This window comes from Lonchura striata, chromosome 16 (assembly GCF_046129695.1).
Source record: "Lonchura striata isolate bLonStr1 chromosome 16, bLonStr1.mat, whole genome shotgun sequence".
NCBI lineage: Eukaryota > Metazoa > Chordata > Aves > Passeriformes > Estrildidae > Lonchura > Lonchura striata.
The window spans coordinates 9,811,520-9,938,824 of record NC_134618.1 but is presented as its reverse complement, the minus strand read 5'-3'; the positions used below and the strand labels follow the sequence as shown (position 1 = coordinate 9,938,824).

The window sequence follows — 127,305 nt, the reverse complement described above, 5'->3', positions numbered from 1 at the left end:
CAGGGGAGGAGGAGCAGCAGCATGGCCTGGCTGTTATCTCTTGGTGGGATATCTGTGGGACAGGCTGGCACCACTGCTCCAGTGCCTACGTGCAGGGCTGCATCCCAGCCTGGGGACAGGGCAGGGACCAGCTGCATCCCAGCCTGGGGACAGTGTATGGACCAGCTGCATCCTGCAGCACATGCACTGGCTGCATCCCAGCCCGGGGACAGCGCAGGGACTGGCTGCATCCCACAGCGCATGGACTGGCTGCATCCCGGCCGAGGGACACCACATGGATGGGGTTTCCCTGGGGGACGAGCTGCATGCTGGCCTTGCAGGAGGGCAGAACTCGGCCATAACCCCACAGCCCTGGCTGTCAGCTCCCTCCCAGCACAGAGGCTCCGGTTGTGCTGATAGAGACAAAAGGAGCCCTTATCTCAGTTTTCCCAGTAGCAAATGTCAGTGCCTTTATTTTAAGCATACTCTACCTAAAGTGATGTCAAGCTAGCTTGAAATGTCCCTCCTGATTTAGGCAGATGCTGAAACTGAGGAACCCATAACTTGTTTAAAATGTATTTTGACTTCTGCAAACTTCTGCATGGCTCCTGCAGCAGCTGGGTTTTCCCTGTATGTGTTTGGTGGGTGAGGTGGGAGAGCAGGGCTGGGCACTGCTGCCTCCCTCACCTGGTCATCTTCCTGGCCAAGCTGTCTCACCAGCAGCTGCTGGATGTCCTCTGCTCTGCCCCCAGCCATGCCTGATCCTGTCCATGCCTACTCCTGCCCACTCTTCTGGACGGAGTATGAAGGCCACTGCTACCGCTACTTCCCCATCAACAAAACCTGGGCGGAAGCCGACCTCTACTGCGCCGAGTTCTCCATCGGCATCAGGTCAGCCAAGCTGGCCTCCATCCACAGGTGGGTGTGCAGAAACATGTTGTCCCACGCTGACACAGCCTGGGGAGGAAGGAAACTGGGGACAAAGTCCCAGACCCACATCACAGCCTCTGTGTCAGTGCAGGCTCGTGTTCCAGCCCACACATCCCGCTGCAGCAGCGGCCCAGGTCACAGAAAGGCAATATAGAAAATAAATGCCTTTCCTGGACTGGCAGGAAAACTGGCATAGTATTTCCTAAATTTCCCCAAGCTGTGTTTTTTTTACTCTTGAAAGAGGGATAGAAGTACAACAGGATGATTACACAGGCTTTTTCCCCTACTCCCTCTCCCCCAGCTCTCAGCAGCGCTATGTTCCTCTTGCACAGACCTGGGACAGTCAGCACCAGCAGTAAGAAGCAGGAGACCCATTTGCCCAAGAGTCCTGGGGTAGGGTGAGTGCTTAGGGACACGCCTGACCATTTGCTGACATATCCTCTTGATTGCCCTGTATTGCTCTGTTTTGCCAGCTGGGAAGAAAACGTCTTTGTGTACGACCTGGTGAACAGCCGCGTGCCCGGCATCCCCACCGACATCTGGACAGGACTCAACGACCTACGGCAGGTGGGAGCTCCCTGGAATCCTATGGGAAATGGCTTTGAAAAATTCACCTCTCTGTGTTTTTCTCCTGGAAAGCCACTTGGTTTTCTTTTTTGCCCCTTATACCCCTTTAATCAGGAGATGACATAGGGTCTGTGTGCAGCACATAGAGAAATTTATTTCACCCATTCCAGTCTGCTTTTAAAAGACAAGTTGCTAGAATTAATAGATTAATCAATAATTACTCATATCACATTTTATTACTGGATTAATACAAGGAGTATTGTATTGCTGGTCCAAGAAGAGCAAATAAACTGGAAAAGTCTTCAGTGTCAAAAACCACCAAGTTCCATTGCTCTAGTGCTACTCTGTGACTTTTGAAAGCTGACATGTTGAAAATATATAGTCTCATATGTTAGAAAGAAAAATGGAGACCATCAGGAAAACAAATTTTTTGTAGATACTGGAAAAGGAATGGAAAATGAAGAGGAAAAGGAATGTAGATGTGGGTGAGGGTGTTAAAAAATATACAAATTAAATTTCTGGGCTTCCCCTAGTGAGAACACTGCAAAATCTTGGGCTGTTCTTGGCAAGTTTCCAGTTGTAAAACCCAGATGTGCTGTTTGGACTTTGCTGAGTGGTGTCTGTCTGTGTCCCTGGGCTGTGTGGCACTGGGGATGGGAGCAGGATCTGCTGAGTGGTGGCAGTCTCTCCCCATGTCCCTGGGCTGTGTGGCACTGGGGCTGGGAGTGGGATCTGCTGAGTGGTGGCAGTCTCTCCCCATGTCCCTGGGCTGTGTGGCACTGGGGATGGGAGCGGGATCTGCTGAGTGGTGGCAGTCTCTCCCCATGTCCCTGGGCGGTGTGGCACTGGGGATGGGAATGGGATCTGCTGAGTGGTGGCAGTCTCTCCCCATGTCCCTGGGCGGTGTGGCACTGGGGATGGGAATGGGATCTGCTGAGTGGTGGCAGTCTCTCCTGATGTCCCTGGGCGCTGTGGCACTGGGGCTGGGGGTGGGGACCACACGGCAGTGGCCTCCTGCCCTCTGCAGTCGCAGCTCTGTGGTGACAGCTTTTCTCTGCTGGCCTGGTGTCAGGAGGGTCACTTTGAGTGGACAGATGGCTCCTCCTACGACTACCACTACTGGGATGGCAGCCAGCCTGACGATGGGATCCACTCCATCCCCGAGGAGGAGGACTGCGTGCAGATCTGGTACAGACACAGCAGCGGTGAGCGCCCAGGGCACCTTCAGTATTCTTTGTGTCAGTAAATTCAATCCACTGTGCCTCCTGCTTTTCTGAAGAGGTTGCTGGCAGGCAGAGGATTTGCATTTTAATTTTTAGTATTATTTTTTTTTCTTTACAGTGAAAAGGTGTTTTCCTTTTCACCCTGTACATACATGCATACATATTCATTTTCCTTCTGTTCCCATCTCCCTCTCCCACAGTAGCAGCAGGGCAGGAGCATCAACTGCCTTGTAGAATTACCAAATTTAGTCAAAGGTCAAATTTTCCTATTTCCCCTCCCCCACAGGAAACCTGTGGAAGCACTCATTGTTTTCCAGCTTTTCTCTCCCATGCTTGTGCCAGGACATCTTGCTGAAGTGGGACAAGATCCTGCCTGTGCAAAAATCCCACTTCACACCCTCCCTGCTGGTGAGACCAGCCAGGTGTGTCTGGGCACCCCAGATGTCCCTAAATGTCCTGTCCATGGGCAGCCCGTGGATAATTTTGGGGGAGCAGGGCTGTGTTTGCAGCTGCCCTCCACTACCAAGTCCAAGCTGGGGCCTGTCCTCCTGTCCCACATCCTCCAGAAGAGGATTCTGGGGGGAAGCATGACAGCGAGTGGCACAAATGGGAGCATCCAGGGAAAGCCTCCCACAGTGGCAGGAGGTCCTGGTGCCAAGGGCAGTGCGTGGTTCCCTCCTTTTGCCTTTTTCAGCTAATGCCTTGTGTTTTTTGGAGGGCAGCACTGCGCTCCTGGAACGACAACGCCTGTGGCAGAGCCTTTCCCTTCGTCTGCAAGATTCCCTCACTGGCCCTGGACTGAGCTGCTGGTGCTGCCCACAGCCCCCTTCAATCTGGGTCACCTCTCCAGCTGTGCCAGGACGTGGCGTGGGCTGGGAGAGCCGTGGAGCTGCTTGGATGCCCAGGCAGTCCCTGGCTGCAGAATCTCTGCTGGGAGGATGAACCTGGCACTCAGCACTGACAGGAGCTGCATTCTACAGCAGAGGAGCCCCCAAGCCCGAGGCTGGCTTTGGATTTCAGATCAACCATCACGGTGTGTTAGAGGAAACCTCTGATTTTACCAATACACCAAACTGTTAGCACCCAAAAATAGCCGTGTGTAGGAAATGCTTTTGCCCGTTGATCTGCGAAGAGTGGAGGAAAAGTGTTATTTTCTGTTAAGTTATGCAAAATGCCTCTTGTCCATGTTATTTTTCTCTCTGCTAAAATAAACAGCAAACAGCAGGTGGAGGCTCCACTGTCTTTCTTGCACTGGAGTAGCAGCCATTCCCTGGGGGCTTGGGGTTTCATGTGAAAGAAGTTTTTTCCCCAACCTGCTCTGTGTTACAGAGGTGTGCTGGGGGGAAGCAGCTGCCTAGGAAAGTTTATTTTATAGACCCTGACTGTTTTTTGGAGTGTGTGGGGCAGCCTGTGTACTCACCCTGCCCTTTGCCTGGCCCCCAGCAAACACAGAGGCACCATGGAGGGTGTGAGGGCCAGGCAGTGCCCCAGGGCTCAGCAGCATCCCTGGGCAGGCAGGTTTGGCTCTGGCTCCTTGGAGGGGACTGAGTTGGCTGGAGGGCAGGTGAGGGGCAGACACCACTAGCTGGGGCCAGCCCCTCCTCACAACCCAGTCCTGGCTGGGGAGAGCTTGCAGTGTTTGCTGCTGTGTCCTAGTGAGAGGATGTTTCCTCCCTAAGTCCTTGCTGATGTCCTCTGCTGCACTGGCACCACAGAAGTACTTCTGTCACCCTTGTAAATATTTTGGGGGGTGTGTGGGGTTGTGGCAGCAGCCTGTGCCTTGTTTGAACTGCTCTGTGTGGAGGTGGGACACTCCTTGGACAAGGGTGGATTTGCAGGTTTGGGTGTAAGTGGGGCTGTGCTGGTGCCAGGGCCCAGGGGAAAGGCAGCACTGTAGAGGGAAAACCAGGCTTCTCCTCAGGGGACACAGCTCCAAGGGCACTGCTGGACACAGGCACAATAAATCCAGTGTTCCCCCCGGCTGTGAGCTCTGATCCCTACGGCCCTGTAGCATCCAGGTGGCTTTGCAGGTAGCCCTGTGCAGGGGGCCCCAAAGAGGCCCCTTTGCCCCTCCTGGGAGCCACGAGTCCCTTTTGTCCCTGCTCTGGCAAAGCCACAGGGTCTGACCCATCTCTGCTGCTGCCTGCACAGATGAGTAAAGCATTGCCATAAACTTGTCTGGTCCCCCTTGATGCCACCATCTTAGAAACAGCATTCCAAAACGAAGCCTTTCCAGAGTGGATGCAATTGAGGTCAGTAGCTGAGGCTGCACTAGAGGCTTGGAACTGCTTCCTCAGATGGCAGTGGAGCTTTTGGCTAAGATGTTTCCACTTGGAGAGAAACTGGAAAATTTGGTAGGGGTAATAATGGTCTTGTAAGCGCAATGTGTGTGCTGGAGCAAGTTTCTAAAATAAGAAAGTGCTGGCATCCCAGATTTTGTATTTTTATATATAAAAATATTTCTATCTATAATAGACGATGGATGGATTGATGGATGGATGGATGGGTGGATGGATGGATGATGGATGGATGGGTGGATGGATGGGTGGATGGATGGATGGGTGGATGGATGGATGATGGATGGATGGATGGGTGGATGGATGGGTGGATGGATGGATGATGGATGGATGGATGGCTGGATTGGATGGGTGGATGGATGGATGGATGGATGGATGGATGGATGGGTGGATGGATGGATGATGGATGGATGGGTGGATGGATGGATGGATGGATGGATGATGGATGGATGGATGGCTGGATTGGATGGGTGGATGGATGGGTGGATGGATGGATGGGTGGATGGGTGGGTGGATGGATGGATGGATGGATGGATGGATGGATGGGTGGATGGATGGATGGGTGGATGGATGGATGATGGATGGATGGATGGATGGATGGATGGATGGACAGTCACCAACGGGGAGATGCTGCTGCACTGTGCCAGACTCGGCTCCAGGCTGCCCTTCCCTCCTCAGTTTGTTTTCCCTGTTCCTGCTGTGTCTCCTGTCCAGAGGAGCTGGGAGTTCATCACAGCTGGGGATTGGTATGCCTCGAGCCAAACAACTGTCTTTTTTCCCTGCAAGTGGTATGAGATGTTTCAAAAGAAAGGTTAAAACCTTCCCTTGGGAAAGTGTTTGAAGATCTGGGCCCTATTGTGGTTAAAAATATTGCTAATGGGGAGCCCAATGAAAGCTGCCACCTCCAATTAACATCTTCATTTCCAGGTAAAAAGAGCTGAACGTGCATGACCTGAAAGTCAGGACCAAAGTTAATAGGGGCTTTGTTTGCCAACCCCCCTGTCTTTCTCCTTTGCCTCCAGGCCTAACTTAAAAATCAACCCTCTGTCCTTGCCAGTGTCTTCTGTTTCACAGTAATCAAATAAAATTCAGAAAACAACAGGAGTTTTCACCTCCTTAATGAACTTCTAGTGAGTCTGGCTTGATGAAAGATGGGCCACACCCTTTCTCTCAGCATGGACGGTTCCAGACTCTGGATGGCTTGGAGCAGCTCCAGATTCCAGGCTGAACTTCTTTATTTTTCTGTTCTCCTTTTCCCATAACCCTTTACTCCCTTGTTATCTTGAGTTTCTCCCTTCTGACTCGCTCTGTGGTGCAGGCAATGGGAAACCTGGCAGCAGCAGGACTCTGACACCTTTCCTGCACATCACTTGCAAGTGACTGATTCCTGAGGGTTCTTCTTACGACACTGATTTTCTTAGGGGTTGAACACATTCTTTTGTAATGCATGAAGGCTGGAGTAGGTGTGAACAGTGTGTGATGTGGCCTGGGACTGCACCAATATAGTCTCTACCCTCCTTGTACCCTATTTCTGAGCTGTAGAGGCAATATTGCCCCCAGCCCTGGCATGGCAGTGGGGAGGGACGGGCCTGCCTGCACCTCTGACCCTTTGATTGCTTTTATTCCTGCTTTGATTGTTTCCTGGGACGTGCTGCTGGCTGTTGTGACACAGGAGATGGATGTCACAGCCTGTGGGCACATTGGTGCTGCCCTGGCACAGCCTGGTGAGGGTTTTCCTCCCCAGTGATTATCTCGACTGCTCTGACACCTGGCTGGGCTGGGCTGGGCTGTCCTTTCCTCTATTAATTCAATTAAGATTTTTTTTTCTCCCGTAAATGACTGGGAAAATAAGGGCTGCACGTCTGAATCATGAGCTTTTTCCTGTGCATTTCCCTTGGATTTAATTGCCTGAGCAGTGGCTCAGCTCCTGCCCTGAGGCCAGGATGCCTCAGAGTGGTTCCCTTTGACAGAGAACAAAAATATCTCAGGACTAAAAAACATGCTTTGAGCAGCTCAGAGAGTACATTACAGACTGGCTGCAGCAGTGAGCCCTATCACCAAAAAACCCCCAAGCCACAAAACCCTGTGATAAATGTTGTTACCCATCTGTGCAATGGGGTTAGTGTTAAATCCCACAGCTTTAGTGCATCCCAGATGTCTGCAGTGGGAAGAGCTGGAGCACGGGGAAGGTGAGCAGGATTTGTGCTGTGTGGGTCCCAGTGGATATTGGCTTAAAGATGATCCTGCTGTTCTGCAGGAGGGCTTTCCCCATCCTGCCTGATGCCATCTGCTCCCTGCTGCTGCCAGGGAATGAGCAGGACAGCAGAGCCAGTGGGGACAAACCTGCTGGGAAGTGGATCTCCTTCTGAGGGCTTGGCTGCAGCAGCCATGCCTCCTGAAAGAGGCATGAATCAGCTGGATTTGTACAGCCTGGAAGCTCCTGGCGTGCAATGGCACCTGAACTAATTGCAAAAGTTCAGTGAAACTTGCAGCAGCACCAGTTCCCTCGAGAGGCTCACAGCTGCCAGGGGCTCCTCCAGGCTGGGGGACCTTGGGATGGGGCTGGCTCAGCACAGGAACAGTGTCATGCCAGAGCCCATTGTGCTTTTGATTGCTCCCTATTGGTAACCCAAAAGTCTCCTCCTCATTTGTGGCCAAGGATTTCCAGGCCTCCAGAGAAAACTGCCTTGGTGGGAGAGCTGGGTGAGGACCCCTGTTTGGCACCAGCTCTGCAGCATGGTCACCAAAAAAGGGTGGTTATGTTTTTAATTAGCCACTTTTGCTTTGCTGGGGATCAGTAACTTGGCTGGTGTGGCAGCAGCACTCTGGCCACAGAGAGCAGGCACAGACTTTCCCAGGCATTGTCCTGGGGAAGGCTCTGAGAAGATCAGAGAAAAGAATGATAAGCAATTCTTTACCTTCACTTGCTGCACCTGCTGTTGTGCACATGTGGAATGTGTTATGGAGATTCATTTACCAAAGGGTGATTTCTTAATTGGACGCTGGATAGTGTTTGGATTAATTGACCAATTAGGTCAAAGCTGTGGTGGACTGGTGGTAAGGGTTACTGAGTTTCTTAATGAGTATAGAATAAGATAGTATAGGATGATATCATAAAGCAATTGATCAACCTTCTGCAATCATGGAGTCAATGCTAATTACTACCCAGCTCGGGGCCTGTGGTGACAGGCTGGAAACTTTCACTCCTGGGTGCAAATTGCCAGAGCTGCCACTGACCAGAGGTAAAGCACAGATCTGACAGGAACACAATTCCCACTGCAGTCCCTGCTCAGAAAGCTGCTCAGCCTTGAAGGACACAGAGCCAAAGCACAGGTGACGTGAAAGGGAAAAGATCCACAGCTGGAGCCGTGCATGTGAGTGCCTGGAGCTGGTCAGAGAGGACAGGGCTGTTCTGGGCTGATGCTGAAAGAGCTGATGCTGCTCAGCAATCCTGGCTGCTGTCCCCAGGCGGGGTCCTGGGCACCATGCTCCTGCTGTGCTGGCAAAATGTAGCTGTATTTGGGAATCTACCAAAAAAGTAGAGTCCAGCTCTCAGGGTTGCCATGGCAACTAGATATTTGTATATCATGAAAATTATACGGCACTGCTGATTGCCTCGTTTGTGAAGCTCTCTGTCAGGATGCCAACAAATCCATGTTTGTCAAGGGCTGTGAGGGAGCGAGTGGTGCTGTTGTTGAGCAGATTTCTGAATGGGAACTCTGCTGGAGTGTGGCTGTGTTATGACAGCATCCCTCCCACAGACACCCAGGAACATACCCCTGGCCTAGGAAGAGGCTGCTTGCTCTGCTCATCCCCTCTGACATCCATTTGTACTTGTGCTGTTGCTTGGGCTAACACAAAATCTGAGTGACTTGTCATGGGAGACCACACTCAGAATGGGATGGGGGAAGGCTTGACAGGAAGCTGTCTTCTTGCAGGGAAAGGACTCAAAATATCCTCCTCTGGCTGTTTTTGAGAATCAGCCACAGGGTTGGAAGGCAAGAAGTTTGATTTAACTGTGCCTCCAAGGGAGGAGCTGAGAGCCACACGAGTGGAGGGGCCCCAGGAGCTGCACTCACCAGCTGAGATGGGCTGGCTGTGATCCTGCTCACAGGTGAATAACCACCATCCTCTGCTTCCAGAGTGCACAGAGACTTTGGGGCTTGGAAAAACGCCAGCCCAAATTAAATGCTTACTGGATTTTGGTTTTGCAAAGCCACTAACTGTGGAGCAGTGGGAAAGGACAATGCTGCAGGGCTGGCTGGAACTTTCAGAGGTGGCTGGAGAAAAGGTTAGGGCAGGCTTCTCTTTTGACCCTGAAGGAAAAATTAATTTGATTTGAATGCTGTTTAGGCTCTATGACTCTGGGTTCCTGAAAGGGAATTGACCCACAACCCAGCAGCCATTTAAGAGCTCAGCATTCCTTGTCAAGTATTTGCTTAGTGACTAAAAGCCACTTGCTATGAGCTCCTCTTTCATCTTGTTGAGATAATTAAATTAGGGGCTTGTCCACATGAGGATGTAAGACCTTCGTGGGGTTCCACTCTGCTCAGAGTGCTGGCACAGGTGCCCGTGTGGAGCACAGGGGCTGCTGCAGCTCATCCCCGTCATGGCCAGCTGCCTCTGTCCTCATTCCACCAGCATGGGCTGCACCCAGCAGACACTGAATGTGAAGATCCCAGGCAGGGGGAGAGGAAGGAAACAGCAGCAGTCAGGTTACAGCAATTAAATGTGGTATTTCATCAGTGTGGAGGGCAACTGCTTACAGGAAAGGGCCATGGCCTTTATTAATCTCCAAAGCATTATATGAAATCATGGTCCCAAATAAATGCTGAATGCAAATGATGAATGTAATAATCCAGTATGGATAGCTGACCTGGGTGGGCTGTGGAAGTGATTATAATATAGTAATAGCAATAAGATTAACAGCTCTAATGAAATCGTAAATGCCAACTTTGCAACCTGCCCTTTGTTTCTGCACTGACTCCATCAAGGGATCAGCAGGAGCTGGGAGGGGGCTGAGTGTCCCTTTGCACATGATCCCTCTGATCCCCCATATGCACCTGCCCAGCTGGGATTTCAGTGTTGGGGCCCCATATCCACACAGATGAGGCAGAGCAGCTCCTGCCCTGGCAATAACACAGTTTGGGTACTGGAAATCCTTGCTCAGGTTTGATGGTTTTGGGTGTATTCTGCATCTACAGCAAATTCACCCTCCATTGCACATTGCCCTGGCCCCTTGGTGCTCCCTGTGCAGGCATGTCCCTTGCAGGATGGCTGCCAAGGCAAAAGCCACTGGGCTCCCAAAACATCCCAGTGCTGATGGCTTTGGCCCCTTTAACCCTGGGTACCTCCAGGATGTTACTTTTGGTAAATTTTTGGGGAAGGACTAAAGAGTGGGGGAAGTGGGATGAGGGGATGATGAAGGATGCTGCAGTTCTTGCAATCCTGATTTTAGGAAACAGCCATACAGGACACAAAATGCCTGTCAGGGTGGGATTTTTAACCCCAAAATGTCAGTGCAGGCTCTCACTGCTCATGGTGTCTGGCAGCGGCAACCACCACATTTTCCCTCCCATTACTTTCTCTATTTTTCTGGTTTAAACTGGGAAAACCCAAAAAAAGCTGCTATTTTGTTTGAAGAGTTCAGTATAGTGAATGACCTATTTTTCTTCTTGGATGAGTCATGGATCCTTCTTTGAAAGATCTCATTATTAATATGCCATTTGGGGGATATGTCTGAATTTTCCAGCAGTGGCAGCAGCCTTCTCTGTGCTCACCAAGGAATCCTCACAATGAATGGCATATACCAAATGGCTTAATGCAAAAGATTTAGTGTCTATGCACTTTTAAAGGATATTGCTTTCAAGCTTAACATTTTTTCCATATTAGAAATGTGTCGAAATTCTTCTCATAATGAGGAGAAGGGGATCCCTTCCCAGGCAGTGCTTCTCACAGAAGAGGAGAAGGGAGGTATTTTTAGATGTGCAGAATGGTCACTGAGTGGGGTTGCAGCTCAGGGGGAGTGACCATCCCACCTGCATCTGGGGTGTATCCCAAAGCCCTGCTCTTTGCTTCCTGCACAGACCTCACTGAACTGCTGGCAAAATGAACCCTTGTGACATTTCCCATAAGGGGAAATGCAGAGTCCAACAAGCAGAGAACAGTGTCAATTCATTTTAGGAAGAGGCCAAACAAGCCATTTGGGCTGTTTGAACCCACCTCAGATGGAGCCAGTATGCCCTTGTAAAAATGGTATCTTTATTTGTGAGCTGAGATGTATTTTCCCTAATATTTGTGGAGCTCCTGCCTCCAAAACACCACCCAAAGTGTGACTTTAATCACTCCCTTCCTAGTCTAGTGGGTTGTATGGTAACTCAAGGGTACCAAATGGAAGTTGGCAGAGAATAGCATTCCTCCCATTTTCAATTTGTTGTTTTTTTTTTTTCCCTGAACTGCACTTTCAAAACTTCTCTGGAGCATCTTACCAAGTCAGTCTCCGGCAAACCTAGTGAAAACAATTAATCATGGAATCATAGAATGAAGTGGCTTGGAAGGGACCTTAAATATCATCTCATTCACACCCCTCTGCCATGGGCAGGGACACCTTCCACTAGAGCAGGCTGCCTTGAGCCCCATCCAGCCCCACCTTGTTCTCTCTTTCTCCCACCCTGTGCAGAATAACCAGCATTAAGGTCTCCCATGGACATTTCTTCTGCAGCTACAGAATCACAGAATCACCAGGTTGGAAGAGACTTTAAAGATCATCAAGTTCAACCCAGCCCTAACACCTCAACTAAACCCTGGCACCCAGTGCCACATCCAGTCTTGTTTTAAACACATCCAGGGATGGTGACTCCACCACCTCCCTGGGCTGTAATTCCAGAACTTTATCACTCTTTCCCTAAAAAACTTTTTCCTAATATCCAACCTATATTTCCCTTGATGGAGCTTGAGATGAGTTGAATCCAATTACATGATTTTGAAGTTCTAAAGATGTATTTGGTAAGATTGACACTAAAACTTAATTTCAGGCTGATTGTATGCCACAGGCAGATGTGGTGCATATCACCTCATTAACCTGATTAGCTGGCTAAACTGAATGATGAGAATAGCTGAGAGAAACAGAGTCAATGAGGTTTTTGGCAGCATGGGGATTTTGGGGCTATCCAGGTGCTGGGAAGGGCCCTGTGGATAAGGGGCTGTTTGTGCAGCTCAGCTCTGCTGGGAGACTGAGACATCCTCCTGTTCCATTAGTTTTTCACACTGACCTTTACCTTTTTTTTTTCCCAGTCCCTTGCTTACTGTGTATCTGCTGAAAAGACCAGATCTCTGTCAATTCTGGAGTGGGGCTTGTGCAATGGGGAGGGCCTGGCCTGTTTCAGTCCTCCCTGTCTTACAAGGGGAGCATTTGGGTGTGCAGGGGGGTTGTAAGGGAGGGTTGTACATGGGAGCTGAGCCCACACAAGTAATTTCCACCTGTATCTTAGCCACTCACTTTAGAGGCTTTTTAATTATAAATGGAGCTGGTATGCATGTGCCTGTCTGCCCTGAGACTCAGTGTGCTCAGAGCACCCCTAATTTAGTGTACCAAAACTGATTTAGTGATGGTGCTTTCTTGGGCTCTCCAAAATGGAGAGTGCAAATCTGACCTATGTTCTGATTTGGGGGGGGGGGGGGGGGCTGTGGGATGGCAGTGTTACCTCTGAGGTGTGCAAGTGGAGATGTTGGCACCTGCTTGGGAGAATGCTGGAGTCTGCTGAGGATCAGTCCTGGCCATGTCCCACCTCAGCCCCTCACCACTCAGGGAGCTCAAGCACCAGTTCTGGGGCAGCTCGTGCTGGCCACTGGACTCTTCTGTCCCCTCCAGCATGGTGAAGTCTGCCTCGAGATTGGCTATCCTAGGAAGCAAAGCAGAGGCAATCCCATGTACAGCTTCATCAAGGAGAAAATTATGTCAGATTTGATTAAGAGGTGGGATTGAGAGGGAGAAATAAATCAACTTCTGTAGCATTCATCACCCTGGAAAAGCCAGTGCTGGCAGTTTGCATCTTTGGTGCTTCCTGGAGTGCCCAGCAGAGCTGGACAGCAGTTTTCCATTGCAGGCTTCAGGGATGGAATTTTGGCCTGATAACTGGGAAATCCCATCTGGCTGCTCTCTGCTCTGGCAGCCTCTGCAGGCCCTGGGGAGCTGTGTGGGTCAGGGGCTCTGCGGGGGCTCAGCTGGAACAAGGCTGGGTCTCAGGCTGAGTCTCAGGCTGTCTCAACTGCTCTAGGCTGTTGTATTACAAGCTATCATCATGCAGACACTGCAGCACATCTCCACTGCATCCCTGGCAATCTGACATCAGTGTGATTTCCCCTGCCCTCTTTTAGAATACGATTGTCAACAATCAGCATGTGATTCAGCAATAAGAATGCTAATTACATGGCACGGCCACAGGGTTAAATGAGTTTCAGCCATCACCAAGGTCTTACTGAATCTTTGTACCTCTGCACAGTTATTGTGATTTTCTTTAAATGCTTTAGTTCTGAATCCAGAGTGGCTCCTTTTAAACAGGATTTGCCTTTGCTTGTGTTCATGTTACAGTAGAGTTCACAGTGCTGCTGCTGAGCTGGAGCCCAGACTGTTGCAAATGCAGCCCCAAAAGAAGTTACTAAAATGTGTAGCAATCATTCCTGAATTGCTTAAAAAAGAGGAAATGAACAAAAATAAAGGCAGAAGAAGAAGGCAGACACAATGATGTATTGATAGTTCGTCTATCAGCCTGTGGCCTGCGCCAGGCTCTCATTTGTAGTCTGCTGGAATGAACCCAGAACACCACCATTAATGGCAGTGGAATTACTTCTAGATTTATATCTTTACAGTCTGTAGTTTGAGCTAAATCACCTTTGGTGTTTCAGGAGAAGTGAGACCATCCAGGAAAAGAGAAGGAGCTACACAAATACTTTTGGCAAGATGGAATCTGATCTCTCTTAATTTACCAAAGGATGCAGGGTTTTCTGTGGGTATTGCTGGCCTGCATTCCCTGCTAGAAAGTCAGGCAGGCTGGGTGTGAGTAGTGCAGCTCACACAGGTGAGACAGTGGGAGGGGGGATGCTGGATGTAGGACACCAGCATCGCTTTCCTGGCCTTCACGTGTCTCCTCCAGGCACAGAGGGATGAAGGAGCCCATCTGCAGCCATGTGCCAACTTTGGTATCGAGAGAGCCTCTTGCCACCCGCCCTGGTTTGGCACGGGCTGTGTCTCCCTCTTTGCATCCCGAGTTTCTGCAAAGGCGCTGCCAGATGTTGTATGAGCTATCGGCCGTCGGGGATGAATCACGGCTCCCGCTGCTGCAATCCTCTCCCGCCAGGATCTCGTTGTTATTGATGATACACAACTGTTCAGGGCGAGGATGGGGTGCCGTGGGGCTGTGAGCAGGCTGGGAAGGAAACCCCGAAGAACTGGGTTGGACTCGGAGTGTGCGGCACAAAAAGATTGCAGAGCCAGGGCACCTCCCCTGCTGGGGCTTTGCAGAGCTGCCAGATGGGCCCCGGGGCGCTGGGAATGCTCAGCCTGACTTGGACCTTAATGCACCGCAGATGAGATTATCCTAACGCTGTGCCCTGTCACCGATGGGCTGCTCTGCAGGCAGCGGCTTCCCCTGGGGACAGGCACCCGTGTCACCCATGGCAGGGCACCGCTGTCACCCTGAGCCTGTCCTCCTGCGAGCTGCTCTGCCGGCTGAACTCGCCTGCAGCTCTTTGCCCCGCTTAGCTCCCTCTGTTTTCACAGGGATAACAAGGCACAGCCTTGCATCTGAGAGCAAACTCCAGGTTCTTCTGTTCACAAAGCTGGGACTGAAGGCTGTGACCTCAGGCGGTGCAGCAGCCTGGTGAGGTGCCAAGGGAAGCGAGCCACGTTGGAGCACAGCAGGCTTCTGGGGATGCGCCCCAAAGAGCAAAGCCGGGCAAGAAATAGGGACAGAGTAGGGGAAAAAAGCAAATGGAGGCAATCATCTGATGGATTTATTATTTTGGGAATGGCAAACACTAAGATTGAGGTTTTTCTCCAAGTTTCTCTGCTCGAGCTCTAATGGTGAAAAGAAGAAGTTGGTGTGCACTGGGGGCGCTGGCAGCAGCACTGTGCGAGGGATGAGGGATGAAGGGGAAGGGAGACTCATTCCAGATGCACAGCTTGACCAAGGATGCTGTTACATTTATTTTTTTCTCCCCCAAACAACACTCAGAAGATGAAGAACAGGTCGCTGACACCTGGCTAACGCCTGGATGCCCAGCCCATCATGTGCTCAGGGCCGGAGGAGATGACAATGTCATGGATGGATGGAGTGTCCGCAAAACGATTCCTGCCCTGTCCTCTGTGGGTGCCACTGCTCGGCGGGGACCGGGGACTGCACCGGGGACTGTACCAGGGGCTGCACCGGGGGCTGTACCAGGGGCTGCACCGGGGGCTGCACGAAGCAGAACCCCGTCCCTGCCCCACCCGGCCAGCTCTGCAGACCGCGACAGCCACCCTGGGCGTGTGCGACACTGGCCGAGGCACGGGAATGTCGCCCCGACGCGGCCCGCGCCCGACCCGCGCGTCTCCGCGGCAGCAGCGCTCCATCCGTGAGATCCTGCTGCCACCTCCCGGCTCTGCAGACCGGGAGGCGCCGCCGCGGCTCCCTCTGCGGGATGTCCCTTAGGCACTGCCCTCGCAGAGCATCGCACTGTTCTCTGTGTTTTTAGGCACTGCCCTCGCAGAACATCGCACTGTTCTCTGTGTTTTTACCACTGTTCCCTTTGCCCCGTGGAGTGACCCTGGCTGCGAGGGGAGAGCCCTGAGCACCGCCCGAGGTGTCACCGTGGTGGCACCTGGCAGCCCAAGCTGGGCATCCAAGAGACCACTCCGTGCAGTGGGACACCGGCAGCTCTTTCTTCCAAACAACATCCTCAAGTGGCTTTTTAGTGTTTCAAGCCAAAATAAAGATTTTCTCTAAGTTTTAAAACTATTTACTGAAAGAAATGGGAAGTCTCAGGCCCACCTGTTTGCTTCAGGGGCACTTTGCAATATCTGGAGCCACATAATAAGCCCTTTCCTGGACTTAAAAATGAAGCTTACAAGCAGCAAACAAGTGAGCATTCTATTTTATATACATGTTTAGTCCGTGTGAGGCCCAGGATTGATGGTTAACTACTACCACCAGGCACAACAGGCTTCAGAAGTGAACTTCAGAAAGTAGAATATCTGATCCCTCTCTGGTGAGCCCCATCCAGAGCTAAGTGTGACTCACTCCATCCATCCATCCATCCATTCCAACAAAATTCACCAGTGTGATTTCTTTCAAAACAAATTATGCCCTGACAGCTCCAGGGTACCAACAGCTGTAGAGGTTATTTGTTAGAATAACAGCCCTTCTTTTTCATTTGTGTCAGACCATATAGCTTATCTGTGGTCCTTTGAAAAGGAAAAGAGAAAATGGAAATTATTGGAAAAATATAAGTGAGTAGTGGTGGCTGCTGAGGCTGGATGTAGGAAATGCAGCCTGACAGCTCACTTTCCACACCAGGCTGGAGCTGAGCTGCCACCCACACTGCAGTGGCATGTTCTGAATGCCCCTGGCTGCTTTGTGCTGTGATCCCTTCTCCACCGGGGAAGCACCCATCACTGGTACTTGGTGCAGCTCCACCAGTGGTTCAGCTGAAGCTGCAGCAGGGCCGAAATACCAACTGGGGGTTCACTCTGAGTAAAACTCTCTTTTGGGTTAAGTGCTTTTGGGAGAACAGCCCAGTGACAGTCATCCTGACCAGTTATCATGAGCATGTGTTCTAGAGGTTCCTCCTATTCTTCCCATGGTGATAAAGCCAACATTGGAGCAGCCATTAAAAAAAAAAAAAAAAAAAAAAAATTGCCTGGGGTGATTATCAAGTCAAAGTGTGCCAGGTATTTTGTTGGTGCAGATGTGATCCATTTGCATGTGATGTCTCTAGTAGTGATGTAAGCTGGTTTCCCAAATATAAGGCTCACAATAAATTACTTTTCCGATACTGAAAAATAAATTTCAGTGATGCTGTACTGAAAGGAGGTGGGGGCAGCATGGGATGGGGATCTGCTCTGAGCTAATAGCCCATCGCTGAGAATAAGAATGTTAAATTGGTGCAATTGAGGCTGTTTTTCTTGCCTCTGCCCAAATCAACAGCAGTGAGTCATCATGGCAGAGGCATCAGCTGCCACGGTGCTCGCAGCGTGCAGGCAGCTGAACCCTGCTGCTTCCTCTGCTGCTGCCTGGGGCAGGGCTGATCCCAGCCAGCCTCAGCGCCCAAACCACCATCACTCCACGCAAACATGGCTTCAGGAGCCAGACACCCTACGTTTTATTTTCAATACCAAAAGAAGCAGTGCCCTGCTCCATGCTGGGATGGGAGGCAGCAGAAGGGTCTGAGCAGATGCTATGGAAGAGGAGCCATGAGATGGGAGGCCCAGTGCTCCTGCCTTGCCAGTCCCACAGAGGCAGCCCCTGAGGGTCTGAGTGCTGTGGGACTGTTGTGAGAGTGATACCAGGGCCCTGCAAGAGGAAGCAAAGCCAAGCTCTGCTTTGAGCCTGCCCTGCAGCTCCTGCACTCTGGCCAGCCCTGTGCCAGAGCGTCCCTGTGGATGCACAGCCAGCGCTTCACCTCCCTCCCCGGCCCACTGAGGATGCAAACGGAGCAGGCTCAGGCCCAGCTGAGCTGTGCCAGCACCCTTGGGGCCGTGCAGCTGTGTGCCTGCCTCAGGGAGCCTGGGAAACAGGGTGAGGAGAGGGGAGTCTGGCACTCTGGTGCCCTGGCCCATCCAAATTCAAGATACCTCCTGGCATGTCTCCAGATCTATGACTGGAACACCCTGCATGAGCCCCCTTGCACGGAGCTGGTCAAGGCTGGTGGGGTCATAGCCCTTCCTCATCTGGAGGTGGAGTCCCCATCCATGGAGATTTTGTAAAGGCACATGTAGATGTGGCACTTAGGGACAGGGTTCAGTGGTGGACTTGGCAGTGCTGGGTTAACAGGTGGGTTAAATAGTCTTAAAGGTCTTTTCTAACCTGAATTATCCTACAATTCCATTATGAGTGCCCAAGGCTCCCCATGGCCCTGTAGGTAGGAGGCACCACCCCTGCCCACCCCAAAACCTCCTGGGTGCTTGGCAGGATGGAGTGGGCATCCTAGGGTAGTGCCAGGGCTGCAGACACTGTACAAGCCCTCTCTTCCACATCTGAACACACACATGGCCAGTGACTGGGGAATACTGGATTTATCCAGGAAAGCTGCAGGACATCGATGTCACAGAGCAGTTTTTGCTGAGCAGCTTGATATGTTTTAGAAAGGAATCAGAAAAGCCTTGGTACTTGGCATTTTCCAGGCTTGACCAGCACAGCTTAGGAAAAGGTCAGTCCATGGCTGGAGATGACCCAAGTTCCCTGCAGGTACAGGTACAGCCCCTAATACCAGCAAAACCAGAAAATGATGAGACCTGCGGGCAGGACCTGGGAAGGCTGAGTTCAGTTTGCTATGGAGGTAAATATTTCAGTGGCTTTCAGGGACAGTAGAGATGCCCTTTAGCCTTGGAAGTCCTTATCACCACAGATCCTCTACCTCTTGCTTTGGAATGGAAATGCGGCTGAAGTTAAAGGAGCAGAGCTGAAAGCTGCTGCTTCCTCCCAGCCGGGGCTGCTGCTACACAAGAGCCATGGGGTGGGGAGAGTCTGAGCCTGCAGAATCTTTGCTATCAAGACATCAGCCTGACTCACTCTCCAGGCACTCTCCCTTGAACAGTAACCTCCCAGATATCAATCAACCAGCAGGCAGATTAGATTAATTGGATTTCTGCATCTAAAACTGGTGCTGATGTCCACTGATTGGAAGCCACTCCAGAGCACAGGCAGTTAAACAGGAAGGTGTTTCCCGTTTGTTTCTCAAAGGAGATAAGGGTACACAGTAAGAGGAGGCAGAAGAGACTAAGCAGCTGAATTAACAAAGAGTTTGGTATGCTTTTGGTCTGAGCATTACAATAGCCTCAGGAATTTGCTAATTAGCTGTGTCAGATCATTATCTTGCCAGCCAGTGAGTGAAAATGTAATTCGGTTTAAGCACACTTTTTTTTTCCCTCTCCTTGGAAGCATACTTGGCACTTCTGCATCTCCATGTGCTGTTGTGATGCTGCCCAGGTTTCAGGTGATGGATTCCCCGGGCTCTGTGGGACACAGGGACACGACCACCCCCAGCCCCTGGGTGACACTGTGTGGAGCCTTGCACCTTGCTGCTGCAGGAAAGCAAAGGTGGAGAAAACATCAGGGTTTGGGGTTTTTTGTTGGTTGGGTTTTTGTTGTCTTCTTGTTATTTTTTGCATCCAACAGGCCCCTGAATTACATCTCAAGGATTGGACCCTTTAGACAGGCATTCAGTCTTTAACTGCTTTCAGTCATAAAGGACCACATGTTTTGGATATTATTGAATTATTTAAGAATATATCTTTGGTTTTCTGAAGGAGACACTGTGATAGATTAGGACCACAAGTCCCAGTCTCTCTCTTTAGGTCTGGCAGGGGGGTGCCCAAAGGAGGCTGTGACCCCATGGAAGCCCAGGCTGGAGCAGGCTCCTGACAGGACCTGTGGAGGGAGGAGCCCAGGCTGGAGCAGGCTCCTGACAGGACCTGTGGAGGGAGGAGCCCAGGCTGGAGCAGGTTTATTGGCAGGACCTGTGGCCTCGAAGGGAAGCCTCACTGGAGCAGGCAGTGCCTGAAGGACTGCATCCTGTGGGGGACTCACACTGGAGAAGTTCATGGAGAACTATTTTCTGTGAGAGGGACGAAAGAGTGTGAAGAGTCCTCTCCATGAAGGAGGAGGAAGAGGAGGAGGTGCTTTGGGTGCCACAGCAGAGGTTCCTCCACATGCTGTGGTGCTTGGTGAGACAGTCTGTGTGCCCCTGCACCCCATGGGGTGGAAATTGTCCCTGACAGGACAGCAGGAGCTGCAGCTGGGAACAAAGGGAGGAATTCAGTGCCAGGTCAAACCCCATAACCCAGCCCAAAGGGACTGGGGCTGACATCCTGCTCTGCTTTCCCCCAGCATACAGCACGGGGAGTTAGCTGAAGAAGCTGAAACAATTGCTTTTGAATACATTCCAAAACTAATTTAATATACGATGTCTGCTGGGACTGGGTGAGTCAGAGCACTGTGATGGGACTCTGAATGTGCTGCAATTTATTTGTTCTGAAGTTTAAATAAGATTGATGGAGCCATAAAGCCATTATTGAAGAGGCTTCATGGTGGAGCCCAGAGGGAAAATAAAGCATAGCAACAGGCTCTTGATTCTTTAACATCCTCCCACTTCACTGTGGGGTTGTGATGGTGGTAGGTCTTCTTTGTCAGCCGAGTTTGGGTCCTCAGAGAGCTGTGGGTGGCTGTAGACTGGATGCCTGGGACTTGTGAGAATCACCAGAGCTCTGCAAGAAGATTTCCCAGGAGATGAGGGTGGCTTGTAGAGCTGTATCTAGTAGAACCATGGAATTGATAGGGTTGGAAGGGATCTCTGGAGATCATCCAGTCCAATGCCCCTGTCAAGGCTGGGTCACCTGGAGCGGGTCACACAGGAATGCATTCAGATGGGTGTTCAAGGTCTCCGTAGAGATAGATTACACAGGCTCTCTGGGGAGCCTGTACTGGTGCTCTGCCATCTGAGGATTGAGATGTGAAGTTGTTCTTCTTCATGCTGAGGTGAAACTTCTTGTGTTTTAGTTTATGGCCACTGCTCCTTGTCCTGTCACTGGGCACCACTGAAGAATCTGGCACCATCCTCTTGGTACCTGACTTTGAGATATTTACATACATTAAGGTCAGTGTGGATTTTCTAGTTTGATATGAGATTTTGTCAGAAGTTAGCCTTGAGGAAGAAGGCTTGCTGCCCTAGTGAAGTCTGAGGCCAGCACAATGGGGATAATTGTTCAGTGATTCCAGTGGCTTTGCCCTGCAGTGAACCCCACCAGCAAACCCAGCCAAGCTGGAAGCTATAGACTGCCCATCTGCCACCAATGCTCTTGGAAGCAGAGCAAAGGAAATTTGATGGATACTATAATAAAACTAGAAAGGATTATTGGCTTTGGTTTGCTTTTCAAAAATTAAGAACCTCTTTCAAGTGTTTTCATTTGTCACCTAGATATAGACCAGCACAGAAATATGCATTCATGGTACAAGATATCTCTAAAGGTCTTTCTTTATACTTCACAGCTGTGAGGTATCAAGCCCTCAGCTTTTTTTGTGATGATTCATTCAAAGTAAGCTGTAAAGAGCAGCAGCAGAAAATATAATTGAAGCTGTGGCAGTCTGCACCCACAGGCTGGGCATCTCAGGGTCCCAAGCAGATCCACTTTCCCAGCAAGTTCTCAGTGTACTTGAGTGGCAGGGATGGTCAGGAAGGGTCACAGCAAACCTGTCCCAAAATGTTTACAGGCCTCCTATTTTGGCTGAACCCTCTCCATTTGGGTTTGTAGAAAGGTTTAGTGGCAGCTGCTGCCTTGAGGTTTGCAATGCCGCATATGTGTGGCTGACATGTATGGGATTTCCCACTGGGAAATCTCTTTCCAAACATGCTGAAACCTCAGCTTCAGGGCAAGAACAAGAAAGACTGGGCATGCACCAGGATTTCCAGCTGGGATATTTCTATCATTACTGGATAAAAAGTGCTGAAGCAGAAAGCTTCTGGGTAATTCATAGTCTGCAACTGGGTGTGTGTGACTTACTGATATGTTGACACGTACTCATTTTAGTTAAATCTGGTGTTTCTTTCACTAGTAGTGTTGATGTACAAAAGGCATTGTAATTAACTGCTGCATGTTAAAGATCAATTAGGTTTTACTCCCACTGAAAATGACATTGGTATTTGGAAAACGTGCACCCACGTCTCCTTTACACTCACAGGGAAATTTATGGCCCAGCTGCAGAGAGGCCATTTTCTCTACAATGAACATTAAACTTTGGTTTCTAGCTCTGCCCTTTCTCCATTTGAGCGTGTTTTTGTGTGCTGGGAGGAAGGTCCTGGAAAGATCAAATAGTTCAGTGCCAGCTGGGAGCCACCTGCTGCTCATCCGACCTTGCTGCCTTCTCCTGGGTGACGGAAGGAGCTGGTGATCCACATCACGTGTGCTGGCTGCAGGGGGAACATCACCTGCCATAAGAGCTGCACCCTGGGGTCAGAACAGCAACTTAGGGAGAAGAAGGAACACCATCCCAGGTACCTCCAAGGGAAGTGATGTGGGGTCAGTTTGCAAGGCTGGTGCCTAGGGCTTTGTACTGCTTTTTTAGAAAAAGATATGAGGCAGAAGAATGTGGTAAAGGTACTTGCCTGGGTTACCAAGAACACTGAGTTAAGCATGTCCCAGTTTCCAGGGGCATCCCTGTGTGGGTGTCACCAGGCCCTGCTCATTCCTGGTGTGCTCCTTTGCTGGTTTGAAGCAGGGGGCTCTTGCTGTTGATTTTGTATTCATGCAACTTACCCAGGATCTTGGACCACTGCTTTAAAAGAAAGTGGTATTTCAAGGAGTTAAACACATCTCTGGGATGCATTATTCAAAGTAATCCTTAAATGTGGGGTAGCACCTGCCTGGACTTTCCTGTTTCTGCAGTTGATGTTGCAAGGAGGTGAAAGAGGCTGTTGCTCAATGCCTGTGACTAACCAACCCTTCCTGCCACATTTCTTGACAAGATCACACTCCCTCCATCCCACCTCAGCCCTGCTGGAACCCGGGTGCCCAGCATAGTGTTCTGAGAGAGCAAACCTGGGCCAAAATACCCCTGGGGAAAGGGAGCTGAGGGGTTCTTTCCACCCTGATAATTTCCCTGATGTTAAAGGGGGTTAAGGGGGCTGGAGAGGGGCTGCAGCCATGGAGGAAGGCTGTGCTCAGGAAATACCTTGCTGCAAAAGAAAGGAGAAGTGGGCAAAGTGGGGTGATTCTTGCACTGGATCAGTTCACTGGAGTGGTTTTGCAGTGTGCCTTCCCAAAAAGGTGTAGTGCTCACTCTGGGCAGGACTGGTGCCAAAGCTGGTGGAGAGAAGGCTCTCCCCTTGTGATGAGGGCAGTGTGCTTTTACCAAAGAGATAAAGCACAGGGCTTCTTCCTGCCATTTCTCCCTCTTTTATACCTAGAGACTCAAATACTGCTGCATAAAGTATATGGATGCCTTTTCCTGTGTTTTGGTTTATGTTGCCTGCCATCCCTGCATGGCGAGAGAGGCAAGCTGGGTTTGGTACAGATGAGGCACAAAAGTGATTTCAGCTGCTGGGAACAACAGACTGAAGAGACAGAGGGAGGTGTGTGCTCTGCCTCGTGTTTATAGCTGTCACTTGTCATTTCTAATGGCACACATATTTTGTCAGCTTAATCTAATTGCTCCTTCTAACACTAGATTTGCCCAGTGGCTTCTTTCCATTCCTTCCTCTGTTAGACATGGATCCAGCGTGGGCTGGAAGAGTCGGCTGGGGGCACAGGCTGGGCTGGGCACAGGGCACAGGGCTGGGCACAGGCTGGGCTGAGCACAGAACACAGGGCACAGGGTTGGGGTTGGGCACAGGGCACAGGGCTGGGCACAGGGCTGGGCTGAGCACAGGGCACAGAGCACAGGGCTGGGCACAGGGCACAGGGCTGGGCACAGGGCTGGGCACAGGGCTGGGCACAGGGCACAGGGTTGGGCACAGGGTTGGGCACAGGCTGGGCTGAGCGCAGGGCACCGGGCACAGGGCTGGGCACAGGGCTGGGCACAGGGCACAGGGTTGGGCACAGGCTGGGCTGAGCACAGGGCACAGGGCTGGGCACAGGGCACAGGGCTGGACACAGGACACAGGGCTGGGCACAGGGCACAGGGCTGGGCACAGGGCACAGGGCTGGGCACAGGGCTGGACACAGGACACAGGGCTGGGCACAGGGCACAGGGTTGGGCACAGGCTGGGCTGAGCACAGGGCACAGGGCTGGGCACAGGGCACAGGGCTGGGCACAGGGCACAGGGTTGGGCACAGGCTGGGCTGGGCACAGGGCACAGGGCTGGGCACAGGGCACAGGGCTGGGCACAGGGCACAGGGCACAGGGCTGGGCACAGGACACAGGGCACAGGGCACAGGGCTGGTCCCCGCCCGGTGCCGGTCCCCGGGAGGCCCGGGGCAGCTCTCAGCCCCAAGGCGTTTGCGGGCAGTGGCACACAGGGCAGCAATCCCAGCTCACGGACCGGCCGCGGCTGCTCGGCTGTCTGGCCTGCTGGGACTATTTTTAGCCGTATCTCAGAAGTGCCTCCTCGCCGGCTGGAGTTGCTTAGCAGCCGCGGCGCTGCTGATGAGCTGGGATGATGAAGGCACACACGTTTCCTTGCGGGCTCCTCCTGCCAGCCACGGCGAGCCCCGGAGCTCCCAGACGTGTCCCCTGTGTCCCCTGCCTGCAGCAGTGACAGCCCCGGGGGTTCTGGCATCCCCTGCCCTGCCCTCACCCCTCCGGCGAGCCCCTTCCCTCGGGTTTGCTCCCTTTGGGAACAGACAAAAGGGGCTTGGGCTCGAAACACGCCCCTGTGGGAGTCCCGAATCCACAGCCAAGGAAACGCGGGGCGATAAACCTTGGCAGGATGCTTTGTTTACTCTTTGGTGAGCCGTTTTACTTTCAGATGATCTGTTTGCTCTGACGTAATGTAGAATTGCATGTGTCTAAAGCTGTCTACCAGAATTGCTGGTGTCTAAGAGGGGAATTTGTTGTAAAGGCAGTAGTACCCTCAGTTAGAATTAAGGCTCTCAGAAGACAAAAGCAGTTATTGTCTCGAATTCAAAACTCTGGTACTTAAACTATATCTGCTCAAATGGATTAAATCAGATTGCTGAGCTACAGATAAGTCTGTAAATACATTAAGCTGAAGAAAGATTTCTTTTATGACTCCATGCCCTGACAGGCTTCTTTAAAAGGAAGAAAATTCTGAAATGAGTTACCACAGGTACAAATACAACACGCACACAGGACTTTTAGGGACTGGTTTCCAAAATGGCAGGAGCCCAAGCTGATGCACACTTGTAAGCATGTCCCATAATTTGATCAAGCTAAAAAATTAGGCTGAGGCTGTCTGTGCATTTTGGGACATATCCTATTCCTGTCTGCCCAAGACCCTCCAGGACATGCTGCAGCTCCTGTTCCTGCACTTGCATCCTCTCATCATGTGTGACCAGACATGTGAGGGAGTGTGTCCAAGCTGGAGAGCGGTCATGCAGAGCTACAGGGTTTTGAGCACAGGCAAAGGAGGCTCTGAGAAGAGGAAGGCAGCAAGGGTGTGCAGGGAGGGCTGTTGGAGTGGGAGATTGTTTGATCTGGGCAGCTGAGGGAGGGACTAGAGGCTCCTTGATAAACCACGGCCTGGTTATCAGGGAGGGATGGGTATTGCAAGCAGAGATGCTATTTCAGGCAGATGCTGCTTGTGAGACAGAAAGTCCCTGTCAGGCACTGGGGCTAGAACACTGAAGGCAGGACAGGGCTTCTGCTGTGTGTCAGAGGCTGCCAGGAGGAGTCCAACAGCATCCAAACCAGAGGCTGGATTTCTGCTCCAGGGAAATGATTGCTGGATATCACACCCTGTTTAGTCTGGAGTAGTTTATGTTGCTGTGTTTTACACCTAGGATCCCATTTGGAGTATCTTCACACCCTTCCTAAGCTGTGGGGAGGGGTAAGAGGTGTGAGTGCTATCATTCAACATAAAACCCCTCTCTGCATAACTGTAATCCTATTATTTAGCATAAAAGGCAGAAATCAAATATCAATTTAGCCTTTTTTGCCAGCTTGCAAACCCAGATAATGCATTTTTAGAAAGCCATCCTACATTCTTTCTTCTTGAGACTTACAGGCTGCCACTGTTGGTAAATGTCAGCCAAAAATTAAGTAGGGTGTGAGAATGGGGCAGTCATGCATTTTCTGCAGTTGATGGTGACACCAAGGACCTTTCCAGCTCATGCTACTACCCAGCTTGCTGGCAAGCTAGCACAGAGCTCAAACAGTCTGAGGAAAAGTAAAATCCAGTGCTACACAAGTAGTACATAAAGAGGCATTTTGGTTTGGTTATGGTTGGCACCCTGGAGTAATCTTTAATCACTTTAAGATAAAATGGCAATTTCTGAGCAACTGGAAACTCAGCATTTCAGGGAAATCATTCCCTTAAAGCATGCTCAAGTGATGGAACTTTTCCCTCTACTTTGTCCTCTTTAACTGATGTACAGTAAAGGATGTGGAGCCAGTTACTAAGTAGGGTTTTCCAAGCAGCCCTGGGGAAGATGGATCTGGCAGACTGGCCACCAAAGAGTGGACAGTCCTGTCCCAGGCAGCCAAACACAGGTGTGTGTTTTTGCCAGGAGACGATGGAGAATCCAGTGCTGAGGTGTCTGTGCTCCCAACCCTCTGCAAGTGCAGCCTTGTTTCAGTGTCTGGCACGTGTCCTGGCTGAGCCAGCCCAGCGTGTGCCCGGCTGTCTGCACAGACGTGCCCCGGGGTGGTGCTGGAAAGGTGGTTCCTTGCCTTTTGGCTCCTGTTTGTTGCATTAGCACTTGTGCCCCTATTGATTATTTTCAGACATTGTGCAATGCTAAAGAGTGCAGGTAAAGCCCCTCCCTCTGCCCCTGTGAGACACTGAGAGAGCAGCTTTGTGTACTCTCCTTCAAAACAGCTAAAACCATGAACCTGTGCATTTGCCAGCCAGGCCCTCGCTGGGTCTTTGGATGTGTATAATGAAACACTTTCTGCATCCAAATTCCAGATGCCTCTGGCTCTGCCACCTGCTGCCAGCTGCTGCTGACTTGGGCTTTGCTGCAGCTAGGTCGGGGCCTTGGGGGCTTTTTGCATCCTGTAAAAAAGAAATTTGAAATAAGAAATAAGGTTTACATTATTTAGGATAAGACTTTATCCAACTACTTATTTGCCTAAGGCTCTTTGCTTTGGCAAGCATGTCAGGAGTGGGAAAGGAAATGAGTGTCACCATTTGTCACACATTTAGTAATGTTGCATATAGAAAGGTAAATGCCAAGTGTACATATGCCATTTTATAAATAAATGCTGGCAAGGAAAGGCGATTTCTACCCAATAATGTGCCCTTTTGGATGTAAATGTTATGTATGTGTGGTAATATTTGGCCATCTGCTGCCGAGAGCAAGAATTGCACGGGCATGGCAGGAGGGAGCCCCTTCACACTGGCTCCTGCAGAAGCTGTAGCCGGGAGGGGGGACCCGAGGGACCTCAGCACCCTGAGAGGTGCTGGGATCTGCTCCACATGGTGGGAAGAGGCTGTCAGCCTCATCTGGGCTTCCTGACATCTAAAGAAACCTAAATCCAGGTTGGAGCTCACCATCTTGCTCTGTGGTAGTATGTGTGGGTGGCAGCCAGCAGCTGACCCTGCTGGCCCGTGGCAATCTCTGCCAGGCTGCTGGGAAAATCTGTGTCTTTCAGTGGCTGGAGGTGTTTGTGGGAATGCATCTGCCTCATGCCCGTGACCTACAGGGTCATGGACCACACCTGGGAACAAAACCAGGGTACAACCAGAGAGGAAAAGGAGAGGTATGACGAGAAAGAAGAGGAGATGAAAAAACCCACAGTGTGGGAAAGGTCTAAATTAAAAGAAGTTGGGAAAGTTGGTATTGTGCTTTACAAAAACATTCTGTAGGGGCATGTGATTTTGCAGCGTGTCCAAAGGAAGGCACTCGGGTGAGCTCTGACAATATCTCAGTGTCTGATCCTCCTCCCATCAGAGGGAGCTCTCAGGAGCTCATCCCTGGCACCCCACAGCAGGTCTGGACATCTGAAGGCTGTCAGCTTTGCCCACATGGATAAAAGGCATTAAGGAAATCTCCCCTGGTTTTTTGGCTGTCTTGTGTTTTCTGAGCCTGACCTGTGTGCGGGGCTGTGCTCTCACACCAATTGTTCCGGGCTCTCTTCGAGCACTGTGGATTTAATTGGCTTCCCAGGCAGGCACCTTGCACCATGCTCTGTCTCGTTGGCAGCCTTGGAGACATTTTGCCATTGTTCTTTTTCACTTGGCACACAAGTGTCTGCACACAGTGTCCCGAGTAGCCAGGTCCAAGTCACTGATGACATCATGGTCTCTGGAAGAAAAACTTCCTCAGGGAGTAGGGCAGTGTGTGCAGCTTTGGGCTTAGTACAGTAAAAATTCCCTGTTTGTGTAGAAAATGAAAAATATGCTCAGAAAGACCACAGGGAGTAATAATGCTGACTGCTAGCAGAAAATGTGCTGGGTGAGGCCAAAGTCAAGGTGCTTGTAACTTTATTCTGTCCCAGCAACTACATGTGTAGGATGAACCCAGATCTCAGCAAATTCATCCTTGTGCCTTGGTGGCCCTTTCCCTCTCACAGGGCAAACTGTGGTCCAGAAGGTCCTGCCAGGATGGAGCAGCAGCTGACCTGCAGGAAGGGAGGGCTCCTCAGCAGCCTCCTGGCTGGGGAGCCTGGCACTTCAGGACTAGAGGCTGCTGAGCCCCAGGTACTCACTGTAGTTTCCCTTTTCCTTCTTTTTCCTTCTTTACTTTTATTAAAGCTGACTGCTGGCAGCAAACTAAAGTCCTCTCTGCTGACATTGATGCAGGAGAATCCATGGGCTTGTCCTGGTTTCCAGGGAATATTGCAAACCTAAAGGCAGGGAAGAGTCAGCAAGGAGGAAGGGAGGCGGAACACAGCTATTCAATGGTCCTGGGAGATTTGCATCTGTCGGCTAATAAATGCAGGAGGATAACAATGGAATTAATTTTAAATCACCTAAAAAATCCAAGAGCAATTACTTCATTTAATTATAAGCAAGATGAGGGAAACAATAGAATTTAATTTCAATAATACCTCTACCAACTCAGCTATTATTTTAATTTAATTCAAAGTGACAGAACTTCCTGCGTTGCAATACTCTGCCTGAAAATACCATGCTTTACCTTCACCCTTCAGTCAATAACACATGGTAAAGACTTTGCTTAACAGTCAGTACCTGACTGAAAAAGAAAACAGGACCCTACATGTTGTTTTAAAATTACATTTCCAAATCTGTGCAGCAATATCTGTTGTAAGTGCCAAAGTTCACTGGGAGAACTGGAGAATTGGGTGATGACCTGCTTGTTTGGGTATTACTTATTAAGAATATATTTTAGATCGCCCTAGTATTGAAGTTCCTCTAAAGAACACATAGCCATCTCAGGCTCTCCCTGAAGGGGCTGAACACTCAGCAAGATGTGAGGGGACTCTTCCAGTAGTCCCAGGCTGGAGTAACACATCAAAATCTGGGCAAATAGAAAGTGACATGAGAGTAAAAGTAACAGCTGGGCTTGTTGGCTGCAGGCGAGCTGGTGAGTGGCACAGCTGGAGAAGTTTTCACTTGCTGTCTCCTGATTTTTTGCCTTTGTAGTTGCAGGTTTTTTGGGGTTTGGATTTTTTGCTGATATTTTTAGCATTATTCCAGTTTGGTAGCACTTAACTTGGTTGCTATAATAACTGCTGCAGAAATTGTCATGAGGGAATTTATTCTGTCTTTGTGAGTATATTTGCACTGCATGAAATAAAGAAGGCCTGAGGCAAGCTATTGAAGAACAAGGAAAAGACAAAATATTGACTCAACAATTCAGTGAGCATCATCTGCCCACTGTGCTGAACAAGGCATGGGTCCTATAAGAAAAATCTCCTTGATCATGTTATTAAAGAATATCTTGAAAGGCAAAAAGACAAGAGAACTGGAGACAGCTGCATGGCCTAGAGTAAGACTGATAATTTTTGAATACTTGACTTCACAGCATATGAATATATAAAATTCATACATGATTCATATAGGTATGTAAAGGAACTGATATATATTTCTAACTCATGTAAATCAGTGTTAGTGGTTTAATTTATTCTTGTCTTGGTGCTTGTTTCTTTTATTAAGAGCAGCTCCTTCTGATGTCCTGAGTCACTTCAGAGATCCTCACATGAGGATCCAGCTTTAGCTCCTCCAGGCAGCTCTCTCAGTCCCATGCTTGGGTTGTTGTCAAGGAGACATATCTCTGGCATACATCTTCTCTGTGGTTTCTCCTCTTAGTATGCTTTTCCATTGCTATGGAGACTATCACAAACTCATTTAGCAACTCCCCAGTGCCCCACGAGGAATATGTATTTCATAACTCACTCCTCAGAACAAGGAGTGCTGTTTATTTTTTGGCTGCTCACCTGCATGTCCAGCCTGGCCATGCCAGGGACTGTTAGTGCAGAGCCCTCATGAGCTGACACAGCATGGCTCTAAGGAGGGACTACACAAAGGTGTCTTCAGTGGGGATGATTTGGGAGCTGAGACAAGCCTTACGTGTGGGAGGTAGCCAAATTCTTGCCCTGGCTACTTGGCATGGCTCTCCAAGTCCAAATCCCTCTCATTCTCCAGGTCTCCAGCTGGCATTCTGCTGATCTCTGAACACAGGTGAAACCAAGAAAAATGCCTAACTCTAATAGTGCAAAGGAGAGGGGAACAGAACCACTCTGCTGGCCTCTGCTGCAGGGCAGGAGAGAGGGAAGAGTGCAGCAGGGCTGTGCTGCAGGGAAGCAGTGAGAGTGAGTATCCCTGGCTGGGTTTTGTCAGCTCCTGGGGCTGCAGATGGGCTGCACCCCCAGGGCAGCACCACAGTTTGTGTCACTCACAACAGTGGCACTTTGGCTCCCGGGGAGCTGTGGCACAGCTGCACTGCAGACAGCAGCAGCCCAGCAGTAGAAGTGGCACCAGCAGCCTGGAGGAGCCCAAGTGTGTGCACTCAAACCACTTTGGCCAGCACAGAAGTGTAGGCTTTAATGAGAAAAGGAGGACACAAGAGAAGTTATCATTTGGGATTTACAACAGCTGCTGCACAAGAAAGCAGTCACTGCTGGCTGAAGGGCCTGCAGCAGTGGGTTTGAGCACACCAGAGTACCTTACTTCTGAGACACAAGGGAGAAGGATCCTGGCAAAATAGTCCCACAGGGACTTAATACCATGGAAAGACCCCTTCCAAAGCTGATGCAAGTAAGCAGGCAAAAAATAAATAGGGCAGCCTATAAAACAATCAAGTCCCATGTTCCAGGTGACAATTATGGCTCTGTGGTGACATGCTGAGATGGAAGCTGAGGCTGCAGTTCCCAGCTCCCTGCTCCGTTTCCCCACCGCAGTGCACAATCTGACATATTAGCATAATCCTCAATTCCAGTTTGCATTAATATGTCAGTCTGTGCCCTGCAGTACCTCAGGAGCACACAGACTGTCACTTGGCCACCGGGGCAGGAAGGCCAAGGCAGGGCTCTGAGATGGGGACAGTGACTCTGTTACCTTCCCTGTGTAAGACAGACTCCTCCTGTAACCAGAAATCTGTAAGTAGCCAGACAGCCTCCAAATCTCCACCTTAATGCTACATAGGGCCATAAATATTCAACAGGTACTAGGAACAGCTGAACCCAGCTAATAGAATATAAATAAATAAAATGAAGTAATTAATGAATTCAGTCATTTAATAGAAATTTACAGATTTACATATTTTACTAAGGCACATGATTTCTAATGAAGTAGGGTTTGGGAAGCCCGAAGGATTCACATATACCCTGACACTTATGCAAATCACTCTCTGTTCACTGATTTATAGCATCAGTTGGCTGCACATGAAATTGCTTTAAAATGCTGATGTGCATCTCCCTGATGTGTATCGGGCTGTTTCCATGTGCTGCACTGAGGCTGGCTCAGCACAACCCAGAGCTGGGCTGGTATAGGATGTGCACCCCAAAATCCCCCTCTGCATTAAAGAGCCAGCACACTCACAGGTAGTGGAGAAGGAAAAGAGGAGGGAAATGCATTAGAAATCTACCCTGAGCAATTCACTTCAGTGTGTCTGAGCAGTGATGGGCTGCTTTGTAATTTGCTTCAGTGCCATTTTTAGTCTTGTGAAGTTCAAAAGGTAAAGGATATATTTCACTCAAACTTAGATTTGTTGTTTTCAACTTGGATCCCAGATTTGAAGGACGTCAATGATGTTGATCCAGTTAGTATCCATAGAAATGTATGTATGTACACGCTACACATGGGATTGCATTTCATGGCATGCCCAAGCAGCAATTCCATGTGCAGTCCTGGTTCATATGCTACATTTCTCAGAGGCACTTTTTTTCTCATCATGGGTTTTCTTCTAGTTATTTAAGGGCTTGGCTTGTTCTTCAGCTGTGTGTTGGTGAAAGCTTACAGCTAGGATTTATGGATTTGCAAACATGTCATTAAGGGGTTGGTGGATTGGGTCTGCACACTTGGAGCTAAATTCCATTTATCTGGAGAGTAGGTGTTTAACTAATGGCACATCAGACACGGAATAAATGCAGGGCAGCTTCTAGTGTCATTATTTTACAAAAACATCTGAACGAATGAGCTGAGAGAACAAAACATCGACTGTTTTTATATTCAGTGAACAGAAATAACAAGAAAAAGCACCATGTTGAAGCACTATCTTCGTGCATTAGTGATTACTGCAAGGTTAATTTTATTAATTCTGAAGGATCACCATATCTGTAAGACTGTGGAACAACAAGTTCAAGAAACTGAAAGAACCAAGTAATTGCAAACCATATGTTGAAAACAATCTAATTAATATCTCAAATAAGAATTTAAAGGAACTTCTGTGAAAGAAAACAGTAAGTTTATGTAACATTTCTAGCTGAATGAAAGGCTGATCGTGTTTGTTAACAGGGCTGTAATGCTCTGTGTGCATTGGCTGCACGAGCTGTGGGTAAGGAGGATGGTGGTGCTACAGGGAACTGGGAAAAAGTGTAGCATAAATGTGGCCTAGGAAAACAATGAAAAAGAAGGAAAGATATGTGCTCTGTTTAAGGCCTCATTCTGCTTCAGATGATGAAGCTCTCTTCTATAGCAGAATTATTAGACAATATTATGTTGTGTTATGCTTCAAGATGCCAACCTGATCAAGGTCTGACTATTCTAAACATAAGAAAAAAATGTAATTTCCACCTAGAAAGCTTTAAGATATACAGGAGTTTATAAAATAACATATTTTTATGCAAGAAATCACAAGTACTGGGGACTAAGAAGTATGACAAAATAAAAATTTGAAAGAACATGTCAATAGGGCTAGATGAGATCTGCTGTCTTTCTTTTGCTTATTTCTGAGTAAATCCTTGCAGTTTTCTCTGTAAACATGCAAAAATTGGATTGAAAGAACTTTATGAAGGCTAAAAAAACCAAAAGTTGAAAATCTGAGAAAAATTCAGAAATCAGGTTGATTGGGAATAATGTGTGCTTTTCATGCACAAAGTCATATGCTATTTTTTCACCCCAGCCTGGAGATGAGTCAAAGCTGCTTTTGAAGGAAGCTGTGGTTTGTAAGGCTGTTGTTAGAGAAGCTTCAAATTGTAGTGATTTATACAGGGCACTACAAGATGATTTGGTGGTTACAATGCATGTATGTTATTTGGGAAATCAGATTCCCTTTTACATAATGCTAGACAGCTCTCCCACACCAAGCTTTTCATAGGCTCAAAGGAATACTGAGTCCTTGCACTGCATGTATCCGGCAGTAAAAGGCAATTTATCCTCTTTTGATTCAGATTGAATTGTGTCATTGTTCAGACATGGACACAACCTTTCTCACAAAAATAACATGCTATAACAACCATGCAGGTGAGATTTCAATCAAGCAGTGCCTGGGGCCTCAATTCCCCTTTTGGAGACTTTGAACCCTCCTGGGTTTGCTCTAGATAGTACCAGTGACTGCTGTCACAGGGATACTTGCAGAAGAACCAGTGAAACTGCTGTTGCTCCCTGTGTTTTCCCTGATTTTATCTACATCCCACAAGTCTATCCAACTCAGTTTGTTTTCTGCTGGTGAGTGTTTTCCCACCCTGTTAGCATGTTATCATGCAAACATCCAGAGATGTGAAAGGTTTTGTCTTTTTAGCTGGTTTCGTATGAAAGCAGAGCTTACATGGTCCCTTGGCCAGCAGATGAGTCATGGGTCCTCTAGGAATTACTTTGGTCCCACTGCCAGCTTTGTGGTTGGACACCTCAGCTTGTGAGTTTCCACAAAAATACCCTTAGAAAGGCTGTGAGAAAACTTGAGTGGTACTTGAGAAATGTGTGCAAAACTGACAGAAAATTTGGTTGTACATCACACATAAAATTAGTCCTCCAGAACACTGTCTGTGTCAGAGCACTGAGCTCTGACAGATAAAGACCTGCTGCTTAAATCTCTCTTTCTGGACTCATGGCTCCTCTCTTTCATGCTCTGATACTGTGTTTTTTCTCATAAAGACTGGTTATCGAGCTCTCTCACAAAGTATGACTCAAGTGACATCTCTACTGATCTCATCAAAGTCTTTTTCAGAGGCTTCAAGGAAAGATGGAGAGATAAGGACTTGGTAAGGTTGAGATCTGGAACACATTAAAAAAAAATGGTTAGGAAAATAAGCCTAGAAAAAGCAATTAAAGTTAGAGAAGATTAAAGGATAAATACCTTGGGGGAGTTTACTGTATGTTTCACTTCTATTTGTACAGCACCTTTTAGACCAATTTTTCTTTTCATTTTCATAGCACTCCACTATCAGCATAAGCACCAAACTGAACTAAATTAACACGTTGGATTCATTACACCATTCAAACAAATTTCCCTGGACTTATTATGCCTAAAGGCTCGATACTTTCCTGGCAGCCTCTTTCAAATTACCTTTTCAACAAACATGACATAAACTTGGGTCTGCAGAGCATGAAAATTTATGTGCAAGAGCAGTTATTTTAACAGGTGAAAATTCTCAGATTCACCAGAAAGGTGAAGCATCAAGCACACCATTAATTTTTCAAAAGGGCTTCACAGTATAATAGTCTTGTACTATTGGCATCCACGGTGAGAGATAACTGCTTCTTGCTGCAACTCTGCCTTTCTCTGCAGTGCAGTACAGCGCACGCCAGCTCTGCTCCACCACTGTGCAGCATTTCATAATGTGCAATTGCTCGTGAGCCCCAGCGATTCCCTCCTGCAGGATGCAGTGCTTCTCAGGCTCCTGCCCAGGCTCTCAGGGACAAGGCAAGCAGCACAAATCTCCCCACAGCTGCCTGAACAGCCAGGATCTGCAGCCACGCTTGGCGTGCAGGTACAGAAACCTCGGCAGGCCAGCGCTGTCTCACTGAGCAGAGGAGGGGCAGCTGCTGCCCGGGGAGCACCTTGCAGTTGGAGTGAGGAAAAGCACACTTGACTCTCAGCCAGTGCTGTCTGCACATCAGACATTCAGCTGTTCCATGAAGTTTCATTTTCAGAGATGTTGAAAAATTTTTCTAACTGAATTGTTACAGTGCTGTCAATTTAACTACATAACACACTGCAGAGGGACTATGACTTACTTTCCTCTAAGGAGCTCTGTGTGGATTTCAAAACTCAGAAAAGGATTGCTGCAATTCCCACTCTTCTGAAACCAGCATGGACACTACTGCTTTGGGTTATCTCACCATTTTCACCCTGCCTGAAATTTAATACATATAATAAGACTGCTTGTATCAACAAAAAAATATTACTCTCCTACTACTTTTCCTTGGACTCTCAGGACCTAAAGTTTTAAAGACCTGAAACTAGTTTAAGTTATGCATTTGTCAAGTCAAAATTACTGCAACAACTACTTGTTTAGAAATCTGTCACTTAAATGGAAGTGCTCAGTTTGTATGTTATGTATGACTGTTGCTGGTAATATGTAATAATATCCAGGACATTTAAGGAATTATACACTTAATCAATGGAAAAACATACTGTCAAAAACAGAATATGAAGAAACGGCTTATACACACAAACAAGGACTATTGTAGCCCATGATGTAATAAATCTATGACAGGATGATGTCTGTGACAGGAGCTCAGATATTTACTCACATACTGTACATTATACTAGGAGCTGTATATTTCACGTAGGAGATGTAAAATGCCTTAAAGATGTAATAATAATAAGGAAATTCAGGAGAGCAAGTTCTAAGAAATTTAATGTCTTATATTTGTTGTTCTGTTGTAGAGGAATACTGTTCAGGAAAAGATATCCTCTAAAAGACCTTGAGGAAATGGAGCAGATGGTTGCATGTGCTATCCCACTTAAATTCAAAGTGGCTTTATAAATACTCAGAAAAAAACCCCAATGTTTCCCTAGTTTTTGTACAAATAAAAGAAGCTAAAAGTTGATTTTTGTTGATATTCAAATTGGAATTCCAAAACAAATGATTGACTTTTTTACACTAAAATTATTTTAAACTCAAAGCTGGTGGGGAACTAATGGTTCAATATACATTGTTATTAGAATTATTTGTACGTTGGACTTCTGTATCAATGCACCTCATAGGATAAGGAAAAATTCCAGGTTGGGATGAGACAAGGTAGGCCTCAATAGGGGATGCAGCATTTATTGCTGATGGAGAGTGTCCCTGCTGGGCAGAGACCTCTATGGATCCTTGTACCTGCAGAGGTTTTTAATGAAGCACAGTGGGGGTCCTGGGGGAGCTCCTGTGCACGCCTGGGGGCTGTGCCTGAGCCGCCAGTACAACGTGTTTTGGACACCCCGTGCTCTCAGTGCCTGCACAGACTGGCCACACATCACTTGTGCTCTGAGTCTGCTATGACCAGAAATAGTCCATGGGGCCATTCAACTGAAAATTTGGTTGGTTATTGATAGAAACTGGATTCTGCCATCAAAACAATAGAATTGGCAGGTGTACGAAGTAACTCCTCTAAGAATACTTTCTAATTTTTAAGAGGCATCTATCTGAAATACACATTCTACAGGATCTTGGCGACTGGTACTTCTCTGCTCTAGTTAAATACTGTTTTGCTCCTTGGCTTCTGTCCTGTTTCCACAAGAGGAAATAGCATCTCTTTCCCCCTCATGGTTGCTGATTGTTTTTCTCTCAATCTGTAGCTTTATTATGGATCAGCGGGAGCCAAGGGCCAGGAGTGACTTGCAATCCTCAGCACATGCTGGTTTCTCCAGACACACTGCTTAGTAAGGAAATAAATTAGCAAGGGGTAAAAGACGCAATATGGTGCTTACCACCCTATTTCAGCACATTAAATATATACACTCTGCGCTTCATTCCAACTAAAAATAACATTCAGATTAATGCAGCTTTCTTTGATATATTAAATCGAGAAATCATTAGCATGAATTACAAAGCAGGAAAAGTGTGGTTCACAGTGTCTGTCACTCCAGAGCTGTGCACTAGGATGAATGTGGGCAGTTTGATGGAGTGGACTGAGCATACACCCGAGGGTGAGACAGGGCACGTATCTCCACAAGTGTCATCAACTCTTTCTGGAATTTAAGGCAGGTATTTTAAGTTCATATATTTCTATTTTGAGAAAGCCATATTTAAACACTTTATTTTTTAGCAAGACTTCAGAATGTATGGCTCCAGCTGATGTCTGTGCTGGCTACTCAGTAGCTGAATTCCAAACCTGAGGCCTGAAATTTAGAAGGTAGTTTTGAAAATCCTGGCCTCATCTTCCCTGGGTTTCTTAATTCCTAGTGTGATATCTGAATGGCCTTATCCATCTTTAGCTGATTGAAATCTGCTACTGAAAAAATGCTCTAGGAATAATTATTACTCTATCTCACAAATGTTGATGAGCTTTTTAACTAATATCTTTAATACCATTCAAATTTCACAATATAATCATCTTTGTAGAAACAAATATAGATTATCTTTTATTTTGGTAGCTGTATAATATTTTACAGTGTTAAGGCTGTGCACAAAAGCAGTTTAGAAAGCTGAACATCAACAATCTATTTTACAAATGGAGGCAACTGCACTCTGAGGAGAGATCTGCATTAGACCACACAGACTGCAGCAAATTCACCACTAGAATACAGGATTTCTGATACAAAATTTACTCTACTGAACTCTAAATCAGTGGTTCTTAAACTCTTGGTGGACACAGGCAGTTGTTGGTCATAGTATCCATGTTGCTTTTGCTTTCTTGCCTCCCCTTAGTAAATTAATTTGAAGTGTAGTTAAAAATTCATTGCTACTATTACCTTTTCCCTTAAGTGATTCATGTTTGTTACCACTGGGATGCTACGCAGTAATGAAACGAAAATAAACACTTGCTGCATCACTGGGGCAGAGGATCTGCTTGACATTATTGAGAAGGGTCAGCAAATTTGCAGCAGGTATTGTTGCTATACTTACAGAAAATAATTTTGTGGCATATTTTGTAATTCTGGATGTCCATCTCAATTATAAAGGATGGGAAAAAAATCTGTCATGACTCACGGAATTGATTGGTTTTGCAAAACTAATTCACTTAAGATACACAAATGTACATCAGTTGAAAGTCAGACTTATGGGCAGGGGTTATTGCAAAGAAGCAGCATTTTATTTTGATGAAGCCTTGTGATACAATTTTTTCTTTTTGTCCTGAAATTGATTTTGAAATCTCTATATCTTGCAGGCATTGCTAACTGACTGCAAGGCAATAGGACTGTATCAGCAGGATGAGGGCTGCCCAGCAGAGTCCAAGGGAGGCGGCAGGATGCCATCTGTCTGAGAGAAGACTCCAACAGAACCCTGGCATATTAGGAAGATTTCTAATATGGAAATAGGCACAGGAGAATTTCAGAAGTCTCCTCAGGTCTTGCAGAGATCTCAAGCCTTGGACATTGCAATTGTAAAAAGATTTTGATCTACTCATGTCTCTTTAGTGAATATCTGACCAAACTATTATGATTTTTCATAAATAAGGAATAGTCTGCTGTCAGGAATTGGACTTAACAAATCAGCTAATGTAAGTTTCCAGACCTTGCAGGACAAATAAAAATATGCCACAGACAGTGTACACACCTTTTCTGGGGAAATGTCCTTAGAATATCTACCAAATAGAGGCGACCTTTTTTGTCTCCTCAGAATTGTCCGCCTTCCTGGCAACAGACAGGCTTTGCCAACAGTGGGCATCAAATGCCCTTCCAGCAACTGTGAAGATAGCTTTGGAGGATAGCACAGATAACCATGGAGATACACGGAAATGTATCTGAGCTTAGAAAGGCATTACTTTACTTTTTACATGCATTTTACAAGGTTCCTGTGAGGAAGATGGGGAAACCTTAGGGATTTGGTTAGTGTTTAATGTGGGCCTGGTCAGTTTTCTGCTGATGGCTGCTGAACATCAGACTCCCTGTCACTCATACATGGGCGATGTGCCCTAATGTGGAGAACCGTGGGGATGGGGAGCTGCTCCATTCGGAGGAACACAGCTCCCTGCACACCCCAGTGAGGAGTGGGGTAGCACAGACAGATCCGTGCAGAGGGAAGGGGGGAGATGGCAGCAGGGCAGGGTCTGCCCTCCAGCCCCTGTCAGCCCTGGCTGCTCCCGGGGCTCAGGCCCCGCAGTGCCGGGGGCCGAGGCTCCCCTCAGGACTCGGGGTCTGGGGTCTCCTGGCTCCCCTCAGGACTCTCTCTGGGATGCCCTGGCTCCCCTCAGGATTCAGGGTGTCGGATCCCCTGGCTCCCCTCAGGACTCGGGGTGTCGGATCCCCTGGCTCCCCTCAGGACTCGGGGTGTCGGATCCCCTGGCTCCCCTCAGGACTCGGGGTCTGGGATGCCCTGGCTCTCCTCGGGACTCTCTCTGGGATGCCCTGGCTCCCCTCGGGACTCGGGGTGTCGGATCCCCTGGCTCCCCCCGGGACTCGGGGTCTGGGATGCCCTGGCTCTCCTCGGGACTCGGGGTCTGGGATGCCCTGGCTCCCCTCAGGACTCGGGGTCTGGGATGCCCTGGTTCCCCTCGGGACTCGGGGTCTGGGATGCCCTGGCTCCCCTCGGGACTCTCTCTGGGATGCCCTGGCTCCCCTCAGGACTCGGGGTCTGGGATGCCCTGGCTCCCCTCACAGCTGGGGACTGGGAGCCGCCGCCTCCCGCCATGTCCCGGGCACCCCGGGACTCCTCAGGCGCCAGGATGCTCTCGGGGCCCAGGACACCCTTATCCTCAGGATGGCAGGACATCGTTTTAAACTGCGCGCAGGGAAGGTTTAGGTTGCGTATTAGGAAGAAGTTCACAAGAAGGATTAGACACTGAAATGAGCTGCACAGGGAGGTGGTAGAGTCACCGTCCCCGGAGGTGTTTAAGATTGGACGTGGCTCTCGGTGTCATGGTACAGTTGACGCGGTGATATTCGCAGAGAAGTTGAACTCGATGATCTCAGAGGTCTTTTCCAACCCCCAGAGATTCCGCGATCCCTTCACGCCGCCGGCGTTGGGACGCCCCGGCCGCCCTCCAGCACGGGCTGCCCCGGCAGGTGAGCGGCTGCCACCGCCGCCCCGCAGGGCCGGGGCTGACACCCCTCTCACGGCCCGGGGCCGCTCCCGGGGGAGGCGCGGGCGGCGAGCAGCGGCACCCCCCGGGCGGGGATCCCGTCCCGCGGCTGCCGGAGGCGGAGCCGCCGCCCCCGCGCCCCGTGCCCGCCCTCCCGGCGTGCCCCGCGGAGGGGCGGGCGGCTCATGTCCGCCATCCCGGCGTGCTGCGCGCCCGGGCAGCAGCCGGAGCAGCCGCGGCGGCCGCGTCCCCTCCCTGCGCTGTGAGACAGCAGCACCGCCTGCGGAGCGCGAGTGAGGAGCCGCCGCCCGCGCCTCTCCCCCCGCGTCCTCCTGCTCCTGCTGCTCCTCCGCCCTGTCCCGCGCCGCTGCCCGGCCGGCCATGCCGTCTCGGGCAAGGTAATGAGCCGCAGAGCCCCGGGGTCTCGGCTGAGCGGCACCGGCAGCAGGCAGCACTACCACCCGCGGGGCTGGAATGACTGGCAACCCAGGTGGGCAGGGCTGGGGCCGGGGCGCGGGGTCGGGGCTGTGCGAGCGGGGCGGGCGGCTCGGCCGGGCCCCGCCGCCGGGCCTGGGGCAGCGGGGCGGCGGCGGAGCCACTTCCTGGCGGCCGGGCCTAGCGCGGGAGGGCGGCGGGCCCAGGCGGCGGGACGGGGCCGCGGGAGGGCGGGACGGGCCCGGCTCTGTCAGCGCTCGGCGGGGCGGGAGCGCGCCGTGCTGCCCCCGGAGCCCCGCTCCCCCGGAGCGCCGCTCCCCGGCCTGTAGCGAGTGCGGCCGGTGGCCGTGTGTGGCCGCGGGCAGCGCGTCCCTCCCTGGCGGCCGCGGGGCGGGCGGGGGGCTGCGGGGGCGGGGGAGCGGGACTGGGCTCGGGTCCCGCATTTTCAGACTGTTTTTCAGCTGGAACACAGCTAGGGAAGAGCTGAGGCTGCAGGAGTACTCGTAGATTTGGAGGGGTAACATCGTACTACATAGGTTTATTTGAGTTTGGTTATAAGCTCTCACCCAGCCTGCTTAAAATGTGTTGTAAGGCTTTAAGTGTATTTACATCTGGCACATTTTAGTAAAGCTCAAAGTCTATTCACTTCTTTAGTTAGATCTAGAGTGTATTTCGGGTCTTAAGTTATTTCTGATGTATATCATGCCAGTATATTTGCTCGAGCCTTGCTGTTTTCAGGGTCAAAATTGTCATGTAGAAATCCTATATAAATTTGGTGTTTCTTAAGTTTTTTGAAAAATATGTGGATTTGAGGCTTTTAAAAGTGTTTTTGAAAGTTTAACACAACATGGGACCCTACTTACAAACTCTCCAGTAGAGAACAGAGTGGCACATGCTTGGGAATATATTGACAGGTGATGGTCCCAGTCTCATGTCGTTTTGACTAGAAAAACTGGGTGAATGTGAAGGTCACTTCAGCATTTACTGTGAAAGAAGCTTTCCTTTTGCTTGAACAGCTAACAGTGCAGCCACTAGGGCCAGTGCTAGAGGCTGTTCAATTCTTAATGGTGTATGGGGCATGGTTATTTAAATTCTAATTTCTTATGTGATTGAAATACTTGGTCACTTAACTTACTACATTTTTCCTCACTTAAGAACTTATGAACCCCATTGGTGACATTTTCTTAGAGCATCTAGATTTTTTGGGGGATAAAATTAAAAAGACTGATCTCTTACTCCTTACCTTCTTTGCTTCAGTTTTCTGGGCTGCAGTCTGTAATTCTGAGCCCTAATTATGACCTTTCCACCTGGAAGAAATTGGATGTGTCTTTGCAGTGGATGACTTCTGTAAATGCATTTTGGTTGGATATATGAATTTGTCATGAGTTCTATCTTTTTATCTAAAAATTATATCTTATGAGGGTTAGGAAGCTGGTTTTATCCAGTGTAGTATTGCTTACAGTGGGTTCAGTGGAGTTAAGGGTGAAAGTAAGAGTGTAGCTTTGACTGGTGATAAGGCTGGTTTAAGAAATTACCCCCATGTGTGGTTCTGCTGTGTTCCCTGTAGTCTGGTGCCTCCTTAGCTCTCAAGTACAGCTCTGTGACCCGGCTGCTAAAATAATTGTCCACAAAGCCACAGCAGAACCAAAGCTCTGAGAACACCAGAGAAATGTGGCAGCCTAAGGGAGCCTCAGCATGGGTAGGGCCTTGTTCTGTTTCCATCACACTGTGTGATCAAGAGCTTCTGCTAAGAAATAGCCAACACCTCTACACTGGACCTGACACTTCTCAGAATTTAACTTATCATTTCCTCTAAATATTACTTTTTTTTGTATTACGGTAGGGGATACCAGAAATCAGGAACATTCACACAATCCCAAACATAGCACATTTTCATCTACATGCAGTACTCCATTTTTTTACATCTCAGAAATATTGGTGATGAGAAACCTGAGTCTACAGTGTGAATTTAAGGACAGTGCAGAGATTAAATCAGTCTGTCAATTTGGTGTTAACTAGTTTTTAAAAGTGATTCACATGCATGCTTGAAAGGAGATCTGTTATATAAAACTGACAGTCTATGCTTCTTTCATAATTTGAAATATGATCTTGGAGAAACCCCACAACACAAATATATCCACATATTCTTTCCTTCCCCTTTCTGCTGGCTGTTGGTTTCATTTACTTCAGGTGATACTGCTGGTAAATGCTTTCTTGCAGGGTGTGGAATAGGTGAAGGAAGTGGCCCAAGTAATGAAAGCTGTAATAATTGTAGTTGTTTCAAGTTCCTAAGGGCAAAAAAAGGAACTGCTGTTACATGGGTGTATAATCAGATGGATTGTTTTCAAATGCACTTTTTTGTGTGTGTAAAAGTGACTAGGTTAATTTTCACTAGTAGGTCCTGATTTCCTCTCAATTTTTAGTGATGCTGATCAGCACTGGGGCTTGTGGTGAAGAGAGTGTGAAACTGAAAGTTGGAGTGCAGAGATTTTTTCAAGGAGAAGCAATTTTTAATTAAAATTATATTTTGTGTGTGTGTGCGGATGCAGTCATACATCAGATGAACATGGACTGTTTTTCCAAGAGTGTGTGTAAAACAGAGCTGTGTTCTAAAGAGGAAGAAGTTGTCCTGATGTATAGGGGTGTATTACTTTGTGCACTGCTGGGTACCAGACTCAATTAATAGCAACACAAAAACTTTGTAGATGGATGTGACAGAGAACAGTGAAGGGTTTTTTGAGAATGCTTGATAAGAGCTTGTTCTTCCTCCTAATCTTTGCAGCTGTCTAGACCTTTGCTTGCTTCTTTCTTTTCTTGTTACTCAGCAGATCTCCTGTTACAACTCTTGGGGCAAAAAATAAAATAATTTCAGTGTGCAGGCCTTGTGTGTGAAAAGAGTTAATTTGTTAGAGTGCTGAGGGCTAATTTTGTACTGAAACAAGCAGTACTGGTCTTTGGGAGGAAATGCAGGAGTGTGAGTGCAGAGTAGCAGGTTAGCAAGTGCAGAGTGCACCATGGCATTCTTCGATGAAAGTGTGAAAAGGGACATGAGATTTTAATTAACAGGACCTCTCTCTCCCCCCTATCATAAATGTAGGTTAGCAGAATGTGAAAAAGTGTGAAACAACATTTTTCACATCTGGGCAAATTTCCAGAAGTGTCCTATTAGGTTTTAGTACTGAAATCATGAAAATGGCATGTGTCCTTCTCCTACAACATAAGTCAGTGTTATGAGTTACTAATTTCTGTTAGCATGGTGCTTGCCAAACTAAGTTACTGCCTGGTCCTCATGGGTTTAGACTTGATGAGACAAGACAGTAAAATATGATCTCCTTCCAGGTAGTTTGTGGCCTAGGCAGGCGAGCATATTGGCTGGAAGTTTGTAACTGAGCACAAGTACCTTGTCTTTAATTCAGACAGGTTGGGAGATACTGGCAGAGAGCAAAGAAACCCATTAGACCAAATGGCCCAGGAAAGTGCTGTTCAGAGCAGTGCTTTTCACATGGCTGTGAAGGGCAGAGGCATGTCTTTCACAAAAAGCAAGCACTCACTGTGGAAATTGTCTGATCATAATGCTGCATCCAGACAGTGAATGACAAGCAGGGATAGTAGCAGGTGCTGTGTAGAAGGAAAGTTGAAACAGAGACTGTTTCTTCTGTGCTTGCATGTACAGCAAAGTGCCTGTAAAATGTTTGTTAGAAATAGTCTGAAACTGTAATTTGCTGAGGTGAGAGACCTACAAGTTGGCAGCATAGAGGTGTTTGAGGATGTTGCTGTGATTACCTAAAAATGGGTGTAGAGCCGTGTAGGGTGAAAGTGGATGTGACTGTAGTACCTTCAGGGGTAGCTGAGAGAGAGGAGAGCAACGACTGAGATAGGGAGGGAGAGAGAAAAGTAGTCAATGATGTTGAAGGCAGCTTAAAGAATGAGATGCAGGATCAGTAGTAAGGTGCCATTGTGAAAACATCAATGGAAACCTTGGGAAGAGTTTCAGTGGACTGCATGTGGGAGATGCTGAACAGGTATGGGTTCAGTTCTGGAGTTGAAGCCATAATTCTTGATCTCCTTTCACATTTGTGTTAAATATGCTGATAACTCTTTGATCTCACACCTTCCTAAGCTTTTTTTTTTTTTGGTAAAATGGAGGAGCTGAAATTTGTAATGTAAAAACCTTTTTTTTTTAATGTGAAGACAGAGGAGAATAAGTTGTGAGAAAAATTAAAGAATATGAAAGTGTGTCAGTGGAAAGCAGAAGAAACTGGGATTGTACATTGTTTTCCATACAAGAACAGCCATACTAAATCAGACCAAGGGTTTAGCTAGTTCAACATGCTGTACCCCAAAATGTCTGTTGGAACACACCTATGGAAAAAGAAGAGGATGTGTATGTGTGATACCTTTCCCTGACATTCCCTTCTAATAATGCCCATCATGGAATAGAACGACATTGGTGAGCTACTGTGTAAGAAGGGAGTGATACAGAATCAAGAGGTGCTTTAAAATGCTACTGTTATGGCATGTAGATGTCCAGCAATGGAGATGGCAGAATTGCAGGAGGAAGGTAGTTAAGTTATTACATGAATAGAAAACACAGCCACTTGTATTTTCTTAACGCAGGAGAAGAAGCAAAAGTAGACTTTGGGGTGGGCTTAGCCAGGCTCTGGCTTGGCAGGGTGGACCAAGTGGTGAGAAGATCATGGCAAAAGGAAGCTCTGCATGCCAGTGGCAGAACAGGCAGAAACTTGATGGGAAGCTGTTAATTTGGATGAATACAGTGACTCTTTTAAGTTTTAAATATTTTACTGATAAAGAATTTCAGTAATGAAGAATTTATCTACATTACTTCAAATAAGCTTGGCAAACAGAGGAAATAAGCAAGTAAAATCAACTGACTTGAACAATAATAGAGCTCAGACAGTAGAGTTGTCTTGGAGTAAATCTTTAATGTAGGTTCTGTACTTGGAAATAAAATTCAGTAGAATAATTAAGTGATTTTTGTCTCAAAATAATGTCCCTATGGCAGTGTTGTTCTAAAAAGGCTACATATAATGAACAATATACACCAGATTGTACCAAATTTCTTGGACAAAAATTCTTAAGGCTTCCATGTAACAAAAATAACAATATAGTTTTGATCTATTTTTCTTTTTTTCTAGATAAAGATTTTTTTTAAACTAGTTGCTCTTAGCCATGCTCTCTGAAGTCAGCCATATTGGCAAGTCGAATCATATTCACACTTTTGATGAAATGAGATAATAGACTTATTTTTGAAAAGTCTGTTTCCTTTTGTATGCCAATGGAAAAAAAAAATAAGCAGGCGTTTTGTAGAGGGAGGACACACTAGTGGCTATTTCTGCTTATTTGGGTGGATGAACTATTTTCTTTTCCTGATGGAGCAAGGCAGGTTTAAAATCACCCTGCAGAAAACGGAATGCAGTATTTTCTGTTTAAATGATATTGCTAAAACAGCATCTGCAGCCACTTGGTGGTGATGGGTGATCTTCCACCAGAGCCAGACATGGATGAAAACTCTCATGTGAGCTCTTGAAGTACTTTGCTTAGCCTCCATCAGTGAGATTTTCAGGTATAAGTAATACAGTGTAGTCTCTCATAAAATGCCAAATAAACTTTGGAAGCTACAGTATAAGATAACCATAGTCATGTTCATCCTTACAGTTTCCCATTTTGTCTAATATAGCATTAATATTTTTGCCTTATCTGTTGCTAACACTGTACATTGAGACTTTATTAATATATGATGTTTGTTAGGTGTGTGGCAATGTCTATGTAACTTAAATTTGTTGTTACATAGGATAATGCTGCGCATTAGGTTTGTCATGTAACCGGCCATCTGCTTGGTGCAATGCAATTTAAGTGGAAATACCACCATGTGAGCAGGAACAGAAATGCCTTCCTGAAAGGCAAACGTGAGCTGAGGTGACCAGCAGCACAGTTCTGCCCATTCCCTGGTGGAATGGCTGGATGGAGGCAGAAAAAATTATTTGTAAGACTTTAGCAAGGACCTGAGCACAGAGTGCCTGCCTTTGAGTTGTGAGGGGCTGTCTTTCAAAATAAAAACCACATTCCTGACATGGAAAAGGTACCTTTCACAAATGGATTTGGAAATTGAGGGTGTCTGCCTGTGCACACAGTGAGTGTGCACAGCAGTGCCCTGTGTCACCCAAGTGTCTAGATTCCTGGGGCAGGTGGCAGGTGCTGGGTCACAGCCCCAGGTCTTGATGAGCCCATGCCACAAGTTCCCAGAGTGGTTTGGAAATCCTCTTTTCAAGCAATATGGGCCATAGCAGTCAGTTGTGTCACAGAATACCAGAATCTTTCTAGGATGATTTTTGTCTCTGCCTCATAAAGATAGCCAGGAGTTTCTATCCTGTCTAAGCTACACATTTAATTGTAGTGGGAACAATGTTGTCAGAAGGCATTATTGTCACTTAAATTGATACATAGGAGAACAATTACATATTTTTTACTAAAATTGGACTCACCTTTTAGTTGGTGATAAAGTGTGAGCAGGTTGCTTGCAGATAGCTGTTCCAGAAGCCAGGATGAAGTGAGTGTGTGGGTTTTCCTGGGGAAACAATAGGCTCATGTATTTTTCCACAATGGAAAATTTTACAAAGCATTCAAAGGCTGTCCTGTGGGAAGTGGGGTTAGCTGAGAACATTTGTAGTCCTTCAGTTGATCGATATTCACAGAACAGTGTTAAAAATTGTACATTTAATCAGCTTTTCTTCAGACGTAGGAATTTCAGCGTTAATGGCTGACAATTGGAGATGATTCAGTTTACAGCACATTGCCTTAAAAAAAGCGATGCCCTTTGGGAAGGTAAATGTAAAAAGTCATCAGTACTTAAATTTGCCAGCTGAAAATTTGTCAGCCTGTTTCATTGAAAGGCTAATGTAATTGTGAAGTGGGAGGTTTCAGGGCAGGGAGAAGATCTGGGGTCCCTGTGTATGTCTGGAAATTTGCTCATGATTTGGTCACATTCAAAGTTCATACCATGTGAAGTGCAGAACTTTCGTGTTCAACATAGCTTAGGTTAATGATGATGGAACAATTGTATAAAGATTTTTACAATCCTAGTTAACTGTCATGTATAAAGACTTTTACTAAGGCTTTGCCTCTAGAATAGCATAACCTGTTTTTTAAATAGCCCAAGCAAGTGCCCAACAAAGCAGTAGATGTGATGGCAGAGTGAATACTGAATGAGGAAAAGTGTCTTGCTGTGTATGTCTAAAATTGAACTTGCTTACAGTGCAAAAGGGAATAAAATCTGCCAAGCAAATCTTATATCAACTTACACTGTGAGAACAGGGAAAAAGGCACAATTTTCTTATTGTTCCAAAATGATAATATATAATGTGTTTTAACATGCTCAGGAGAATAAAATGTGTGTCTTTAATTCCAGTTGGTTTTGCAAGTGTCAGTGCTCATGGTATTCCTCTTCCAGTTGTACTGTGGCCAAGCAAGCCTTTAGTACTGCTTAAGTAACAACTTTGCCTGTGTTTTTCCCTTTTGGCATTGAGATGTATTTGTATTTAGCTCCTTTTTCCCTGAATTTGTCTACCAGTTCTAATCACAGTGTTTGCTTAAAAAGGAAAAATGAAAGACATTTTCTTAATTAAGATGTGGTGTTTATCCTTACACAAATTGTAGTTAATTTACAGGAGTGATCTGTCCTGCTTTTTTATTAAATAATTGAATGAACTATCCAAAACTTTAAATAAAAATAGTAGATCTTTAGAGTAGGGAAAGCTTGCTGCTAATAATCTGAATAGTCTGATTCCAAATACACTTCAGTTGAATGAAATTCTGCTGATTCTCCCCTTGGATGAGTATTGCTTTATTTGTTTTAATGTCATCCCCCCATCATTGCTTGTAAGAGTGCATTTAAAGTGATTGGTTGAGTTTATGTTCTGAAGTCTCATGCATGCATGTTTATTATGAAAGTCCTGTATATTTAAAAATTAAACCACTTAGTGTGTCCAGGGAGAAGAGTTAATGTCATAACTTTAATCTTTTTCCTTAAAAGTTTAGTCTGGTTTATATCAGTTTTCTGATATGAGAGTGGTTTAAACATAATGCAGTTTTTTTTAAACTTGCTTTTTATCTGCAGACATTTATGCTTAAGGATCACAGCTCCTAATTTACCTTTCAGATTTTTCACAGTAAAGCCTTCTTCCTTGCTTTGCAGATTTTATTTTGTAGAAACTTAATATGTGATTTTTGTGCTGATCATCAGTTACATTCTTCCATCTAGTAAGAGGGTTTATGTTGCTGAGTAAGGCCCATGGTATATTATGTAAATGTTCATCTGTAGACTAGTGATGACTTTCACAAATGGTAGGCACTCTATCATCCAGCTGTGATACATACCTGGACCTAATTGTGTTTTATTTGTCACCTCTGGGGAGTAATTTTTTCCTTGTATAGACATGCAACTGAAAAGAGACTTGAGCAGGTCATAAGAAAAGACACTAGCACTCTAGAATGCATTTCCTTTGCATGTTGCTGTGATAATTAGTCAATTCCCATCCCAATGTGAATTTAAGGTCTCTTTTTAAGCAACAGGTTAGACAAACAACTTTTTTGACATAGGGAAATACATTTGGGATTGTCATTTAAATATGTTGCATTTATAAGTGAATGTGAATCCCACTCCTGTTATATCCCTACATTAAAAAAAATATATTTTTCTCTTTGTAGAACTGACAGTGCATCAGCTGACCAGGACAATTTAAAATATTCTTCATCCAGAGATCGGGGCAGTTCTGCCTCCTATGGATTACAACCCTCAAATTCAGCTGTGGTGTCTCGGCAAAGACACGATGATATCAGAGTCCACACTGACATACAGAATGAAGAAAAAGGTACACAGATTGCTGTTTCATGTATGATTGTGAGGGAACATTCAGGGAAAGGCAGTAAACTGAGATGGAGAAATTCTTATTTTGTTTTGTTTTTTTCTTTTTCCCCTCCCCCCAAAAAAGGCAGCAATTTGATTTGTCTCATTGCAACAGTATTGCTTTTTTGGGAAATTTGTCAAAGAAATACCAAGAAATTGTGCTTGTGAATACTGAGAAAAATGTGCAGTTGTGTTAGGAGAAAAATGCAAGAGAAGCCTTGATGCATTAATAGAATGTGTACTTTTTTCCTCAGAATAATGTTCTGGATGTGTCTGGTCTTCAGGCTGTAATTTCTTCCTCAGTAGTCTCTAGTACTCTTGGTATTGGATTAAATGGGCTGCTAGACTGATCTATTGCCTGTTGTAGCTTTACTGCACCAAACTGGAATCTTTGTTCAGTAAACAGATCTATATTCTTATCATTAATGGCAGTTTCTACTTTCATGTACCTCAGTCTGACTTCATGTAAATCATGTGATGTCTGATTCATACATTTTTACTGGTTTTGTTTTTTTTTTCATTTTTAGGATATAAATGCTATCTCTAGAAAATAGTTAAACAGTCAGAATTGTATCTTTTCTGTAATAATGAAAAATCTATATTCTGATTTTTTTTCTCTAATTGCCAAATACAGATATCAAATTGGAGGATTTATTACTTGCAGAGTCACTTTTTGACTATGTAAATCCTCAGGCAGGCCAGACTCAAGAAAAAATCTCACAGGAATTGTAGTGTGGAAATTTTTGTTCAGGAACCTAAAAAGTATTTGAACTCCCCCCACTTCTCTGACCTGTAACTGACTGTAAATAATTGCTGTATCTTAGGGGAAGTTACAACTGGATGCAAATTAATTTTTTTATAAGGTAGTGTTAGTAGGTGGCAGAAGCATGTTTATCTGCATAGTTTGAGAACTTTAAGATTTGTTTTACTTCAGTAGAGAAACTGCTTAGGAGGTGAGTGTATTTGTCTGCTAATGTGGAATGTTGTATTGTGTTTAACACAGACTGGCATAGGAGGTTGTTCTTGTAATTTGAAGGGTGCTGGTATTTAAAGAATGTACCGGCAGTGCAGTGAAATAGTAAGTTTTGGACAAATTCAGGAAGGTTTTTTGTGAAGTTGCTGGGAAAGTGCCATTGGAGAAGAAAAATGTACCTGGCTCTCCCTCCAGTGCTGTATCTTGCAGGGCATGTCTCTGCTGGCTCAGCACTTTGTGCTGTTTTGTTCAGGCGTGACTTGAGAAAAGGTGATTAGGATATTCTAACTATAAAACCAAGTTCCAGGTGTAGCTAGTTCATTTTTATTATTGGAGAAATTTGTTAGCTTAAAGATGCAGAATAGTTTCTCTGTTTACTAAGATTTATCAACTCATCTGTTGGAGTCTGCCAGCATGGAATTTTCATTTGAGATTTTCTGTTCTGGCTTCCATACACCCCCTATCCACCTCCTCTCAGTTTCTGGAGTTAGCAATAAAAACCACTCACAAGTTGATAATTTTTTGGAAGATTTTCAGATTTGAAAACCTCCAAGGATATGACTCTTATGTTAAGGCTCAAATGCATTAATTGCTGTTAGAAGTTACATCCTTCATAGGACAGTGGGTTTGTTCTGACAAAATAACGTGAAGGTGTCATGCTTGCTAGTTTGTTTAAAAACTTAGTTGTTAAAGATGTTGTAAATCTAAATGATACAAAACTATCTTTACTGTAATTGTAGTTAACTAATTGCAAGTGAGACTTTGCACAGGGTTTTCTGTAATGGTAGGGTAGCTCTATGTGTATAGGAATGCAAAAATGCATACTGGTAGTTAATATCTGCTTTTTATCTAAAGCTTTGCCTTAAATAAGCATTCTTTACATCTGCTAAAGTTCAGGTTCACCTCAATGTTTGAACTCTACTTTTTTGTCAGTCCTTTAGTCTCAGTGGGCAGCTTCTTGGGGAGCCACCTGTCCTTTTCCCCAGACCTTCTTTTATATATTGAAGCAGATGGACTTGTGGAATTACCTTTTTTGAGAGAAATCTTGCATTTTTTTTGTCATGCTGGGTTTAATTTTATTAGTTGATCCTTCCCTGTCTTGGACAGAGGAGGCTCGTTAGAAATCTTCCTTGGAAGTGAGCTCTAATACATTGAGTGAAGGATTGGGCAGGCTCAGGGGACAGTTTCACTTCTCTACAGTATTGAGGGGAAAAACCTGCCCTGCAAAGTGGTGTGGCAGGCTGGAAGACTTCCAGTCTCAGCATTTGAGTTTGTTCATTCTTGTGGATATAGGAGTAAGATAAATTGACTTACTCAAAATTATGCTTAGTGAAAATGTATTAGTGAAAATGTTGACCTTTTTGTATTTAGGAGAGTTGTTCAGTCTGTGCAAACAGATAATATTTGTCTTTCCAAAAACTTTCTCTTTTTTTTTGGCCATTTTACTTAGCTTGTGTGGTGGATTCATAGCAAAAACAGAATGGAGATTTCATGTGCGTAAAGGAGCAAGTAAGTGAAAATAACTAGCCATGTGTACTAGCAGTTTGACCTTGTATCTTACAAAGCCTTTCAAGTTAAAGTAATAATAATAAAACATTAAATGCAACAAAATTGATGCTAAACTTTATGGCAGTAGTGTTTTTTTCCCATATTTAAAAAGAAAGACAGATGAGATTCTAAATCTGTGACCTGGAAACTTACAGGATATAACAAAACATTGGTGCACATAGAAATGAAAATGGAAGCTAAAGGAGGTGGTAGAAGATAGAGCTGCTAATTTGCATATGAATTGCATAACTCGCAGCTCACCACTCTTGTAAATATCTGAAAGCTTGTTTTAATGTCACATTGCTTTGTCCACAGGTGGCTACAGTGTCAATGGAGGATCTGGGGAAAATACTTATGGTCGGAAGTCGTTGGGGCAAGAGCTGAGAGTTAACAATGTGACCAATCCTGATTTTACCAGTGTTCCGCATGGGAATCGTGCTTTAGCCACAAAAGACATGAGGAAATCACAGGGTAAGGATACTGCTGATTTTCAGGAAGAGGATATCTCTTTTGGCAACATTTCTTGTGTTCAGAATATGAGAAGACGTTCACTGTAGTTATGCACTCTGTATGGATTTTATTTTTTGTGATACATGATTAGATGGTGTTGATGGAAACTTGTTTTGCTCGTTTTTTTGTCTTGTTTTACTGTTCCTTCTGCTGAGGCTTCCTCTACAGGTTTGGCAGATTTCTCAACTACCTGGCTTAGGCTGTTAATCTTTCAGTTTCCTTTAGATGGCATTTGAACCCTTACTTAGGTTAGTCAGATTTGGGAGAGACATCTCTAAGAAGGAAAACTTGCTTTGGATTTGTTGCAGATTGATGCCTGAGTAAAGTTGATAATTAATGAGCCCCAGTGTGGGAAGAGCAGCAATGGTCAGAAGCAGCTCAGCTGTTCCCTGTTCTCCCTGGGCTGCAGGACAAGCAGTGATCATGTCCTGTCACCATCCTGTCACCGTGTGTGTCCTGAGCCTGCCACTGCTTGTGCTCCCTCTTGCTGAGGAATAGAGGCCAGGGAGGAGCTGGAAGTATCCTAAGAATGTGGGCAAGGTCTTTGGAGATGCAGCAAGAACAAATTTGGAGTTTCAAGAGGGTGCAGGAATGCTGGGCTTGTGTTTTTGAGGAAGAAGGCTTCACTCTTGTCACTATTTGAGGTTTGAGTCATAATTCAAAAAAAAAAAAAGTTATTCCAAGCATTTTTGAATGAAAATAGAAGCTTTATGACTAAGCACTGTCACTTATTGAATCACTTAGTATAAGTAGTAGTTGAGCCACTGGTAAAAACTGCCTGCTTTGTGCCAGGCACATTATAAACATGAGGACAGGCTGTTTCTTCTCAATAATTAATATTTCAGAGGAGAAAAAAAAATGTTTAGTGTGCTTTGCAGGTGGAAGAGCTGAGATGTAAATAGTGACATGACTGTTTCAAAAATGTGATTTTGTGAATGGTTTAAACTCAGACTTTAGAATCCCATTCTAGTGTCTTGATCTAAAATTAGGTAGTCCTTTTAGTGTCTTTTAATGTCTATGTAGAAGAAATAGAAAATTCTTTGAATAAAAAAATCTTTCTGCCAGTACTAAATAATAGTTAATTCAGACTGCTTTCCTGGGCATGTGAGCATTTCTTTAATATTTAAAAGGTTAGGCTATATAATTTTGGATGACTGAGGTTGCTGCCTATTACTTGTATGTTTTCTCTCCTTGAAATGTCAATTTCAAGAGTTTTTCCTTTTGAACTTGGCTGTCTTTGATTGTTGTAGGTTTCAGCAAGTCATTTTGGTTTTTCATATCTTCTTTAAAATACAATGGGATTATGCTGCAACAAGATTTTGGGGTTTAAGTTCTTTGATGTTTTCTTGTTAATGTATTCATTAAACAATTTTAAGAATAGTCTTCCATGAGTTAGCATGTGGCTGAGACCTTGCTGAATTTTCACAAACTGGATGTCACAGGTATTTGCTAACTAGTGCTTTGGTTAGTGTCGCTTCAGTCGTGCTCTTGGTTAGTGTTTTTTGCTTGTTTTTTCCTTAAAGTTGTAATTGTGACATAAGAATTAGCTGACATTCTTGGGAGTAATGCCAATGTAGATTAGCTATTAAATGAAAAAAGACAAAGCTGCTTTAGTCACATCGGATGACTGATGTCTAGCAGAGTAGAGCAGAGAGCTCTCTGTAGCTGTCTTGGATTTTCTCATTAGTCATGTTGACTCAGGGTACCTCATCACATTCCATTAATCCTCTGATTTGAACCACCATGAAGCATCTAATTTTAAACTTGTTGAAAGAAATTTGGTTTCCTTTTTGCAAATGAGGGCAATTAATTATTTGTATGAATTAATAGGTAATTAGTCCCTGAAGCAGGTGAACTGCATTGTGACCTTCTCTGGTATCATGTGCTGTTGGCCAAGTTTGGTGAAGTGTTTTCTTAGGAAGGTGTTCATTCTCCCCCATTGTGATCTGCTTAAGTGAACAGCCAGGTCCCTCTTCAAGCTGGGGGCTTTTGTTCCTCAGTAAATGAAGAGCAGATCCATTTTCCTTTTTGAAGCAGAACCCTTCTACCTGTCAGAGAGAAAATACTGTTTCTTTGTAGTTGCTTGAACTTAAATCTGGTTCTTTGCTTCAAGAAGCAGCTTGTTTTTTCCACAAGGTTTTATCAAAATATTATTTGAATTATTTTTATTTATTCAACCAGAAGTCTGGTTTAATCTTACCCCACACTATTGTTTTAGTTCCATTTATGTAGAAGGAAACTAAGTTTAGGTTCTTGTGTAGAAGTAAGACAGTTCTGCTTAGTTTTGAATAAGTTCAACAGAGGTACTGGGCTGTCCACATGAATAAATGAAATATTTTGGTAGCTAAATTAGATTTTACATTTAACTTTCTTTTTTTATAAAAGTTTAAAACCAATCAGGATTTATTTTTAATTGTTTCCTTAAATGGCTATTATGACTTACTGATTTCACTCATACATGTATTGGACAATACTGTGCTGTTGATAAATGCTGTAGGAAAAAACAAATAATTACTTTTTTCAGAGCGACCGTTGTCTTATTCTGACGAGTCTCGACTGTCAAATCTTCTTCGGAGGATTACTCGGGAAGACGACAGAGACCGAAGACTGGCTACTGTAAAGCAACTGAAAGAATTCATTCAGCAACCAGAAAACAAACTGGTCAGTCATTCTTCCTTTTCCACAGCATTGGGTATTTCTTATTTTATAAAACTGTCTTTTTCAAATCTGAGTATTGGGATATGTTTGCAAAATTATCTTGTATACAAAGAATTTAATTCCACAAGAAAGGAGAATGTATTCCTGGATTGCCTGTCATGTTTCTATAATTCAGATGTTTTATTAGAATATATTGCCTTAAACTAAACTGCTGAATGCCTGAACTATAGGAATTAACATGGCATGTGTGTGGCTTTCTTTGACTGCACTTAGGAATAGCCTCTGGACCCCTCAGAAAGGAAGCTAAGGGAAGGGGAAGTAAAGTGTTATTGTCTTGTTCAAGAATTGTTTCTGTATTTTAAATTAAAAATACACAGGTATTTAGTCTTGCGAACAGCTTGTCTTAGAGCTACTCAGCCTTGTAACTAAACATCTCTGTATGTGGGAAGAGAATTAAGTAAATCTTTTTCATTACATCTTTAAGAGTTTTTGTGGTTTGCTGAAGTCTCTAATGTCCTCAAGTGTTTTTTAAGGATATGGGGATGGGAAGGGAAGTATCCCACTGTGGGTATAAATTTTTAATAGTACATATTTTGAAATGAAATATTAAAGAGCATATTGTCTGTCACATCTCCCCCACTGTTTTGGAAAGCTTAAGAGTTCTCCAAGTACTGAAAAAGCAGGAAGTGATCGTTTAATATCCTGCCACTCATTTGCAAACAGTGCTCTGATACTTTTGCTGTGGGATCTGTGTCTGTCCTTATTTGTAAGAAATTGGTTCATTTTCTCATTGTACATTAATTAACTAGTGATAATTGTGTTATTTTCCAAGGGACATGAGACTTGAATATGGGGAGTATTCTAGTCTGTGCACTTAGGTGTAAGCAGCCCCTGTGCAAGCCTAGTTGAACTTCAGCTTTCCTCTTGTTACTGCAAGGGTTTAGGAAGTAAATGCTTTCCCCAGTTATTCTGTGGCTATTCTTTTAGTTACTTCCATTATTCTCCATGAGGTTTTCCCCATTTAAAATTCTGTTTTGTAATTGTGTTTTATTTGGATTTATTGGTGTCTCAGAATGTAATGAAATTTCCATTTTAATGTCTAAGTCAGTGATGACAAACTTCGTTAGTGGTCAGAATATTAAAAGTCTGTCACTGAGAAGCTTTTGATTAAGCTTCTCTGAGCTCACTAATGAGAATAAGATCAGATGTCAAGTGATATCAAGGCCAAAACTTCATAATGGACAGTGTTTAACCTAGCAGTAGTTCCTGCAGGTCTTGACACTTAGTGTAGTTTAACTGAGTTCTTGTCATCTTCAGGGTTGAAATATGAGTTCAAAGTAGAGTATTAGAAGTGAGTAGTCACTTATCTGATAATGGAGTTGTGCTTTAGCTTCTCAGTTATAGAGATGTCTTTTCCTTTTTGGCCTCTCTTGTGGGTACCAGACGCGTTTTCAAAATACCCTTATGAGCGCTGAGGGGTGAAGCATGTGAATCTGTCCCTCCATCCTCAAGAGCATGATGTTGCTCAAAATTTACAACAAACACTGGGTACCATCCACTGTGTTAGAGGAATGTCTTTCTGAAGAAAAGAGAATAAACCTTTTCATTAGCTTGTCAAGAAATCTTCCTGTTAATGTTATGCAGCTGCAGCTCGTGTGTGATTTTTCAATCAGATCACTAATGTGGCAGGGGTTTAGTGCATATTAGGAAAACAAGTCTTTCTGGTTATATTTACTGAGAAGCACTGGTTCATCAATAATACTTAATCTCCAAAATTGTATTCCATTTCACTAAAATGCAGCATTGCCTAAGTCAAAACCTTAATACTTCAGATTATAGTATGGGTTCCATTAAATTTTCCAGTGACATAATTGATTTATTAGTATTAGGGATTTGGTCTTTAGTAGATTCTACTCATGAGCTGTGTGAGTCTTCCATGGTGATGTAATGTTGTCATCAAGAACTAAATTTGGAACAAATCTTGATAGCAGGCTGCCAATATTTTCATGGCTACTGTAAATAAATATCAAATATAACATCTAGGATATTATTGTAGTGTTGCTTAATATAGTTTATGCTAGTCTGCAGTGGCCATGGAAAGCATAATGGCATTCTCTTGGCAAGGAGAGCTGGCAGTGTTTACTGTGGGTGTAAACAGGACCTATCATGGAGGCAGTATTGGGCAATTACTGTGCTTATGTCTTTTATGTCTCTTATATTACAGGTACTTGTTAAACAACTGGATAATATCCTGACTGCCATTCATGATGTGCTCAATGAAAGGTAAGCTGGAAAAATGCTCTCAAGGGGAAAAATAATGACAGCATTAGGTTTGAAATAGAGAGGGAAAAGTGAGAGAAATTAATTTGCTAGTTTTGCATGGGTGTCCCATTGCAGGAACAGAACAAAATTGGGGAGAGTAAAGGCTCTTGGACATATCAACAATACTGTTGGGCTGTCTAGAGTACCTCCCTTGGAGAGAATGTGAAGGCACAAGTGTGACTTTGTTGCTGTGGGTAGTGTGGAGTCTGTCTCAGCTGGTGGAGCTGTGGTGGTGTACCTTCCAAAATGAAATAAGTTTTTTTAAAGCTGACTCATTTACATCCAATCAAGAGTGTATATAGAGGATGCTGAGATCTGTGTTGTGGGCCTTTAGGTGCTTAGGTCAGTATTGTTTCCCAGAGTTAGCTGCATATTAAGAACTATTTCTATTGGATAGTGTGTTGGAAGTAGAACAGACATTTGCATACTTTTATTCAAGTTGATTTACTCCATAGAAATAATATTTCTTAGAATTTTATCTTAGCTTCACCACTGCTGCCAGTAAGTAAGAGAGAAGCAGCTTCATTTCTGCATATATTTTCTTGTGCTTTAGCAAATACTTGATTTTGTTCATGCTTCTGTTCTGCTGTCATGGCTGGAGATCCAAAGTTTTTTTTCTCTCCAAAAATATAGTAGCAAATTGCTTCAGGAATTGAGACAGGAAGGAGCTTGCTGTCTTGGCCTTCTTTGTGCTTCTCTGAGCTACGAGGCTGAGAAGATCTTTAAATGGATTTTTAGCAAATTCAGTTCATCCACAAAAGATGAAGTTAAACTTCTTTATTTGTGTGCAACCTACAAAGCACTAGAGACTGTAGGAGAAAAGAAAGCATTTTCATCTTTAATGCAGGTAAGACTACGAGTTAAAACATGATTATTAATGATTTTCTCAGTGCAATGCTTGAGTGAACTTTTTAAACTGGAATGAACAGTAAGTAATGTTATATTGCCATATTAAGGAAATAGCATTACAACTGGGAGGGAACTTTCTGACTGAATGGGATTCTTCAATTCTAGTTGCATTAGAAAAGAATGACAAGTCTTTGTAGGATATGTATTTGGTGCAAGTTTCTAGTATTTATGGCAGATCCAAGAAGAATCTTTTTGAGACCAAAAAGATAAACTTAAGTGATTTGATTTGACCCTTTGATTGTTTTGTACCACCTTCTATTTACAATTTCTAACTGGAATTGTGGATAGATCTGAGAAGGAGTAGGATGTGTGCAGACAAGATGAGATCCCCTTTTACAAGTTTTAGGGTTCCTTATTTTGGGTGTAGAACAGCTATGGCCAGTTGTGTGCTCCAATTTAATAATTACTTTACAGGGCCAAAAAGCTTTGACAGGAGAAATAGGAGTTAAACCAGATGTTCTGTGGCTAAAGAGCTAAAGAAAGGTGTTCCCTGGGTCTGCTGTATATCAAGCAAATGCCCCCTTGAAGTGTTTATTTTCATGCTGTGTATGTGATGCTTTTTACATTTTGTTCCTGCAGAAAGAATAGTTTTGTTGATTGAATCAAAGTAGATTGTCACAATGTGTTCTCTCTCATGTTTTAATGTGAAATATCTGCTGGCTTTGCTTTACTTTTCAGCTTGTAATGACCAGCCTGCAGTCCATCCTAGAAAATGTTGATACACCAGAGTTACTGTGCAAGTGTGTCAAGTGCATCCTTTTGGTGTCTCGATGCTACCCACACATTTTCAGCACCAATTTTAGGGTAAGCTTTCTATTTGCTTTGTATTTTCTTTCTACAATAGAATTGTTGGTGCATCAAATTGGGTAATGACTCTGTTTTCACATTTGCTTTCCAGGACACAGTGGACATACTGGTTGGGTGGCACATAGATCACACTCAGAAACCTTCTTTGACACAGCAGGTGTCTGGTAAGTTTGGCCAGAGGAGCTCATGGAGGGTCTCACAGCCTGCTCTGGCTTGCAGATGTTGGGGTTTTACTTACACCAGTTTGGTTCTTCTGACATGGAAGTTGACATAAAACCAAATTGAGTTTCTGGCTATATAGCAAGACACTTTGTTCCTAACTTTTTAGGAAATTTGTATTTTCCATTTTATGATAATTTTGGAGAAATGGGATGCTTTATTCAGGGTACAGTTAAACACCAATTGTTTTGTGCCATTTTATAACAATCTTTAATAAATTTATATTAAAGGATATGTTTTTTTTCCTATGTACTTTTAGAAAATCTTTGTCATAAAGATACTGTACTGACATTTGAAAAGTGGGGAGTATTTTTCCAATAGCTTTATTAGTTTTCTTATGAGTTATTCACAGCAAGTTTATTATACTTCTTGTGTTACTGGCCTAGATTCTATCTTTGGGGTTTAACTGCTGTGGGACAGAACTGAACCTTAAAATTATTTTTGCAAAAGGAGAGAAGAGGGAGATACAATTTATATTTATTTCAAAAACATCTGGTGTTAGTATTTTCATGTAGATTTCCTCTTAGCTCAGCAAATTTTCCCTCAGCAATATGTAACTAAAATTTAATGATTGTATGTCACCATGTATTAATTGGCTTGGTATTTTTGTACAGGATGGCTGCAGAGCTTGGAGCCCTTTTGGGTGGCTGATCTAACATTTTCTACCACACTCTTGGGTCAGTTTTTGGAAGATATGGAAGCTTATGCTGAGGTAAACAAGATTTTATGGTATACACTAGAGTTAACTGCTACAGTTTTTTTAATAAAGCCACAGCTGTGATTTTTATGGTTGTATTACTTCTGTAGAAAATAAAATTATGTGGCTTTCCTGGAGAAAAGAGGATCAAATTGCAGAGTATACTTCAGTCATGTACAATGACCAACTGCACAAATACTCATGAACTGTTTAATTAGTGTCACAACCAGGCCTTCAGCTATTGTTAATTGAGAATATAGTGTTGTAATAAAACTATAAACAATTGACCAAACACGATGCCGTCATTTTTCAAGAGCTGATGTGAAAACAATTCATGGTTTTTCCTTGGTGGTTTCTTTAATTGTCCAATCTCAGAGTGTTTCAGAGCTAGTAACTAGTGGGAGAGAGGAAATCTTAATGCTTTAAAAGACTAATGATAAATCTTTTTAAAATAAAGAAGCAGATTGTATTGTGCAGGAAATAATGCAGCAGGAACTGATGGAAAACTAGATTGCATTCATTTAATGTCCTTAATTTTGACTTTGTAATCTTTGCTTAGTTAACAGGGCATAGCATTTATCTGATGCTGTCATTAAAGGAAGAGCTTTGGGGTTGGGGGTGGTGCTGTATTTTAAGGTGTATGTGCTCATATGAATACATACTTACAGATCAATTATACTACACTGTGTATGTTAATATGCAGGTCCTGTAGGTAAAATTGTGATTGGAGCATAATTTGTTTCCCTCAAAGCAGAATCAATAATTTGGTCAGTGTCCTTCTCTGTACACCAGGGCCTTTGCTGGGGCAGCTAGCTTTAGGATTCACAGGGCAGAGCAGTAAATCACTGCTTATCAAGCTGGCTGCTGCTCTGGTCAATGTGTGTATTCTTAGTCACAGAAGAGTTTTAAGATAACTTGTGATAACATGGAGGAGGCGTGTTTATCTCACAGTGGGGTGGAGCAAGACTGCAGCCCTACTAATGAGATCAGCACTTCTGGGAACTTTCCCAGGCGCTGGTGCTTGCTGGCATAGAGTAGTCGGTTAGTTTGTATGTGTGATGGGAATGGCCAGTCAAACGTCTCAACTCCAGTTTGGGGATGGGAATTTCTTGGAAGAATGGTAAAAGTATGCAGACAGCTGTTGTAACAGTGCAGCAATACAGATGATCATGTTCTGGAGACCAGGAACTTCATAAGCCTCAGGTTTAATTTACAAGATATATCTGGGTACTTTATTTCAGTGGCTAAACTCATTGCTACTCTGTGACTTCTCATTGTCATTGTGTGCCTGTATTCCTCCTTTGTATGTCTGCGTAGCTAAGAGACATTGGATAAATACATTTGCAATTGGACTGTACAGTTTAATGTCTGAAAAGAGATGAAGTCTTTTCAGTCTCACATTTTGACATTTCACCCAAGTTCATGATGTTCTTATACACAAACCTTGTGCTGCAGGACCTCAGCCACGTGGCGTCTGGGGAGTCGGTGGATGAGGACATTCCTCCTCCCTCGGTGTCGCTGCCCAAGCTGGCTGCGCTTCTGCGGGTGTTCAGCACCGTGGTGAGGAGCATTGGGGAGCGCTTCAGCCCCATCAGAGGACCACCAATTACAGAAGCTTATGTAACCGATGTAAGAACTCCATCTGCTTTGGCTTTCTTTGTTGCTGACCTGTTTTGTCACCATATAGCAATGCCATTGACTCAGTTGATTTAGGTTTTACAAACGTTACATGCATACGTATAGTCTCAGATTTGAGTAAATCTATTTTTTCCAAGAAATAATGATGCAATAATTTTATTAAAGTATAGATTGTGTTAGTGACGCATAGAAATCATATCATAAACTAATGTTTTTAGACATTTTAACTTCATGTGGCTGGGTTTCCTTATCTTTGAAACCATGTTACTGTTTATTCAGATAACTATGCCACTGTAGAAACTTGAATTCTAGTTCTGAGTTTAATTTTATAAAATGTAATGATTTTTATTTATTTTGAAATGGTATCTATTAAATCTGATAGCAAACTTTTCTACCTCTATAGTATAGGATAGTGTAAACTCAGAATAAATATTGTATAATATGCTAAGTAGATGTTATAGCTTTGTAGTGGGTAAGGAGATAAGATAAAAATACCTGCAGTCAGTCTTGTGGTTGCTGGATGACCTGCACTGCTGGAATTTATGCCCTTGCAGAATTTTGTGAGGGGCATGACTTCTTTGGTAAATAAGTGTACGGATTTCCCAGTTGAAGACAAGACAGTTTTGTAACTTCTGCCTTAATCTGCAGGGGATTCTTGGAGAAAAACTCAATAAAACTCATCTATCTTTTGCAAGGGGAGTTCTGTTGACATTAGTTGGAACTGAACAGAACTGTGAATCATGAACTTACGTTTTTTTGTAGGTCACTAACTGAATTGGATACTAAGCAGTTGAAAGCTTGCTTTTTCTTACACTTCTGAAGTGTAATGTCAAGATGACATTATTCAGAATAGAATTGACCAAGCTGCAGAGCAGGTGGTCGGCCAGGATATCAAATGGGTGTGAATACAATCAAATAGCATCTCTTTTTAATGGAGTTTAACTCAGTTGTGTTTTTAATTTTGCAGGTTCTGTACAGAGTAATGAGATGTGTGACTGCAGCAAACCAAGTGTTCTTTTCTGAGGCTGTGCTTACAGCTGCCAATGAGTGTGTTGGGGTTTTGCTTGGCAGCCTGGATCCCAGTATGACCATACGCTGTGACATGGTCATCACCTATGGATTAGATCAAATGGAAAATTGTCAGACTTGTGGCACTGACTATGTCATTTCAGTCCTGAATCTGTTGACACTGGTTTGTACATGTTTTTATTGTTATGGGGGACTAGAAAAACAGTATTTTGATTAATCCTTAATAATTAGTAAAAATTTAGGTAAAGTTACTTCTTTTGGTTTTTATCCCCAGATTGTTGAACAAATAAATACAAAGCTACCATCATCATTTGTAGAGAAATTATTTATACCAGAGTCTAAACTACTTGTTCTTCGTTATCATAAGGAGAAAGAGGTAAGAGTAAGTAACTTCTATAGGTATATTCCAACAGCCTTTATATACTTCCTAGAATGTATTAAGCTGTAAAGCTCATCTTAAATACACTTTTTAGTCTAACTGAATACCTGAAATTTCTGAAAGGGCAGATAAAGCTACTTCTTTGTTTTAGCATTTAGATTAGATAAGAAATTGGCAAGTTTGCCACATTCTAGGTAGAGAAGTCCTTAGTTCATCTGGCTTTGATACTCAAGTGTGTTAGTGATGATCTACAAAATAATTAGTAGATTCTGTAAGTAAGATGTACAGAAAACTAAAGATAGGTATCTGTATCAGACTAAGCTATTCATAGATAAAGAAGAGTAATTTAAAATTCTTTGTTGTTGATTAATGTATTTTAAGATTTGTTTTAATCAGTTATTGCTGTAATTATGTTCTCAAGGTTGTTGCAGCAGCCCTTGCTGTATACCAAGCTGTATTGAGCCTGAAGAACATTCCTGTTCTGGAGACTGCTTACAGGTTGATTCTAGGAGAAATGACCTGTGCTTTAAATAGTCTTCTCCATAGTTTACATCTTCCTGAGGCCTGTTCCGAAATCCAGCATGACTCTTTCAAGAAGCTTATATCCAATGTGGATAATGCCAAGTTTGTTGTTATATTTGACCTCAGTGCTCTAAGTACTATTGGAAATGCTAAAAACTCATTAATTGGGGTGAGTAAAAACTCAACAGACAGTTCATGCAATAAGTGTAAAAAATACTTGGTTACTTAAAATTAATGTATTACACCAGCAGGACACATATATATAACTAAAATGATGATATTTGTCTCCAAACTTCCTAAGATTTAGAAAAACATTCAGTATTAAAACTTAGGGGAAACAATGGGTGGATTGTATTTCTAATTGTTGCATAATGAAAAGCAGTTTCTAGGGAAGAGCATCTTATCAGGGTTATTAAGGGTTTAATGCTAAGATCAGCATAGTAATTGCTTTTGAAACTCAAGATAGATAAAAACAGCTGTAGGGTGTCCTTTGGTAGTATATCAGCTATATGAAAACACTTTCTAGATCTTTCCATATAAAAACATGAACTACTTTTAACAGACTTCTAAAAGATTGGAAAGAAAATAATTAAAGTCAAAAAACAATAGAGTTAAATTATTTCCTGTGGGGAAAAAGGGAAAGACATTAATTCATGGTATGAAAATGACAACTAAAAGTAGATCCTAATTTTTATGGTTTTCTGCTTGTGTTGCAATTGTTTTATAGATGTGGGCTCTTTCACCAACTGTGTTTGCACTGCTGAGTAAAAACCTGATGATTGTTCATGGTGACATAGCAGTTCACTTCCCTGCTGTCCAGTATGCAGTGCTCTACACACTGTACTCACACTGCTCCAGGTATGAGCTTGAATAATTCAGCATATGTTAGGAGCACTAGGATGAACTGATGAGACTAGAATATATTGTTGGAGGGATGAAATGAAATAGGCTGTTACAAGCAAGCTTTTGCCCAAACTTCCTTAATTAATTTTTAATTTCATTAATTGCTGGGAAACTGTATCTCAGCCAGGAGAGGATATCCTGGCTTAAAGTTGCTTTTCATTCGAAGGCAGATTAGAAATCTTGTGTTTGAATAGAGATAACTGAGTGAGAACTCTACTGAAAGTAAATAAGGAAAGATTATTTACTATTTTACTTACTGAGAGATCTGGGAGAGGTAATGTGATATAAACAACAGATGTAAATACATTTTAGACCTTATTAATACAAACTGTTGTTAAAGGAAGGGAATATAGAATTCTGTTATTCTTTACATTCTTAGCTGTGGTGATTTTTCATTAAGCATTGGATACCAGACACACTTGAGAACAGATTACTGGCCTGCATGGACTGATGGCAAATTGTAGCTTTGTTCTTTTAGGCTAGGGATCAAAATATTTGGATTTTAACAGTGTGATTTGTGTGTATGTGTTCATTTAACTTTTGCTGCTGATTGTTGATGTTTTCTCTCCTCCTGTAAACTAATCTTGGGGTAGTTTTACAGTTTGTTTTTCCTTGCCCTTTCAGGCACGACCATTTCATATCCAGTAGCCTCAGTTCTTCCTCTCCCTCTCTGTTTGATGGAGCAGTTATAAGTACTGTAACTACAGCAACAAAAAAACATTTCTCGATCATACTGAACCTTTTGGGGCTACTGCTTAAGAAGGATAACCTTACTCAAGATACTAGGTAAGGAAAATTTTCATAGAAATTGGGCAATTTGTTTTTGTCCAGTAGGATACATTAATGCAAAAACAAGGTTAATTTGAATTTGTAAAACTTGGGGTAAATTTAACCAGTCAAATATTTGGGGTTTTTAAGCATTATTAGTGAAATTTTGGAAAAAGTAGCTGCTCATTTTTTTATACATGAAAACTGGAAAAGTTTAAACCATCCCAAGAGCTATTCAGTAGAGCAGAACTATCAAACTTTACTGAAAGAAAGGGTTTGCTCACTGAAAGTACTTTTGCAATAGTTGCCATCCTGTGTTACCAAAATGCTGTGAAAGCTGGAGACATCTTTAAAGTTAAGAAATACCTTGTTTAGAAACTGAGCTATGGTGTGATACTGATGAACAACGTGAAGTAGTGTAAATTCTATCAGAAAGTACCTTTCTGTAACTGTGTAGAGTGACTAAACTCTTGGTTTTTGAAGGAAACTACTTACAACATGGGCTTTGGAAGTGGCTCTTCTGATGAAGAAATCAGAAACATATACACCGTTATTTTCTCTCCCATCTTTTCATAAGTTTTGCAAAGGACTTTTAGCAAACAGTAAGATACTGCATATTTTTACTTAACTGTCTTTTACATTTCAAAATTAAGTACATAAATAGCCTTGTCCCACTGATGGTAGCAACTGTACTTGTTTCATTTACTTTAAGGATGCTTCAAGATTGTATTGTGCAGGAACTTGCACTCTTTTTATGATTTTTTTTTTTTTTTTAAGTGGGTCCCTGCCTGTTATTTAAGCAATTAATTTTCTTAAAACAAATTGCAATCCTAAGAGATTTGATGCATCACTAACATTTTTGGTAGATCAATTTCCCAGTCACAAATCATTTAGCAAAAGCACTGGAACAGTTCTGTGATGTATTTGGTTCCAGAATCTGTAAAAAATATAGGAACAAATGCAGAGTAATGGAGAAATTACCTAATTACAGTAAAAATAACTTTTTTTTTCTCCTTTCAACTCCTTAATTCAGCACTTCTGGAAGATGTGAACATTTGTCTTCAAGCATGTAGTAGCCTCCATGCCCTGTCTTCCTCCCTTCCAGATGACCTTTTACAGAGGTAATTGCACAGTGTTCTGTGTGTTATTTGAATATATGTTATTATGCTGATCATAGGGTATTAACACCTCTTTCCTTTTTGGTGTTGCAGGTGTGTTGATGTGTGTCGTGTTCAACTTGTCCATAGTGGTGCCCGTGTGAGACAAGCTTTTGGAAAACTTCTGAAGTCAATTCGTTTAGATGTTGTGTTGAGGTGAGTTGCTCAGACCAACTTCAGTGTAAATAATGTTTTTTGTTTTTTTCAGAGACATTTAACCTGAAAAATAATGCCAGTGGACTGTCAACATGCTGTCTTAGTTCAAAATCAAAAGGCATGAGCCTTTTGAACAATGGTAGTTCTGGGTTGATGGCTGGGCTTGATGATCTTAAAGGTCTCATCCAGTCCTCTATGATTCTAAGTGTCTTGTTATATCTCCTATGCTTTTATGGGTCTAAAAACAGTATGAAGTACACAAAGTAAATAATAAATTTGGTAAGCTGTGCATCACTTCTTGAATCAAACACTGAGTGTCTGTAAGGTCCCTGTTATCCAGAGCTTCAGCAGTATTAAGTCCTTGAAGACCTGAATTCTGAAAGCACTTGGTATTCATACCAAAACATGTAATTACTTCTGGTCATTCCATATAGATATAGTGTGTGTGTAACTCTTACACAACTCTTTTTGGTTTATTCAAGTATATTACAACGTGGATTGTTTTCCCTCTCTTCCTGCAGTAACCGTACCCACACGGAAATACAAGAAATTTCTTTGGCTATAAGAAGTCACATGAGCAAAGCTCCAAGTAACACATTCCACCCACAGGATTTCTCTGATGTCATTAGTTTTATTTTGTATGGAAACCTCCACCGAACTGGGTAAAAACTCTTTACAGAACTGAAATCTATGAATGTTGAATTTATAGTAAACAAGTCCAAGTTACATTTAGCGTAAAATTTGCAATTATCATTACAAACTACGTTGCTTTGCTTTCAAACTTTTTTATACTTTTAAGTAGTTATAAACATCTTGCCTACACACCTTTTGGCATATTTTCCTATGTGCACTGCTGCTGGGAAGTTAATTTTGTGAGAGATTTGTTTGTGAACAATAGGGAGATGAAGTATGTACAGTATAAACTTGTTAATGCATTGATGTTTTCTTTCAGGAAGGATAATTGGTTAGAAAGGTTATTCTACAGCTGTCAAAGACTAGATAAGAGAGATCAGCCAACTATCCCTCGGAACCTGTTGAAGACTGATGCTGTGCTGTGGCAGTGGGCTGTCTGGGAAGCAGCTCAGTTCACTGTTCTCTCAAAGCTACGAACTCCTCTGGGGAGAGCCCAAGATACATTTCAAACAATTGAAGGTAAAGTAAAAAATACACTTTATTTTGAGGATATTTTTTTGTAAGGTTGTGATGCAAGGTGTTCATGTCTAAAGCAAGAGGCACAATGCCTTTATTTTTCAGTGCTTATTGATTTTAAAGATGCTGCATAATTACTGTTGTGGTAAATTATGAGAGATAGCACTGCTATCTCTTTGCACAGTTAAATACAGTGCCATCTGGTAATACTTTTTCCCCTGTCCTGGTAAAATGTGCAGGTATTATTAGGAGTCTTGCAGCCCACACATTAAACCCTGATCAAGATGTCAGCCAGTGGACTACTGCAGACAATGATGAAGGACACAGTAGCAACCAGCTCAGGCTTGTTCTCCTTCTCCAGTATTTGGAAAACTTGGAAAAATTGATGTACAATGCATATGAAGGATGTGCCAATGCCCTTACCTCTCCACCCAAGGTTTGTCTGTCTTGCAATGCTGATGTTGTTTGGAATAGTCTGGTGAATAAAAGTGTCTTCAGGATTGTTCAGTTCTTAGTCATGGAATTCCAGAAAAACATCTCAAAAGTTTGAGTCTCTTAAAAAACACTGGCCTTAACTTTGGCATATTCCTACAGAACATGTTAAACCAGGCTTTGTTTCTGGAGTACCAGCTTGTATAGTGGTACAAATCCAGCATACTTGTAGTACCTCTGATTTGTAGCAGTCACTTATTTATAGATTGTCAGCAGCCCTTTTATAAAGTAACACAGTTATCTAAAACTTTAATTGCTTTTTGGGGAGCGTAGTAATTATAAGCAACATACCCTGTTGTGAAGCTCTAAGTCCAAAACATTCTTCACTGTTGAAATAAGCAGCTTGACTTTGATGTGACAATAATACATGATTTATAGTCAGTTCATATTAAGACTTCTGGCCTGCCAGTGTGCCTGGCCAGTTGCATGCTACATGTGATTCCAGACCATTTACATGAATAAAATCAAAGGTCAATTGAAAACTGGAGAAAATAAACCTTCCGGTCTTTGATGTCAATCTTAAATAGTCAATTATGTTGGTTTGTGCAGAAGAATGTTGTTGTGAAAATTCTTTCCTGTCTCTGAAGGTTATCAGGACGTTCTTTTATACCAATCGCCAGACGTGCCAGGATTGGCTGACACGGATTAGACTTTCCATCATGAGAGTTGGACTGCTGGCTGGCCAGCCTGCTGTGACAGTCAGGCATGGATTTGATTTACTCACAGAAATGAAAACTAATAATAGTATCTCTCAGGTACTCTCTTTTCAAACTCTGTAGACTATTGCAGAAATATTCACCGTGATGTTCTAAAAGAACTAAGCTAAGGCAACCAGTAGTTACTAAACCAAGTGGTATGTAAAAGAATGAGTTATTTAAAGCCACATTTTTAATTTGTATGTTTTTATTGTGGTTATGATACTGTGGATTGGAGGTTAGGATGTACTGAACACATGTATGTGGTCAAATACTACACAGGAATGAATGTTACAGTTAATTCATGTTTTCAGTTGAGCAATTTTTAATTTAGTGGAAACCTTGTGAAACTGGTGCTGCATTAGTGTGAGGCCATCCCAAGCTTGTGGTAGTGTGATGTCCTTGCTTACCTGTGGGTATGAGAAGTAGGGTTGTGTCATTGGGGTATCCTTCCTCTAACTAGCAGCTAAGTTCAGGGGTGGGATGGGTGGATAAAGTAGTTGCAGCCTTCTTGAAAGGGTTGGGTAGTTTCTTCAGTACATGACTTGATTTGCTTAAATGTTTTCCCAAAGGTGGTTTGATAGCTATTTGGTACTTTGTGCTCCCTTATGAATTCTCATACAGGTACAAAACCACCAAACAGTCATTGCTAACCATTGATGTTCAGGCTGTGGGTTCACAGCACAAACTTTTCCCTTGGCTCCCCTGCTCTTCCAAAAGCAGTGCAGTGGATGGATGTGAGGAGCACTTGTAGATGTGTATAATGAAATGCTGCTTCATCATTTCTGAGTACTCACTCACAGACACATGGCTCTTGCATTAGATGTGTTTTGTTAAATAATGCTTTTGGTTTGGATTTAGGGAAATGAATTGGAAGTGACAATTATGATGCTGGTAGAAGCATTATGTGAGCTTCACTGTCCTGAAGCTATTCAGGGTATTGCTGTCTGGTCTTCTGCTGTAGTTGGGAAGAGCCTCTCCTGGATCAATTCTGTAGCTCAGCAAGCAGAAGGGCGGTAAGTTTTCACAAATAATTGGATGCTATAAACTTGAATGTTTTTTTCCTTCTAGGGAAAGTTTTGCTTCCGAATCTTTTAAACTGTGGCATGAGTCAAGGCTGCTGATGAATTTCCATGTTAATTACACTCAGTGAATCTTTTCAGAGATGTAATATGTATTTAATCAGTATTCAGCTCTGCTCATTCAGAATAAAATTGTGACAGTCAAATATCAAACTCCTTTATTTCTGTCTCTACTTGATTTGAAGTTGACATTAAAAGTTCTATGGATGAGCTTTTATCAAATGCTACAGCCTGGAAATTCAGCCAGTAAACTTGTGTCCTATCTTAATCCCTTTCTTTTGCTGAAGGTGATATGAGCTTTTTGAGTATTGGAGTAAAATAATGCTCAAAATCTAGTCTATAAAAAAAAAAAAAAACAAAAAACAAACCAACAAAAAAAACCCACCCCAACCTGGTTCTTTAAGATGCTAACTGAAATATTGAACTTTTAGGTTTGAAAAAGCAACTGCAGAATACCAGGAGCACCTCTGCTCCATGACTGGAGTGGATTGCTGTATAGCAGGCTTTGACAAGACTGTTCTGAAGTTGGCCAATTCAAACAGTGTGAACAACGCCAGCCCAAAGCATTCCTTAAATGGTTAGTGTTTGTTTTTTAAGAGAAACACAACTGCATGTGTAAATGTGTGTGCATAAAATGAGAACATTCAGTAATACAGCCATGGTAATGTCTGACTCTGAAATCTGAAAACTTGTTTCTGTCTGCAGTTAAACTGAACCACTTTAATGCCCTTGAAACCAATATTATGTGTAGATAGGAGGGTTTGCAGGACTGAGGTCTAGCTGAATGAAACTAAAGGTAATAGGTAAAATATCTTGTAACTTACTAATTTAAATCTAGTTTATTTTAGATCATCATAACTTAGACCTTAGTGTTTATGACATAGTTGTATCATAAATGCACTAGTTACTCAGAGACTTTTAACTTCTAAGACTTGGTTGCAATATTCTGTTTCATCTTTGGAAATGAGCCTCCTTTGTTCCTAATTTAGTTGCTCTGTTTTTCTGTTTTGATGCTCCTTTACAGATATAAACTAAATTTTTTTTGAACCTTATTTGAAAAGGTTCTCTTTTCCCTTAGAAAAAGTATTAGTGGAAGAATACTGTAAAAGTTGTGTAACTATTTCATTGTTTTTTAATTAAAGAGTTTTTCTTGACAAAACACATAGAAATAATGTTTGAGTAATAGAACTGCTGTTTGAAAATATATACTTAAGTGAGTGTTTATATAAATTTTTTTCATTTCACAGGAGAAAGTAGAAAAACTGTTCTGACTAAGCCAAGTGACTCTTCACCTGAAGTGATAAACTACCTGGGTAACAAAGCATGTGAATGTTACATTTCCATTGCTGACTGGTCTGCTGTTCAGGAGTGGCAAAACATGGTCCATGAACTGAAGAAAAGCAATAGCAATACCTCAATCAATCTGAAAGCAGATTTTAACTACATAAAGTAAGGGTATAATTCATTTATTCAACAGTACATTAGAGTTCATTGTTTTAAAACTGAAGTATTAAAGTTTCAATGAATTTTTAAAATTGGATGTCAGTTTCTAAGTAGAGGCATACAAAGAAGAAAGGTGTGTTCTTGGGAGGGTGAAAACATGGCCATGGCATTTACAAATGGGTGAAGAAGTAACATTCTAAATAGCTTCTGTAGCTTTCTGGCTGCTGAGGCTGCTTAGTATTCAAGAAAAAAAATCTTTAATTGAAGAATAAAAGATACCAAATTTATTCTGCTTTACTCAGCAGAAGATGAATCCTTTTGCACAACTTAAATAAAATGTGTCTCAGTGGTTCTTAAAAATATCTTAACATACTAATTTAATAGAAAAAATATTGGAAAGAAGTGGTCTTGGCCACTGAGTTTTTTAGTTTTGCTTCTTTTTAAAATGAAATTTAGAACTGTAGCTTGTGCATTTATTTCCACCTTTGATATTTTTGTAGTTCATGAAAAAATACATCTAACATTGACTAGACCTTCAAAGACGACTTGATTGCTTTCCATTCCTGCATGATTGTAGGATTTGGAGTTAGTCTTGAGTCTTTTCTTTTTGCTGTGTAATACACTTGGCAACTGGAGTGAAGTAAAAAATATGGAAATAAAACTATAAATGTTGAATTGCAGATCTTTGAGCAGCTTTGAGTCTGGACAACTTGCTGAATGCACTGAACAACTAGAATTATTACCAGGAGAAAATATCAACCTGCTTGCAGGGGGATCCAAAGAAAAAATAGGTATAAATGCATTAATTAATATTTACTTCAAGTGCAAAAGTAAATATTTCTTTGTGTATCTGTCTAAATGACAGATTGAAACTTCTGAATGCAATTTGCTGTGTTCAGTGGACTGACTATAACCATTATGAATCAAGCTTAAAAATGACTGTCAGTGGTCATCCTAAACATTGATACAAGTGTGTTTCTGGAGTTAATGTGACTGTTTATAAGCAACATGTGATGAATTTCTATTATGAATATATACACATATAAAATATATACTTTTTAAATATATTTTTTAACTTCCTGTGAAAAATGCATTATCAGATGGTGAAACGAGATAAAATTATAAAATAAATAAAAACAAGATTTGGCAGTTCTAGTTGGTTTCAATTGTTTAATCTCCATGTAGACATGAAGAAGCTCCTTCCTAATATGCTAAGTCCTGATCCAAGAGAACTTCAAAAAGCAGTTGAAGTGCAGCTGTTGAGAAGTTCAGTATGTCTGGCAACAGCTGTAAACCACATAGAACAGGAGCAAAAGTGGCAGTCAATATCTGAGTAAGTTGAAATGTGCTATGAATTAATGTAATGCACTGTGAAAACCTGTATTCGTTTGTTAAGCATAACTCTTTGTAAAGCTTCAGCATCCATGGCAGTGCTAGCTGTTGTGAGTTATAAGCTTACTGAGGAATAATAAGATAATATTTAACTTGGGGTTCATATAGTTTATAAAATGCTTGAGTTGATAAAGTACTTCTGTGTGTCAGCTTAATAATAAAGTATTGTAATGTAATGTGTATCATACTGCAACATTCTCTCACCATCCTTTTAAAGATACTGATTTTGTTTTTAATTCAGTAATTTTGATACCACTATTTGCTCTTAAAGTCTAGCTAAGAAAAATTACTGTCCCGATCCTTTAATTTCAGAAATCTTGTAAAGTACTTAAAGCAAACCTCCCGCATTGCTATTGGGCCTTTGAGACTTTCCACGCTCACCGTGTCTCAGTCGTTACCAGTGTTGAGCACTCTTCAGTTGTACTGTTCTTCCGCTTTGGAAAACACTGTATGCAACAGGCTGACATCAGAGGTAATTGTGTGTGTTTAAAACCTAAATTTGGATAATGTCTTTTGCTATGTCATATTGTGGAGTGTTGGATACAAAACATACATTAATTGTTTTGACTGTTAATCATACTGTAAGAAGACCTCATTTAGTTTTCTAATGTGCCTTGATCCAAGTTTTTGTAAGTTTACATCTCAATTGGCCTTCTCTCTATTGTTAAAAGTATACCTCTCTTTCAATTTACAGTATTTTTGAAGTGTTATTGATAATTGCCTTTTGGAGTATTGGTATTTCTTCTCTGAATACATTGTAACATGCATTTAATTTACTTTCAAAGCAACTTAAAAATAATAAAAAAAAATTACTTTAGCAATTAAACACTGAATGTCAGACTTCAACCGCTATGGATGTTCTAGATGTAATTTCTAATCACATTGCTCAGAAGACAATTCTGCTTGATTTTTGAGCAGTTCTTAGTGTTGTCCTCTCAAAATCAAGCATAAAAAAATATTTCTTCTAGTTAATGCTAAAGTGTGGTCACTATTATAAACAAGAATGCTTGCTCTAAAAATGGTCTTTGGTTTTAATTAATGAAAGTGCATTGTAGTAAAGTTGTCTCATGACAGCTGTGCAACTTCTGTGCCCCTTGCAGGACTGTCTGATACCTCTCTTCAATGAAGCGTTGAGGTCATGCAAGCAGCACGATGTAAGGCCATGGATGCATGCCCTGAGGTACACGGTGTACCAGAATCAACTGATGGAAAAGCTTAAAGGTCTGTAAGCTCTCACTATGGTGTTATGAAAAGCAAATGCAGAATTTGAACTTAAGTTATCTGCTGAAAGCAGCAGATGTGTCATTTTGTAGTATTTCAGATGGAATACTTTTTAAAAACCAAGTTTTTTCCTTCAGGTGCCTTGCTTTACTGCTCATTGTCTTGATTAGTCCTGTGATGTAGACAGTGTCAAAAAGAAAAACAACATTCTGAAGTGTTGTATACTCCTTTCCTAATAACCCCTTACTTGTTCATCATGTCATACTTTAACTGCTTTCACTTTTGAACATATCAACATTATGAATAATGGGTCTTCACAGTCATGAGAGCCATTTAAATGTACAGTTTGATAAGAAAATGGGAGAAAAAATGTTCTGTCAGGGGACAAGTAGGTTTATTAGCTAAGAAGAATGGTTATAGTGGAAAAAACTCTTTTGCCCAGCAAATAATCTATAGATAGAATTTTTGTTCAAGATGGGATATATAAATATTCTAGGAAGAAATAAAGTAATATAAATTTCTGAAGCAATTTTTACTGATGCCCATGTACACAGTATATTGGGCAGAAATTCTGTGTGTCAGACAGTGGTTTAATACTTTGGTTTACAATGTCTTGCTCCCTTCTTTAGAACCTACAGTCCCAATTAAAAGCCATCTAATGGAACTGGGTTTAACAGCAGCGAAATTTGCACGGAAGCGAGGAAACATCGCCCTGGCTACACGACTGCTCGCCCAGTGCAGCGAGGTCCAGCTGGGGAAAACCACCACTGCACAGGACTTAGTCCAGCACTTTAAAAAATTGTCTGCACCGGGTCAGATAGATGAAAAATGGGGTCCTGAACTTGATATTGAGAAAACAAAGTTGTTATACACAGCAGGTGAGTGTTGTGTTCTAGTGACTTGAACTTCTTAGCCTTAAAACTAGATTAATTCCCCTTACCTTGAAGAAGCCACAACAGGGCAGTATCATTAGGAACTGATTTAATCTCATTAGCTATTGTCTGTCTGATAGTGTTTTCACAAGTTTTTTCATGCTTGTAATTCTTCAAAAGAGAATTTTATGTGTAAAAATACATTGCTAAAAGTTGTATCTGAATGTGCTGAATTTCAGAATTGTTTTAAATAATAGTGTACTGAAAATCTGCTTTTCATGATATGCAGGTCAGTCAACACATGCTATGGAAATGCTGAGTTCTTGTGCCATATCTTTCTGTAAATCTGCCAAAGCTGAATATGCAGTTGCTAAATCTATTCTCACACTGGCTAAATGGATTCAAGCAGAATGGAAAGAGATCTCAGGACAGTTGAAACAAGTATATAGAGCTCAACAGCAGCAGAATCACACTGGCCTGTCTACCTTGTCTAAAAACATATATAATTTGATTAATCTGCCAGCTGTTAATACACTAGAAGATGAATATCCTAGGATTGAAAGTGAATCTACAGGTATGTTTGTTCCCGTTGTTCTTTTTTAAAATTAGTTACTGATAAATATAGTGAGGGGTAGCACCAGTTATCTTGATAAAGACTGTGCTCCATCACTTATGTAATGTATTTGTTTTCCTAATTCATGTGTCAAGGGTGTGTATTTTTTGCAATTGGTAACTATACACAGTTAAAAAAGCCGAACACCTTAATACTGATATTTTATATTTCTGTCACATTTTTCTCATTCAAGTAATGGTGGCCTAAGGAAGAAACTGAGATATGTTTTGTGTTGAGGATATCAGTTATTGCCGTGTGTGTTTGCTTTCAGCTTGTGTATTTGCTAAAGTTTGAGTTAGATCTTTCAGGTTTAAGCATGGACAGGATTTATGTTATGAAGGCCCCCATAAATGTGAAAAGTACTTTAGGTTTTTCCACTGTCTTTAATCTGTACTAAATCCGAACACTTCTGCTGTTGCTGCAGAAATGTGTTCTCATTCCTAGTTTCCAGCCGACTTTTCTTTAAAGAAATACAGAATTTATCTTAACATTTAAACATGGATTTCCTATATAACTTCATTCTTCTCATGCAGAGTCAGACTTATTGTAGAGCTGTTGGTGGATGTCAAACAGTAGGTGCTTTCTGACTTGATGGTGAAGAAAATAAATGTATACACAAATAGATACAACCACAGTGCCCTGGGTACTTCATAGACGCCTTCTCTCTGAAGCACTGTGCTCCTTTGGAGGTCATGAGTTCCTTGCCTCAGTTCCACCTCTCTGTGAAAGAGGAGGGAATTGTAGAGTATCAGCAGTGGTTGTTGGCAAATGGAAAATTTTGGAAAATTTTGCACTGTTGGGTATTAATTTTACTAAAAAATACTGTATACCCATTATTTCTTGGTGTTATTTTCTGTGCTAAGGAAGGCAGAAGTAGTGTTACACTGTAACACACATTACTCTTATTTCTCTCATCACAGTAAACATTGGAGTTGGAGAACCAGACTTCATCTTGGGCCAGCTGTATCACTTGTCTTCAGTACAGGCACCTGAAGTAGCCAAGTCTTGGGCAGCCCTGGCTAGCTGGGCTTATAGATGGGGCCGCAAAGTAGTTGATAATGCCAGGTAAATACAGCCTAATGCTTGAATTTATACAGTACAATTGGTTTTCTTAAGATAAACCATATCTGTGTATTTATGATTACAGTTGTATGTGGTCTGAAGTTTCATGTGAGCAGAGAAATGAATATTCTTTTGGTTAGTTGCCCTCTGTAGAACAAAGCTAACTTAATTCTGAGATAATGATGATTTCTTCCTTCAAAAAGTTTTTTATGTAGACTTGCAGTAGCTCTACAAATACTCATGTAATGGGCATCAATAATTCATTCAATGTTACAGTCAGGGAGAAGGTGTTCGGCTGCTCCCCCGGGAGAAATCTGAGGTTCAGAACTTGCTACCAGACAACATTGCAGAGGAGGATAAAGAGAAAATCTACGGCATTCTTGGGCAGGCAGTGTGTCGGCCAGCTGGGATTCAAGTGAGTGTAGATTTCTTTGCTTACAAAAACATTCAGCTTCAGCATGAACCTTATTTTCCTCTTCTTGCAGTTCATGTTAACTCTTGTAAATGTTTTTAAGTTAAAATTCAGACACTACAAGAAACCATCTGTTAGCTGTGTGGTAACCTACCTGTTGGATGAGTTATGGTAATGTGATTGAGTAATGCAGTTGCATGAGCTACTAGACAAAAATTGACTTAGGAACTAAGATTGCTTGTAGAAATTGCTGGAGGACTTAATCAAACCTGCTTTCCCTTTATTTGCATTTAGGATGAAGATATGACTCTACAAATCACTGAAAATGAGGACAATGAAGAAGATGATATGGTGGATGTGATATGGCGTCAGTTATTAACAAGTTGTCCCTGGCTTTCAGATCTTGATGAAAATGCAACAGAAGGATTAATTAAAGTCTGGAGGAAAGTTGTGGACAGAATCTTCAGTCTCTATAAACTGTCCTGCAGCGCATACTTTACTTTCCTCAAACTCAATGCTGGTCAGGTTAGTATTGATGTGGAAACCAAGTTAGTTTTATAAATGAGGATATGAGCTATATACTTAACTTAGAGGAGTATTTATGTGTTTCAAGGTTCCACTTGATGAAGAAGATCCCAGACTGCACTTGAGAAACACCTCTGAGCAAAGCACTGATGATGTAATTGTGATGGCAACCCTGAGACTGTTACGGTTGCTTGTGAAACATGCTGGAGAACTTAGACAGTATCTGGAGCATGGGCTAGAAACTACACCTACTGCTCCTTGGAGAGGTAAGCATGTGTTATCTAGCTGTTAAAATTGATATTGAGACATTTTCTCTAAATGCAGAAAGGTGTTCATTGCATTTTGATAAAATTTTTAAGTGTGAGGAAAAGAGACCCTGTCTTTTACTAAATGATGTCATTGAAGATGCTAGAGTCTGATAACGCTCTGATTGTAAAGTAGATAAGTAGCACAGATTTTGATCCCCTCCTTCCCCCATTTGAAGACATAGAAATGAGAAAGGGGATGTGGTTTGGGGAGTATTACATCATATGACCACTCTAAAAAACAAACAAGGTGGGTTTTTTTCTAGTTATAGTTGAGAAAGATCTGTGACTAAAGCCACACGTTTCAGAAGTAGTTGTTTGTCATTACACTGCAGGTTCTGGTGGTTTAGGGACTTCCCCTCAAAGGTTATGGAGTTAGTGTGGGAGGCAAAGAAAGGGAGGCACCTATTGTAAAATTGCACTTTCTTTTGGACTTTTTTGTAAATTGATAGATTTGTACTTCTTTGATTTACATTCTCCCTATTCAAAAAAAGAGGCATGCTTTTAAAAATAAAATTCTGTCTCATTTGAAGAAGAATGAAGTGAATCAGCACGTTTCCTTTTCCCCTTTCTGCAGGAATTATTCCCCAGCTTTTCTCCCGCCTGAATCACCCAGAAGTGTACGTTCGGCAGAGCATTTGCAACTTACTCTGTCGAGTTGCTCAGGATTCTCCTCATCTCATCCTCTATCCTGCAATAGTGGGAACCATTTCACTTAGCAGTGAATCCCAGACTTCAGGTATGGAGAAGAGGAAAAAGTGTTCAAATAAACTTAAGCTACTATATTTTTATCTACTGGGTAGGATGATACTGAGGTGTTTTTTTTTTTGTTTTCTCAGTTTTTATCTTAAGAATATTTTTATTAAGGGAACTCACTGATATTTTTAATCCGATTTACCAGATTTTGCAAATTTTTCTTATACTACACCAGTACTTAATGGGGACCTGACGCAGAATAAACTGGACTGATACATTTTACTATAGCTGATATTTTATAATCTGGTTTTAATTTAGGAAACAAGCTGCCTTCTGCCATCCCTACTTTGCTAGGTAATATACAAGGAGAAGAACTGTTGGGTGGTGAATGTGATGGAGGGAGCACTCCAGCTTCCCAAGAAAGTAGTAAAGATGATACAAAAACTGGATTAAATGAAGATCAAGCAATGATGCAAGATTGCTACAGCAAAATCGTGGAGAAACTCTCTGCTGCAAATCCAACAATGGTATTGCAGGTAAATAATTCAAATGTATATTGCTTGGGTACTTGAACAACAAATATGTAATTAGTATGTCTTGGGTGTTGGCCTACTGAAAGTTTGCTGTGTCTCTATCTTTTTTCCAACTTGTTCATCTACTGAAACAGATCTTAATTTTAGTTCTTTTGAAAAGTGAATCTTGCTTTATCCAGGTTCAGATGCTTGTGGCTGAGCTGCGCAGAGTTACAGTTCTCTGGGATGAGCTTTGGTTGGGAGTTCTACTGCAGCAGCACATGTACGTCCTCAGACGGATTCAACAGCTGGAAGATGAGGTCAAGAGGGTCCAAAACAACAACACTTTACGGAAGTATGTCTGTTTCAATAATACAAGGGATAATAACAAATGTTTGTTCTTGGGGAAGTAAACAGTCAAATGAACCAGCAGTGGTGTTGTTCCTGAATCTGTACTATCCCAGCTGCTGCTTTGTAAGCCTTGGGATCCTATTTCAAGAACATTTTATGTTACAGCTACTTCTCCAGTCAAATGAGAGAAACAGTCTACCTGTGCATCCATGTTGTGGTTTCCTTAGTAATAATGTGTTAGTACCCAGTGTATATTGTGGTGTGGATGATGAGATCCTATAGTTCTCCATTTCCAAGTCAGATGAAATGAGTATAAGCATGTTAAATGGTGTAATTTATTTAGACATCACTTTGAATGCTGATATTTGGAGTAAACAAGAATGTCTTAATCTGATTTTAGTTTTCACTGTTGAGCAAGTCTTGTCTTTTTCCCTCACCTGGATTCTCCTGAGAACAGAGCAGTGGAAGAGCAGATCCATTCACTGGACATGTGGCTTAACTTAAGAATGCCTCTTGAATTCCATAGTCAGGACTGACATGGAGTAGGAGAATAGAATGATCTGACTGTGCCTTCTCCTTTATAGTGTGGTGCATCCTCAACAAGTAGTAATAAAAAGGTCCTTTATTAAAGGAGATCACTTGCTTAAAGTGATTTCTGCTCAAAGATCCTAATCAGGGTTTCTGGTGGTGAACAATGCATTTCAAATGTTTTTGTTTTTTTTTTTAAGAAAGTGTGGTTCAGAGGAATACTTTTTCAAGGTGGAATGAAATACTCTTCATTTTAATATGATCATAACTGAAGATCTCATTTTTGAGAAGTAATAATTTTTGTGAGTTCTTTGATGTCTCATTTGTTGTGTAATGCTGTCCTTACGAGAACTTGGTTTTATGGCATTAAGAGGAGGTTTTTGTGTGTTTTTTATAACAGAGAGGAGAAAATAGCAATCATGCGTGAAAAGCACACAGCTCTGATGAAGCCCATTGTGTTTGCTCTGGAACACGTGAGGAGCATCACTGCAGCTCCTGCAGAAACTCCTCATGAGAAGTGGTTTCAGGATAACTATGGAGATGCAATTGAAAATGCACTAGAGAAGCTTAAGAATCCTTTGAATCCTGCTAAACCTGGAAGCAGCTGGCTCCCATTTAAAGAGGTATTACATGCAAGAGGAAGAATACAATGTAGAGACACTTGCTGCTCTTGCTGCACCATGTGCTTGACCCTCTCCTTCTCTTGCTGTTCTCTTACCATATCAAAATTGCAGCCTGAAGCTTTGTCTTTCAGCAGTCAGCACAGGCAAACTGGGCACTAAAGTGCCATAGTTTTTTGCCTCTAGCCATTTGTATTGATTGTCTGTTACTGCATTTCTACCCATTGAAATTACATTTTTCAAATCTTGCATCTTCTGTTGTCTTGGATGCTGGCAGCTTTGGGAGCAGAAGGCTTTCTTTCTTTTAAATACTGTCTTTCTGAAACTCTGGTATTTGAGTTTAGTTAATTCAAGTTTTAAAAAGTTAATTATGTTTATCTAAGCTTAATCCTTGGGCTATGCAGCAGCTTTTAAATGATCAACCCTACCTAGAGGTCCTTGTTCAATTATGTCATCTTCTCTTAGTTTGAGTTTGTCTTTGGGTGTGAAGAGAAACAAAGTATTCACATGTCTATCCAGAGCCAGCCTGGTGTTTTTAAAACCTTGCTAGACAGAACAGAGGCTTTATGTGCAAATAGGCCTTTTTGACTTGTACTTTCTTTTCTCTTTGCAGAACAAACAAGCATTCAGATACATAAACTCAAGGTTGCTGAATGCTGCTGACTTTAACCACAGCTCAGATATTTATAAATACAGGAGCAAACCTCTTGAGGAGCATGATTTGTTGTGACTTTGGTTCCTATCACTGCACAGGGTATATTTGCTGCATAGAGGATGTTGTTTAGTTTTTGTAATCTTCATCCTAAACTGTGTCTGGATTAGCAGCATGGCAAGGGCACAAAGGAGTTTAGGAAAAACCTTTGTTTTCTGGAAGATGACATCATTAAGTCTGCTTTGATGGGTGTTTTTGTTCTTACTGCTGACTGTTAAGGTGAATTCAACTTAAAAGAAAAAAAATTTCTTTGTAATAGGTAATGCTGAGTTTGCAGCAAAGAGCACAGAAACGGGCCAGTTACCTCTTACGACTTGAAGAAATCAGTCCTTGGTTGGCTGCCATGATGAACACTGAAATAGCACTTCCTGGAGAGGTGTCCACCAGGGACACAGTCACCATCCACAGTGTGGGCAGCACCATCACCATCCTCCCAACCAAAACCAAACCTAAAAAGCTGCTTTTCCTGGGTTCAGATGGGAAGAACTATCCCTACCTGTTCAAAGGTAAGTAATAGAATTAGTCTCATAGCAGGTACTGTCTCTTGTTAATTAGACTGTATTAAAGCTAGGAAGATTGCATGGTGCAACTCTAGGTTTATTTGCCTGAATGATGCAGAGAAAGAGGAGTTGGAAGCATTTGCTCTGTCTCTTCCCTACCCTCACTTCACCATATATTTTTCAAGGAATTTTGCTATGTGAAACTGTAAGTCAAGTCCATTCTTTACAAGGCTTTCATCAGAAGCAATGCTCTGCTTGCATACTGATAGGTTTAGCTGGATGCAGTTTTCCAGAAGCTTAACGTAGCCCCTAAAAGAGAACTTTGGAGACTTGTTTTCTCTGCAAGGGAAAGGCCTGTTTGTTATGTTGTAACTATAGTGTGTATTGCTCATGCAGCAAGCTGGATGAACTGTAGGTAAATGCTATGTAAACACTTTGGTTTAGGCCAAACAACTCATCCTTAATCTACATATTATAAAGATATTCATAGTCTGAAATGTAGTAGGTTTAAAAAAATGCTGCATTTTGGGCTTTAGGAAAAAATGTTTTGTTTAGAAGCGAAATATTAAAACAAATTTCTTGCAGGTTTGGAAGACTTGCACCTAGATGAGAGAATCATGCAGTTCTTATCCATTGTGAACACCATGTTTGCCACGATCAACCGGCAAGAGACGCCACGGTTCCACGCGAGGCACTACTCGGTGACACCCCTGGGGACAAGGTCGGGCCTCATCCAGTGGGTGGATGGAGCCACACCTCTCTTTGGGCTTTATAAGCGCTGGCAGCAGCGGGAAGCTGCTCTGCAGGCACAAAAGGTAATAGCTGTGATGTGTGCTAAGTAGAACAAGGCAGAAGAGAAGTGCTTGTTTTGATTTTTGCTTTGTCATGCTAAGTTGCGTTTGTTCATAATAATGCAGGAGGGTTGTGTGTATTCATGTATCTTGGGACTTGACCAGAAATCAATAAAATTGCATCTCTGTTATTTATATATAATTACAGTATGTAACATAAAAGTGCTGTTCTGGCATGATAACTCAAGAGAACTGTTTTTTACAAATAGAATTAACCTTGATTGAAATTATTTTAGTTCCATATCTTGTTTACTCATTTGATTCTAAATACAGTTTTTGTAGTTATATTTGAGATCTTCTTTGAAAGTAGAATTAGGCCAGAACAATGTGTTTTCAGTCTATTTAGACCTTAACATCTGAATTTTGAAAGCAGTCTCTGAGCTGAAGAAATCCTGCTCAGTTAAGGCATTGATTTCATATTTCATTGTCATCAAAACTGAATTTGGGTTATGTTTCTGTGCTAATACATCAACTACCATTTTTCATTTCTTCTAGGCTCAGGACTCTTACCAGACCCCTCAGAACCCTGGAATAGTTCCTAGACCCAGTGAACTTTACTACAGTAAAATTGGACCTGCTTTAAAGGCAGTTGGGCTTAGTCTCGACGTGTCACGTCGTGACTGGCCCTTGAATGTCATGAGGGCTGTTCTGGAAGAGCTAATGGAAGCAACTCCCCCGAATCTCCTCGCTAAGGAGCTCTGGTCATCGTGTACCACAGCAGATGAGTGGTGGAGAGTTACACAGGTGAGTTACAACAAGTGTATTTTACATAGGAGAGGCTGTGGTTTTTATGGGATGAGGGGCAACAAATGCCTGAGGTGTGGTACTTGTGAGTTTGGAGAGCTGGTGCTGCTGTGAGTTTGACAAAATGTTGGCAGTTGTGCCATCAAATTAAAACCTGGGTATAGACCAGATAAGTCAGTTATTATACTAGAATTACCAGCCTAAAAAATGAAAACTCTTGTAAAATATCATCAAACAACAAATAGAAAACTGCTTGGAATAAGTTGGGCTTGATTTGTTTTACACTTACACTTAAAATAATGTTTTAAGATGGTAGTCAGTCCAATGTGTTCGCAGAGGATTCCCACAAATAATTTTTTCCTGAAACTCTCTTTTAAGTCGTATGCAAGATCCACTGCAGTTATGTCCATGGTTGGCTACATCATTGGTCTTGGAGACAGACATCTGGATAATGTTCTTATAGATATGACTACAGGAGAAGTTGTCCACATAGATTATAATGTTTGCTTTGAAAAAGGTAATTTAAAAAATGCTATATGTTATTCAAATAAAAGGTTTTCTTTCTTGGTAATTAAAAGAAACAACTTAATTTTTTATCTTAAAGGGAAGAGCCTTAGGGTCCCAGAGAAGGTTCCGTTCCGGATGACACACAACATTGAAACAGCACTGGGAGTGACAGGAGTGGAGGGGGTGTTCAGGCTTTCTTGTGAACAGGTATGGTAGGAGATTGGAAAACTGAGGGCTATCACTGGCCTTAATACTGTCTTAGAACTTTTCTAATCTACATTCTGCTGCTGGTTTATAGAGGCTTCACCTTTCTGCTATGATTTTAATTGGGCTTACTTTAGCTATATCCTGTGGTAGGTATTTAAGAAATATGAGATTGTCTAATAAATGCACATGCAAGTAGTGGTACAACTAAAATTTAGGACAAAAGGGGGACTTGTAGTTGTAGATTAAAATGTTATGTTTTTCCTGGATTTTTTTTGAGCTACTTTGCTTGCCATCTTCCATTGGGACTCATCCTGTATAAGCATGACAGGTTTTTAAAAAGAAGAATGCTCTGAAGAAGGGAGATCTTTCCTCCTTAAGTGTCTGTGCCTTGTGCATAGAGTTTGTGTGGAAGGATAGATCTTCCCACAGGCTCAGCTGCATTTGTACCCACTGTGGTGTTCTTCCTGTCTGTGTTGTAGTTAGGTATACATTATGGATTTCTGTACCTACTCAGGTACAGTATTTTGCCTCTAAGTTTCCACTATTCTACAAGGATATCACAGAATCAGAACAAGTCTGTTTAAAATACAATGCAGGTCCTTCATATTATGCGGCGTGGGAGGGAGACTTTGCTTACGCTGCTGGAAGCTTTTGTTTATGATCCTCTGGTGGACTGGACAGCTGGAGGCGAGGCAGGATTTGCTGGGGCTGTCTATGGTGGTGGTGGCCAGCAGGCTGAAAACAAGCAGAGCAAAAGGGAAATGGAAAGGGATATTACACGCAGTCTCTTTTCCTCGAGGGTGGCCGAGATAAAGGTGAGTTTGCAATTACAATAATTTTCTATTTTTAAACCAAAGTAGATGCTGCGCTTTCATTTTATTTATTTGTATTTTGGGAATGGGGGAAGATGTGGTCATGTATCAGCACTAGTTCATGAATTTTATTGTGATAAATTGAATTTGTATGAAGGGAAGTGTTTATATTGAACTTGCAAGTGTTTAGTTTTCAGTCGCATACTTAATTAAAAAACATGTTTTAGTGCTTTGCCTGAATCTGAGCTAGGAGAATAAAAATGGAGGTTTATAGAGCAGCTTAAATAACAAATGTCTGTTAAGATTTGGCAGTTGTAGCACTTGAAGCAGCACTAGATGAATGGTTGTGTTGAAGGGTTAAGTTCTGCCATATATTACTTTGTTGCCAGTTTGATTTAGTGCAGTTTGGTAACATCTGTGTCTTGATTGCAGGTTAACTGGTTTAAGAACAGAGATGAAATGCTTGCTGTGCTGCCAAAACTGGACAGTAGTTTAGAAGAGTACCTGAACCTGCAGGAGCAGTTAACAGATGTAGAAAAGTTGCAAGGAAAACTACTGGAAGAGATAGAATTTCTGGAAGGTGCAGAAGGAGTGGATCATCCCTCCCGCACACTTCAGAACAGGTACAGAGGAGCCAGGAATTCTGTCAGAAGTCTCACAGTTCAATACAGATGGTGTTTTAGCAATGTACTACTTATTGCTATGTATGAATGCTAGAAATCTGTACATGAGTGAATAGCTTGGTAAAAGCAGGTCACTCCTTGTAAAGAACAACTACTTTTCCTGCTAAATAACCTTATTTATGTCCTGCACCTCATACTCCATTGATATAACCTGTGCTAGTCCAAGTTCCACACTTGATCCTTAAGGATCAAGTGGGAATGTTCTGAAAGTCTTGTCCCATCATTATAATCCCCATAAGGGAACTATTGATAAATCACACAAAAATACTTTCTTCCAAGTTTCTGATTCTTTAAGTTATTTTTGATGGTTATTTGAAATTAATCAAGTATTTCAGAATTGTGTGAATAGGCACAGGCATTAATTATTTTCTAGGAAAGCAGAATTAATAATGCAACATTGTTAGTTTAACGTAATTGGTGAGAACACGTTCATTTCCTGGTTAACAGTTGTATTGTTCAATATTGTTCTGTATACTATAGTGTTAAGTATTTTCTTTCTTGTAGTACTTACTTGATTCTGTGGCTTCAATAATTCAGGTATTCTGAGCACACACAGTTGCAGTCTCAACAAAGAGCTGTCCAGGAAGCCATCCAGGTGAAGTTAAATGAGTTTGAGCAGTGGATAACCCATTACCAAACTGCCTTCAGTAATTTAGAGGCAACACAACTTGCAAGTCTGCTCCAAGAAATCAGCACACAAATGGACCTAGGTACTTAATAGTATTTCTGGGGGTGGTTTTAATGGTTTTGAAAATAACTTGAGTTTAATATCAGGAGGCATTATGAGTATCCTCTAGCTTAAAGGCAAAGATCTGTATGTAATAGGTTAAAAGAAAGGGACTTCTTCAGAGGATGATTTAGAGCACTTCAAGGTTTCAGTGCCAAGCTGTCCCAAGGAATTTGTCTTCTCCTACTTGGGCATGAGATTCTCTTACCCTGTGCTCAAAATTCTCAATATGAATTCTCTATGCTCCTTTATCACAAGGTAAAAAAATTTTTGAAAAAGTGTTAATGCTCAGTATTTTTATTGTATAATAGTGTCTTTATTTTTAACCTTCTTTCTTTAAAGGTCCTCCAAGTTATGTCCCAGCAACAGCATTTCTGCAAAATGCAGGCCAGGCACATCTCATCAGCCAGTGTGAACAGCTGGAAGGAGAGGTTGGTAGCTTTCTGCAGCAGAGAAGATCCGTGTTACGTGGTTGCTTGGAACAATTGCACAACTATGCAACAGTAGCTCTGCAGTATCCCAAAGCTGTGTTCCAGAAGCACCGAATAGAGCAGTGGAAAACCTGGATGGAAGAGCTCATTTGTAACATGACAATAGACCGTTGTCAGGATATCTTTAGGAAGTAAGTTGACAGAATAATGACCTGTTAAAAAAAATGTAATTTTCAAGCTACTACCCTAATTTTATAATTTAAATAAATTCTTTTGGAAGGACCTATCTAATTATAAAGCAAACCAACAGTAAGTTGTAATTCTGGAAATTTGGGATAAATATGAAAAACTGCCTTAAAAGTACCATTCCATAATTTAATTTGTGTGCTTCAACAGGAAAATCAAGTAACATTTTCCTGTAATGAAGAAATGGAGAATTCACCTTTGTGGCTTCAGAGTAGTGATATTTTGAGTTTTAGAAATTTCTAGTACTTAAAAATCAATAAGTAATGTTTTGGGTTTTTTTATCTAGTAGATTTTCAAGCAGTTTCTGGTTCTTTTTTTCTTCTTAAGTCAGGTTTTTTCAACATTATTATGGCTTGGCTTAAAAGATCTAGATTATATTTGAGCATTTCCTCTGAAATCTCTTTCCTTTCTTTTTATCTTCTGTTGATTCTTTGCTTCAAGGACAGTTGTATTATGTCCTTGCAAATAGGTGTGGAATATGGTGTATTTTAGGACCGGATAAAAGCATTGTGGTATTTAGCATTAAGGAGTAGGTGATTGAGGAACGGTTCAAGCATGGAGTGTGTTTCCTGCCTACCGAGCAGAGTGCAGTCTGCTGCCACGTGAGAAGGGGAGGTGTAGTCACTGTGCTTGTGCTCGGCAGGTACGAGATGCAGTACGCTCCGCAGCCGCCGCCCAGCGTGTGCCAGTTCATATCCACCACGGAGATGACGCTGCAGCGCTACGCGGCCGACATCAACAGCCGGCTGATCCGGCAGGTGGAGCGGCTGAAGCAGGAGGCGGTCACGGTGCCCGTGTGCGAGGAGCAGCTCAAGGAGATCGAGCGCTGCATCAAAGTGTTCCTGCATGAGAACGGCGAGGAGGGCTCGCTCAGCCTGGCCAGCGTCATCATCTCCGCTCTCTGCGCGCTGACCAGGTGAGTGCCCTCCGGGGAAAAGTTCCTGGTGGGGAGCACATCACAGTGATGGAATTCTCTGAGGAGTGCAGCAGCAGGTGCGGTGTCTAAGTGTCTCAATTCATCTAGGCGAAACCTGATGATGGAAGGTGCAGCGTCCAGTGCTGGAGAGCAGCTGGTTGATTTGACTTCCAGAGATGGAGCCTGGTTCCTGGAGGAGCTTTGCAGCATGAGTGGGAATGTCACGTGCCTTGTGCAGCTGCTGAAGCAGTGCCATCTTGTACCCCAGGACTTGGATATTCCCAACCCCATGGAAGCATCAGAAGCTGTTCACTTAGCCAATGGAGTATATATCTCACTTCAGGTGATTCTTTTGTTACCTTTTCCCCCTATCCTTCAAGGCTTCAGCAAAGTCATTTTTAATAGATTCTTCCTTAATGGACTAAATGTTTGTTTATGATGCTGCTGAGATTTTTTTTTTTCCTAAATCTTGCTCCCAAGTGCTTTATTTGATTGAGCTGAACAGGCATTTGCTTCTGTCATTTACATTTTTATTGGTTGACAGAAAATGTTTTGATCTATACATGAGAAATTGCAAAAAACTGCTGTCAAGTAAGTAACCATGAGGAAGACATTGGTATCAGATTTATAGACACACCAGCTGTATGTCTCTTCGATTTTTCTGTTCTATTACTGGGAGTCCTGATCAACTTCCAGACCCTTCAAACTGTGTTCTTTCTGTTTTCTGCTCCTGCTAAACTTTACTTATTTTCACCTGAATCAAACAGTTTCAAATAAATTCAGAAAACCTGTTTTACAGGCCCCTGTCTCCAATATTGAGTAGGAGAAAAATGCATTTATAATTTTGTGGTTCAGAAATGTTTCCACATTAATAAAACAAAAAACCCCTGAAGGGCAGTCTGAGTGAAATATCTGCTGAAGACTGATGTACTTTATCAACTGTGGCTGGTTAAATAGGTTTTTGAAGCTTTTAATTTCATTGTATTGTATTTGAGAAATATTTTCCTCTTAGGCTGCATTAAGTGCACTTGGATTTTCATCACTTTAATTTTTCCCTCTTTGAAGTTGTAACATTTCAGAACTGTGTCAGAAATGTGCATGGCAGCAATTTCACTGCATTGCAGTGGGGATCTTTCACCCACACATTGTTGTCCTCCCTGTGAGCTCTTAGATAAGATGTACTCACTGAACTCCTGCTCACTTGGCAGTCAAGATAACCAGTCTTTTTGGTGTGTTTCATCTCCTTTTGGAGACAGAGCACGTTGGTTCTTTCTGTAGCTGCATTTAGCCCTCTGCTGCATTCTGCTTGGGGGAAATTGCTCTGTGCCACTTAAGGTAATGTTCTTCCCTGCATCACTTTCTGTGGCAAAATTATCACTACCTGTCAAGCTTCTGCTACTTTTCCTTTGTCTAGTCCAATCAGTGTTGTAAATCATAAATTCAATAAATAATTTAACTTGCTTGTAGTTACATAATGGAAAAGAAAAGCTGACACTGATGAAACCAATTCACAAATTATGAGCTCTGTGCCTCCCAGCCTCTGATGAGGATGGCTGTCAGGTATTGCTGCTGGTGCTGTGGAGATGGTTGTTGCTACATTGCTACAGGTGTCAAACCTTTGGCTTTGTACAGGGTTTATTGTGTTCCTGATTTCTTCAAAGTTAATCCAGGAGCAGACTTTTGACTCTTGGCTGACCACCATCACACTATATTTTAGATAATGTCTGCTGCATGGTGGTGTAGTATTAAAATGACAAAAGATGTTGCATGGGATACTTTTTGAGGGGGAAAAGTTCTTACTTTTTCATACTTACTTCCCAACAGGAATTGAACTCAAACTTCCGACAGATCATTTTCCCAGAAGCACTTAGGTGCTTAATGAAAGGAGAGTATACTTTAGAAAGTATGCTCCATGAATTGGATAATCTTATAGAGCAAACAACTGATGGAGTCCCTTTGCAAACATTGGTTGAATCTCTTCAAGCCTACTTACGAAATGCTGCTATGGGTATAGAGGAGGAGACACACACTCACTACATTGATGTTGCAAGGTAAATCACCTTTTTTCCAGTTTCGGTGTGAGAGAGTGGAAACTGAAGAACATTAGTTTGTCTCAAAGTATTTTTTTGTTTGATATACAGGCTTTTCTTGCCCAAGAATACCTTAAGCAGAGTGCAGGGTATAAGGTGTGCTCTTGTTTCCTCTCTGCTTGTTTGTGTGTTTATCCCCATTCATACACAGAAATATGGAGCTGTGGCAATTTACAGTTACATCTGGCTTTTGGTAGTCAACTTCTTCCAAAATACATAGTTGTGATTTTCTATTTGAAGTTAAATTATGCTAAAAATAGGAACCTGTTCATTAGTTTGTGGGAGGAACCTGTGAAAGGGAGAGCTTGTAACCATGGCACTCCTCATCAGGAGGTTTGATGAGCAGCTTTTGCTTAAGACAGTGACTTGATTAAAAACACAAAATGAGACAAAACACTGAGCAAACAGACTTGTGCATCTTCTAATGTGCACCTACATTTCTGGGTAGGTGCTTGGTGCACAACAAACCAATTCAAAATCTTCAAGTTGGTATTTCCCTTGAGCCAGTTGTGGCGGTTCCATCAGTGCTACAGTGAATTGGTGAAACCATGTAAATTTTCTTTCTTTCCTTTTAAGAGTACTTCATGCTCAGTATGGTGAACTGATTCAGCCAAGAAACGGTTCAGTTGATGAAACTCCCAAAATGTCAGCTGGTCAGATGCTTTTGGTAGCTTTTGATGGAATGTTTGCTCAAGTGGAAACTGCATTTGGTTTATTGATTGAAAAGGTATGGATTTGTTATTTTTGGAGTACTGTTTGAGCCTGAATTAGGAAACATTTAAAAAAACCCAAACTAATTAATTTCCTTTACATTGTTCAGCTAAACAAGATGGAGATACCTCTTGCTTGGCGTAAGATTGACATAATTAGGGAAGCTCGCAGCACCCAGGTTAACTTCTTTGATGATGACAATAATCGCCAAGTCCTGGAGGAAATTTTCTTTCTGAAGAGACTGCAAACAATTAAAGAATTTTTCAGGCTCTGTGGTACCTTTTCTAAGACACTGTCAGGTAAATAAATTATATCAAATATTCACTTCCCTTTATCTGCTTCTCATCTTGTTCAGAAGAATGTAAAATGGTCACTTTTGCTATAACTTACCGTGGATAGGTGGTAAGGAAGCAGCAACTAAAAATGAATTCCTGTGCTTTTGCTGTGTTTGTAAGTCGGGTATTATTCTTCTGGATGCACCAAATGTTTCCTTTATAACAGAAGTACTATTTCTTTCCCTTTAAAAGGAATCAGTTCAATTGAAGACCAGAATGCAGTAAATGGACCTGTTCAAATTGTCAATGTGAAAGCCCTTTACAGGAACTCTTGTTTTAGTGAAGATCAAATGGCCAAGCCAATTAAAGCTTTTACAGCAGACTTTGTGAGGCAGCTTTTAATTGGCCTTCCAAATCAAGCTTTGGGACTGACCTTGTGCAGTTTCATCAGCGCTCTGGGTGTTGATATCATTGCTCAGGTAGAAGCTAAAGACTTTGGAGCAGAAAGCAAGGTTTCTGTGGATGACCTGTGCAAGAAAGCCGTGGAGCACAACATCCAGATTGGCAAGTTCTCACAGCTGGTGATGAACAGGGCCACAGTCCTGGCCAGCTCCTACGACACGGCCTGGAAGAAGCACGACCTGGTGCGCAGACTGGAAACCAGCATTTCCTCCTGCAAGACCAGCCTGCAGAGAGTGCAGCTGCACATTGCCATGTTCCAGGTGAGAGCCCAGCACAGGCTGGGACTTCCAGATGGGGTCTGGGGAAAATGAGCATGATTTACAGTGTCTGAGCACAACAGACATGGTATTTTGTTGAATAAATTCTAAGGTATTTTAGTGGACTTAATAAGGTATTTTGGTTATAATTGTGCTGTAAATATATAAGGAAAAGTGTTATTGCTAGGTTTTCTGGAAGACTAGCTGCTTTACAAGAAGCAAATTCTGCAACATACAAGTTGTCTTGAATCAATACATATAATTTTTTTCAATAGCCATTAAGTGCCTTTTAGAAAATAGGTCAGTCACTGGCTTTCTTACCGGCAATGCTGTCGCGTTCTCCCCCTTTTTCTCAGATTATGACTTTAAGGGAGGAGATAGCTTAGAACAGAGGGTATGAGTTGCTGAATGTAGTTTTGTACCTTTCCTTCAAAGTTTTACCATATTGACTGTCTCCTTGCTCCATTCTTTGCTTCATTAAAAGTACAAATAGCAGCAGTATCAGTCCTGAAAATCACTTTTCTGAGGCTTTAGATAAATGCCATTGTGTACCTTTACACGGGTATGCAGCTGTGTTGTACTGTCAGTGATCTTTACTTTATAGGGGTTTGTAGGTTCAGGAACAAAGCTTTCTCCAGGTCAGTTAAACCATTCCATAGACCAATAAGCAAAATTATCTTGGTTTTAAAGTATCACAAGTGAATGTTTTTGCATATTGATGGCTTTTCCTTTAGATTAAAAAGGTGTGTGTAAATCACAACTAGTAAGTTAGTGGATGGATAAATGGTATAAACATCCAAGCCAACAAAACATAATTTGCAACTACTTGTGTAATTTAATGCTCTTGAATGATTTAGGACTTTGAGCTGTGCTAGTAGTGTCTGACACGCAGCCTTTTGAAGTGCCCTTACTTATAAAGGGTACCAGAGCACTGGAATTGGTGTTTGTGATGCAAAGTATTTTGTGCTGAGCAATATTGCTAATCAAGTGTTGATGTTACTTTCTTAAAGTGGCAGCATGAGGATCTTCTCATCAGTCGCCCCCAGGCTATTTCTGTCACTCCACCTCGTTCAGCAATTTTAAACAACATGAAAAAGAAACTTCATGCGCTCAGTCAGATTGAAGCTTCCATTGCAACGGTCCAGGTATGACTGTTCTGGGGAGGGTTGTTCAGCAGCACATTGAAATGGGACTAACACAAACTGCAAATCCTCTGCCACCTTCAAATTACGTTATCTGGGTTGCTGTCTTATGCAAATATGGGGGTATTGTCATTGATCTCTTTTGGTCTGGTGGGTACTGTTATATTGTTCGATTTTGCTGTTGCATCCAAAATGTTCTATCTGGAATAGCAGTAAATATTTTTGAAGAAAAATACAAATCTGTGAAAGTATCTTACTTTCTGAAGGCTGCTAATGCTCCTTTTCTTTAAGTTTGTGTGCCTTAGATCATCGTTACTATTGTTTTTGCTAGCTAAATGTCAGAAGTTCCTGTTGTAGAAATGGGCATATTAATTCTTCTGTGTGTTAAGGTTTGTGTGCTGTGGCTTTGCTCAGTATTTTAGACTTCTTTGGTGCCAGTAATATAAAATGTTTGTTAAATGCTGCTTACCTTTCTCAATTTTAATTTCACTTTTCCAAGTGTCTGCATGTGCTATGTATGCATAGTTTATTTAAAGTCAGGCTTAGAATGCTGTATATCAGTATGAATTATCTCTATGGGCTTTTTTCTTCCCTAATGCAGGAGAAACTAGCAGCACTTGAAGCAAGTATTGAGCAGCGTTTAAAATGGGCAGGAGGTGCTAATCCTGCACTGGCCCCAGTCTTGCAAGATTTTGATGCCACTATTGCTGAACGGAGAAACCTTGTACTGAAAGAAAGTCAAAGAGCAAGCCAGGTACTACAGATAAGTACAGTACTCTTCATGAGTGTGTTCACTCTTCATTTCCTACTCAAGGTTTATGTAGAAGATATTTTTATGCTCTGCATCTAAAGAGCAAACACAGATAACCAAATATTTCTGGGAATCCCGCTTGAAAGCCATAGGAATAATCTTTGTGAGAATTGCTGCAGGGTTGGATGACGCTGGGATGATACTGCTACTGTAACAGGGCAGTATCTGTGTGTTTAAAATCCTCACTTCAAAGCACATGAAAAAGATGCTGTTTATCTAATAAACAGTTGAAGTGAAATAATTTTTCTCACTCTGGCTTCGATTTTTCAGGTCACTTTCCTCTGCAGTAATATCATTCATTTTGAGAGTTTACGTACCAGAACAGGAGAAGCCCTGAATCTCGATGCTGCCCTGTTTGACCTCCTCAAACGCTGTCAGCAGATGTGCTCCCTGGCATCGCAGTTCAACAGCTCCGTGTCTGACCTGGAGCTCCGCCTGCTGCAGAGGGTGGTGAGCACGGGGCAGAGCAGAGCACAAAACCTTTCAGAACCACTGCAGGGAGTTCTCAGTTTTGTCTTCATTCTCAGTGTTATGTATTCCTGCGGATGGAGTGTGGCCGCAGGGTTTGTGCTGTCAGTTAAACACGTGCTGTTACACAGCAAGTGAATTTTATCTCTGGGTACAGATAAAGAAATGTTTCTCTTCCTTTTAGGGCACTGGTCTCGAACATCCTATTGGCAGCTCTGAATGGCTTCACTCAGCTCACAAGCAGTTGACCCAGGAGATATCTACACAGAGAACAGTACAAACAGAACGAGAACAGCAAATAGAAACAGTTTGTGAAACAATTCAGAATCTGGTGGATAGTATTAAAACTGTGCTCACGGGTCATAACAGACAGCTTGGAGATGTCAAACATCTACTGAAAGCTATGGCAAAGGTATGCCTAAACATGCTTAAATTTATTCCTTGAACCCATGTCAGTACAGTGTAAGAAAAACAACAGTTGTAGCTATGTGCTTTGTAAAGTATCTAGAAACAGTAAAATGTTCGTGCATATGGAGTTCAAGACAAGTTCAATTCTTCATGTTTAAGAATTCATAAAACTTTCTAGCATTAGCCTGAGCAGGCTTTGGTTGAACTGAACCTTTTCTCTCGGCAGTTAAAACATTTTGTTTATAAATATTTTTGTTCTAAATCTGTAAAAAAATTTATAATTTAAAAATTTATTTCTTCATACATAACTTCTGGAAATTATAGTTATTTGTAATCAAATGACAGACTGAAGGACGGAAAGGGCTTAGAAATCTCCACTTTATTCTCTTAGCCAAAATATAGCAGTTGATGACCTTTTTGCACATCTTGTTACAGGATGAAGAAGCGGCTTTGGCAGATGGTGAAGATGTTCCCTATGAGAACAGTGTTAGGCAGTTCCTGGGTGAATATAAATCATGGCAAGATAATATTCAGACAGTTCTGTTTACATTAGTTCAGGTTATGGGTCAAGTCCGCAGTCAGGAACATGTTGAAATGCTGCAGGAAATAACTCCCACCTTGAAAGAACTTAAAACACAGAGCCAAAGGTAAGACAGTTACCTTGTCTCAGGTGAGAAAAGGCATTTTGCATACCTGCTTTCATGTAGCAGGAACACACATCATGGTGATATGAACACATACTTGATGATTTTCTTAGCACTCAGAAATCTTGCAAAACTTGAATTAATTTAATACTTGGATTTTCAGTAAGTCAAGTAGTTGCATGAGTATTTATCAACTCCATTATGTTTCCCAGTGTCTACAATAATCTGGTGGGGTTTGCATCACCCTTAGTCACGGATACAGCAAATGAATGCTCCAGCCCAACTTCAGCTGCTACATATCAGCCAACCTTTGCTGCAGGTAATACTTGCAAAAGTACAAACATGAAACCACCAGGAATTGATATTAGAGAGGGAATCATAGCTCTTACTGAACTCTGAAATGCAGACAATTTGCTTAATAAAAGTAAATTCTTAGCAGTGGAAAAAAACTTTTTATTTATGAAACTAAAGAAATTAGAAAATGGAAAGATTGAAAACTGGTGCAGAACTGAAAATGCAAATTTAAAATGCATTTGTTCTGAAAAACTGATAGGTCTATTTGATACACATTTAATTGTGCTTTTTCTTGCCTCTGTATGCTATTATTTTGATGACTTTAAGCACTTTTAAACTTTCTTTACAGCTGTACGTAGCAATACAGGGCAGAAAACTCAGCCAGAGGTGATGTCACAGAATGCAAGAAAGCTAATTCAGAAAAATCTTGCAACATCAGCAGATACTCCTCCAAACACAGTCCCAGGAACTGGCAAAAGTGTTGCTTGTAGTCCCAAAAAGACAGCCAGGGACCCTAAAACAGGAAAAGGTAAATACAAACCTTAAAAAAAACAGCAACCATACCACTGACAGCAACAAAAAGATACTCAGTGGGTTTCTGTGCAGGAGTGTCAAGTTGCACTCACTTTATTTTGTACCTATAGCTGTGCAGGAGAGGAATTCCTACGCAGTTAGCGTGTGGAAGCGGGTCAAAGCCAAGTTAGAGGGCCGAGATGTGGATCCCAACAGGAGAATGTCTGTGGCTGAACAGGTGAGTTGAGAATAAAGTTCCAGTACTGGTCCTTGCTTTGAATACATGCTAATTAGCAGTTGTGTATGCTGAAGTGTGCCTTCAGGGCTGAAATCCTGTTGTGAATGGGGGTTCCTTTGGGGGTGGGAGTTATTGCAGTGCAAGTTAAGGTTGCTACTGCCTTGTATTGCTGGTTTTTTTTTTTTTTAACTGTCATATGCTTTTGTTTTTCATATGGGAGGTTTATATAAAGCCATGAATCAGATAAAATTGTCTTTTGCCTGTCAGTAAGCTAACATTTTTTCCACAGCTGCTGATAGCCAGGGAGAGCACGAGATCTGTACAGCTGCCCAAGGGACAGAACTTTTCTGTGTTCAGTAACATACACAACCACTCCTGTCTCTGGGCAACGGAGTCAGGGGACACAGTTGTCCACGTCTATTTGAGAATGGCGTGGCTACTTCCATGATAGGGGCTGTGAATGAGATGATGTGATTTTTTTGTTGTTTTTTTAGTACAGCTTCCTGTTTCTTATGTGGACTGCACAAAGTTATGTCTACAGTTACTTAAATTTTTATCAGTGAAATGCAGGTGGCATTTGACAGTAAATTCTAAGATCACTTAACCACTTCTAAAATTTTAGCTTATTTTTAATTCCTTGTTTGACCTTTTTAATAGGTTGACTTTGTGATTAAGGAAGCAACTAATCTAGATAACTTGGCTCAGCTGTATGAAGGTTGGACTGCCTGGGTATGAGTAGGGAGACAGCAGCTCGGTCTGGTTCAGCGAGGTCAGACATCCACCAGAATCAACTCGGCCTCAGGCATCTGTAGCCGCACCACAGTCGGTGGTGATGCATACTGGGGCTTAATCTGAGGAAACCTAGGAAATCTCGGTGCACTGGGAAGTGAATCCTGCAGGATAGCTGCACTCAGGGATACGCTAAACACAATGGTCTGCAACCCCCACGGTCAAGGGTGAAAGCTCACCGCTTGAGCAACACGGTTTGTCTTTCTGCTACGGAAGAACTGCAAACGTGTCTGGGGGTCAGCTGCAGAAAGAAATCAGGATGCTACAAACGGCAGAGTGATTTGGAACTCAATTCCACCTGACCCTGTGAACAATTCAGGAAACACCGAACCCTGTTCAAAGAAAAACAGAAAAATGGGGCCATGAAGAAATCACAGCGAGGGCAGATTTGATGCATTCAGATCCTTGTTCCTCTTGTTCTGTGGCAGCAGTGCTGGTTGAGTTGACCAGTTAGTATGGGAAAAGGCTACAAAATGTAAACTTCAGAAATGGACTGAAAGCAAAGAGCTGTACATCAGATACACGCTGCATTGGAAGAACTTCTGAGATAGAAGAAAAAGCCTTTGTTCTCTTCTTCCTTTCCTCTTTCCTTTCACTCCTCCCTCCCAGCCTCTCCTTGCATACACCCCTCTTGGCTTATTCTTGTAGGTTAGGCGTACTTCCAATATACTTTTTATTTCAATCCTTCTGCTTCACAGTTTAGTCAAATTAACAACTTAAATTCTGTTCGGTAAACAATTTCTCCAAAAGCACTGAAAATATAGAACATTAATGATTACTTATGAGTTGGATGGTCAAATGCAAAATGTAATTTTGGTTATTTTGAAGTCATTTTTGTGATTCTATTATGTACAGTTTCTCAAAATTGTCACTGTGCATTTAAAAGTAATGATTCCTACAGGCATTTGATTTAATGTGCACTTCCCTCTGCTTGCAGTGTACACTTTTTTGTAATTCAAATTGTCCCTCCAATCTCATTCTACTGTGATTGCTGTAGTTTCTTTCGTACGAAGTAGCTAATCCAATGTAATCTTTACCTTTTTAAAAACCAGGATAGAGTATCTAGTAGAGTTTTACATTGTTGATGACAGATAAACAATAAAGTGATGTTCTGGTGGAGGTAGAGTGATATGCTTTTTACTTCATTTTCCTAATCCTTTTAGTTCACACTTGTAAATTCTAGTGCTTCACTTCACAGAGGTATACATATAATCCAAGAAATGAAGGACTCTCAAATTTTTGTTCAGCTAGATCTGTAAAGATTTCTGCAAAGTAGTTTTCCTTTGCCATATTTCTTCTATAGATGGTTGTTCAGTAATGCATCCATAGGGAATCTTCCACTGAGGTTCTTTTTAATCAGTTCTCAAAGTGTGATTATGGTCAGAAAAGTCTCTCTAAAAATGGCATCATCTTCCTTGGATCAAGGTCCTGCTTGTCTAAAAGACTTCTTGCTTCATTTTTTAAGTAGGACACCTTTAGGAAAAGGCAACTTCCTTTTCTTAGAGCAAACAAACCCCACAGAATTCAGCTACAACTGCAGAACTGTAAAGGTGCTGATAGCTAAAGCAGAAATGCACTCTGGCATTCTGAACCCAGATAAATTTGTTGTAGATCTATATAAAAAGTTTCTCTTTTGTAAACGTGGTGAATTCATTATGCACAGCTGCTGAAAAATGTGGGAAGATCCTTTATGCTATTTTAGTCACTTTTCAGAGTAAAACCACACTTTCAATACAGGATTTTTTCAGTCAAAATCCAAGTATTAAAAGATTTGAGCCAAGCCCACTACTGGCATAAATTAAAATTGATTTAATTGAAAGGGTTTGCAGCAGTTCATCTGAGTAGGAAGCTTGGCTGGTGATTTTTGGATAATGCCAGCAAACTTCTGTTCCTTTCAGTATTTGCACTATGCTGACTGCTCTGCCTCCGCAGTAGGTCCTAGAATTCGCTTTCTCCTCTGTTGCCAACTTTTTGTGGACATGCACTTTGAAGTGTAACAGTTTTCAACAGTCATATGGCCTTCCTTGCACTCTGATTGCCTGATTACCTCTAGGGAAGTCACAGGCTTTGCATCTAGCAGTAGCCGTGCAAACGCATTCCACTGCCACTGCTCCCTGACCCTCTGCCACCAACGCCCAGGAGAAGCTGTTGGAATGCTGCAGTGAAGAACAGTCATATGCAGAACAGGACACTTGGCACTGTTGGTCCTTTTCATTTTTCTCCAGTTAAAAATAACCTTATGAACAATCTGTTGGAGAAGTGTAGTGACAGGAGTGTGTTGTACCTGCTGTTTTGTTTCTTGGAAGCTGGGGGGAAGGGAGGGGTAACGCACTCACCTGTGGCTCATGTATTATACCTCTGCCATCCAGAAATGGAACACTTGTGTGGAGATGGGTTCTTACTGCGTAATTTAATAAAGTTCTAAAAAATAAAAAAGAATGTGTTTTTAATTTCCTTCAATGCAACACTGTGTGGTTGTGAAAATTACAGGGAAGAATTAAGTGCCCAATACAAACAAATACAAACCAAACCCCAAATTAGAGCAGGATTCTCCAGAGACTTAAATTTGCATAACTAATGCAAAGGAGACAGCTCAGATGTGCAGGAGTTAGACTGTCACTGTCGACTTGTGAGGTGACACATTTTTCTTGGGAAATGTTGACAGTATGGGAGGTTGGTACAGTCTTGATGAAACCTAAAATTCAGGTTCTGCTCACACATCCTGCATAGTAAATAAGACTGCATTAGTTACATTCTCTTAAAAGATGCTTCTGACAAAGACATAAGGGTGCTTACTTTATTTTCAGTAGAACTGGTGTTTATTTTCTCTGCAGTGAGGCACACATAGAATAATGCAAGTCTAGAATCACCTCTCTAAATAAATACAAACCAGCTTAAGCTATAGAAGTCAAACAGTTCAACTGAGGGCAATTTTTTGCCTGCTGCTTAGCTGCAGTAAATGTTAACCAAGGGACCATGCTATAAAGTGATTTCTCAAAGCCAAATTCTACATATGTTCAGCAGTTTTGTTACCCCCTCACAAATCTATAGGCTCGTGGTTGAGATGTCCTTTGAAAATGAGTTGGTCCTTTGCCTCTCTTCCTTCTCCCCTTTTGGAAAGCCAGGATGTGAGCATGGCTCTGCCAAATCGGTTTTTGGGATGTGTTAAACTGAAGTCATTAGTGGTGCCCTAGATTATTTTGGTAGGATAATGGCACAGTCAAATGGGAAATGCAGATCTATACAGCTAACAGAAAATAGTTTTGTACTTTGTAGAGACTTCATGGTCTGGTTTTGCTTTGCAACAATTGGTTTTGCCCTCAAGGATTATCTTATTTAAATAGAATAATGTTTTGTCTAATTTTTCAAATGTCTGTAAAAGACTCTGTTTTTCTAAGTGCTGTAGTCCTTAAGGTTAATTTACTTCAATTATTCATCAATGTGTTCTGTGCCTGGTACATTAGCCATTCTGTTTTAATGTACTCAAGTACTTCAAAGGTTTCTTTGCTTTTTTTCCTTTTTTTTTTTTTTTTTCTTGCAGGCTTTGCCTAAAATTAGCAGACTGTTAATGTTTTAGCTAAAGAATTTCACAGAAACTACAGATATTAGCTACAAACTACTGCTGTGTACGTAAATGCATAGCTAATTAGAGCAATTCTGCCATTCATCAGGCTAATTTTTTATTAATAACAAAATAAACATATATTAGGTATGCTGAAAGGGTGGAGGCTTGACATGTAAACTTTCGTGCCTGTTCTAAGTGCACAGAGCAATTGCACTGCCCCTTTTAAAGGTGCTTTGAAGCCATCTTGGGGATTTAATTTTCTGTGCATCTGCTAAGAGAGAATCTTGGTGCAGGAAGGATTGATTCCATTTTAGCATGGTCTGTGCCGTGTATTGGGGCAAGCAAAAGAGTTTGGTTTAGCTCAGGTAAGGTGCAGGAGGGACTGAGCTACTGCTGATCCTCTGCCTCCTGCACCATGGCTGAGATTTTAACAATGAATTTTCCGTGAATACACCATGGCTGAGATTTTAACAATGGAATATGTGAGTACCTGCACATGTAGCACACATTTTTAATCTGACGTGGTGCCTCACTTGGCCTGGCTGCTCAGTGAGGGAGGGGTGGGCAGGTGGCAGGGCCTGCCCTGTGCTGTGTTCTGCAGTGCAGTGGCCCCTCTGAGGTTTGGAGCAACACGTAATAGGAGGGAAAAACACCTCCATTGGCCCTCTGGGATGGAGAAAAGCTGCAAGGGCACCTGGCTAGGGAGTTGGCGTTGAAAAAACTGGCTGGAGATGATGGCCATGCCTGCTTGTTCCATTGGTAAGTGCTTGGGTTTTTTGGTGAGAATCACATAAATGGATGAATCCAGGAGCTGGCTGATGGTATCTCATAGCCAGAGCAGTGTTGCTGCAGGGCACTGCAAATATCTGTAGAAACTGTACTGCATTATAGAATCACACAATGGTGAGGGGTTGGAATGGGCCTTAAACACCGTCCAGTCCCAACACCCCTGCCATGGGCAGGGACATCTCCCAGCATTGAATCTCCCCAGGCAAACCTGTTCTCACCACCCCTAGTAAAGAATTTCCTCCTTATATCTAACCCAAATTTTTCCTCTTTCAGTTTGTACCCTTTACTCCTTGTCCTGTCACTACAGCTCCTGAGGTTGAATCCCTGTCCTTGTAGACCCCTTTCAGACGCTGGAAGGCTGCTGTGAGGTCATGCCTCTGTATGGCTCCATACTCTTTTAAAAGACTAACAAAATTATCACTGGCATCATCACTTCCTTATGAAATCACTTTTTGTGTGAGCTTTGCTGTGCTAAAATTACAGATTTTAAGAGTGAAATCCACCATTTATAAGTGTAAAATGTTACACAAAAGTACTCTTAGCTTTTAGCAGCATGTACATGAATTTTAGTTATTCAGAATGACATCTGTTCTTTACATATGTTCTAGGGTGAGTGAGAAGCACCCTGTGGAAGACCAAACCATCCAGGATAGACATATGTTTGCTTTTACATTGTCCTTAGTTCTTCTTTTTGTCTCTATCAAGCTGGTGCCAGAGAAGTTTTGGTGCCCGAGATGTTTTGTTTGCTCTCATTACAGCCTCGTGTGGCATCCTGGGCACGGTGATTACGCTCATTAACCCACGTGCCTGAAGCATTTAGAAAGCTGAGTCAGAAACAATATTTATATCCCAGTGCCTTTATCTTGTATTTATTCCCATGCTGCCACAAGTTCTGAAGGAAATGAAACACCTTGCTGGGCTTTGATGTTACCAATAGAACTGGTCCAGAGCTGAGCACTGCTGAGGCCACAGCTCGGGTGGTGTGTCCAGTTCAGAATGGACACTGAGGGGCTGGAGCGAGCTCCGAGCAGGGCTGGAGCTGGGGCAGGGGCTGGAGAGAATTCAGAGCAGGGTATGGAGCTGGGGCAGGGCTGGAGAGGATTCAGAGCAGGGTATGGAGCTTGGGGCAGGGCTGGAGAGGATTCAGAGCAGGGTATGGAGCTTGGGGCAGGGCTGGAGAGGATTCAGAGCAGGGCAGGAGCTGGAGCAGGGCTGGAGAGGATTCAGAGCAGGGTATGGAGCTGGGGCAGGGCTGGAGAGGATTCAGAGCAGGGTATGGAGCTGGGGCAGGGCTGGAGAGGATTCAGAGCAGGGCAGGAGCTGGGGCAGGGCTGGAGAGGATTCAGAGCAGGGTATGGAGCTGGAACAGGGCTGGAGAGGATTCAGAGCAGGGTATGGAGCTGGGGCAGGGCTGGAGAGGATTCAGAGCAGGGCAGGAGCTGGGGCAGGGCTGGAGAGGATTCAGAGCAGGGTATGGAGCTGGGGCAGGGCTGGAGAGGATTCAGAGCAGGGTATGGAGCTGGGGCAGGGCTGGAGAGGATTCAGAGCAGGGTATGGAGCTGGGGCAGTGCTGGAGCAGGGCAGGGCTGGAGCACGGCTGAGGAGCCGCAGCTGAGGGAGCCGGGCGTGTTCATTCGGGACACGGGGGTGACCTCAGAGCTGCTCAAAGCGGGCTGGAGCCGGCTGGGCGTCGGGCTCTGCTCCCAGGAAAAGAGGGACAGGACAAGGGGACAGAGCCTTAAGCTGAGCCTAGGGAGGTTTAGTTCGGACATTAAGAATTTCTTCAGAGAGTGATATTACAACGGGCGGCACAAGGAGGTGGCAGAGTCACAATCCCTGGAGGTGTTTTAGGGCAAGATGTGATGTGTGTCGCTCAGCACTCGGCGGTGCTCGGTCGCAGGCTGGACTCGGCTGTTTTCCAGCCCAGCTCCGCCGCCCCCTCTCCCCGGCCCGCCGCCCCTCCCGGCGCCGCCTCAGCCGCACTGCGGCGCGCCAGCGGGCCGCGCGCACGCCCCGCGCCCTTCGAATCCCGGCAGCCAACCGGCGGCCGGCGGGGCGCCGCGGCTGACCAATCACGGCGCTCAGGCGGCCCGCGGAGGCTATAAAAGGCGGCGGCGCGGTGAGGGAGGGCGTGGCCGGCGGTGCGGGAGCGGCGCAAGATGGCGGAGGGGGACAACAACAGCGCCTACCAGCTGGTGAGGGCGGGCGGGGCCGCTCGAGCCTGCGGGGGGCGGCGGCGGCGCCAGGCTGCTCCGCTCCGCTTTGTCCTGCCCTGTCCTGCCCTGTCCTGCCCTGTCCTGCCCGCAGCGGTGCCTGGCGGGGCCGCTCGGCCCCGCGCTCGTGACGCGGTTCGGCGCTGCCGGTTCGGTGTGGGGCGGGCGCGGCTGCGGCTGCTGCAGGCCCGAGCCCCAGCGGCGCTTGGCTGATCTTACGGGATCCGCGGCGGCTACCCCGACCCTGTCTGTCTGTCTGTCTGTGTCAGTCTGAGGGTCCGCGTGTGTCTGTGTGTGTGCAGCTTTCCGCTGCGGGACCGAGCGCCGCAGCGATACCGGAGAGCGGCAGGCGTTGGGTGATTCAGCTTAACTAAACGTGCTGAGATATGCTTGAATAGTTAAATAAACACAAGGCTATATATAGATATATGTATAGTTACGCCTCAGTTGGCAAGCGGCTGCCGTGGGCAATAGGAAAGTCGCTGTAAAAGCCTGCCGAGCGTTCGAGCGCTGCGTGCTGCACACCCAGCCGGGCGCCGGGAACAGCTCCAGGAGCTCGGCGCTTGCAGGGAGGCTCCAGAGTTTGTAGAAAGTCCACGAGCTGTGTTGTGCTTGTTATTCTGGTGGCGTCGGAGTTCTTATTGGAATTAAGTGTAGTATGCCGCTGAGTAAAACCTGTTCTGTTACCTCTGCACGGCAGACGTGCATGTCTTCATGACTTTCCTCCTCTTACTGCTCGGGCAGCAGTCGGTTCTGTCCGCGGTTTGCCTGAGTTTTGTAATCTCCGAGATGCCATCTCCCACCGAGGGGAGACTGTTAAGCTCTTTTAAGTGTGGAACACCTCAGGTGAACTTCTTAACAAGCTGATGGCAGCACAAGTGGAGCCTCCTTGCAGGAGAGGTGTAGGGAGGAATGTAGGAATCATATGGGAAATGGAGTCTAAAGGCTGTTTAGGGCAGCTTGTGGGAAAACTTGCTGTCCAAATGTGGTCAGTTTGATAACTTTACTGTGGGTTCTGAGTCTTTATCCATCTTCCTCATAATAAACTGGCATTGGACAGCAGCTAGAACAATTTAATGTGCTAGTGTTGTCTTGGAAAATACATTTAGTTTTAAACAGTTCTCATATTACAGTTTTCCGGTCATGGGTACTGAAAACTTAAAAATCTTTAAAACCTGACTTTCTACTAATCTGGGGGGATGGGATGTGCTGGATGGGATATGCTAAATGGGAGATTAGGGGAAAACACCTTGGCAAAATCTGGGACGAGGCCTGTACATGCTGCTAGGATCTTGACTGCTTAAAGGCATCACTGCTACAATGTCATAACTTAGTACAAAACTCACAATATAATTACTTATTTAATTACTCAGAAAGATTTGTGGCTGGAATCTTTAATTATTACACTGGGGTTTTTTTAAATCTACTTCAGTGTGGTAATTAATTTGATACACTCTGGTTAGTTAAAGGGGTTTTCTTCTCTTTTTGCGTAGGCTTCTGAAACTGCAAGCTTGGAAGAGCACTTGCAAGGATGGGGAGAAGTGATTTTACTGACCGATAAAGTTCTTCGCTGGGAGCGAGCCTGGTTTCCTCTGGCACTGATGAGTGTTGTTTCCTTTTCCTTCCTGTAAGTACCTCCTGGAGGGAGCCTGCAACATCATTGCATCTTCATGGCTACTACCAAACCTATTAAGAAAATTAGTTGGACACCTGGAGAAGTCTTAATAGAAAGGCTTTTACTCTAGGTTCTTTTTCTTAAAATGTGTGAACTATGTTGGAAATTACAAACAGAAGTTATGAAAGCAGGAAGTAACATGATTCACATCCTGCTCAGAATAGTTTCTGCAAAAGCTGTTTGCCAGCAGTAGTTGCTAGGGTTTGTACTGTGCTCAGCTGAATTTTCTTCAGTGGTGCGTTCATGTTCTGCCCTCGTTCTTTGTACCCTGCTTCTTTGTCAGATCTCACAATCTGCTTTGGCTTCCCCCCGACACCACCAGCAGTATCCTTATAGAAAGCTTGTTTCAATAGGGCAAAATAGCCTTTTCTGCCTCTTTGCTGTGGGTTTAGGATAGGTTCTGTTATTTTTGCACACCTAGAGTTTTCTAATATTCTGTCATGTCTTTTGAGAAAGGGCAAAAGGGAAGGCTACAGTAATTTCCAGTCTGCAGGGTGGAAGGATGTTGCCTGTCTGATTGGAGGTGCTGGAGGCACTTGGATGTGCCCTTACGTAACATGGGAGTAAAGATGACCTGACTGCCTTGCACAGACAGCTATTTGTGCCAGCTCTGCAGTTTGCCAGTTGTAACTGTTCCTGCAATGAGGAGAGAAATTACAAAAATAAATGTTGAACCAGGTGAGGCAGGGATAATTGTTCTTTTGGCTAATATGCTTTTAGGGGAGATGAGGAAGGTGGAAATCAAATGGAAACTGAAAAGTAACTTTTAAAAGAAGCCATTGTGTGAAGTTGAGGATATTCTGTTATAAATTCTGTGATTACAGAAGGGAAGATCTTGTGCTGAGTAATACTTTGTGGAAATGCAGAACTGCTTCAGGTTCTGAACTCAACAAAATGACCTTGAGCAGCCAGCACAGTAGCACTCTACAGATATACAGAACAGCCCCACCATGGCCTGGGCTATTTCTTTGCTTTTACTGTTTCAGTTTTCAGGAAGTTCTGTGAAGTACAGTTGAATAGCACAGGGCCCAGCTGGGTGTTATCAGGAGATCAGCTGGTTCTTATCCAGTTGCCCTTCTGCTCTGTTTGACTGATGGCAGACTGAATATGGAAAATGCAGCACTGCTTTAAGGGGAGATTGATGGCCTCTTGTCCAGAACAGGTTTGGCTGGCTCTCTCAGGAGAGACAGAGCAAATAACAGCCTCTAGTGGGTCTGAGTTATGTGACTTAAGCAACAAAATTAGAGCTTTTATTCTACCTGGTTATTTCATATGTTCACTCACTCATCCTCATCCCTCAGTGTTAAGTTCACTGTTGGTCAATTTCTGAGAGAATATTAATGATGGATTTTTACTTCTACTGAACTTTGTATCTTATTTGCTTGTAGCATATTCTTATCTGGTATATTGAGAGAAAAAGGCATTTTTTGTAACTTTGTTTGAGGTTAGGCAAGAGAGTAAGTCTGCTATTGGAAGCCCTGAGCCATTCTGGAGGAGTGACCAAGCATGTCTCGTATTGAGCAGTTTGAGCACTCAGAAATAATTTCTCTTCTTTCTGCAGGATGATCTACTATTTGGACCCATCAGTTCTCTCAGGTGTCTCCTGTTTGGTTATGTTCCTCTGTTTGGCTGATTACCTGGTTCCTGCTCTTGCTCCTCGAATCTTTGGCTCTAATAAGTGGTGAGGAAAGCTTCAATTGAAACAGTTTCTTGATTGTAATTATGATCTTTATCAAAATGGATATCTGATTTGTGGATATCAAAGAGTTACTTTGCAGAGTCATTGTAGTGAGAAATCAGCAATCTCTATAATACATGAAGTGAGGACAGTAGCAACTGTTCTTCATTCTTTTTCTGGAATACTACTACTACTACAACATACCTTTATTTTTCCTTTTCTGGAAAAATCAATTTTTTTTTAAGAAGTAGGCACATTGTTTACTCTCCATCAGGCATGCTAATTAGTTCTGCTAGGCTAGTTTTTGGTAATTAATGGATAATAGTTATTAAGAAGTAAAATTATGTGGAAGAATACTGATTGTATGTTTGTAAAGAGGCAGTAGAAAATGTGATAAAAAAAGAGAGTAAGAATGTGATTGAAACAGATTTGAAAAAAGGCAAATCTTGTATAAAAGCAGTAACTTGAAGAACCTAATTTGAGCAATTTTTTGAGTTAAAGGTGAATTGCAGTGTATCTGCTTTAGGATGATTAATGGCTAAATATTCTTATGTCAGTATGGATTATTTGTGTGTATCACTGATATCAGATTAAGGTCAGTAGTCTTTGGTTTGGATGTGGTTGCTTTTTGGGAGGAAATGTCACAGAGTCAGCATACAGGAAAATTACATGGGCACTTCCTTGCAGTGCTCAGTCAGGTATCCAGCTAAGCAAAGCAAATGCTGGGATTAGCACTGGGTACATTTTTACTGCTGGAAAAATGCCATGGGAGATTTAAAAAAAAAATTAAATCTTGAATTCTTATTTCTTGCTTTTTTCCCCTCCCTTTAATAAAAGGACCACGGAACAGCAGCAAAGATTTCATGAGATTTGCAGCAATTTGGTGAAATCTCGCCGCCGGATTGTTGGCTGGTGGAAGCGCCTCTTCAGTCTGAAGGAGGAGAAGCCAAAAATGGTATCAAGTTCTAGGAATTAATCTCTATTGCCTTAAGATTTTGTCTAATTTAGCTTTGTCTGAAGTATTTTAGCAAGGCACTTGCCTGAATGGTACTCCACACCAACAACAACACTTCTGGCTGTAACTTCATACTGGTCACACATTTTTTCAGACCTGGAGTGGTAGGGTACAAAACTTAAAACTTGCAGTTCTATGTAGTTTAGGAGCATACCCTTGATAATTAGATAAAGGAAGACTGGATTTCTCCAGTTAGGTAATTTTTTGGAAACAAGCTGTTTCCAGGGTGCACAAAGTGTCCAAAAAACTGGATCTTTAGTAGTGTGTCAGCTGGTACATGAGCTAATGAGCCACTGTCCCAAGAACAGCTTTGGGGGTGGCACAGTCTGGCACCAAGGGACATCTGGGCAAAAAAGAACATGCACCCTGTCCAGCTGATGGTCTGACAATGACAGAATAGACAGTTACAAATTGAGGTCCTGTCATCTCAATTTTAACATGCCTGTGCATAGGTATCACGTGGGGAAGAGGCAGGATGGTTCACATTAGTTTGAAATGTTGAAGTTCTGCCAAATACTGAAGGGAAGGGAGAATACCCAACATGTCTGTGGTAACTCTTCCCTTTTCACTTTCAGTACTTCATGACCATGCTCTTCACTCTTGCTGTGGTTGCCTGGATTGGACAGCAAGTTCACAATCTCTTTCTGACCTATCTTATTGGTAAGTGTGGGCATGCAGAAGACAAGGAGCTCTTTTGTTAGCTGCCTGAAATGGATTGAGGCTGGCAGAAGTAATTTTTGGTTAAGTGTGGTGGGGTGTTTTTGTTGCAGGGTTATGTTCATCTCTTTTCAAGCAATTAATGGGACTTAAGGGAGGCAAAGAATTGCAGAGTGGCAGAAGCTTGTTCAATATTATTTTTTCTTTCTCCTTTTTAGTAAGCTTCTTGTTACTGTTTCCTGGACTAAACCAACATGGGATCATCACAAAGTACATTGGAATGGCGAAAAGGGAGATCAACAAACTTCTCAAGCACAAGGAAAAGAAAAATGAATGAAGACTTAACTGCTGTTCACTCTAGTAGAAGGTTTTCTTGGGAACAGTTTTGAGAATTAATGTATAATTAAGATGATAGAAGTTGTATTGCTCACTGACTTTTTTTTTTTTTATTTGGCTCCCTGATGAAGTGAAAAAATCATTCCAGCAGCTGCTGTGGGTTTGTCTTTTGCTGTGCTGAGTAGGGTTCTGCAGCCTGGAGCTGATCCTGTCTGAGACATCTTTGATGTATGGAGCTTGTTAAGTGTCTTCATCAAACAGACCCTGGGCATAACTACCCCAACAGCAGAGCTGTAATGCCTGATAGTATTTCTGTAACTGTGTTAGATTTGCTGATCACTAATTGTGGCTACAGCAAGTGTGAGAGGCAGTTTTGAAGGCTGATGCTTCTTGGAGACTTGTTACTACTGATCTTTGTGGCAGGAGGACAATTAGCAGTGTGAGAATGGCCATGGCTGAGGGTGCACACGCAAAATGGGGCAGAAGGTTCCATTGTCTCACTGAACCTGTTTGCTCCTTTGGCTGTGTGTACCTGAGAATGTGTGGAGTTGGGGTCTGGAATACATAAATTTGTAGTTATTTAGCTGTAGTGTAAACTCATTGCACTGAGACTGTAGAAAATGAGTGAAGCTGTGTGTAACCTTAAGAGCTGATTGTTCTGGAAACTGCTGTTATCATGGAGCCTCGTAGCACATTTGGTTTTATGAATGTTTGTCTGTATACAAAATCACTCTGAATATGCCGAGTTTGACTCTGTAAATAAGCCTGAATTGTTTGTGCTTTTCTATGATCTCTCCCTCCCTTTTTAAAACTGAACTGTTTTTCTTTAAAAAGCTGAAACCTGTGTTAATGTTTTAAAAGTTTACTGTTTTAAATGAACTCTCTTCAGTGTCTATTGTAACTGTTGAGTAGGTAAATACAGACTAAAGAGAATCTACTTGAAGCCCTGCTCCTCGTCAATGTACGGAGGAGGGTGTCAGTGCATTTTTCAGTGTGGCCGGAGATATGGGAAGGGCTGAGGGAGTGCTGAGCGGCACAGCCTGTGGGGGGAGATCTGGGTGTGTGCAGCCGGGCGGTGACAGCGGAGTCCGAGCTGTGTTCCGAGAGAGAGAGCACGGCGACACCGCCTCCCGGGGCTGCCGGTGCGCTGCGCAGCCCGAGAGCCGTGTGCGAGCGGGGTGCGGGCTCGGGACCGACCGGCCCAGGCAGCAGCGGGGCTCTGCTCACCGCAGCCCCGCGGCTCGGCGTGCCCCGCGGCTCGGCTTGCCCCGCGGCTCGGCGTGCCCGCTTGGCTGTCCCGAGCCCGGTGCTCCGCTGGGCGTTCCGTCCGGCGGAGCGCGGTTTTTGTTCCCCGTGCCCCGCCGTACGCGCCTGAAGCGTCTCCGTTTCCATGGCAGCCGGGCGGCGGCGTCGCTCCGGAAGTGCGGCGCGCGGCCTCGGCCAATGGGGAAGGCCAGGCTGGAGCCGCGAAGTCTCGCGATAGCCGCGCCCGCCGCGGGCGCTCCCATCGGCCCGCGCGGCCCGGGCCCTTCCTTTTCCGCCATCGCGCTCTCGGTGAGTGGGGCCGGGCGCGGCCGCGCCGCATCCGCCGCGTCCCGCCGCCATCCGCGCCCCGCGCCCGCCCCGCCCGCGCCGCCGCGGGCTCCGGGCACCGCGCCGCCCGCCCGGCCCGGTTTGGGCCGCCGGCAGCGCCCCGGGCGCCGTCCGGAGCCCGCGGAGTGCGGGGCGGGGCGGCGCTCCCGCCCGTGCCCCGCGCTGCTCGGCGGGGAGCGGGAGCGGCGGCCGGGCCGAGCTGTGCGGGCCGGGCGGGGCGCGGGGCAGCCGCGGAGCCGCTGCGCTGTAGGGCGGGCAGGCCCGGAGGAGGGAGCGGGCACGGGCAGCGGGCCGGGCCCCGGGAGGAGGCGGCCGGCGCGGTGTTGGTGTCTCGGCGGTGTGCCGCCGGCCCTGCCCCAGTGCGGGCACGGACAGCTCTGGGGCGGTGCTGTCCGCGCTCTGGAGGGGTGGCAGTGCCAAGTCATCCCTGCCGCGCTGGGCGTGCTCCGAGGCTCCTTTTCGCCAGCATGTGAGAGCTGCTGCTGGCTTTCCCATCCCCAGCGTTGTGTTCGTGCATCTTGCGGGTTCCTGCGGATCAGCGAGCCCAGCAGCATCTGTTGATTTAGCATCACATAGGATCTAGTTACTGCACAGGATCGGTACTGTGTAGTTGGGCGTTAATCGGGTTTTAAGCGCAAACTGATTTGCTTGAGGAGATGTCACACTGCTGACATGGTGTCTGGATGGTGGTTCTGAGATCGTGTGCGTGCTTTGATAAAGCCACGTTTAACTGTGTCAGATTTCCGGACGTGTTACGGTAGTGGTGACTCTTCTTGATCACAGCTGAGCGTGTGACTTGGTTTGCTTATTTAGCGTGAGAGTGTTTTTAAGGTTTAGTGCAACTTTCTGTCAGCGCTGGATCCTTCGGCTGTAAAATGAGCCCTGACAGAAGCGCTGCTCGGTGTTTCTGTGCCGGGGAGCCGGTGCAGTAATTTCTGCCCTCCCTGCAGGCACCATGGTGCGGATGAACGTTCTGGCCGACGCTCTCAAAAGCATCAACAATGCAGAGAAGCGTGGCAAACGCCAGGTGCTCATCCGGCCGTGCTCCAAGGTGATCGTCCGCTTCCTGACCGTGATGATGAAGCACGGTAAGTCCAGGCCCTGCTCCCCCCGGGTGCCCGGGGGTGCTGCTGGGGGAAAAAAAATGAATCAAGGTGCTTGAAGTAGTTTGGTTCAACATAGGTAATTAGTTGTGTTATTGTAGCTGAGTGCTCTCTGTGTCTCTGTCTGCTGATCTCCCGCAGGTTACATTGGTGAATTCGAGATAATTGATGATCACAGAGCTGGGAAGATTGTTGTCAACCTCACAGGCAGACTCAACAAGGTAGGATTTGTCTTCCTGAATTCAGTTCTCTAAAGGAGTCTTTAAATGAGACTTTATCTTATGTTTGTCTGTTCCATTTCTAAAAGAATTGCTTGTAAAGAAGGTAGTATTTGTTGAATCTGTGTAAATAAGAGTAGCATGGATGCTATCAGATAAAGGGGTGGTTAATTTATCTGGATTCAAAGTGATATGGGTCACTAATTACATTTCTTTTAAACTCTGACTATGCAAGATACACTTTCAGGGAAGTCTGCATGCAAGTGCTGTGTGTTTTTGAAATGTCTCTTCAAAGGCTTTCTGGCTCCCTTGTGCTTTCTCAGTTTCTCTGATATTTAAGCTATCTGCAAGACTTGTCTTGAGAGATAGGAGCTGAGTTGGTTTCTGGTTGATGTTTGATAGCTGCAGATGTGGAGAAGACAAATCTTTCTCCTGCTGCCAGTTTGGTTTTGCTTGCAGTGAGGAAGAGTTGAATGTTACATTAATTGGTGCCTGTGAAGTTCCTGGGGCATATGAGGCATTTGTGTGTGTTTTGGAAATTCTTAAATGCTTTTGTCTCAAACTACTGAGCTGTGTAGTTCTGTGGTGACTTGCTGTGCATCATTGTTTGCAGTTAAGCTCTTCAAGTGAGAGTTGACTCTTCAGTAGAAATAAAAAATATTTCTTGGTCAGAATATGTTGGGGGCTGTCCTCATGATGAATAAATATGTCATCTGAAAATTGCAGTGTATAAGGCAGATAATGCTGACACCCAAAAATTACTGCAGTAGTAACAGTATACACAGTAATTACAGTAGACACAGTGTTCTGTATGTGTAATAAAAGTGATGTAGGTCAGGTTTGAGGGTAGTGTTCCTTGAACTCTTCCAAGATTAAATAGATCTTCCAGGCTAATGGATATGTTTCTCTCATTCATTACAATAAGGGAACAGTTGTTTATAAAAATATGCATAGTGCAGGAAGGTGTACTTCTGGTTTGGTCTTGTGTAGTTGTTAAGATAATTGGAGCCAGTGAGGTAACTGGTAGTGGTGCTGGTGGTCTTGGTCAGTAATACAGTTACCTTGAATATTCCAGTAATTAATTAATTATTTCTTCCTGGTTAAAATCTACACGGGTGTTGGTTTTTTTTGCTAACTGTGTGTGATGGTCAGAGGTGGAATATCCCTGAGCAATCCCGGGAATGTTGCTGATGCTACAGCATGCTTTTGTGCTTCCCCCAGATGTGTGCATTTTGTGTGTGGTGCAGCTTCAGCAGCAGTTTAGGGCTGTTCAGGTGAGGAGGAGGAGGGAGTGGGGCTGAGGCAGTGATGGTGCAGAGTTGCTGGGGGAGGTCCCAGCTGGGAGGAGGCACCGCTGTGTGTGGCTGCACTTGGTAAAGTCCTGCAGGCAGGGAGCTGGGATCACAGTGTGCAAATCCATAACGTTCTTCAGTTTGTAATGCAATCCTCTCTTGCAGTGTGGTGTAATCAGTCCCAGATTTGATGTGCAGCTGAAGGATTTGGAAAAGTGGCAGAACAACCTGCTGCCTTCCCGTCAGTTTGGGTGAGTACGAGGAGGGGCCAGGTGTGTGTTGTGTGTAAAAACGTTACATCCACAAAGTGCCTCTGTTAGACTTACCTGGCATCTTTTCCTCTCATCAGCCTGGAGTTAAAATTCCAGTGTAAAAATCCATTCTTCATATAAATGCCCAGTTTTACAGGGACACTGCCAAGCAAGGATCTGTTTCTGTTTGGCTTTGGTAAAATCCTTGTTTGACCATTTCACAGTTTAATGGAAAGTAGAACTTTTCTCATATTTGTTTTAATTTTATGAATGGCTGTTTTTAAATGGGGAAGGAGTTATGTAAGTTACCAGGTCAGTGAAGATAAACTGTATTACTTGAATTCACATGTCCTGACTGTGTGCAAGTTAATCAGATATGAAGTGATGAGGAACTTGGAGCCTCTGTTGAACAAACCTCTGCAGCACAGGAAATCTTACTGTTATTCAGTGTATCTTCACAAAGTGTATGGAATTGAGAGCTGTAATTCCCAGTGCACCAGGATGGCAGAGCAGGAAGGGTCTCCAGGGCCTCAGCCAGTCTGTCCCATCAAAGGAAGGATTAACAGTTCTGTGCTGTTTCTGTTCTTAAAGCTCCCGCAGTAACTTGTGCTTCTGCTGGCCCTGTGTAGCAACTCTGTGTTGTCATTTGGAGCTGTAAGAGTATTTACAGAGTGGGACAGGATGTTCTCAGCCATGGAGCTGTGTGGGTGAGGTGTGTTGGTAATGCAGATGTTGGCATTAGCAGTGACAGCTGCTGAAGATGCAGATGCTGTCTGGCACTGTGGCACCTCCCTGCACTGGGGAGCAGCACCTATGGAGGACAGAAAATGGACTTGGGCTAGAAACCTACCCAGCAGCTGACAGGGACTGCCCAGTGGGAATAGGCAAGGAAAGAGGTGAATAGCTGGGGAACAGAAGTCTATCAGTGTCCTGAGTGTGCTGCAGAGATGTGTTTGTGAGAGGAGCTGCCTTTGCACTGCTGAGAACCCAGTCTCACTGCTCTGGGCCCCTTCCTACAGGAGCAGACCCTGCTGTTGTAGCACAGATGAAGTTGGTGCTGTCAGCTCTGCAGCAGCCTGGAACAGGGAGATGAACTGAACATTTGCTGTCTCTTGGCAGGTATATTGTACTGACAACCTCAGCTGGCATCATGGACCATGAGGAGGCGAGACGAAAACACACAGGAGGCAAAATCCTGGGATTCTTTTTCTAAAACTTGTAAAAAAAGAGGATACTAATAAATTGTTCAAATGGACTCTGGTGTTTCCAGTCGGTGTTTTAATGACTTCGAACGCTGCCTGTGACAGTGCTTGTAACAGCTCTTCAATAGTGCTGCAGGTCCAGCTTCACTTCAGATGATGTTTGGGTTCCACACCATCCCTGGTCACAATTCTATTTCTGTTCATGATATAATGTACTTCCAAAAGTTACCACTGGAGTGGCATTTTGGGGTCACTGTACAGGAGAGCCTCAGCAGGGAGCTCTAATGCTAAACTAATGCTAATCCCAGCTGTCCTGCTTGGGTTCACCTCACAGGTGTTCAATACATGTGTCTGCAGTTACCTGTGTGTGATTCTAGAGTTTCACCTTTTGCCTCAATAATAGAAGATGCCTTGCCAGAAGGTATTTCCTGTTTATGCTTAAAAAAGGTGTGGGATTCTGGAATAATTAATAGGGTTGAAGTTTTGATTTCAGATCACAAACTCATTCCACATCATACTGTGAAAGGGGTAACTGAGGTTGGGAGGAATAATTCTTTTCCTTCAAATTTCTGCTTTGAAAGTGTTTTGAAACACCAGAATTTGAGGTAGGGTAGTTGCTGTGCAGCTGCTTTCTGTATTGGCACAAAGAAACAACTGTTTGGGATTTCTTTACATTTTCAGAGTGAGGAAATAAGGTTGTCTGAACCTACAGGTAGGGAATATTTAGTATTGAATGAGTTGGTGTTTTCTTCAGGTACATGACAGCAGTGTCCTTCATGCAGGTGTGTTCCAAGGCAGTGCAGCTTGGTAGAGGATGGGCAGCAAGCTGGGCTGATTGCACTGTCCTCCAACAACAGCTGGAACTGTCCTGCCTTGGTTCCCTTCGTCTTACCAGGAAGGAGCCTTTGGAAATGGAGCAAGTGTTCCAACATACTCTGAACCAGCTGGTGAAATCTGTGACTGATACAGTTGGAAACCAAGTTGTCCTGCTTGCTGATACATCCCATGCCCACCATGTACAGTTGAGCTGGAAGTGCCTTGAAGGTGATACTTCATCACAAAGCTTGGCATGGAAGGGACTCTTCAGGCACCAAGTCTGAACTCAGTAACTCTGTAACCTCTCGGTTCAGTCTGTTGCTCTTCATGGAGAAAAGGAGAAGGAGATACTGTTAAGGAAAAGGTCTTTACTCTGGGCAGACGCTGCTTCCCGAGGAAGATGAGAGCCAGCAGAGCTCTGAAAGTGCTTGCAGGAGATGTGGTGGCAGCAGCACCCTGACCTGAGCCTGGCTGAGGAGAGCAGGGGCACAGGCTAAAGCTGGTTTACCTGCTGGGTCACAGCTGTGATGGTTGAGGTCACAAAGTGGATTGGAGACAGCATCGAAACATCCAGAAGGAATCACTGGTTCTCAGTTTGACTGCAAACAAATCTGCTTAGCTGGAGGTCTGTACACTGGATTAGAGTAGTTACAAAGTCAAGAGTCTGTTTCAACCCCCACTTTGTTGTCAAAGGCAGCTATTTAGTGACAGGTGGGGCTTTTCCTATCCTTAGTGGATTTCATTCTGCAGTACCAGGTACTGACACCTGAGATTCTGTACTTCTTGCTCAGAGTAACCCTGAAGATTGTATCAAGATGTCACTATTTTTTATAAAATCTTGGTTTTTATCAAGTCTAGAATAGAACATGTTTCTCATACCTAGTGGAAGAAGGCCAATGACAGTTATAAAATTTCCTTTAGATGAATTTACTATGACAAGTTTCCTGCTAGTTTGTCAGTTGTGTTCAAATCAGTTTTACACAGGACATACATGGTAGTTTTTCTGACTTAGCTTAGCTGGGTGTCCTTTACTCCCACAGATACTCCTGAGGTAACAATTTCTGATGTTCTCAGTTGACAGATCAGTTGGGAATGAACTGTAAATTAATTCTACAAGCCAGCCCAGCAACTTTTATAGACTTATTAAATGGAAATTAGAGCTCTGCTATAACAAGAATGACTTGGAGGAAAGGAAGCAGCAGCAGAAGCACCTTTTCCACAGGATATCTACAGAAGTAACTACATCCAGGCTTACCACATGTGGAAGCTGATGTGGCTGATTTGGGTTCATGAGATGATCTCTGAGCTTGGGCCTCACTGGTGAGAGCTTTACTCCAGCTGCTGGAGTTGACAGGAGAGATCATGACAACACAACAGCTTTAAGTGGGTTTGCAGGAATTCTTACTCCCAGATATGTTTAACATCTGAAAGTGGTGTATTTTTTTAACCTCAGTGATGTTTAGTGGGCTGAGGGCATGTGTATGCCTTGGGCAAGCAGTTTGTAGGTAAAAGCATTTTGGGTAAGAAAAAGGTTGATAGAGGTGGGAGGGGAAATGGCACAAAGTGGAAGGTGCAAGTGTGGATTGCAGCTGGTGATCAGGGGCAGGTGCTAGTTCAGAGAAGGGGTTTAGTACCTGTGGGGCAGAGGGACATCAGTGATGGACGAGTCCCCTGTGGGACAGAGCAGCTGACCTTCATGGGGAAAGCTTCAGGGTGGGTGCCCCCGAAGAAGCCCCTGAGTGAGCAGCTCTGCCCTGGTGCTGTCCTGGGTCTCCTGTGGTCTAACACTGATGTGGGGGTGATGGTGTCACCTCTGTGCCCTGCACACCAGCCCTGAGCCCTCTCTCCATGCCTGGTGCCCTGCAGCAGCCCAGAGCTCACTCAGAGCCTGTGCTGGAGCTGCCCTGCCTCCATCCCCGTCCTGCATCCCCATCCTGCAGCCCTGCCTGATTCTCTGCTGCTCACAGCCATGTGGCAGCATCATGGCCCAGTCCCAGGGGTAGAATGGGTCAGAACTGAATCTGGTTATGAAAAGGAGTACATTGGAAGTGGCTGGGGGAGGTTGGTGATGTCGCTGTTGAGGCAGGGACGGGAATGAAGAGACTCCATCTTCAGAAGGCAAAGAATGAACTTTATTAACAAGCAGTGTTCCTCTTTTATAACCAGGCTAGCTAAGGTGAGATATTTCTCAGAGTGAAAACCCTTCAAACCATTGGTGCCCTATGAATGGCACATGGTGGCAGAACATTATCTACAAACAATATGAACAGAAAGAGATAAAAATTGTTTACATTCGTCCTGGACTTTTCCCCAGGCTTAACCTGGCAGAAATCTTTGTTTTTCTCTCTGACTGAACTGAGAATATCTGAAGGTGTCCCCCTGTGAGGTACAGCCCAGGCTCAGGTGCAGTGTTTGGGGCTGCCATTGCTCCTGATGCCGTGGCTTAAGAAGAGGATGAAGGATGCTCAAGCAAGCTGCCTGCTGTGGATCCAAACCCCATTTACTGGTGCGTGAGACGGTGTCAACAGAGGGCAGCATCCCACCTGCAATCGCTGGAGATTGAGAGGAGCAGCCTGATTTCCGTGCCCTGGTCCACAATGATAGTTTTCTCTGTCTGATGCTTTGAGCCTAGTTTAAGGTACTATTGGAGGTGAGAATAAGTGTGGATCTTCAAAGGACTGCAGCAGGCTAAGGAGCCTGGGGTGTGACAGTGGCTTGACTGGAAATGCACCTTTTCCTCCTCATCCTTTTGTCTAATGCTATTTAGCTAATTTAGATGTAAGACAAGGCTATGTCTTACTGCCAGTTAATCTAAGTGTCCATCTCTCAGTAAATACCTGGGTGGATTTAACCACAGTTTAGTCTGGAGAACTATTCTAGTGAAGTCAAGGGGTTTCAGAGGCTGGTGGCCTCCATTCTCGTTCATGTCCCTGATGTTTTCTCTGCTCAGGTGCTGCTCTTGTATGAATGCAGAAATGGCTGTAATTTTCCTGATTCTCAGGACAGCCCATCTGATCAGGCATGTGATGGAGTTAGGAACAGAGATGCTGTTGGTACATTTGAGCTGGGGTAGGGTTCAAGTTCCTAGTCTAGTTTAGTTACATTTTATTGAGGCTTTTATCTGCTGGTGCTGCACTTAATCGTTGTGTATGCATTCCTGTGGCACTGTCTGCCTTTGGACAAGGAGCTCTAGCAGGGTATGTGCCCCCCTCTCCCCCAGCTTTCACACTGCTGTTTTAACAGATGGGAAAATTCTGTGTGAGGGCCATGGAAATGGAGAACATTCCTGCTACTCTGTAATCCATTGCTATTTCTTCTTGGACTTCTAGAATTTATGACTAAGGGTTGATTTTTTTCATATTTAATTCACTTGATTTATTGTTCCCACTCTGTGAACCATGCTACATATTTTCCAGAAACCATGCTACAAATTTTCCAGGAGCTTGTAATCCCCTGCCTGTCATCTCTAGATGTCTCTCTTGCCTTAATCTAAGAAAATATGAAAAAGACAAAAGTACTGAAATGCTTGGTATGTGATCCTGAATAGAAATGTGTATGTTCAACACTCCTCTACCTTCACCTCCCCAGCTAGCTTAGAGTGGGATTGGCCCCTTCATTTGTGGGGAAGAAACATGGCACAACCATTCTTGTTGTCTTCCACTGAAGCAAGTTAACCCTGCTGGCAGCTGGACCAGGCTGTAAGCAGGAAGGGGCAAGGATTATATCTGTGAGTAGGGGAAAAGGTTAAAGAAAAGCTGCAGCTGAAGCCCACCCCTGGGCACTGTCTTAGTCTCATTAGCTCCATGGATGGAGCTCAGTTTGTGTTTGGCCCACTGTTCTGTTTGTGCCAGTTTAAAAAGCAAAGTCCAGGAACATCAATGGCAACTTTAGGTTTTCAGTACCTTTACAAATCAGGCCTTTAACCATAAGAAAGAAAAAAAATGAGAGAAATAAAAGGTTATTGTTTCCTTTTCACCCTACTTCTCTGCAATTCACATGGATGCTTGTCTCCTCACTTGCAGTAACATGCCCAGCTGTATTCTTGCATAACAGGATCCTCCACACCTGATCCCCACGTCCATGTGGGCAGGTAATTAGCTCTGGCCCTCCTTCAGTCCTTGGGATTCCTTCCTTAGGGCAGCAACATCAGCCCCTGAGTTAAGCATCTGCACCCCTCAAGTCTGAAGCCATTTTTGCCTCCCTGGGGCAGGTGTGGATGTCAGAGCTGACTGCACACCTCGTGGTGTTTGTGCTGGGACCTTGTTCTGGTCAGGATGGGCCCATGGATCTGTCCCTCTTGGGCAGAAGCCAAAGCCTTGCTTGCTTTCCATGACTGGTGGTGATTTCTGGCTCAGTTCTATTTCCAGTTTAGCATCCTAGTCCAGCCCAGGCAGCAGGACTTGGGGTTTTATGTGCAGCCTTGTGTAGTGTGTGCTGCATCAGGGGGAAGAGGAGATGTGTGCATAGGAGCACTGAATTCATCTGCAGGCAGGTGTTTGCTCTGGGAGGGAAGCAAAAATCAGGAGACTATTTTTAGCTCTGAAATGCTTTTCTTGAATGACATTCAGTCCTTGCCAGCCTTTGATGAGCAAAGAAATAATCCCTGAAGGGAAGAGCCGGAGGTGCCTGGATCTGTGCTGGGCTGCTGGCAGCTCCCTGTGTGGCTGTGGGAGGGCTGGGACAGCTCCTGGGACAGCTCCTGGGACAGCTCCTGGGACAGCTCCTGGGACAGCAGCCACCTGCAGCCAGCAGGCATGGGCTGAAAGAGAAATGCTGGAGTGCAGGAAGGCATCTGAGCATGAACAGAAATGATTCTGAATCCATTTTCCTGAGAGAGACCCTGTCCTGTGGAGCAGGATGTGGGGCTGAGAGCCACAAGCCCAGGCCAGAGAACCCATCTTGCAAACTGCTGAATTACAAACCAGTGCTGGTAGGTGGTGGCTCCAGAAATAGATACAGAGATAGCACATAACACTCCCTGATAGCTGAAATAAAAAGAATTAAACTGTACAAAAGTGTGCTTTAATTGCCAACTCTCTCCTGTCTGCTTAAATCACTAGAAATAAAGGTCTCCTCCTCAGTGATGAGCAGTTCCAGGCAGAACAGACGTGATGGGGGAAACATGTTTGGAATAAATACTGATGTGAATGACACTTATTAGCTACAGTGTGGCATATTTATTTCTCTGTAGTTAGCATAATAGCACAGCTTGAAATGAGAAGAGTTCTTTACTTGTGTCTGTGTGTGCGTGCATAAAAATAACAATGGGTTGTTTTGGGCAGAATGCAGATGATTCTGCTGTCTCTGCAATTAGCACTGCTGTTTGGGTGGTGTCAGCTGCTGTGGCACTGAGAGAGGGGCCCAGGCATGGCTGTGCTTTGGGCAAACCTTCCCTTCCCTTCCCTTCCCTTCCCTTCCCTTCCCTTCCCTTCCCTTCCCTTCCCTTCCCTTCCCTTCCCTTCCCTTCCCTTCCCTTCCCTTCCCTTCCCTTCCCTTCCCTTCCCTTCCCTTCCCTTCCCTTCCCTTCCCTTCCCTTCCCTTCCCTTCCCTTTCCTTTTTGTTGAGGGGAATAATTATACTGTGGTAAAGTATTTATTTGCTAGGTATTTCCCTGTCTTAGTGTACTGTATTCTTCCATTGCTGAAATGTAAGATGAAAAACCTGGGAGTAACAAACTTTCTGTTTTAAGCTCACTTGATTGAGTGCTTGGTTCAGAAATACCATAAAAGTGCCAGACCAGAGCTTGAAATATCACATTACCAGGTGTGAGGCTGCTTATAACTTCCACTCTGGGATTGTTGAGGATTTTTTTTTCCTGTTGGTCTTTTAATGAAAATGCCAGAAGGGGAAAAACTATTACAAAAAAAATAAAAAATGCTGCTTTGATTGAAAATAAAAATGCTGAGGCAGCAGCACCTTTCAGTAGTGCTTGCTGTGTTTTACTGCCCTGGCACAGATGATTCCCGGGGCTGGGGGATGCTGTGGGGTGTGGAAGGGCTCAGCCCTGCTGGCTGTGCTGCTGGGAGAGGAGCAGCAGCTGATGCCAGCGAGGGGCTCAGGAGCTGGCAGGGAGGGGAGGCTCAGGCTGAGGTGACAGGGCTGGTGTCGCTGTCGAGGCAGGACAGGAATGAAGAGAACTGATTCAGAAGGCTGTGAGAGTAAAAACTCCGTTTATTCAAAATATACTGCTCTTTATACAGAGCTCTGCAAAGACCAAATCCATTGGGTTCTGAAGTGAAAACAACACACAGCATTGGTGCAGAGTGCTTGACGCACAGTGATAGAACTTAACTATAAACAATGTGAAAAACAAGAGAGATACAGAATTATTTACATTCTTTCCCAGCTCTTTCCCAGGCCTCTGCCTGGCTAGAAACTCTCAGTTTCTTCCTTTGACTGCATCTGAGTCCCACAGGCTGGCTTGGCTGGAGTCACACCAGTGTCTGCCCAGCCTGCAGCAGCTCATCCCTTGCTGCACCTCTGGTGGCTGCTGCTGGCCCGTGACAAGGCTGCTTTGCTGCCCCTGCCTTCCCTCGCAGGGCTGGCTGCTCTCCAGCTGTGGGGGCCAGATGTGAGGGAGCTCCTGGCACTGCCAGCCTCCGTGCCAGGGCTGTGGCAGAGCAGGGAGGGACTTCAGTGCCAGGCACGGGCGAGGTGCTGAGGCAGCAGCTGAGGACGGCTGCTCTGGAGCCTGAGCACCCAGCAGTGCTGCTGGGAAAGAAGTGTGGGCAAGGCTGCCTCAGGGTGCTGCTGGAGAGGTGGGGAGGGCACCTCTGACTGAAAGGAGGAGGAAGATGCTCGCTCAGAGATTCAGGTGGCACCTCAAGAAACCCCCTGGGAGGTGAAAATGATGGTCTAGGAGGGTCGTCTTGGCCAGGTCCAGTTCATACCGACTGTGGGTGGCATCAGTGCCTTTAGTCCTGGGCTCCAGCACTGCTTCCCTGCTGCCTGGGCATTTTCCCCGTGGGGTGGAGGATCTCCATTTCATGCTGGAGGAGGTGCTGTCAAGGATGGAGGTGCCACAGCTGGTACAGCAGCACTGGAACACGCTGGCTGCTGTGATCCCCTGGCTGTCCTGTGCCCTGGGACACACAAACAGAGGTGCTTGAGGACACCTGGGGAGGCCATGGTGCCCCAGGGCAGCCTGCATTTGTGGTTTCTGTGCTCCTCTGCAGGGCTGAGCAGAGACTCTCTGGGCCAGCCAGGGGCTGCAATCCCCTCCTTTAGGGATGCTGGCTCCTTCCACAGCAGGGGAAGGGAAACTCGGAGACGTGGCAAACCATTTGCAACACTTCAAGCTGCACCAAAAGCATCTTGCATGGAAAATCAGCCAGAGCAGGAAAAACAGCACTTACCATCAATATAACACAGCTGAAATCTCTTTCTTGGGATAATCATCTCTGACTCCAGCAGTAAAACTGAAGGACAGAAACTGGAAGAAGCCAGAAAACACAGTCGTGGGAGTGAATGTCAGTGAAATGAAAATTAAAAACACAATGAAAAGCATAGAATTGCCTTAAGTGGAAGCAGCTGGCTGCCCAGAGCACTGCCCGGGATGCTCTGGGGCACAGGGGTGTGGGGGCAGCGGGGCTGGGCCGTGCCAGGCTCAGCCAGGAGGGCACAGGGGGAGCAAAGGGCTGGGCCAGGCTCGAGGGGCACCGGGACCCCAGGGCTCCCTCGTGCCAGGACACCCCCAGGCACCTCCCTGCAGCTCCCAGCGTGAAGGACAAAGCCATGTGAGGGACAAGGGTGATGGTAGCTCCTGCCTGGGCTCCGCTGCCCTTGCAGGACACCTGAGCTGCCCTCCTCAGCAAATCCCACGTTTCGGGCTGTGCCAGCCATCCCCAGCCAGGCTCAGCGATGCAGGGGAAGGTTTCAGCTGGACTGACCCAGGAGCACCCGTGGCTTCCACACGGTCCCTGGTGGGACACGACTTATGCAAATCAGAGCCACAAAACGGGGCTCGTTATTCCTTTTTAAGCGCCACAGGAGATGCACAGCCTTTTGCCAAAGGATGTCAGTGAATATGTATGTCTTTTGACTCTTTCAGGCTGACCTTGATGTGTTTGTTATGCTAAGTGTCATAAAAATCAAACTGCTAAATTAACTTGCTGCTATTTCCACAACACCAAGGAAGCACCTGGGGCCCTTTTGCTCCCTGCAGACAATGGCTGAGGGAGGCTTATGCAACTCCTGCTCTGCTGGTGGCTGCTCTCTTCCAGGGCTGCCATGGTATTTTTAGATGCAAAGGAGAAGTGTCTCCTAACTATATGCTAATCACATTTTCAAAGCTCCAGCTGATATTAAAATGATTCAGCCGTGTCCTGAATTCACATACTTTTGTTTGTTGCCTTTTGTATGCTCTGTGTAGCTTTTCATATGACTGTGCCTATTTTCAACCAAAATCATGGTTTGGGAGCTGCTGTATGACAAAGGATGTTTTTATCCTTTTTTGAAGATCTTTTGAGTTATCCTTAGCCCCAGCTATCTGAAATACAGACTCATGCATATATATTCTCTCTGCAGGCAAAGAACAGAGGCAGGAGCAGACTTTACAGCTGTGATTCTCAAATTTTATTAAAGGGCTGCCTGACCTTCAGGGGAAAGGAAAGTATTTGAGAACCATCATATCTGATGCTGCCACCCTGATGTTCATTTATGGCCAAATAACTTTTTGATAGGATTTTTTTTATTAGTTTTTCTTGCCCTTTTGTGTACTCTCTTGCCTGATGGGAATGTGCTCAATAAATGTCTTTGTGTGTGTCTCCCACAGCACCCTCGGGCCCAAGCTGAACTCGGTCTGCAGCCCTCGTGGCCTCTGCCCTGTCACTCTGATGTGCTGTGTGCCAAGCTGAGGACAAAAGTCACTTTACTGCAGATAGTCTGCTGAAATTAGTCATTTTCTGAGCAAAAAGGTGCCACATACTCAGCCCAGGACATTGTCTGGTGCTCAGGAGGTGTCCCCAAATTCAGTCCAGCACACAGTGGAGTCACCCAGTACTGATACAAACAGGGAACACAACAGGAGAGTGCTACAGCTTCTCCTGGAGAGGACTGCAGCTCAGAGCAGGGTTCTTGCTGGTGGGGTCACTGGGAATGAAGGGGAAGTGATGGGGAGACTCAGCTGGGCTTAACTGGTGCTCCTGACCCCAGCTGGGTTTACTGGTGCTCCTGACTCCAGCTGGGGTCAGGAACACCAGTAAAGCCCAGCTGAATCTTCCCATCACCTCCCCATCACTTCTCTCTGTCCCAGCTCCCCATTCCCTGTCCCAGCTCCTGCTGTTCCTGTAACTGAGTGCTGCTGGAGGATCTCTGCTGTGCCCCCCCTCTTCGCTGCACTTCTCTTTTTCCCCTCCTCCTCTTTTAATCCCTGTCTTGCTTGGATTCAACTTTTCTATCCTGATCTTCAAGGACCAAAGCAAAACGCTTCCAACAGCTCAGGAAGCTGGTCAGATTTGCATTTAGCATATTTAAATATTGAAATATGTAACATATTTAGGGTTGAATTAAAGCCAAGGGAGACAAAATTGAGAGCAGACTGAAGAGTGAGTGTGTGTGTGTAGGGAGGAATAAAGGCAATATGTGCAGATATGAGGGAAAATAAAACATGGGAAAGGAGACACAGAGAGCCTGCCTTGCATCCAGCACACTGTGACTAATGGTGATAATTTCCCATACCCCCCCCAGTACCAAAATAGAAGAAAAAACCTAATTGTCATCTGCCACCCACTGCTTGTAAAGCAGCTTCTCTTAAATTGTTCTTATGTATTGAGTTCAGCTGTCAAAAGGAGCAGCTTTTTTTCATGGTCTGCAGAATGCATTTTGGTATGAACACAGCTCCATGCAAAGGTCATCCCATCAAAACTGTTTCCCTCAGTAGTGAGCATAATGGCAAAACTCAGCATTTTGCAGTCTATTCTCAAAATTCTACTTGATATTTTTAAAATGTTAGACAGCTGGAGATTAAATTCCCTTTGATGGGCAGAATTTGAGAATTTGAGGGAGAATGTTTTGTAGTACTCTTTGGGTTTCCCCCTCCTCTCTGCCATGCTGTGGTATGGGCTCTTTAGCAGCTACTTATGACAGGTAGTATGAGCCATAAAAAGAGCAGGAGACAGAGGAAAATTGCCTATTGTTCTTCAGATTGGCTATAGTTCCTCAGGATATCAGTGTGTGTTCCTGTGTGTGCCAGTGTTTTAATGCTAGTTTGGATTCTGGATGCTTAAATTACTCTCCCTGTCAGTGTTTCCATTTACTTGACAGGTTCCAAAATGAAAAGGCTTTTGCAGACAGCCTACACGGAGAGGGAGAGCACAAGAGTAAATGTCACTGCAGGCAGTAGGCAGGGGTCACACAGCAGCAACAGGGAGATTTTCTGCTTCCATTTCCCCAGGAGTTGGGGCTAGGCAGATGAAAATTATAATTACAGGGGTGCCTGCTCTGTGTGTGTACCCTCCCACACAACTGGCAGGGATAAATCAGACATGGTCAGACTGGCTTCTGCTGGCATCTGGAGGTGGGTGTTACATCTGCAAGGATATAACTTGCATGTTTCATCCCCAGTTTTACAAAAGCTTTGCTGAGTTGTTGAGTTGTGAGGGGGAAGGTTGGAAAAGGTTTTATTTACCCCTAGAGGAAATGTTTTGTGCTGTTGTGCTGCCTGGATTAACCTGTGGTGACTCTTGCCTGAAGGACTGTGTGTAGACCATGAAAACAGTGCTCTGCATCAACTCCACCAAATATGTGATGAGTGAACTTCTGAGACAGCAGGGGCAGCTGGGATAATGCCAACAACACCTTATCTGCAGGAGATGCTGCCCAATACACCCTGAACAAATTCTCTAGTGGTAAAGGTGTTGCATTTTCTCAGCCATGCACCAGGACTGAAAACTTCATGTCTCTCCAGGCCTTATTCTTCTTGTAAATGTTACATTTCCCTTTTTTAAAGGGCAGCTGGACCACATGTAAAAAATCTTAGTTACAAGTGTGCTTTGAATGCAGCAGAGCCTGCTTTGTTCTGTTGTACTGGTAAAAATGTCTTGACAGGGGCAGGCATTGAAGTGCTGGCCTGAATAAACTGGCCTGGGATTAGGCAGAGGATGTTTTGGGTGTTCCAGCTGGGGAAAACAACACAGCCTGGTCTCTTTTTGCTTCTATGCCACGGTGCAGTCCAGAGAGCCCCTTGCTGTAGGCTGTGCTGCTCATGGCTGAGTGAAGGAGCCTGGCCTTGGTCTCAGGGACCCTCTGCAGGTGACGGTGCCACGAGGTGGCAGTGGCCACCAAATAATGTCTGCCAGAAGCAGGCTGGCCAGCAGCGCTTTTGCTGAGCTCTTTGCTCTATGATTTAAGAGTGGGAGCACAATCTAGCCCCTAAATACCAGCTGAAGCACTGCTCTACCTTATAGCTGTCCTTTGACTTTCAAGTAGACCCAAATTCCAATTTTTCCATTCCTACGTGTTTTCAGCACCTTGTCAAAGACAGAGTGAGAGGAGACCAAATTCTTGCTGACCTGTGCCTTGCTCTTCTGTGTGCACCCTTCAGAGCCTTGCTGCTCCTGGAGGGCTTGCTCCTGTTCAGGCTGCACATTCCCTGCAGGATTTTTTTTTTTTTTTGTGTGTG

At 43.8% G+C, this 127,305-nt stretch overlaps 3 protein-coding genes and 1 long non-coding RNA gene across 6 annotated transcripts; all 4 read left to right on the top strand.

Annotated features, from left to right (window-relative positions):
* The first annotated feature begins 29,655 nt into the window (after positions 1 to 29,655).
* On the top strand, positions 29,656 to 38,851 carry LOC116184153 (uncharacterized). Its single transcript, XR_013340875.1, has 2 exons — positions 29,656 to 29,759; positions 38,468 to 38,851. It is a non-coding gene; the product is annotated as an uncharacterized LOC116184153 (long non-coding RNA).
* A 1,654-nt stretch (positions 38,852 to 40,505) lies between these two features.
* Positions 40,506 to 99,747, top strand: SMG1 (SMG1 nonsense mediated mRNA decay associated PI3K related kinase). Of its 3 annotated transcripts, none has more exons than XM_077786856.1 (63): positions 40,506 to 40,811; positions 49,481 to 49,644; positions 52,516 to 52,671; positions 55,235 to 55,371; positions 57,593 to 57,651; positions 58,324 to 58,537; positions 59,278 to 59,403; positions 59,498 to 59,570; positions 60,240 to 60,337; positions 61,778 to 61,951; positions 62,928 to 63,152; positions 63,264 to 63,365; positions 63,790 to 64,059; positions 64,618 to 64,748; positions 65,418 to 65,579; positions 66,045 to 66,163; positions 66,595 to 66,682; positions 66,773 to 66,874; positions 67,396 to 67,536; positions 67,827 to 68,026; positions 68,263 to 68,459; positions 69,103 to 69,270; positions 70,072 to 70,226; positions 70,724 to 70,869; positions 71,540 to 71,741; positions 72,417 to 72,526; positions 72,921 to 73,068; positions 73,440 to 73,599; positions 74,228 to 74,348; positions 74,978 to 75,226; positions 75,510 to 75,794; positions 76,754 to 76,898; positions 77,172 to 77,310; positions 77,602 to 77,832; positions 77,921 to 78,098; positions 78,715 to 78,876; positions 79,188 to 79,369; positions 79,546 to 79,700; positions 80,625 to 80,847; positions 81,816 to 82,062; positions 82,642 to 82,871; positions 83,403 to 83,651; positions 84,030 to 84,168; positions 84,256 to 84,365; positions 84,962 to 85,180; positions 85,610 to 85,800; positions 86,398 to 86,570; positions 86,930 to 87,209; positions 87,908 to 88,180; positions 88,289 to 88,523; positions 90,005 to 90,231; positions 90,847 to 90,997; positions 91,091 to 91,280; positions 91,509 to 91,978; positions 92,986 to 93,120; positions 93,719 to 93,871; positions 94,199 to 94,378; positions 94,581 to 94,808; positions 95,240 to 95,451; positions 95,661 to 95,767; positions 96,092 to 96,271; positions 96,387 to 96,493; positions 97,151 to 99,747. In XM_077786856.1, exons 1-63 carry the CDS (start codon positions 40,723 to 40,725, stop codon positions 97,226 to 97,228), a joined length of 10,950 nt encoding a protein of 3,649 aa, XP_077642982.1. In that variant the 5' UTR covers positions 40,506 to 40,722; the 3' UTR covers positions 97,229 to 99,747. The 3 variants fall into 3 exon arrangements, with proteins under 3 accessions (XP_077642982.1, XP_021395483.2, XP_021395482.2); XM_021539808.3 differs by having other exon boundaries at positions 79,152 to 79,369; positions 94,199 to 94,375; XM_021539807.3 differs by having other exon boundaries at positions 79,152 to 79,369.
* Positions 99,748 to 103,735: 3,988 nt separating this feature from the next.
* On the top strand, positions 103,736 to 109,301 carry ARL6IP1 (ARL6 interacting reticulophagy regulator 1). The gene is made up of 6 exons (XM_021539809.2): positions 103,736 to 103,831; positions 105,343 to 105,476; positions 107,086 to 107,205; positions 108,040 to 108,157; positions 108,793 to 108,877; positions 109,093 to 109,301. Exons 1-6 carry the CDS (start codon positions 103,796 to 103,798, stop codon positions 109,209 to 109,211), a joined length of 612 nt encoding a protein of 203 aa, XP_021395484.1. The 5' UTR covers positions 103,736 to 103,795; the 3' UTR covers positions 109,212 to 109,301.
* Positions 109,302 to 110,706: 1,405 nt separating this feature from the next.
* On the top strand, positions 110,707 to 114,922 carry RPS15A (ribosomal protein S15a). The gene is made up of 5 exons (XM_021539664.2): positions 110,707 to 110,764; positions 111,754 to 111,891; positions 112,048 to 112,127; positions 113,582 to 113,667; positions 114,787 to 114,922. The coding sequence occupies exons 2-5, from the start codon at positions 111,759 to 111,761 to the stop codon at positions 114,878 to 114,880; spliced, it is 393 nt and encodes a 130-aa protein (XP_021395339.1). The 5' UTR covers positions 110,707 to 110,764; positions 111,754 to 111,758; the 3' UTR covers positions 114,881 to 114,922.
* Positions 114,923 to 127,305: the final 12,383 nt, after the last annotated feature.

Bases quoted from the DNA above. Each gene is read 5' to 3' on its own strand.
- SMG1 (XM_021539807.3), top strand. From the start codon at position 40,723: ATGAGCCGCAGAGCCCCGGGGTCTCGGCTGAGCGGCACCGGCAGCAGG. The intron at 85,801-86,397 runs GTACAGAGGAGC...TCAATAATTCAG, and splicing joins TCCCGCACACTTCAGAACAG to GTATTCTGAGCACACACAGT. The intron at 91,281-91,508 runs GTAAATAAATTA...TCCCTTTAAAAG, and splicing joins CTTTTCTAAGACACTGTCAG to GAATCAGTTCAATTGAAGAC.
- ARL6IP1 (XM_021539809.2), top strand. From the start codon at position 103,796: ATGGCGGAGGGGGACAACAACAGCGCCTACCAGCTG. The intron at 103,832-105,342 runs GTGAGGGCGGGC...CTTTTTGCGTAG, and splicing joins ACAACAGCGCCTACCAGCTG to GCTTCTGAAACTGCAAGCTT. The intron at 108,158-108,792 runs GTATCAAGTTCT...TTTCACTTTCAG, and splicing joins AGGAGGAGAAGCCAAAAATG to TACTTCATGACCATGCTCTT.
- RPS15A (XM_021539664.2), top strand. From the start codon at position 111,759: ATGGTGCGGATGAACGTTCTGGCCGACGCTCTCAAAAGCATCAACAAT. The intron at 111,892-112,047 runs GTAAGTCCAGGC...GATCTCCCGCAG, and splicing joins GACCGTGATGATGAAGCACG to GTTACATTGGTGAATTCGAG. The intron at 113,668-114,786 runs GTGAGTACGAGG...GTCTCTTGGCAG, and splicing joins CTGCCTTCCCGTCAGTTTGG to GTATATTGTACTGACAACCT.